At 35.2% G+C, this 144,179-nt stretch overlaps 6 protein-coding genes and 1 long non-coding RNA gene across 7 annotated transcripts; 5 read left to right on the top strand and 2 right to left on the bottom strand.

Moving 5' to 3' along the window:
• Positions 1 to 41,431: 41,431 nt before the first annotated feature.
• On the bottom strand, positions 41,432 to 42,758 carry LOC141680014 (uncharacterized). Its single transcript, XM_074486351.1, has 3 exons — positions 42,628 to 42,758; positions 41,854 to 42,501; positions 41,432 to 41,780 (listed from the first exon to the last, which is right to left on the bottom strand). The coding sequence occupies exons 2-3, from the start codon at positions 42,494 to 42,496 to the stop codon at positions 41,611 to 41,613; spliced, it is 813 nt and encodes a 270-aa protein (XP_074342452.1). The 5' UTR covers positions 42,497 to 42,501; positions 42,628 to 42,758; the 3' UTR covers positions 41,432 to 41,610.
• An 18,658-nt stretch (positions 42,759 to 61,416) lies between these two features.
• LOC141679522 (uncharacterized) lies at positions 61,417 to 63,165 on the top strand. Its single transcript, XM_074486003.1, has 4 exons — positions 61,417 to 62,056; positions 62,179 to 62,400; positions 62,506 to 62,656; positions 62,742 to 63,165. The coding sequence occupies exons 1-4, from the start codon at positions 61,417 to 61,419 to the stop codon at positions 63,163 to 63,165; spliced, it is 1,437 nt and encodes a 478-aa protein (XP_074342104.1).
• A 5,411-nt stretch (positions 63,166 to 68,576) lies between these two features.
• On the bottom strand, positions 68,577 to 69,251 carry LOC141679521 (uncharacterized). Its single transcript, XM_074486002.1, has one exon. It carries the CDS (start codon positions 69,249 to 69,251, stop codon positions 68,577 to 68,579), a length of 675 nt encoding a protein of 224 aa, XP_074342103.1.
• A 5,254-nt stretch (positions 69,252 to 74,505) lies between these two features.
• Positions 74,506 to 75,099, top strand: LOC141679520 (uncharacterized). Its single transcript, XM_074486001.1, has one exon. It carries the CDS (start codon positions 74,506 to 74,508, stop codon positions 75,097 to 75,099), a length of 594 nt encoding a protein of 197 aa, XP_074342102.1.
• Positions 75,100 to 78,148: 3,049 nt separating this feature from the next.
• LOC141679519 (uncharacterized) lies at positions 78,149 to 78,508 on the top strand. Its single transcript, XM_074486000.1, has one exon. It carries the CDS (start codon positions 78,149 to 78,151, stop codon positions 78,506 to 78,508), a length of 360 nt encoding a protein of 119 aa, XP_074342101.1.
• A 17,264-nt stretch (positions 78,509 to 95,772) lies between these two features.
• LOC141678177 (feruloyl CoA ortho-hydroxylase F6H1-3-like) lies at positions 95,773 to 97,482 on the top strand. The gene is made up of 2 exons (XM_074484427.1): positions 95,773 to 96,320; positions 96,708 to 97,482. Exons 1-2 carry the CDS (start codon positions 95,836 to 95,838, stop codon positions 97,273 to 97,275), a joined length of 1,053 nt encoding a protein of 350 aa, XP_074340528.1. The 5' UTR covers positions 95,773 to 95,835; the 3' UTR covers positions 97,276 to 97,482.
• Positions 97,483 to 100,192: 2,710 nt separating this feature from the next.
• Positions 100,193 to 101,018, top strand: LOC141677513 (uncharacterized). Its single transcript, XR_012557449.1, has 3 exons — positions 100,193 to 100,273; positions 100,468 to 100,552; positions 100,905 to 101,018. It is a non-coding gene; the product is annotated as an uncharacterized LOC141677513 (long non-coding RNA).
• Positions 101,019 to 144,179: the final 43,161 nt, after the last annotated feature.

Genomic DNA, 144,179 nt, shown 5'->3' with positions numbered 1-144,179 from the left:
TCATATTAATATAAAACTAAATTATATATATATATATATATATATATTGATAACTAATTTAAAAATGGTACATTGAATATTGAGAGTATAATAATTAAAATTATTGTTGAGGAAAAGTATTTATTATAAACTTTTAAACACAAATAACTAATTACAAAATATTTTGAATATGGATAAAAATGATTATAATATTATATACATATATTTATATATATATATATATTATATTTTAAAAATAAAACTTAAACATATTAATCAAAATAAAATAAATAATGATAAATACAAATAAAATAGATAGCCACTACGTAACTTTAAAAAACCACGCTCAGAATGAGTAACCGAGTTCCCCGACTTTGCATGATACCTAGTAAAGAAGTACACATTAACCCCTCAATCACATTCACCCGCTCAACCACTTGCAATTGAGCCGCATTTTACAGATAATTGCGAGATATGGATTGGTGGCGAATTTAGATTTTAACAATCGCTTATTCTTGGTTTGGATGCGATTTTAAAAATCACAAAAACGTAACCGCAAACCGCGACATATATTTATAATAAATATATTTTCAAAAATATAATTGATATCATATAAATTAGTAAATAAACACATTTATTTTTGTAAAAGTTATTCTTTAATAATCTAAGATTAATTAAGATCATTAATACTTAAGTTTTTTTTATCGTAGATAACTCGCAGCCGCTACCCTTCGGGTGCGTAGTAGATAAACCCTACGGGCTCACGCAATAGCTTGCAAACCACCTGAACCAATGTAAACCCCATTTAAGTGACGTACTCTAACTCAGGAAACATAATCATCAATTCTCCTTAAATGAGATTCTAACATGTGACCAAGATGATAGTTATCGCCTTTGTAACCAACTGATTCAACCCTCCCTTGCAGGCGTTAATACTTAAGTTTATAATTTATTATTATTGAAGTAGCTCGACCTTAGTCGCTAATATGCAAAATTTGCAACTTAATTTTCATGTTTATAATTTGGGCATGTAGTGTATATTTTATTATATTTTTAGTATCCTTACTATCCCCTGAGCATTAGTTTATATTTTAATTTTTATTTTTAAATGTAAACTTATCAAGTAAATTAAATTTAAATTTATTATGTTTCGAATTTATTTCTTTTTACAATTTATTATTATTTTATATTAAGTGGTTGAACCGCAAATTGATTCGTAATAATCGCAAATTCGTAACCGTAATTGACGCGGTTAACTGCAACCGCAAATGCGATTACGGATGATAATTTTCAAAAATCATTATTTACAGTTTGGTCCGACTTTTATCTCAAAATCGATCCGATCCGAACCGCGTAGTAAAGAAGTATAAGTCACTTTAACTCTAGTAACTAGATTACAGGCTACCAAATGAGATCCACTGATTGACAATCAAGAATGTTATGTCACCTCAGATTTGTTAACCTTTGCAATGTGGATATACTCTCACGTACTTGAATGTTGAATGTAGTGGTAAACTAGTTTGAATATATACGATCAAGTTGCCCAGTACGTAAAGTGATTTATTTATATAGACATGTGTGCTGATACCTGACCCACTAATTTCATTGTGTCTTAACAGCTCCCTCACGAACAGCGAGTCAGCGACAATGCATGTAAAGTATATGTTGTATTTTGAATATCCGTACGTAGTAATAAAAAATAGTTATAATATGATAAATAAGATCACATAAGCAAATCTTGATGTAGCTAATTATTGGATTGCTTTTAACTAAATGTTGTAAAACGAAGGTTGATAAAGAAAAGATGAATACTAATTATATAAATTACTTCGCAAAATAATTATAAAATATCACGTGATAATTTTATTTTTTTAAATGAAAATGAACTCCAATAATATTAATTATATTATTGCATATTAACACATGAGTCATCAGGAACATTACTCTAGAGAGAAACAAAAAGTTAATTCTAGTAATGCTTTGTAAATATACTACAATATTGTATGTAAAACCTAACGAAATGTCTTAATAAAATTTATCTCTTAATCATTATAAAATAATCTTTCTTGGCCCGCTTTAATTGAAATTTCAACGTATGATTACTTGAATTTTAGTAGTTTTTATTTGACTTGCAGTTGCAGACTATGCACGCATGTGTTGGTTTCAAGCATACGCACCGTGGACTCGTGACTCTAGTCGAGGTAAGTGGGCTCGGATTTGACCCATAACTTGCAGCCGGTTAGGTGGCCTCAGTCCCCGTAATTTTTCCTTAATATACAACCATTTTTAATTTCCATCTTTAATTTCTATTACAAATTTATTGTCATTATAAATTTTAATGTTTTTCTTATTGAAAATTATAAAACAACTATTGAGGAGTACAGTCTAAAGTAATTTTAATTTTGATAAATATCGTAGGTATAAATGGAAAATACATAATTAAGTTAATACTTTTTTAATAATTAATTGTTTGTGCAATAAACAAAATATAGCTTTTAATTAAAAAATAATTCAAAGTCAAAAGTGTTTGAATTAATTATCTAATTTTGGCCATTTTATTTGATAAATAACATATCAGATTTATTTTATTTCTACATCTTCAAAAACTCGCAAATTATGCGTACTTCCATATTACTTAAGTACTTATTGATTTAAAATTGTCGCTTAAATTATCAATTAACACAACTTTTAGTCAGCATAATAATCTTAAATTTAACCACTTTTAATAACATCTTGGGACACAAGTTTAGACTTTAGACCGACTACAATGCCGCCCCAGACAAAAACGTGAGAGAGTAATTTTCAGAACCGCCATTGGTAAACATTTTTAGATTCTATATGGTAGAATGAAAAATAATTCGTAAAGGCATAATTATTGCTGAAATAATTATGTTTCAAGTTTACTTAAAAGTTCTTCGTCAAAACCAGTAAACACTATTATCAAAGCGGGTCGGCACGACCCAAAATTAACTAGACGTTAGGCCGGCTAAGATAGTCTGGAAACTAAATCTACGACATCCAAAACAACGTCTAACAATGAAACCAACTCTTATAAGGAAGGGTCTAGAATCCACCGTCTTGAGGAGTCCTACTTACTATTAAAGTGAATACTTGTTCACCAAGTCTCTCAACCTAAGTCTAATTCTAAACTCAACACCTATATAAATGTCTTTATATCTCAACCAAGAATTATTTTTTGGCTTGATTCTCTACAATACAAAGATACACAGACACCTTTGTGGACAGTTTAGTCTTGAACACAAGTGCATTCACTTATACTTGAAAATTACAAACCCTAGTATTAAAAACAAACGCAACCCTAATTTTTATTGCATAACGTTTGGCGCCGTTAGTGGGAAGACCACATCAGCCATGATGAAAATGTGGAGTGGAAGCAACGATGAAACTGACGATCCAATTTTCTCACGGGCTATCTCATCCACCGTTGAGATCCCAACACACTCAACCTACGCCACTCTTAAAGGAGGGGCTCTTGTGGTAACAACCCAACCCGCGGCTCAAACTCAAGGAACAAATTCCCCAATTCAAGATCCTCCTCTAGGAAAGAATGCCCCGATTCTAGATCCGCTTCTAGGACGAATCCCCAATTTCAATCGTTACGTGTGTCATTGAATGCCCGACCTGTTGTGTATGAGATGTCTACGGTCGTGAACCCTGGGGCTACTAATCCCCCTTACGTGATGCTTTTATACCCTAAGATTGGAGGGAGTGGCCTCTCACACCACGGAGAAAGATGGATGTCCCGGTACATCCGCGGCTTCGCTGTTTAGACCTTATCCCTGAAGAACGTAACTTTCCTCGACCTTACTCATAAAGAGATTCAGATTCATCGGAAGAAGAGACCGTTCCAAGGAGGAGGCGTGCTAGCAAAGAACCTGAATCAAGAGATTAAGGTCAAACTCGTAGGCCTCAAGGACGATCTCTCAATATGTATGTCCTGGAAAGGATAAGGGCTCACGAAGCCGAGATCTGTTAGGACGAAAACACGTGCTAAAATTACACGCAAGTATACGCGTTCGCAAGTAATATAGAATTCTTTCTAGTTCGTTCCCATAGAGACTGATTTAGGTTAAATTCAATTTATGCACTCATGCAACAATGATATGCCTATCGTTTAATGCAAAGAGAAATAACAATTTGGGTTTTAACTAAACTAGGAGATTATACTAAATAACATTAACTAAGAGAGTTGAGGTTGAATTACTTATATGAGACAACATAAGATTCTAACTTCATTACTACTTCATTCAAAGTCATTGTTCTTAACCTTAGCATGCAATGGTGATGACAACTAATCAGACAACACGAAACTAGTAGCCAACTTTCGTTGTACGAATACCCTACTACCAGACATCCACAAAATAGATAGAAGCTGAATATATACCGATTATGTTGAGACCCTATATATCTATAGAATTTGACAACATAAAGATTTAATGCGCAAGTTATCTATTCGTGATTACATATGGCAAGTAAGATGGTTCAAATTACCTACGAATCATGCATAATAATTACATGAACCTATGCTAGCATGGCAAGTTCTAAACCTCTAAATTCACTGTCGCTTCAATAGAGATTAACACACTATCTTATAAGTTCACGACGCTCATAAAACGAATAAACACAACCACTACTGGGATATCATACAATCACCACACACTAAGATATCGAATCAAATTAACTATTGAAATCCATAAGTAAATCCGTTAAAACCCCACGATAACGATTAGTTCATAACCGAACTCATCATCACCGTGGGTTTCGATGAAAGCGTGTATAATAAACTAAGTCTTTATAAACTGAATAAATATATCAAAGTACGTAATTAAGAGTAAAAGGTTCAACAACACAAGAAAACAAGCATCCAAGATTACAACTTAAGCAAAGAATCACAAGTAAAAACAAGCTTTTCTTCTCATTCGTTGAATTTATGCTATTAGGTCTTCTTCTTATCTTCTCCTTAGTCTCCGTTATGAAAAACATCTTTAAAGATTCTTTAAATAGCAGCCCATCCAATTAGGAATCCAAAAGATCATTCTTCTATTCAAATCAGGAATCTGAGAAACCGACCCGACGTGGCCGCTTTGAGAAGCGGCGCGGCTGCCCTGACTTTCTGGTTGAACGAGCGCGACCGCTCTGAACATGGGGGCGACCGTGCTGAGCTTCTTCCAGAACTTGATTTTCTTGATTCTTTGATCTTCTCTTGCTGGTTACTTGCGCTCAATCATCCGAAGCTCCATCCTAACACTCTTTCAATCATAAAAACATTGTAAAACCGTTCATGCTCCTGATTATGCCCTGAAATGCAAAACACTACATAAACACATCAAATACACAAATAACTTGAGTTCAAAATACCAATTCAATCCTTTATGAAGCGTTCTAAGTGGACATAAATGCCACTTAACAAGATCCAAAAGATGAAGCATCACATGGAGATGAATCAGCCACCAAGGCCCACACCGACAAGAAGATCAAGGGATGTTCACCTTATCATAGACCGGGAAGGTCATACACAAAGAAAAAAAGATTGTCACTCCAAGGGCCAATCCAACTGGCCTAATGCCCCTAGGAGATCCTAATAAACCCCTATTCACAGAAGAAATTATGAATGCTCATATTTCAAGGAAGTTCAAGATGCCCAAAATTAAAGCGTATGATGTTACTGGAGACCCGACGAATCATGTGAGGGCATTTTCCATTGCCCTGTTGCTGCAGCCCATGAACGACACTATTAAGTGTCGAGCATTCCCTCAAACCCTAACGGGCATGGCTCAAAGATAATATAACCATTCACCCCAACTCAATTAGGCCCTTCAAAGATCTTAGCCAGGCCTTCATCTAGCAATTCTTTATTGGAAGAGTACATGAAAAAAGTTTGGCTTCTCTCACGAGCCTTGAAAAAATTGTAAAGGAATTCCTAGTAGATTACTTAAACTGATTCACTAAGAAGGCCTTGAAGGTTTGAGATCTTGATGACAAGGTGGCCATGATAACCTTACAGAAAGGAACTAAGAAAGAGTATTTCAAGATGTCTTTAGCCAAATGTGCCTCATAAAACATGCTATAGCTCCATGAGAGAGCCAAAAAATATATCAAGGTCGATGAAAGCATGAAACAAGCACTTGCAAGTAATTAGGCCATATGCAAGAAGAAGCAAAATATGGAGCATGAATACAATTCCATGGACAAATATTCAAGGAGCCAAATCTTGATAGAGATTGAGAAGGACAAGGTATTTAGATGACCGAAGCCACTAAGGGGGATACCCTGAGAAAAGAGACAAGAGACAAAACTATAGGTTCCATAAGGATGTTTTTCATAACACCGACAACTACAGACAAGTTAAGGATGAGATTGAGTACTTGATCCGAAGAGGAAAGTATGGCCGATAAACCAAGTATAAAGATGGTGGAGGCCAGAAAAGAGACAATGATCAAAGGGTTAATGACCGATATCGTAACCCATAGCCTCGAGGGCCCGTGTTGAATATGATCTCCAGAGGGCCAATGGCCGCTGAAACAACAAATAATTCTCTAAATGCGTATGCCAGAGAGGTAATGAGTATAGTCGGAGGCGCACCCAAGCGTGCTAAGACTTATATGACACTTGAATTCGGTGATCCCAGACGATTCTTTATTTATCTCCCCGATAATTAAAAATTGTCATGTCAAGAGAGTTCTTGTAGATAATGGAGCGATCAAAGATATTTTTTTTTCATGACATATTTTTAAGGATTGGGTATAATGGCTCCCAACTTACCCCTTCAGACACACCCATCTACGGGTTTAATGGAGTGAAGTACAAGGTCGAATGAGCGACACAACTTCCCAGTACTATTGGAGAAGAGTCAAAAGAGGTCACGCAAATATTAAATTCAAGGTAGACTCTACCTACAACACAATACTTGGAAGGATGGGATTTTATGCGTTTAAGTCCGTTCCCTCAACCTACCACATGATGCTCAACTTCCTTACCGGAAACAATGTTAGAGAAGAAAGAGGAGACCAGAAAATGGCTTGAAGTTGCCATGTGGACGCATTTAGGCCTGATGGAGCCGGGGGCAGGTCCTACCAATAGAAGACAAGACATGGATGTCCACAAGAATGAAGAACATCGAGGGAATTTAGCTGAGCACTTGGTTCTAATTCCCCTAGACTTGTTAGACCCATATAAGGTCACCTACATCGTAACATCTTTGGAAAAGCCCCTGAAGGGCCGATTGACAAAGTTTTTGCAAGAGAACAGTGATGTGTTTTCTTGGACAACAGTTGACATGCCTGGGATTGACCACAACCTTATAACTCATAAGTTGGACGTCGATCCAACTCGAAAGGTTGTTAAGGAGAAGAAGCGAACTTATGCCCCTGACAGGCTGGAAGCCATTAATAAAGAGGTGGAGAAGATCCTAGAAGCTGGATTCATTGAGGAAGTTCAATTCCCCGAGTGGTTGGCTAACCCCGTGATGGGCAAGAAAACCAATATAAAGTGGAGGATATGCATCAATTTCACTGATTTGAATGGTAAATGTCTAAAGAACCGCTACCCCCTAATAAGTATTGACACCCTAATCAATGCCACTGCTTGGAACGAGATGCTAAGCTTCATGTATGGCTTTAGCGGTTACAATCAGTTTAAAATACACAAAGATGACACCCACAAGGTATATTTCAAAAATAACTTTGGGTATATTAAGAGGAAGGCGAAGAATTGACTCTAAAAGAGTATTGGGTTATTGATAGATCCATAATTAGCATTTTTTTAATGCATATTTTATGTCCGTTTTCATAATTTTATTAATAAATAAATACTTTTATTTTGTTTTATAGAAAATTAATAAAATGAGAATTTGCGTTGGAAAAGGTGCAAAAAAGGAAGGAGGTAGACTATTCTAGAATTCAAAGGAATTGGAAGATAAATATAATAATTGTTGGAGAAGAAAAAGGAATACACAGATATACTTTTAGAATCCTACTTGTAATCAAAGGCCCAAACCCCTAATATTTTCTCTATAAATATGGCGTGCCTATCTTGTATTTGAGACACCGAGAATTCCTGTAATTTGCTTTCTTCAAATCTTTTATATTTTTATACACAAGTTGCGTTAATTTTCTTTGTCTCGATTTTAGTTTGTTTAATTTGATCATTAATTAGGTCGAGGTTTTGTTCGTTACCATATTCGATTCTTTACATTATTATATTAATATGCCTTGATTTTCTACTTTCCGCACCATTCACCTAAGTACACCATGTCTTAATTGTTTAATATTGTTTTAAATTGTTCACTCGGTTACACGAATTTGATTTTGTTGGTTTTATTAATATTATATGTCACTTTGTTTAGTCACGGTTAGTATGTGTCTTGAGTATAATTATTTTTCTATAATTATGTGTAACAAATTTTCCTACCCTAGGACGAAGATAAAATTAATTATTTACTCTTGATATCACCTTGTTCCGATTAATTGATTCTCATAAATTTTTCTTGGTGCTTAATAGTTTAATTGAAAAAGTGATTTTGATATATTATTGTTACCGGATTTATTTTTCATAGTCTATGCTTGCTCCGTGAAGTTTTGACAGGTTATTGTTAGATAACAAGTTTCATTGTAAATGCTTGTCTCGTTAATTAAAATTTATTTGTGAAGAAAAGAGAATTAATTTTAGGGCGAGTTGATATTAATTGTGATTGATTAACGGATTCGGATTCCTAGGTTTTTCATATTATCTCATCTATTTGCTAATTAGGTTAATTAAAACATCTCTCAAATCTTATTGTCTAGTTCTCCTGATTTAAATTGTTGGGTTTTGAAAATTCATAGTCTATGTGGATCGATCTGTTTTTGCTACAATTAAATACTGTGCACTTGCAGTTATTTTTACAAATCAATTATCTATTTTGACGGAGCGTCCAAGATAAAATCAAGTGGTGCATGCCTAGTCTTTCCAACCCACGATGGGTTAATGATAAAGTATGCTTCGAAATTGGACTTCCCACTGACGTACAATGAAGCAGAATATGAAGCTTTAATAGACGATTTAGGCTTAGCTAGATCCGTGTGGGCCAAAAATTATAAAGTCTGTGGAGACTCAAAGCTTGTAATGGCCCAAGTTAATGGAGAGTTTTAGGCCAAATATGATACACTATTCAAATACTTAAAAGCCATGAAAGAAATACTGACTCAGTTTGATGAATGGTCCACAGGGCATGTTCCAAGAGAGGAAAACACAACGGGCGATGCCCTATCTTCGCCTCGTCTGAAATTGAGAGGTATCTAGTTCCAAGTTTTGAGGACCCCTACCATCCATATCACCTTTATAAATTAGAATAGTAATTCCTAAAAGTTGTGCTTCTTTTAAGCGAAAACTCGGATCAAATATGATAGCTTTAATTGATATAGTGAGATAGTGGATTGATCCTATTAATGCTCATCTTGAAACAGGATGGCTCCCCGGAGATACCCATGAGGCATGCAAGTTATTGTTGAGAGCATTAAATTATTCTCTAATCGAAGGACTTTTATATAAATGATCTTTCATCATCCCATACTTGAAGTGTTTGAGACCTCTTGAGACAGAGGAACCACTTAAAGAAGCCCATGAGGGAATTTATGGATAGCACTTGAGGGGCAGGTCCCTCGCTCACAAGATAATTCGATTGGGATTCTATTGGTCAACAATGTTAGCTGATGCAAAGGCTTGTGTGAAGAAGTGTGAACCCTAGAGAGGCTTTCATTTATCAGCTCACCGATCCCTTTTGCAATGTGGGGAATGGATAGATTTGGTTCTTCTTTTATAGCATCAAGTCAAAGAAAATTAATTGTAGTAGCCATAGACTACTTCACGAAGTGGATGGAGGCCAAGGTATCCATTAACTTGAGAAATCCATCTAATTATTGATAAGCCTCAATGGCTTGGTTCCACTCTAGCTGTTTCTTCTTCATGACGTTATCATACTTCTTCACGAACATGGAAGCCTTGTGTACATCCATGAGAGCCCTTGCCCCCAATCCTTGGAGTCTTCCTTGTACCTCTTCCTTGATTTCTCTAAGGCAATGTTCTGATTTATAAAGTTATGCCCTTTAAGGGCCGAGGCAAAAAGTAGGCCTTGGCCTGAAAAAGAGTACGCGAACAATAAAAAGTTAGTAAGGCGAAGTAAAACCCTCAAAACAGGCAGGAAAACTAGCAAAATTTGTACTTAGAAGAGAGTACACACTAATGGATTTTAGCGCATACACGGAAGCATGGGTCACAATTAAATCGCAAAAAACCCATATAAATTACATACAATTCGTGAATAAATTGAGGGATCGACTACTAACCTTTAAAAGAGATCTAAGGATGATGAATGAAGATCCCTAGAAGTTGCTCTTAAGTGTGAAGCACTCCACCAAGAGATCGAAACAATTGAGGGAAGAAGAGGTTGAGAGAAAATTAGGGTTGCCTCCTTCTTTTTTTTTTTAAAAAAAATAGGGTTAAGGCTATTAGGGTTTATATTAGTATATTTATAGACAAAATTTTCAGCTAAAATTTTTCCATAAAATTATTTACCCCATATCTTGATTAATCTTATTAATCCATATTTTAATCATTAATTCCTTTTCTAAACTCTTTAGAAAATATTTCACTCCATAATTTATTTTCACAAAATAAATTATTAATTAATAAAATTAAAAAAACATCTTAACTATTTTATAATAAATTAAATCACATTTAAATAATTATAAAAACTGCTAATCAATTATTTATTTCATAAATAAATAATGACCGGCTATTATTAATTTAACTCCACCACCAATAAATCATTCTCTTTATGGTGTGACCCTGTAGGTTCAATATTAAAGCCGGTAGTAGAAATAAATAATAATAAAACTATTTTATTATTATTTTTATAAATTCTTTAACTCATTAAATATAATTAATAAATTAATCATATTTATTCTACATCGTGAGTGATACTTCTCAATATATCGCGACTATCCGGATAATATGAATATACTGCTTATAATACCAAGAACCTATTTAATGAATAGTTACCGTAAAATAAATTTCTTCTGCCCTATAATGTCTCGATTAAAAACAAGGCATGGATCTCATGTCAAGGGTATCTAATTTAATTTGTTTTCCTCTTCACTATGCCTAGTCCTGTTTAATGTAAACTAGAAATTTCTTTCTAATTTCGTTCACTCTGGCCAGAGATTCCTGAACTAGCATAAGTGGAGAAGCATAGAACATTCTCTTCTTTCACTAGAACGAGCAGATCCTTTATTAATCATTCACTATCTTCGTATACAAATTCTTACACCCAGAAGAGCCTTTATTATTGTCCCTAGAGACTAAGAACTAAACTAAATTATAATTCAGTGTACACAAGATGACTATGACGACCTCAAGACTAAGGACACTTGTACAACTAACACTATGTGAACAACTACTGACACATGAGTGAACTCCATCAGTTGTTCAGTTGTGCGAGTCATGTTTAGTGAACTTATTCTATAATAAGCACCTACATACTAGCTATAGTGTCACCACACAAATGTCTATTAAAACACACATCCTTCATAATGAAGCAAGCATAGTATGTACTAATTTTTGCGGATTACTAATTACCAGTTAGTAATCCTACGACCAGGAACTATTTAAATTCAGAGTTATCATCTTTTAGGTCTCATTATTATGATCTCATCATAATCAATAAAGCTTTACTCCAAACCATGGTATATCTTATTTAAACACTTAAATAGATAAAGCCCGTAATTAAAAAAAGTCTTATTTTAATATAATTGAAATAAAAAATAGATTACATAAACTTTATTCCTAAATCATCATACAAGATTGGACTTAGGACACATCTCTTTCAATCTCCCACTTGTACTAAAGCCAATCACTCTGGTATCTAATACCCATCTTGTCTTTATGATGATCAAAGTGACTTCGAGAAATTGGTTTTGTTAATGGGTCTGCTTTATTGTTATGTGTGTCAACTCTCTTGACGTTGGCATCTCATCTTTCAACAATCTCCCTAATTAGATGAAAGTGTCGCAGGACATGTTTGGAATTCTTATGAGATCTTGGTTCCTTAGCTTGTGCTATTGCCGCATTGTAGTCACAAAAGGACACTATTAGCTCTTCTATACTAGGAACAACTCCCAACTTAAAAAAAATTTCTTCATCCAAACAGCTTCTTTTGCAGCTTCACTTGCAGCTATATACTCTGTTTCTGCTATGGAGTCAGCCGTTGTTGACTGTTTGGAACTCTTTCGACTAACTGCCCCACTATTCAGGGTAAACATATACCCTGATATGGATTTACTATCATCTATTTCTGACTGAAAACTAGAATCTTTATACCCCTATATTTTTAACTCAGAACCACCATAAACAAGAAAAAATTCCTCAGTACTTTTCAAGTACTTTAGGATGTTTTTCACTGCTTTCCAGTGTTCTTCACCTGGATCGGACAGTGTTAGGAATATGTTGTAGGCTTGATGATATGTTACCAAAACACCTTAGTAGATTTAATTAAGTGATTTTGTAGCTTTCAACGGATAATCTCACTTGTCATGTGTTGAAAGAGTAGCTTGTGTTTAAATAAGTTTTTGTAGCATATTCCTGTATACTGTAATGTCTTGAAGGATTAGAAGTTGTAGGATATTCTAAGTCATGTTGGCTTCTAGTATGATATGCGAGATAGGTTGTCTAACTGTAAATATTAGATGCCTTGTAATTTTTCATAAGTGAAATTGAGTCAACTACTATAGAAATACTTTCAACGGATGATTCTACAAAGTTTCGACCGATGACCCAAGTTCCAATCAATGGATGATCTAATAGAGTCTCGGCGGATGATCCAACAGAGTCTCGACGGATAACAAATTCAAATAGGATTTGATAGTGACTTGACAATCACATGGGTTGATTGTATACATAAGGAGTGTGGCAGCTTGTAATCAGGATTATGAAGATCAAGAAGTATTTCCATTTCTATGCTAACTTGAAGAAATACAATGATACTGGATGGAGAAATGAAGAAACATGTGATTAGACTTGAACATGTTTGTTTTATTAGTTTTTCTTTTTCACATGTAACTTAATAATATATAAACCAAGAGTAGCAAGTGGAGAAATATCGATCGAAAGAACTGAGAAATAGATAAGGCATAATATGTTAAGAATTTCTTAGTTCTCTCTCTGTAAATTCTCTTGTAAGAAGTTGTGTGCTTTTTGCATCACAGAGATCTTCTATATTTATATATCTCTCTAGTGGAAACAACAATCCACCAGAAAGTTTTTAAACATCCTTGTTTATTTACATTGTGTTTGAATACTTGAATATTTCTTTTATGTAGTTAGCATATTCATACACAGTTATATTTATATTTGTAAAAAGTTTTAAAGATTGAAAAGAAACCAAGAATTACATTCAACTACCCTTCTCTAATTCTACTTGTTAGAATTTTTGGGAATAACAATTGGTATCAGAGCAAGCCCTTGACACACTAAGAGTTTAAAGATAAAAAAACTAACATGAGTGGGAAGGATATTGGAGTGAAGATCCCTTTCTTGGATAAAGACAACTATTATCAATGGAAGATGAAAATGCACCTACATCTTCTCTCTCAAGATGAAAGATATGTTGATTGCATTGAGAAAGGTCCCCATGTTCCTCGAAGAGCTGCTACAGACACTGAAGGAGCTATAGGCAATGAGATAAGTATCCCAAAGCCACAATCAGAATGGACAGATGAAGATATTGAGCAAGTGCACAAAGACAAAAAGATTATGAACATTCTGTTTAATGGTCTTGATGGAGATATGTTTGACAATGTCATCAATTGTAAATCTGCTAAAGAAATTTGGGATACAATTCAAATCATATGTGATGGAACTGAGCAAGTGAGGGAAAACAAGATTCAACTTCTAATCCAGCAGTATGAGCACTTTCATTGTGAAGATAGTGAATCTTTAAGTGACATATTTAGTAGAATTCAAAAACTACTAAATGCACAAATGCTGCATGGAAGAGTCTACTAGACAAAGGATTCAAACCTGAAATTCATTAGATCTCTACCAAAAGAAAGGAAGCCCATGACTGTCTCTCTTAGAAATTCTCAAGATTACAAGGAATCTACTTTAGAAAGATTGTATGGCATTCTAAAAACTTATGAGTTTGAGTTGGAACAAGATGAGCAGATAGAGAAAGGAAGGAAGAAGGGAGGATCTATAGCTTTGGTGGCCGAACAAGAGAGAGTTAAAGAGATGAAGGTTGAAGCTGTGGAATCTACACCAAACTCTAGGGTTTGTGAAGGCAAAGGAAAAGGACTAGTGGTTGAGTATGAAGATCATCTAAGTCAAGATGAAATGGAAGACATAGATGAACATCTAGCTTTCATGTCAAGAAGGTTTTCCAAGCTCAAATTCAAAAAGAATTTGAAGTAGCCAAGCCAAATAAAAACATGATGGATAAGTCCAAATTCAAATGTTTCAAATGTGGCTTGAGTGGCCATTTTGCAAATGAATGCAGAAAGCTTAATCTTGAGAAAAAGAAGTTTGAGCAAGTTGACTATAAGAAGAAATACTTTGAATTGCTCAAACAGAAAGAATGGGCTTTCTTGACTCAAGAAAATTACTGGGCAGCAGATGGGGAAGATGAAGATGAAGAACCAAGCTATGTCAATCTAGCTCTAATGGCCAAATTAGATGAAGCATAAGTCAGTTCTTTAAGCAATCAGGTAATCACTACTAATCTAGCACACCTTTCTAAAGATGAGTGTAATGATACTATAAATGATATGTCAACAGAATTATATCACTTACGTGTTACATTTAAATCTCTCACTAAAGAAAACATAAAATTTAAGGAAAATAATCTGTTTTTAAGTGAAAGAAATACTGTGTTAGAAACTCAATTTGTTGAGTTTGAGAAACTGAAGATAGAGTGTTGAATTTCTAAGGAGGAATTGACCGAATCCTTAAAGAAAGAGGAGATTTTAAGAAAGCAGCTTGAACGAGAGCAAGAGGTAATCAAAGCTTGGAAGTCATCAAGAGATGTACACACTCAAATTGATAAAGTTCAAGCCATAGAATCTTTCTATGAAGAAGCCTGGAAAAAGAGCAAGGAGAAATTGGATCCTGGTTTGATTGAAGGACTTTCAACGGATGTGGATTCAACGGATAATGAAGATTATCCGTCGAATGATTAAAGGAATTATCCTTCGAAAGACAAAAAATCACCTTTGTCGAATGAAAGAAAACCAATTAGCAAAGCTAAACTATGCAAACTCAATGAGAAATATAGATCATTTTCCAAGAACTTTGTCACAGGTGAATCAAGTCAAGTCAAGGAAAACAAAAGAGTTAATGTGGGGCATCTGTCAATGAAGCAACTAAGTGACAGATTGGAGAAAATTGAGATCAAGGCAGATTCCAAAAGGAAAAATAATAGGAATGGGAAAGTAGGAATTAACAAATATAACAACTACATACCTGATAAATATGCACCTAGAAAAATCCGTATTAAATGTGGTAGTGTTAATCATTTTTCTATTAATTGCAAATCTGATATGCCTGCACCCATGTCTACACCTCCCTCATTTCCCAACATTCCCATAATGCCTATGAATGTTATGCCTGCACAAAATTTGAATGCACAATTTTCTAATATGCCATTTGCACAAAATCCTTACTATACTAAATTCAGTATGCCTCAAATGCCATTTAGCATGGAATATTGGAATAACATGTTTGCACATAATATACCATTTCATGTTAACCAACCTGTGCATGATAATTCTGTAATTATGAATGGTTTTCAAAGCCCCACTCTATCGACCAAGGTTGAATCTCAATCACCTAAGTCAAATGAGGACAAGTCTAAAAAACCTAAAAGAAGGCTAACAAGGAAGGACTCGAGGAAACTTAGGTACCAAAATCAACTTGATTTGATTTTTATGTGTACAGGGAAACATAAAGAATCTTTGGTATCTGGATAGTGGTTGCTCAAGGCACATGACTGGAGATTCTACCCTGCTCACTGAGTTCAAGGAGAGAGCTGGCCCAAGTATTACTTTTGGAGATGATAACAAAGGGTATACTGTGGGATATGGCTTGATTTCTAAAGACAATGTCATCATTGAAGAAGTTGCTCTAGTTGATGGACTCAAACATAATCTTTTAAGTGTCATCCAGCTTTGTGATAAGGGCAACATCAATTCAGAAGCCTGTGTTGTTATAGAAAAAAAGAACAACAAAGTGGTTCTCACTGGAGTGAGAAGAGGAAATAAGTATCTAGCTAACTTCAACTCATCAAGTGCAAATTCTATTACTTGTATTTTCAGCAAAGCAAGTCAAGATTAAAGTTGGTTGTGGCACAAGAAACTATCCCATCTGAACTTCAAGACTATGAATGAATTGGTCAGGAAAGATCTTGTAAGAGGCATTCCTCAAGTTGAGTTATCATAGGATGGACTGTGTGATGCTTGTCAGAAAGGAAAACAGATCAAGGCATCATAAAAAAAAGAAGCTTGAGTTCACATTTGAAAAACCACTACAACAACTGCACATAGATTTGTTTATACCAGTCAATGTGTTGCCAATCTCAAAGAAAAGATATTTCCTAGTAATTGTGGATGATTTCTCAAAGTTCACTTAGACATATTTTCTAAAATCTAAAGATGAAGCTAGTTAAATCATTTCAATCACATAAGGAAAGTCAACAATCATCCTGATCTCAAAGTTAAAGAATCAGGAGTGATAATGGAACTGAGTTCAAGAATTCTGTTATGAGGCTGTTTTGTGAAGAAAATGGAATCATGCATGAGTTTTCAGCAGCAAGGACTCCACAACAAAATGGAGTGGTGGAATGAAATAATAGTTCTCTTATTGAAGTTGCAAAGACAATGCTAGAAGAATCAAAGTTACCAACTTACTTTTGGGCAAAGCTGTAAATACTACATGCTATACTCAAAATATTTCTTTGGTCAGTCAAGCAAAATGCATGACTCCTTATCAATTATTCAAGAACAGGAAGCCAACAGTTAACTTTCTTGATATCTTTGGCTACAAATGCTATATCCTAAGAAAATAAAACTGAGCAGCATGGAAAGTTTGATGCCAAAGCAGATGAAGGTATTTTTGTTGGGTATGTAGTTGGAAAAGCATACAAAGTCTATAATCTAAGAACCAACATTGTTATAGAATCTGTACATGTTGTGTTTAATGATAAGAAGATTGAAGGACAACAAGATGAAGATTTCCATGAAAGTCTCAAATTTGACAATGTTGAGAAGAACTATGATGATAGTGATGATGAAAGTGATCAAGAAATAATCTCTAAGGATAATACAGAAAAGTTAGCAACAAATGAAGCACATAATTCTACATCTGTCGAAAGACAAGGTGCATCATTCGTTGAGAGACAAACTACATTATCCGTCGAAAGGAGAAATTCAACATCCGTTGAGCCATCAATATGAGTTGAAAGTCAATATAGATCACATAGAGAAAGGACCCCAACTTCAAGTCAAAGATTCATAAACTCAGGGGGAGTTTCTTTTAATCAAAACTCAGTCACACATCATGACAACTTTGTTGAATCTTGATTGGGTTTTAGCTATGCAGGAAGAGCTAAACCAATTTGAAAGGAATAAAGTATGGAAGCTAGTACCCAAATCTAAAGGCAAGTATCCTATTGACACCAAATGGGTATTCAGAAACAAGATGGATGAAAATGGCATAGTAGTTTGGAACAAAGTTAGATTGGTTGCTAAGGGCTATTGTCAACAAGAAGGAATAGATTTTGATGAGACTTTTGCTCTTGTTGCAAGACTTGAAGCTATCATAATTTTCTAACCTATGCAGCCCATGCCAATTTCAAGGTCTATCAAATGGATGTTAAAAGTACATTTTCGAATGAAGATTTGGAGGAGGAAGTCTATGTAAGTTACCCTCCAAGGTTTAAAGACCCCAACTTTCTAAATTATGTCTACTATCTTTTGAAAGCACTGTATGGTTTGAAGCAAGCACCTAAAACCTGGTATGATACTTTGTCAAAGTTTTTTTTACAAAATCACTTCACGAGAGTTACTGTTGACAAAACTCTTTTCTTTAGAAATGTTAATGGCTCTAGTATACTTGTTCAAAATTATGTAGATGATATTATTTTTGGCTCTACAGATGAGAAACTTTGCAAAAAGTTTGCCAAATTGATGCAAAGTAAATATGAAATAAGCATGATGGGAGAACTAACTTACTTTCTTAGTTTACAAGTTAAGCAAGTTAGTGATGGGATATTCATTAGTCTAACCAAATATATTTATGATCCTTTAAAGAAGTTTGACTTAATGGATTGCACATCTATAAAAACTCCTATGGCCACTGCTACTAAGCTAGAATTGAAAACTACTGAAAAGTCTGTGGACATTTCAAATTATAGAGGCATGGTTGACTCACTTTTGTATTTAACAGCTAGTAGGCCAGATATAATGTTTGCTATTTGTCTTTATGCTAGATTTCAAGCTGATCCTAGAGAATCTCATTTAGTAGCTATTAAGAGAATTTTCAGATATCTCAAAGGAACAACAAAACCTGGCATTTGGTATCCTAGAGATTCTAGGTTTGATCTAATTGGTTATTCATATGCAGATTATGCAGGTTGTAAAATTTATAGAAAAAGTACAACAGGAACCTGTCAATTTCTAGGAAACAAGCTAGTGTCCTGTTTTAGCAAGAAACAAAATCCAGTCTCTACTTCTACAGCCGAGGCTGAATATATTACTGCTGGTAGTTGTTGTGCACTGATTTTATGGATGAAGAATCAACTATTGGACTATGGTCTACATGTAAAAAAGATCCCAATTTTCTGTGACAACACAAGTGCCATTGTTATTATTAAAAATCATGTGCAGGATGCAAGGACAAAGCATATTGATATCAAATACCACTTCAATCGAGAACATGTCATGAATGGTATAGTGGAACTTCATTTTGTTCAAAGTGAGAAGCAACTTGCGGACATCTTTACCAAGCCACTTGATGAGTCTGAAAGGATGTCTTCGATATATTATTTATTTTGGTATTTGTACCATTAAACATAAAATTAAGAACACGAAGATCCTCTTTTAATTAGGACATGAATTTAATTGATCCAAATCAAAGTCAAAAAGTCAAACTAGCGAAATCATTTTTCTCAAACATATAAAAGATATATTCCAGTTTTGTAAAAATATCAAAATTATATCTTTATGAAATATATCTATAAGGCAATATTATCAAAGAAGGAACATCAAGATATGATATTTCTTAGATCTGTATTGTAACAGGAATATGACAACAAGCTCGAATAAGGAATATATCAGAAATATTCTTTAGAGATCTCGTGCTATATCAAAAATATTTCACTCTTCACTCAAAAATATATTCTCACATCAATCAAAAAAAGTTTTATTCAAATTTTATTAATATTCATGGTTGGAATATTAATATCCACTTCTGCAACTCATTTATAAATGCTTACAGTAATTTTCTCCCGTTTCGTAAAATCAGCACTTCTCGAAGAAAATTATTAAAAAAAATACTCAAACACATTTTTTATCATCCAAATATATTTTATATATTAGGAAATATATTTTAAGTATATATTCAAGTCAAAACTTTGGTCAAAATAAATATATTAAGAGGAAGGCGAAGAATTGACTCTAGAAAAATATTGGGTTATTGATAGATCCATAATTAGCATCTTTTTAATGCCTATTTTATGTTCGTTTTCGTAATTTTATTAATAAATAAATACTTTCATTTTGTTTTATAGGAAAATTAATAAAATCATAATTTGCGCTGGAAAAGGTGCAAATAAGGAAGGAGGTAAACTATTCTAGAATTCAATGGAATTGGAAGATAAATATAATAATTGTTGGAGAAGAAAAAGGAATACACGGATATACTTTTAGAATCCTACTTGTAATCAAAGGCCCAAACCCCTAATATTTTCCCTATAAATATGCGGTGCCTATCTTGTATTTGAGACACCTAGAATTCCTGTAATTTGCTTTCTTCAAATCTTTTATATTTTTTATACACAAGTTGCGTTAATTTTCTTTGTCTCGATTTTAGTTTATTTAATTTCATCATTAATTAGGTCGAGGTTTTGTTCGTTACCATATTCGATTCTTTACATTATTATATTAATATGCCTTGATTTGCTACTTTCCGCACCATTCACCTAAGTACACCATGTCTTAATTGTTTAATATTGTTTTAAATTGTTCACTTGGTTACACGAATTTGATTTTGTTGGTTTTATTAACATTATATGTCACTTTGTTTAGTCACAGTTAGTATGTGTCTTGAGTATAATTGTTTTTCTATAATTATGTGTAACAAATTTTCCTACCCTAGGATGAAGATAAAATTAATTATTTACTCTTGATATCACCTTGTTCCGATTAATTGATTCTCATAAATTTTTCTTAAAGCTTAATAGTTTATTTCAAAAAGTGATTTTGATATATTATTGTTACCAGATTTATTTTTCATAGTCTATGCTTGCTCCGTGAAGTTTTGATAGGTTATTGTTAGATAACAAGTTTTATTGTATATGCTTATCTCGTTAATTAAAATTTATTTGTGAAGAAAAGAGAATTAATTTTATGGCGAGTTGATATTAATTGTGATTGATTAACGGATTCGGATTCCTAGGTTTTTCACATTATCTCATCTATTTTCTAGTTAGGTTAATTAAAACATCTCTGAAATCTTATTGTCTAGTTCTCCTGATTTAAATTGTTGGGGTTTTGAAAATTCATAGTCTATGTGGATCGATCTGTTTTTGCTACAATTAAACACTGTGCACTTGCAGTTATTTTTACAAATCAATTATCTATTTTGACGGAGCGTCCAAGATAAAATTAAGTGGTGCTTGCCTAGTCTTTCCAACCCACGATGGGTTAATGATAGAGTATGCTTCGAAATTGGACTTCCCAATGACGTACAATGAAGCGGAATATCAAGCTTTAATAAACGATTTAGGCTTAGCTAGAGCCGTATGGGCCAAAAATTATAAAGTCTGTGGAGACTCAAGGCTTGTAATGGCCCAAGTCAATGGAGAGTTTAAGGCCAAATATGATACACTGTTCAAATACTTAAAATCCATGAAAGAAATACTGACTCAGTTTGATGAATGGTCCATAGGGAATGTTCCAAGAGAGGAGAACACAACCGGCGATGCCCTATCTTCGCCTCGTCTGAAATTGAGAGGTATCTACTTCCAAGTCTTGAGGACCCCTACCATCCATATCACCTTTATAAATTAGAATAGTAAATCCTAAAAGTTGTGCTTCTTTCAAGCGAAAACTCGGATCAAATATGATAGCACCAATTGATATAGTGACATATTGGATTGATCCCATTAAAGCTCATCTTGAAACAGGATGGCTCCCCGAAGATATCCATGAGGCATGCAAGTTATTGGTGAGAGCATTAAATTATTCTCTAATCGAAGGACTTCTGTATAAAATATCTTTCATCATCCCATACTTGAAGTGTTTGAGACCTCTTGAGACAGAGGAAGCACTTAAAGAAGCCCATGAGGGAATTTGTGGACAGCACTTGAGGGGCAGGTCCCTCGCTCACAAGATAATTCGATTGGGATTCTATTGGTCAACAATGTTAGCTGATGCAAAGGCTTATGTGAAGAAGTGTGAGCCCTAGAGAGGCTTTCATTTATCAGCTCACCGATCCCTTTTGCAATGTGGGGAATGGACATATTTGGTTCTTCTCTTATAGCATCAAGTCAATGGAAAATTAATTGTAGTAGCCATAGACTACTTCACGAAGTGGATGGAGGCCAAGGTATCCATTAACTTGAGAAATCCATCTAATTATTGATAAGCCTCAATGACTTGGTTCCACTCTACCTGTTTCTTCTTCATGACGTTATCATACTTCTTCACAAACATGGAAGCCTTGTGTTCATCCATGAGAGCCCTTGCCCCCAATCCTTGGAGTCTTCCTTGTAACTCTTCCTTGATTTCTCTAAAGCAATGTTTTGATTTATAAAGTTACGCCCTTTAAGGGCCGAGGCAGCAAAGTAGGCCTTGGCCTGAAAAAGAGTAGGTGAACAATAAAAAGTTAGTAAGGCGAAGTAAAACCCTCAAAACAGGCAGGAAAACTAGCAAAATTTGTACTTAGAAGAGAGTACACAATAATGGATTTTAGCGCATACACGGAAGCATGGGTCACAATTAAATCGCATAAAACCCATATAAATTGCATACAATTCGTGAATAAATTGAGGGATCGACTACTAACCATTAAAAGAGATCTAAGGATGATGAATGAAGATCCCTAGAGATCGAAACAATTGAGGGAGGAAGAGGTTGAGAGAAAATTAGGGTTGCCTCTTCTTTTTAAAAAAAAAAATAAGGTTAAGGCTATTAGGGTTTATATTAGTATATTTATAGACAAAATTTTCATCTAAAATTTTCCCATAAAATTATTTATCCCATATCTTGATTAATCTCATTAATCCATATTTTAATCATTAATTCCTTTTCTAAACTCTTTAGAAAATAATTCACTCCATAATTTAATTTCACAAACTAAATTATTAATTAATAACATTAAGAAAACATCTTAATTATTTTTTAATAAATTAAATCACATTTAAATAATTATAAAAAACTGCTAATCAATTATTTATTTCATAAATAAATAATGACCGGCTATTATTAATTTAACTCCTCCACCAATAAATCATTCTCTTTATGGTGTGTCCCTGTAGGTTCAATATTAAAGCCGGTAGTAGAAATAAATAATAATAAAACTATTTTATTATTATTTATATGAATTCTTTAACTCATTAAATATAATTAATAAATTAATCATATTTATTCTACATCGTGAGTGATACTTCTCAATATATCCCGACTATCCGGATAATATGAATATACTTCTTAGAATACCAAGAACCTATTCAGTGAATAGTTACCGTACAATAAATTCCTTCTGCCATACAATGTCCCGATCAAAAACAAGGCATGGATTTCATGTCAAGCCTATCTAATTTAATCATTTTTTTCCTCTTCACTATGCCTAGTTCTGTTTAATGTAAACTGGAAATTTCTTTCTAATTTCGTTCACTATGGCCAGAGATTCCTGAACTAGCATAACTGGAAAAACATAGAACATTCTCTTCTTTCACTAGAACGAGAAGATCCTTTATTAATCATTCACTATCTTTGTGTAAAAATTCTTACACCCAGAAGAGTTCTTATTATTGTCCCTAGAGACTAAGAATTAAACTAAAGTATAATTCGGTGTACATAAGATGACTATGACGACCTCAAGTCTAAGGACACTTGTACAACTAACACTATGTGAACAACTACTGACACATGAGTGAACTCCATAAGTTGTTCAGTTGTGCGAGTCATGTTCAGTGAACTTATTCTATAATTAGCACCTACATACTAGCTATAGTGTCACCACACAAATGTCTATTAAAACACACATCCTTCATAATGAAGCAAGTATAGTATGTACTAATCTTTGCAGATTACTAATTACCAGTTAGTAATCCTATGACCAGGAACTATTTAAATTTAGAGTTATCATCTTTTAGGTCTCATTATTATGATCTCATCATAATCCATAAAGCTTTACTCTAAACCATGGTATATCTTATTTAAACACTTAAATAGATAAAACCCGTAATTAAAAAAGTCTTTTATTAATATAATTGAAATAAAAAACAGATTACATAAACTTTATTCCTAAATCATCATACAAGATTGGACTTAGGACACATCTCTTTCAATCTCCCACTTGTACTAAAGCCAATCACTCTGGTATCTAATACCCATCTTGTCTTTATGACGATCAAAGTGACTTTGAGAAAGTGGTTTTGTTAATGGGTCTGCTTTATTGTTATGTGTGTCAACTCTCTTGACGTTGACATCTCATCTTTCAACAATCTCCCTAATTAGATGAAAGCACCGCAGGACATGCTTGGAATTATTATGAGATCTTGGTTCCTTAGCTTGTGCTATTACCGCATTGTAGTCACAAAAGAACACTATTGGCTCTTCTATACTAGTAACAACTCCCAACTCAAAAAAAATTTCTTCATCGAAACAGCTTCTTTTGCAGCTTCACTTGCAGCTATATACTCTGTTTCCGCTATGGAGTCAGCCGTTGTTGATTGTTTGGAACTCTTTCGACTAACTGCCCCACCATTCAGGGTAAACATATACCCTGATATGGATTTACTATCATCTATTTCTGACTGAAAACTAGAATCTAAATACCCCTATATTTTTAACTCAGAACCACCATAAACAAGAAAAAATTCCTCAGTCCTTCTCAAGTACTTTATGATGTTTTTCACCGCTTTCCAATGTTCTTCACCTGGATCGGAATGTGTTATGAATATGTTGTAGGCTTGATGATATGTTACCAAAACACCTTAGTAGATTTAATTAAGTGATTTTGTAGCTTTCAACGGATAATCTCACTTGTCATGCGTTGAAAGAGTAACTTATGTTTAAATAAGTTTTTGTAGCATATTCCTGTATACTGTAATATCTTGAAGGCTTAGAAGTTGTAGGATATTCTAAGTCATGTTGGCTTCTAGTATGATATGCGAGATAGGTTGGCTAACTGTAAATATTAGATGCCTTGTAATTTTTCATAAGTGAAATTGAGTCAACTGCTATAAAAATACTTTCAACGGATGATTCTACAAAGTTTCGACCGATGACCCAAGTTCCAATCAATAGATGATCTAATAGAGTCTTGACGGATGATCCCACAGAGTCTCGACGGATAACAAATTCAAATAGGATTTGATAGTGACTTGACAATCACATGGGTTGATTATATATATAAGGAGTGTGGCAGCTTGTAATCAGGATTATGAAGATCAAGAAGTATTTCCATTTCTATGCTAACTTGAAGAAATACAAAGATGCTGGATGGAGAAATGAAGAAACATGTGATTAGACTTGAACATGTTTGTTTTATTAGTTTGTCTTTTCATATGTAACTTAATAATATATAAACCAAGAGTAGCAAGCGGAAAAATATCGATCGAAAGAACTGAGAAATAGATAAGGCATAATATGTTAAGAATTTCTTAGTTCTCTCTCTGTAAATTCTCTTATAAGAAGTTGTGTGCTTTTTGCATCACAAATATCTTCTATATTTATATATATCTCTAGTGGAAACAACAATCCACCAGAAAGTTTTTAAACATCCTTGTTTATTTACATTGTGTATAAATACTTGAATATTTCTTTTATGTAGTTAGCATATTCATACACAGTTATATTTATATTTGTAAGAAGTTTTAAAGATTGAAAAGAAACCAAGAATTACATTCAACTCCCCTTCTCTAATTCTACTTGTTAGATTTTTTAGGAATAACAATTGGTATCAGAGCAAGCTCTTGACATACTAAGAGTTTAAAGATAAAAAAACTAACATGGGCAGGAAGGATATTGGAGTGAAGATCCCTTTCTTGGATAAAGACAACTATTATTATTGGAAGGTGAAAATGCCCCTACATCTTCTCTCTTAAGATGAAAGATATGTTGATTGCATTGAGAAAGGTCCCCATGTTCCTCGAAGAGCTGCTACAGACACTGAAGGAGCTGTAGGCAATGAGAAAAGTATCCCAAAGCCACAATCAGAATGGACAGATGAAGACATTGAGCAAGTGCACAAAGATAAAAAGATTATAAATATTATGTTTAATGATCTTGATGGAGATATGTTTGACAATGTCATCAATTGTAAATCTGCTAAAGAAATTTGGGATACAATTCAAATCATATGTGATGGAACTGAGCAAGTGAGGGAAAACAAGATGCAACTTCTAATCCAGCAGTATGAGCACTTTCACTGTGAAGGCAATGAATCTTTAAGTGACATATTTAGTAGATTTCAAAAACTACTAAATGCACTAAAGCTGCACGGAAGAGTCTATTAGACAAAGGATTCAAACCTGAAATTCATTAGATCTCTACCAAAAGAAAGGAAGCCCATGACTATCTCTCTTAGAAATTCTCAAGATTACAAGTAATTTACTTTGGAAAGATTGTATGGCATTCTAAAAACTCATGAGTTTGAGTTGGAACAAGATGAGCAGATAGAGAAAGGAAGGAAGAAGGGAGGATCTATAGCTTTGGTGGCCGAACAAGAGAGAGTGAAAGAGATGAAGGTTGAAGCTGTTGAATCTGCATCAAACTCTAGGTTTTGTGAATGCAAAGGAAAAGAACTAGTGGTTGAGCATGAAGATCATCTAAGTCAAGATGAAATGGAAGACATAGATGAACATCCAGCTTTCCTGTCAAGAAGATTTGCCAAGCTCAAATTCAAAAAGAATTTGAAGTAGCCAAGCCAAATAAAAACATGATGGATAAGTCCAAATTCAAATGTTTCAAATGTGGCTTGAGTGGCCATTTTGCAAATGAATGCAGAAAGCCTAATCTTGAGAAAAAGAAGTTTGAGCAAGTTGACTATAAGAAGAAATACTTTGAATTGCTCAAGCAGAAATAATGGGCTTTCTTGACTCAAGAAAATTACTGGGCAACAGACGGGGAAGATGAAGATGAAGAACCAAGCTATGTCAATCTAGCTCTAATGGCCAAATAAGATGAAGCAGAAGTCAGTTCTTTAAGCAATCAGGTAATCACTACTAATCTAGCACACCTTTCTAAAGATGAGTGTAATGATACTATAAATGATATATCAACAGAATTATATCACTTGCGTGTTACATTTAAATCTCTCACTAAAGAAAACACAAAATTTAAGGAAAATAATCTATTTTTAAGTGAAAGAAATACTGTGTTAGAAACTCAATTTGTTGAGTTTGAGAAACTGAAGATAGAGTGTTGAATTTCTAAGGAGTAACTGACCGAATCCTTAATGAAAGAGGAGATTTTAAGAAAGCAGCTTGAACGAGTGCAAGAGGTAATCAAAGCTTGGAAGTCATCAAGAGATGTACACACTCAAATTGCTAAAGTTTAAGTCATAGAATCTTTCTATGAAGAAGCCAGGAAAAAGAGCAAGGAGAAATTGGATCCTAGTTTGATTGAAGGACTTTCAACGGATGTGGATTCAACGGATAATGAAGATTATCCGTCGAATGATTAAAGGAATTATCCTTCGAAAGACAAAAAATCACTTTTGTCGAATGAAAGAAAACCAATTAGCAAAGCTAAACTATCCAAACTCAATGAGAAATATGGTTCATTTTCCAAGAACTTTGTCACAGGTGAATCAAGTCAAGTCAAGAAAAACAAAAGAGTTAATGTGGGGCATCTGTCAATGAAGCAACTAAGTGACAGATTGGAGAAAATTGAGATCAAGGCAGATTCCAAAAGGAAAAATAACAAGAATGGGAAAGTAGGAATTAACAAATATAACAACCACATACCTGATAAATATGCACCTAGAAAAATTCGTATTAAATGTGGTAGTGTTAATCATTTTTCTGTTAACAACAAATCTGCTATGCCTGCACCCATGTCTACACCTCCCTCATTTCCCAACATGCCCATAATTCCTATGAATGTTATGCCTGCATAAAATTTGAATGCACAATTTTCTAATATGCCATTTGCCCAAAATCCTTACTATACTAAATTCAGTATGCCTCAAATGCCATTTAGCATGACATATTGGAATAACATGTTTGCACATAATATACCATTTCATGTTAACCAACCTGTGCATGATAATTTTTTAATTATGAATGGTTTTTAAAGCCCCACTCTAATGACCAAGGTTGAATCTCAATCACCGAAGTCAAATGAAAACAAGTCTAAAAACCCTAAAAGAAGGCTAACAAGGAAGGACTCGAGGAAACTTAGGTACCAAAATCAACTTGATTTAATTTTTATGTGTACAGGGAAACATAAAGAATCTTTGGTATCTAGATAGTGGTTGCTCAAGGCATATGACTGGAGATTCTACCCTGCTCACTGAGTTCAAGGAGAGAGCTGGCCCAAGTATTACTTTTGGAGATGATAAAAAAGGGTATATTGTGGGATATGGCTTAATTTCTAAAGACAATGTCATCATTGAAGAAGTTGCTCTAGTGGATGGACTCAAACATAATCATTTAAGTGTCATCCAGCTTTGTGATAAGGGCAACATCAATTCAGAAGCCTGTGTTATTACAGAAAAAAAGAACAACAAAGTGGTTCTCACTGGAGTGAGAAAAGGAAATACGTATCTAGCTGACTTCAACTCATCAAGTGCAAATTCTATTACTTGTATTTTCAGCAAAGCAAGTCAAGATTAAAGTTGGTTATGGCACAAGAAACTATCCCATCTGAACTTCAAGACTATGAATGAATTGGTCAGGAAAGATCTTGTAAGCGGCATTCCTCAAGTTGAGTTATCATAGGATGGACTGTGTGATGCTTGTCAGAATGGAAAACAGATCAAGGCATCATAAAAAAGAAGCTTGAGTTCACAACTGAAGAACCACTATAACTACTGCACATGGATTTGTTTGTACCAATCAATGTGTTGCCAATCTCAAAGAAAAGGTATTTCCTAGTAATTGTGGATGATTTCTCAAAGTTCACTTAGACATATTTTCTAAAATCTAAAGATGAAGATAGTTAAATCATTTCAATCACATAAGGAAAGTCAACAATAATCCTGATCTCAAAGTTAAAGAATCAGGAGTGATAATGGAACCGAGTTCAAGAATTCTGTTATGAGGCTATTTTGTGGAGAAAATGGAATCATGCATGAGTTTTCAGCAGCAAGGACTCCAGAACAAAATGGAGTGGTGGAAAGAAATAATAGATCTCTTATTGAAGTTGCAAAGACAATGCTGGAAGAATCAAAGTTACCAACTTACTTTTGGGCAAAGCTGTAAATACTGCATGCTATACTCAAAATATTTCTTTGGTCAATCAAGCAAAATGCACGACTCCTTATCAATTATTCAAGAACAGGAAGCCAACAGTTGACTTTCTTGATATCTTTGGCTACAAATGCTATATCCTAAGAAAATAAAACTGAGCAGCATGGAAAGTTTGATGCCAAAGCGGATGAAGGTATTTTTGTTGGGTATGTAGTTGGAAAAGCATACAAAGTCTACAATCTAAGAACCAACATTGTTATGGAATCTGTACATGTTGTGTTTCATGATAAGAAGATTGAAGGACTACAAGATGAAGATTTCCATGAAAGCCTCAAATTTGATAATGTTGAGAAGAACTATGATGATAATGATGATGAAAGTGATCAAGAAATAATCTCTAAGGATAATACAGAAAAGTCAGCAACAAATGAAGCACATAATTCTACATATATCGAAAGACAAGGTGCATCATTCATTGAGAGACAAACTACATTATCCGTTGAAAGGAGAAATTCAACATCCGTTGAGCCATCAATTGGAGTTGAAAGTCAATATAGATCACATACAGAAAGGACCCCAACTTCAAGTCAAAGATTCATAAACTCAGGGGGAGTTTCTTTTAATCAAAACTCAGTCACACATCATGACAACTTTGAGGCAACTTTATTGGATCTTGATTGGGTTTTAGCTATGCAGGAAGAGCTAAACCAATTTGAAAGGAATAAGGTATGGAAGCTAGTACCCAAATCTAAAGGCAAGTATCCTATTGACACCAAATGGGTATTCAGAAACAAGATGGATGAAAATGGCATAGTAGTCTGGAACAAAGCTAGATTGGTTGCTAAGGGCTATTGTCAACAAGAAGGAATAGATTTTGATGAGACTTTTGCTCTTGTTGCAAGACTTGAAGCCATCATAATTTTTCTAGCCTATGCAGCCCATGCCAATTTCAACGTCTATCAAATGAATGTTAAAAGTACATTTTTGAATGGAGATTTGGTGGAGGAAGTCTATGTCAGTTACCCTCCAAGTTTTGAAGACCCCAACATTTCAAATTATGTCTACTATCTTTTGAAAGTACTGTATGGTTTGGAGCAAGCACCTAAAACCTGGTATGATACTTTGTCAAAGTTTTTTTTACAAAATCACTTCACGAGAGTTACTGTTGACAAAACTCTTTTCTTTAGAAATGTTAATGGCTCTAGTATACTTGTTCAGATTTATGTAGATGATATTATTTTTGGCTTTACAGATGAGAAACTTTGCAAAACATTTGCCAAATTGATGCAAAGTAAATATGAAATGAGCATGATGGGAGAACTAACTTACTTTCTCAGTTTACAAGTTAAGCAAGTTAGTGATGGAATATTAATTAGTCAAACCAAATATATTTATCATCCTTTAAAGAAGTTTGACTTAATGGATTGCACATCTACAAAAACTCCTATGGCCACTACTACTAAGCTAGAATTGAAAACTACTGAAAAGTCTGTGGATATTTCAAATTATAGAGGCATGGTTGGCTCACTTTTGTATTTAACAGCTAGTAGGCCAGATATAATGTTTGCTACTTGTCTTTATGCTAGATTTCAAGCTGATGCTATAGAATCTCATTTAGTAGCTATTAAGAGAATTTTCAGATACCTCAAAGGAACAACAAAACTTGGCATTTGGTATCCTAGAGATTCTGGTTTTGATCTAATTGGTTATTCATATGCAGATTATGCAGGTTGTAAAATTTATAGAAAAAGTACAACAGGAACCTGTCAATTTCTAGGAAACAAGCTAGTGTCCTGGTTTAGCAAGAAACAAAATCCAGTCTCTACTTTTACAGCCGAGGCTGAATATATTGATGCTGGTAGTTGTTGTGCACTGATTTTATGGATGAAGAATCAACTTTTGGACTATGGTCTACATGTAAACAAGATCCCAATTTTCTGTGACAACACAAGTGCCATTGCCATTATTGAAAATCATGTGCAGCATGCAAGGACAAAGCACATTGATATCTAATAACACTTCAATCGAGAACATGTCATGAATGGTATAGTGGAACTTCATTTTGTTCAAAGTGAGAAGCAACTTGCAGACATCTTTACCAAGTCACTTGATGAGTCTGAACGGATATCTTCGATATATTATTTATTTTGGTATTTGTACCATTAAACATAAAATTAAGAACACATAGATCCTCTTCATTAAGACATGAATTTAATTGATCTAAATCAAAGTCAAAAAGTCAAACTAGCGAAATCATTTTTCTCAAACATATAAAAGAGATATTCCAGGTTTTACAAAATATCAAAATTATATCTTTATGGAATATATCTATAAGGCAATATTATCAAAGAAGGAACATCAAGATATGATATTTCTTAGATCTGTGTTGTAACAGGAATATGACAACAAGCTCGAATAAGGAATATATCAGAAATATTCTTTAGAGATCTCGTGCTATATCAAAAATACTTCACTCTTCGCTCAAAAATATATTCTCACATCAATCAAAAAGAGTTTTATTCAAATTTTATTAATATTCATGGTTGGAATATTAATATCCAGTTCTGTAACTCATTTGTAAATACTTACAGTAATTTTCTCCCATTTCGTAAAATCAGCACTTCTCGAAGAAAATTATTAAAAAATACTCAAACACATTTCCTATCATCCAAATATATTTTATATATTAGGAAATATATTTTAAGTATATATCCAAGTCAAAACTTTGGTCAAAAGATCCATTTCCTTCATTTCAAGACCAATTGTATTTTTACTCGAAAAGAAAAAGACTGACATAAAAGTTTTATTTTAGATAAAATACTTCCACATGATAGAATGATTTGAAATTTGGTATGGATCATTAAAATGGTATTTTCTAATTATGGTAAAAATTTCATAACATTCATAGAATTTTTGTCTGGGCACAAAAATCGAGGCAGTTGGTCCCACAGTTGACCACGTTTGACCTAGCTACCATTGAACAAGGTTGACCAAAACTTACAGGACATCATTTTATACTATTTAAGTAATTATCATATTTTTATGATATTTATTTAGGAGTTTTTAAGGTGGTCATAATTAATGGTGTTTAATCCTTAATTAAGTGATTAAATAATGATTAAAAGAAAAGAAAAATATATATTTATTCAAATATATCAGCTGAGTTTTTGAACCCATAAATTTTTTTGTCTCATATGGCAAGTTGCATAGAAACACACTTTGCTTTCCATGTCATCAATCCAAGTGTGATACATCATCCATCATCCATTTCCCTCCAATCTTCACCATTCAATCCACCCAACTTCTCCTATAAATAAACCTCCACCCCAACCCATTTTATTAAAGCTAAAGATACACAAATTTTCTGGGATTTTTTCAAGAAGTGCTTCTCTTCATCTCTTTCAAATTCTATACACACACTTCTTCTCAAAAACCTTATCTCTCTTTTATATTCTTAAATATATACAAGATTTTTGAAACCCAAGCTTAGCTTCACCCAACCAAGATTTATCCCACCAAGTGAGCTCATCCACTACCACTTCCCGGCCTCCCGAAGGGCTGCCCAAGTTCGACCAAAGTGCCAAAATCCGGCCGAACCTCCGGTGAATTTTTCCGGCAAACTTTTCTGACCGTTCTTCAAAAGTGGTAACTTTTAGCTTCTTATTTGAGTTCTTTTTATTTGAGATTTGTACTTAATTTCTCTACTTCATATTAGGCTCTAATACAAGATCTTTTATAAACAAAGTTCTCAAGAGAACTAAGATTCGAACTCGGAATTCGAATAAGTACTTGATCTTCACATAAATCATCTCAAGAAGAAGATCTATAAACAAAAGTACTTTATCTCCAAAGGGGAGATTATATTCGATCCAAGTTCACGAGTTAGCCAATTATTTTTATTATTGGACCTTGGCTAACAATTATTCGTGCACATAAAATATTATGAAGTAAAGTTTAATCCTTTCTAACATCTCTAGTGTTCCGGGGGATTATAACTCGATCTATAAACACTTCGTAATTTGTCAAATATAAAAACGGATTAAGTTCATGAATTAGCCAATTAATTGTACTTTATTTAATTGGATCTTGGCTAACACATTTCGTGCACATAAATTATTACGAAGCATAGTTTAATCCCTTCTAACATCTTTAGTGTTCCGGGGGATTATAACTCGATCTATAAACACTTCGTAATCATCCGTTAAATTTAAGGACGAATCAAATCCACAAGTTAGCCAATTAATTCCACGCTATTTAATTGTATCTTGGCTAACACATATCATGTATATAAACAATTATGAGTCATATCGTATATGCCCCTTCTAACATCTTCAGTGTTCCGTGGGGTTATACTACGACGACATGATACGCCGCATTGAGCGAAGGACTTCCCGATAGGAGAAGTCTGAGCGGGATCTTCATTAATGTTTTCTAGAATTCATAGGTACTATTCCCAGTGGCTGAAATGAAATTTCTAAGAAAGAGAAGTAAATGTAGAACGCAGCACGTCTCGTGTGTTACCTCCTCCTAAAGTCGTTCGATAATAGATATCATTGAGCTCCTCAATTGTCTCACTAAATAAAATACTCGTAATTATTCGTCCAAACTTCGAAAGCACAATCTTAAGCCAATTACTTGCACTTTAACTTATTTGGATCTTGGCTAAGACTCATAAATCTTATAAACGTGCTTGAAGTTAAAAGAGTATACTTTGAACTTATAATCGTCAATATGCAAGTATACCTTAAAACCTTAAGCTGATATACTTAAAGGTAAAATTACAACTCCGAGGTTGTAATTAAAGTATTCTGCGATCTATAAATATATAATCGAAAGAAGTAGAATACTAAAGAAGTCATAAGCCATAAGTGCTTCATATAAAAAGACTTCTCATATTACTCCACCTATATAATTTAATCTATAAAGGAGTAATAATAAATATACTTGACCATCTTGTATTATCCTAACTCAAGTATAACTAATTAGTTTTAATATTCTTATTTGGATATTATACTACTTGTGGGCTAGTACCGTAACATACTAGTTCAAAACAAACCTTTCTCTACTTGTTTTGTTTCGTGGATTGTCTTATTAGTTTTGTATTGAGGTGAAGTGATGTGAGGTGATTCTCGTTCTAAGACCCAAGTCCTAGACGTAATAACGGGGAGTTAGTAGTCTTCGCACCGTGAAGAAAAGGAAAGACCCAAGACCGGATGACTAAGATCCAAGACCGACAAAAGCTAAGGAAGCCAAGTTCACACAAAGGTTCTACATCAACTTTGAAGAAATAACGGGGAGTTATTGTCTAAATAAGTTGTGTAGGTATTACATTTAATTTGAGGTGGTGACCCTTGTGTTGCGCACCAAGACAAATACTTGTAAGGGTGTAAAGGCTTCTCCGCCTACTAAAGGAGTGAGTTTATTATAAGGGAAAATCTCGAGTCCGGGAGAGGAGCTCGGAGACTGGAGTAGGGGTGAGTGAATCTATTAGAGGTTGCGCCATCGCGAATAAGGATAAAATCGCTGTGTGGTATTTTCGTTCCTTGCATTTTATTTTCCGCACATATAAAGTGCATAACCACTCGGTAAAATTTAAAAAGGGATAAATTATTTTAAAATGCCACAACAATTTTTAAATTGGTAATTAAGCTATTCAACCCCCTTTCTATCTTAAAATAGCCCTCTTACGGGACCTTACAGAGTCCACCTTTACTAGTTTGGTAAGTGAGTTAGGTATGCTTATTTATTCCTGAATTGTTTTAATGTCTAAGCAATTTGTTATACAACCAGAACCAAATTTGATCTTTCTTGTTAAGATGAAATTTTGACTTAGTCAAAATTTAAATATCGACGGATGTTCATTATCCGTTAAAATGAATATCCTTTGAATTTCATTATCTGTTGAAAAACAAATATTTTTTCGAGGTACTTTTTATCTCGACGGATATCTGTTTAATATATATCCATTAAATTGCTTTAATCATAGAAATTAATTCTATAACTTATCCTGAATTGTTTTGATGTCTAAGCAATTTGTTATGCAGTCAGAATCAAATTTGATCTTTCTTGTTAAGATGAAATTATGACTAAGACAAAGTTTAGATCTCGACGTATGTTCATTATCCGTTGAAAATGAATATCCTTTGAATTTCATTATCTGTTGAAAATCAAATATTTTTTCTGGGTACTTTTTATCTCGACGGATATCTGTTTAATCTATTTCATTGAATTGCTTTAATCATATCCATTAGTTCTACACCTTATCCTAAATTATTTTGATGTCTAAGCAATTTGTTATGCAGCCAGAATCAAATTTGATCTTTCTTGTTAAGATAAAATTTTGGCTAAGTCAAAATTTACATCTCGACAGATGTTCATTATCTGTTGAAAATGAATATTCATTGAATTTCATTATCTGTTGAAAATCAAATATATTTTTTCTGGGTACTTTTTATCTCGACGAATATCTGTTTAATCTATATCCGTTGAATTGCTTCAATCATAGCCGTTAATTCTATACCATATCCGTCGAATTTACTTATGGTATTTAAGTATATGTCGATGGATAATCTTTAGAATTTCTACATTTTATTTCATTTTTAAACGGCTATTTTGGGCAAATTTTATTGGGCACTTTATTGTATTTTTTAATTTTTTCTTGTTTATTTCTGAGAAAGTATAAAAGCCCTCTTTCATTTTTTATTTTACTTTTATCTTTCTCAAAGCATTTTACTCTCTTCGTCTCCAAAGCAAAAACCCCTTTCTCTGTAACTACTTCCAATCACAGCAATGGCACATGTAGTCAAAATCTTGTCTCAATCTGGATTTGTGTATGAAAAGAACAACTTTGTAGCACTGGTGAACAAAGATATTGCTGCTTCTGAGGACTATCACAAGATGATGGACTTCATTCGAAGTTGCAAACTAAGTTATGCTATGCTTTAATCTACGACCATCTACTGCAAAGTTATGAAGGAGATTTAGACTACTGTAGTGTACAACTCCGAAGATAAGACCACTGCATTCTCTCTCAAAGGTAATGACTATTGCATTAACTGTGATGAAATTCAAGCATTCTTTAAATTACCAGAAAAAAACACACTTGTCCCACACACAGACACATATGTGAGCACCATGCTTGTGTCTATGGGTTATTCTCTAAATCCTGCCAAATTAGGTGAGGTTAGAAGAATGGGCCTTAGAAAAGAGTGGGGCTTTCTCTATGACTCTTTTATTAAAGCATTTTCCGGAAAGATTAACAATTATGATGCAGTTAATTATTCTATGAATAACATGTTTTACAAGCTTTTGAGTGATAAGTATTTTAATTTCAATAGTTCTGTCATGTACGAACTAGGGTATAAGTTAGGAGACATTAAGAAGAGGTCTATGAACATATACTATGCTACATTTATTATGATAATAGCAAACCATTTGTCTAAAGACCTCTTGATTGAGAATCCAATAAATAAGCTTGATTTTTGGGTCCAAGGAGGGTTCTTGCTGATCTTAACAGGAACAATTCCATAGTGAGGTACCTCTCAATTACTTGCCAGTCATGGAGGCACCTCAGGTAAGTGAGGTAAATATTTCCGTCTCTACTATTTCCCAACCTCAAGTTTCTTTACAAATTACTGTGTCTATGGCTTCTGTGACAGTGACCAAATAGATGCCTACCAAAGCCACAAAATCCAAAACTTCTAAATCCAAGTCAAAGAAACCCCACTCTAGTTCCTCTCAAAAGAAACTAGTTTCAAAAACTACCAAAACAAAAGAAGGGAGTATGAAGGGTGGTGGGACATGTGAGGGACAGGGTGAAAATCAAAGAAACCCTAGGGATAAGGAGAGTGAGGTTTGTGTGACCCAAACCAGCCACATTGCAGTCTCCCAACAGACTATGATGCTAAATTAGGAAAGAAGCTCATTACTAGTTACATCCTCCTAAAAGGATGTGACTATTGAAACAAGCTCTCAACCAAGAGTATAGGCCAAAAGGGGAAGGGACACAGACCAACCTCAAACTTATATAAGAAAGAATAAGTCTAAACCTATGGGGGAGTCACAGGGTGCACACACAGTGCCAACTGTAGTCCAAGACTCAGTTATTGCACCATCACAAAGTCAGGTTAATGTGGCTCCAATAAATGTGGAGTCACAACCAAAATCTCTTACAATTGAAACACCTCACACACACAATTCTCCCACAAACTCACTGGATGTGGACATGATAAACACATCAATTCCTGATTCTCCATCTTTGACACTCATGGAGGAGCCAAAATCCAAAGCAAGTGAGCATCATCTTATAGATGTGTTGGCTCACTTTCCATTTCTTTCTGATTCTACTGAGAAATCTGTGCATAATCTCAAATTAATCACCATCGATTCTACAGTAGTTTCAACTCTTAACTATATCATTTCTACTCTCTTGACGTATATTCATCATCCGTTGACTAGTGATTATCTCTCGACGGATAAGCTTCACAATAATTATCCATCGACATTCACAACTACTATTTCGATGGATATTCCTCATCCGTTGGAAGTCCCTACATAACTTAAAATTTCCAAACATGTTACTAGTGTAGATGACTTAGTGGTTGTTCAATCACTATTAGGATTGAGGGAAGGGAGTGAAATGAGTGGGAGGCTGAGTTGCTCTCAGGCAAAAGGAGAGGAAATGAGTGATCAAATGCATGCTATTTCTTTCAGCATGGAAAAAGTGAGTGAGAGGAGTCCCACCTTAGATGGTAAAGGTGATGGTGTGAGGGTGGGAAGCCAAGGGGAGCCCTTGATGCAAGAAAAGAGAGATAATGAGAGAAAAGCAGGTATAATAGAAGAATGTGAAGAGCCCATTGTTAATGAGTTAAGGGATGTCAATGAGGCAAATAAGGACCAACTATTTCAGCAAGAATATCAAGCTATTTTAGATTCTATCTCCTTTGATGTTGAGGCATTTACTCATCATGTTCCAGCATATCAAATTCTAGTTGGACAGGACAATGAGGCTGCTGAGAGGACATTAAACTTGGTACACACAACAGCTTCTATGCTAAAAGCCAAGTATACAATCAACTCACTTCCACCTACTGCTGGTGATGACCTTGAGTTTGATTCTAGTGGCTCTCTTGAAGATGCTTATAATGAGGAAGATTATAGCATGGACATAGGGGGAGATACAAGACCTAGCTCAACCATAAGCACTCCAGCCTGGATGTTTACCAAGGACTAAATTGATCATCATTTTATATCTACTCTATTCAAGCTTATCCATAAAAATCAATCCGCTCTTCAAGCCACTACAGATGCTATTCCTAAATGTCTTCTCCAAGCCCATCTTGAATCTCTACAACTGTACAAGATTTAATCTCTTAAATAAAGTCAAGATGTGGATGACATCAAGACCAACATTAATCAAGTCAAGAAGGATATCAATAAAAGAATGGAGTATAAACTTCCTGAATCAACAATGCAAGATATCCATCAGAAACTCAGGAAGGACTATGACTTGAGTAGCAAAATTGATTCTTTGGATTCTAGGTTGGCAGCAGTAGAGAATTCTATTACCAAAGTGCTTGTCAACCAAGTCCATCAAACACTCCTTCTTCAAAAACTGGTTGCTGCTCAAACTCCAACCCCTATACTAGTTGATGATAACAAAAAGGGGGAGAATGATGTAATTTTCCAAGTTAGTGAGGGGGAGAAGGATGTGCACATTCAATTTAGCAAAGTAATTGTTCCAACCATTACTTTCTCAAAACCACCAGTATTAGACAGCATTGACTTGATCAATATTGTAGCAGCTGAACCCAAGATGAAAGAGCAAATGAAGAAAATTGATGAGAAAATTGAAATGGTTTTTGGTCCAATTACAATTCAAGATAAATCTGTGAAGCACTTCATACAATTGAGACAAATTCCAATAACTGAAATGAGTTTGAGGAATATGGAGAGAGGTCAAACCTCAGATAGAAGATATCAAAAGGCCACTGTGATTTTAAAGACAAATAATCATTCATCAAAACATTCAAGCAAAAATCCTTTGGACCTAGTCTATACAACTCCTCATCCCGATGAAAAGAAGCTGTTTGGTCACTCCATTGCCAATCATAAAGATCCAAGAGACTCAGTCTTGAAGAAAAGAATAGATAAAATCTATAAAAATGCAAAACTAATTTATGTGATGGCTGGACATCCACAATTTGGAAAAGTCAAGAAAGAAGAAAAACTGATGCTCAAGCATCAGAAAAGACAGGCTGCTTTAGAAGCTAAGAAACAAGCTGAAAATCTTGCCACCAAGTTAGAAATTGAGAAGCCTGCCACTACAACTGAGACTGAGAAACTGGACAAACCAAAGCAGAAATCTGTAAAAAAGAGTAAAAAAGGAAAGAGCAAAAAGGAAGCTGGAATTTGAAGAATAAGAGGAAGAACCTAAGCCAACCCAGTCCATTACTGCAAATCAACCAACTTTGCCCACAATGGAGCAAACTGAAATCAAGGTCAATCTTGACGTGAATTTTCATGGTGAACCAATCATTCCTAAGGATGAACTAATAGATTGGGAAAGCCTACCTATTCCAGAGCTGAATCTCCCTATTCCAACCTCCTCAAAGAGAAGAAAGGACATACCAAGTAAGAAAGTCAAGTAGATTTCTTCTAAATCCAAAACCTTATCTAAACCAAAGCCAATAGTCAACAAAGGAGATGAACTCTTTATTTGTGATATAAAGAAGTTTTCTGACATTAATCTTTACCTGGATGAGCTAGATGAAGTGAGAGCTATTAATGCCCACAAAAGACTCCTAGAAAGATTAGTGTTCAAGTACAAGGGTGGAAAGAAATTCAATTGGCCTCTTCACAGAATTCTCAATAAAGGCTACTCTATCTTCGTAAAAGTATTCTATGCAATTAAGAAAGATTCTGGATTCACCAAGGTGGCCAAAACAGAGATACTTAACAAAATTCAATAAATTCAAAGAAGCTGGAGGGAACCAAGTGCACTACGAAGAATCTTAACAATTCCTTACACTTGAAGTAGAGTGCACTTGAAGCCTTACTGGTTGATGGAGTTTGAGGATGAGAGGAACACCGGAAGATTTTTCAGACTAGAAGATCAGCTAAAAATATCAAGTAATGAAACTCTAAATGAAATGCAAGAGATGCTTGATCTATCTAATGAAGATGAAGCTGAGTTCTTCAGACAACTCCAACTCCAGATAAAAGAAAACAATGTAAAGCTTGAAAAGAAGACTAGACATTCAAGGAAAAAGGATTAATCTGCTCAGACTAGAGGAGCACCTTGAATAAAGCTTGTAAGACTTGTGTGAACTTTTTTTTGTCAAATTTCAATAAACTTGCAACACTTATTATTTTAATCTGCTATTAAATAATCTTGTTGTAAAAGGTGTTTTGTTATCATCAAGTCCTCCTAAATTTATGCCTACAATTCCATTAGACATAAATTGGGGGAGATGGTTAGGAATATGTTGTAGGCTTGATGATATGTTACCAAAATACCTTAGTAGATTTAATTAAGTGATTTTGTAGCTTTCAACGGATAATATTTTGGTTCACTTTTGGTTTAGTTTCCGAGTATATTTTGGTTCGGTCCGGTTTGTAAAACTTAAGAATTTCATTTTTCGATTTTTTTGGTTCGGTTCGGTCAGAAACCGAACCGAACGAATGCTCAGCTCTACCAAGAACCTATTTAGTGAATAGTTACCGTACAATAAATTCCTTTTGCCCTACAATGTCCCGATCAAAAATAAGGCATGGATCTCGTGTCAAGGCTATCTAATTTAATCATATATTTTCCTCTTCACTATGCCTAGTTCGATTTAATGCAAATTAGGAACTTCTTTCTAATTTCATTGACTCTAGCCAGAGATTCCTGAACTAGCATAAGTGGAATAACATAGGACATTATCTTCTTTCACTAGAAGGAGCATATCCTTTATTGATCATTCACTATCTTCGTGTACAAATTCTTACACCTAGAAGAGCCCTTATTATTGTCCCTAAAGACTAAGAACTAAACCAAAGTATAGTTCGGTATACACAAGATGACTATGATGACTTCAAGTCTAAGGACACTTGTACAACTATCATTATATGAACTACTACTGACACACGAGTGAACTCCATCAGTTGTTCAGTTGTGCGAGTCATGTTCAGTGAACTTATTCTATAATAAGCACCTACATAATAGCTATAGTGTCAGCACACCAATGTCCATGAGAATATACATCCTTCATCATGAAGCAAGGAGAGTATGTACCGATCTTTGCGGATTACTAATTACAAGTTAGTAATCATATGACCAGGAACTATTTAAGTTCAGAGTTATCACCTTTTAGGTCTCATTTTAATGATCTCATCATAATCCATAAAAGCATTACTCTAAACTATGGTATATCTTATTTAAATACTTAAATAGATAAAGCCCGTAATAAAAAAATTATTTTATTAATATAATTGAAATCAAAAACAGATTACATAAAATTTATTCCTAAATCATCATACATGATTGGACTTAGGACACATCTCTTTCACACACCTGGTACAAGGCATGAGCACCATCACCTCCGCTCCGAGGAGATTATCGGTTGTGGTTACCTCAAAAAGGTCGGGAGGACTGATGGAACACATGTACCAGTATAGGGGAAGTTCCAGGCTCCCGATGACAGAATCTTGGGTACATATACCCTATGCTGGCTGAAAAGGAGTCATATAGTTCCCGTCAGATTCCTTGACCCTCCTCTTTCCAGAAGCAGACTCTCCAAGAAAGCAGGGATCTTAGAAGGTAGACGACTTGATCCGTCTTCCGCCTGCTTGATCATCCTCTTCATGGGCTTGATCCCATTCTTAGCAGCATCCTCATCCAAAGCATCAACAGCTGATATAAAATAAGTAGAATATTAGAATAAGAACAAACTTGTCCAAAATTATAGAATAAATAAGTAAATTACCTTCAAGTGAAAGAAAACTAAGACTGGTCTCAACGAGTTGTCGCTCATTTATGATATGCTGAAAGTGATTCTGGCCTTTTTCTCTAATAAGTGCATCGCGGGCATAACACTCAAAATTATTTAATTTAAGGACCTGGTCGAGTTGATCCGAGACATTGCTGAAGGTGGTCTTTAGGAGATCACCCCAATCGCTATCTTCCCACTCAACAACTAAGATCTTTTTATTCAATCCATGGTTGGAGTTGGGAAGTGAAAGTAAATTCACAATGTCGTCAACATCGGGTCTATGATTGATTTGCACCCACCATGGTCTTACCAACGAGGAGTTCTTGAGCATGAATATGCTCATAAAAATTGTTGTGCTCAACGGAATACCTAATTGATGACATCTTACTATGGAAATTATGATGATCGTCCAAGCACTCGTGTAGAGTTGGCAAAGGTGAGCTCTTATCTTCGCTAGTAATCTCACAATGAAGGGATGGACATGAAAAATCAATCCCGCAGTAATTGCGCTCTTGTAGACACACATCCGTTTTGGATTCCAATTAAAAGTTTGATCGTTATCATGAGCTGGACAAACTTTGACCCCTCTGGGAAAGTTGTATCGCAACTTGATATGCTTTAACTCATTCTTCGTCATATTACCTATGTGACAAAAAGAGTCAAGGTAAACACTAAATTGAAATTCATCTGCCAAGTCTTACAACATATTCCTCATGCTTGTAGCTCATGAACAAGCTTGTAATGATATAAAAGAGTTGAGTAACATACCTCTTTGAGACCTCTTCTTAGTATAACGAGACAAGAGCTATTTCACATTAGGAGAATGACCGTTCTTCCCTTTGGAAATCTTAGAGAAAGCTTGAGAAACTTGGAGAAACTAAAACTAGAGAGAATTTGAGAAGTTGAGAAATGTAGACATGAATTAAAATGAATGTTTTTCATCCACTTTTATGGAAAAAGAGGCACATGCTATATCAAGTTACAACCCAGGCACATTCATGTTTACATGTTATTTACAGGTTAAAGTCTACAAATGACTAAAATTTCTCATCTGATGTACGAAAAATATACAAGGAGCGAGTAAATATCTGGCTGAAGCTGAATTCTCAATGACAATCTAAACTATGCTTAATATAGGCTAGGATCGAAGGACTAGTCCCAAACGAGGATTAAAAACAATAACCACTGAACTTAAAAAATATGCTAAAAGTTTAGAAAATAATTTTCTAAACAACTTCAAGGCTTGGACGCACTAGGTCATGGCGTCCACCGGAAAACACTCCCAGAAGAGTAGCCTCATCCTATTAGGCTCATTGGAAGGCTTCTTAGCCAACTTGGACACTTACACCGCTTACTCCCGAAAGAGTAGCTTCATCCGAGTAGGCTAATTGGAAGGCTTTTCAATAACTAGCACACCTACTCTGCTAACTCCCGTAAGAGTAGCCTCATCCGCGTATGCTAATTAAAAGGCTTTTCAGCCGACTAGCACACCTACTTCACTAACTCCCAAAAGTGTAGCCTCATCCGAGTAGGCTCATTGGAAGGCTTCTCAGCTGACTAGCACGGCTATTCCGCTTACTCCCGAAAGAGAAGCCTCATCCGAGTTTGCTAATTGCAAGGATTTTTCAGTTGACTAGCACACCTACTCCGCTAACTCCCGGAAGAGTAGCCTCATCCGAGAAGGCTCATTGCAAGGCTTCTCACCGAATAGGACGCTTACTCCACTTACTTCCGGAAGAGTAGCCTCATCTGAGTAGTTTCATTGAAAGACTTTTCAGCCGACTAGGACGCCTACTCCTCGAGCTCCAAGAAGAGGAGCTCGGCCGAGTACATTATTTACTCATAAAAAAATATAAGGCCAATTACCCCTAGCTGAGTAGGCTTCAAAGGAGCTACTCCAACCAAGTAGGCTCAGCCGAGTAGCCTCTCGGTCAAAAAGCTGTCACAACCTAAAAATAATAGGTGGAGGGAAAACGGCCGAGTAGGCCACCATGACCCAGCCCAGTAGGCTTCCACAACCCTTCCGACCGAGTAGAAGGAGCCGAGTAGGCTTCAGGGGAGCTTCTGGCCCTCCGTCGCGGTCACAAACAAAAAAATAAAATAAAATAAGGCAACCGAGTAGGCCACTATGAGGCAGCCGAGTAGGCCCCCATGAACTTCTCGACCGAGTAAGAAGAGATGAGTAGACTCGTTCTGGAGCCTCCGACCGACCGTCGTAGTCACGGATGAAAGTCCGACCCTCCATCACGACCACAGACAAAAATTCTGACCCTCCATCATGACCACGAAAAAAATTATTGCAGAATTAATTACGTGTAAAGTTGACTGTCCGTAGTCAAAGCTCGTGAACACCACGACCAAAGTGGGTCGTGACGGCCAAAGTGGGTCATGATGACCACGACCCAAAATCAGCTACACACTAGGCCCGCCGAGATAACCTAGAAACGAAGTCTACGACGACCGAGAACAATGTCTAATAAAGAAACAGGCTCCTAAAAGGAAGGATTTAGAATCCACCGTCTTAAGAAGTCCTACTTACCATCTAAGTTGGAGATTTGTCCACCAAGTCTCTCCACCTAAGTCAAACCCTAAACTCAACACATATATAAAAGACTCTACCCTCAATCTAAAACTACGTTTTGGCTTTATTCTCTGCAACACAGAGATACGTAGACTACTTATACAACCTATGAGGATCGTTTAATCCCGAACACAAGTGTAGCCATTAAAATTTGAAACTCACACCCCCTAACATTAAAGACAAATACAATCCTAATTTTTATTTCACAACACAATAAATTATTATTTGTTTATAATTTTATAATTTAGATTATAATTACAAGAAAATAATCCTTTCATAGTATTTTAGTGTTGTCGAGGAATATTTGTAGATATTTGAAAGTTTACTTTAATAAACAATTGTAATGATAAGATAAGAATGTGGGACGCCAAGTTGCCAACCTTGAAATACATCTCGTGTCCCTTTCAAATTATTACGTGAGTATTTCCAAAATGGTTGTCTAAAATTCACGTGATTCGTTGATCGATTAGAACAAAGGTGTCACCGCCCCTTTTCAAGAATGCATGGGAGAAATAATCAAAGTAGATTTTGACATTTTGTCTTTGGATGAAAAAAGAATTTTTAAGTAGATTTTTGTACTCTAAAACTGTTGTCTAAAACGGTTGGTGAATTCATGCTCTGCCATGCTCTCATGAAAATATGACAGGTCTACTCCACGTAAATATTTTGTAAAGAAGAAAAAGGCTGAAAACCTACCCAGTTGGTTGGTGATATTTGCCCAAATTCGAAAATGCTATTCGGGAGAAATCGACGACTCTAGTTGTGCATGTTATTTTGAAATAACTTGATTCACAGTAACATATGATTTGTGCAGATGCCAAAGAATCTCAATTTGATATCATAATAATTATTTCTTGGGTCCCATCAGTTCAATTAATATTTAATATATTAAGTGACTGCAGTGGACAAAAATACTGAATGTGAGTAATTTTTACGTAATAAAATTTTACTAACTTTAAATGTGTAAGACTTAAAGATAATAATAAAAGGATTATCCACTGGAATTTAGTGGATGATACGTCGATATTTGAAAAAAACGGGTTTGAAGGAACGATAAGTAATAGAAAGGTCGCCAACCCTGAAAAAAATGACCTATACACCTGAGTGTTTCAAAATGGTTGTCTAAATTAATTAATTCACGTGATTCAGGAGGAGAATTGGGGGCCGAGCTAGGGGTTAGCTGGGATTATAACAGAATTAGGTTAAACTAAAAATATTATAATGCTATCTTTTTTAGTAGTAAAAATTAACAATAATTTATAGTTTAATCCTTTCTAATCACCCACTAAATTAAGAAGATAATCTCACATAATTATCCGCACTTCATATTTTTCTTCTTTTAAAATATATCTTAATTTTGTAAATTCATAATTTTTCCGTACAATAATCTTTCCCCACAATTCAAACCCTAACATTAAAAAAAATGAAATTTTTTATAATGTATACTTATATCTTATTTTTTTTTTTAATATTTTAACATGGGTGAAAAACCAAAATACTAAAAAAAATATCAGTTAGGGACAAATGTTCAAAATAATAATACTACTCTTGTATTTAACCTAAATTTTAAATTGACAATTTATTAACCTTTTTTCTTGCCTTCTAATCATGCAAGACATCCTAATCTTTTTAAACTCATTTTAATTCATCAAAAACAAAATTTAAATTTATAAATCGCATCAAAAATTTTGCTAGTTGTTTCTAGTATGTAAAAGACTGATAATATTTTTAAAATCTTGTTTTGTGATATATGTAAACTCTAATATTATTTGAAATATGATGATGTTCTATAATTTTAGAATATTTTTTTTATTAAGATCTCAACTAGAGGATTTTCGTATAATAAGTTTAACTATATTTAGCTTTACTTTTTACACCCGCACCTGATATACCTGTACTTCTCTGGGTTTATAGAATGATTTGATTTTGTACGTGAAAAAAAGGTTGGTGGACCTCAAGATCACAATTTGAACTATTATCGAGTAGTCTAATACTGTCGTCTAAAACGGTTGCTGAGCAAGTCATTTCATGATGACCACACAATATATATACCCCCTCCCCCTGTTGGAATTTGGAATTGTTAGCGGTTCTTCAAGCATCGAGACCAAGATAGTTAGTAAAATAATCGAAAATTATGCACAAGTTCCTACAGTGAACAAATAATGATCACATATTACGAATATTACAAAATTTGTTAGTGGCAGGTCTTTGAATATATAAATAATAAAAATTTGTAATTTAGAGTAATGTAAAGATATAGGACGATACGACCCAAAATAAAAAATTTAAAGAAATGAAAAGGATGAAGATAGTATTTTTTATAAATTACTCCATTTATCTCATTAATTTCTATTCACTTTTCTTTTTAGTACGTATCATTAAATTTTATACATTTCAAAATTTACTAAAAATAATAAATATCTTTGTATTTGGTGACAATTTTTTCGAAGTGATTGTTCACTTTTTTGGCACTTCATTTATATAATATAATTATGGGGTAATCTGGAGACATACGTGGGGTTGTGTAGTGATTGAGGCACCACACCATTACATTATTTTAAGATACAGAGGTCGGTGTTGTGGGTGTTCCATTGCTATTAGGTACTTTCTTAAGAAGATATATACATCATATACATCTTGACTGGTTGGATTCCTGAAGAAAAACGAGTGACTTTCGACAGTCACTTTTGGTATTGTATCTAATAGTTTATTCATTGTTCTCAATTTTATGTGTCATTTATTGTGTTTTTTTAGTGTTTTTTGTTCTTGTAAGTGGTGTAATTTCATTGATGGCAACTTTTAGTAGCGGTGTTTTGGAGAGTAGAAGGAGAAACAGGGAGATCGTTGATTTTATATTTAGAGTAGGTTCTTTGAATGCAGGCACTCTTACTGTAAAGTTTTTGGAACTTGTAGATGGGTTAAAGAAAAGACATGTTGATGCAGTTTGTGTGCAAGAGACTAAGTGGAAGGGTGCTAAGACAAAGGAAGTCAATGGATTTAAATTATGGTGTTGTAACCAATATGAATGGTGTTGGTACTATGTTACAAACATAACTGAAGAATAATGTGGTGGGGGTGAATCGATTTAATGATAGGGTGATGATGATAAAACTAGTGGTGGATATTGTGATTGTTAATATTGTTAGTGCCTACGCTCCACATGCTGGTTTGGGAGATGCGGAGATAAAACTCTTTTAGGATTATTTAGATGATTTAGTTAGTACAATACCTAGTGATCAAATTTTATATATTGTGAGTGATTTTAATGGTCATATTGGAGAGCATTCTGATGGATATATTGGTACTCATGGCGGTTTTGGATATGGTATAAGGAATGAAGGTGGGTGTACTCTTTTAGAATTTGCATTAGCTCATGCATTAGTGATATTTAATTCTTGTTTCAAAAAGAGAGATGCTCACTTAATTACTCTTAAGAGTGGAGGTTGTAGCACGCAAATAGATTATTTTCTTACGAGAAGATGCAACAAAAATTACAAAGATTGTAAAATGATTCCGGATGAGATGTGTGCTACACAACATCGTTTATTGGTAATGGATATTTATATGAGGAGAACGATAACAATAGGTATTGAGGAGGCGACGCCGTATATTTTATGATAATCTGAAGGGTGAAAGAGTACGACTTTTCAGGGAACGAATTGGTTTGGAACAAAGAAGCTTTGTTGAGGATGATGTAATCCAAATATGGAATCATTTTGCTTCTTTAATTAAGGGTGTTAGATATATTTGATAATGTCATGGCTAATATGTTTTATGTTTAGCTTTCAGATCTTATTTGAACAGGATAAATCAGTACTTAACTGTTGATCAGTACTTATACTGGAAGTCAGGACTTAAGGATATCCGTACTTATGTTATCAGGAGATAATCATCAGAAGATAAATATCAGAACTTAAGTGCTGAAGGACAATCAGATAAGGACAGTAGCTGATTAAAGGAAAGAAGATCAAGATAAACATAAGAAGAGATATGCATGAAGAAGGAATTCCGTAAAGAATGGAATACTTGGAAGAAAAGATATCTGATTGATATATTTTACGAAGCAGAATTATAGTCCATATCAATTAGCGATTATCTTGTAACTGTGTAGTATATAAACACAGACATAGGGTTTACACTATAAGTGTTATCATTATTAGAGAAGATTATTCATTGTAACCCTAGCAGCTCTCTTGATATTTGTTCATCACTGAGAGGTAACAGTTCCATACTGTAACAGAGTTTATTGTTTCAATAAAGTTTGTTTTCTGTTAATTAAGTTCTTAAAGTTCGATTTGAGTGTACTATACACTGTATTCACCCCCTCTACAGTGTGTGTGTGACCTAACAATTGGTATCAGAGCCTATCTGTTAACATACATACAGTTAAAGATCCAAACACAATCATGTCGGACACAGAAACTCCAACTAAGCCTACCAAAACTGAGGAATCACCAAAGACACAAATTCAGAGTCGGTATGAGACAATCAGAGTTCCCATACTGAGACCATCTGAATATCCCATATGGAAGGTAAGGATGACCATGTTCCTGGAAGCAACAGATCCAGAATACCTTGATAGAATCAAGAAAGGCCCTCACAAACCAACCAAGCTTGCTGTTGCAGTTGCAGGTGAAGCAGCAAAGACCGTACCAAAAGAGAAGAGTGATTATACTGCTGATGACATAGCATCAATTGCTAAGGATGCTAAGGTACGACACTTACTGCATAGCGCCATTGATAATGTAATGTCAAACATGGTAATCAACTGCAAGACTGCTAAGGAGATATGGGATGCTCTGGAAATAAGGTGTCAGGGAACTGACACAATTAAGAAGAACAGGAAGACAATACTCACTCAAGAGTATGAACACTTTGACTCAAAGACTAATGAGTCATTGAATGATTTATATGATAGATTTGTCAAACTTTTGAATGATTTGTCATTGGTTGATAAAGAGTATTATCTTGAAGATTCAAACCTTAAGTTCCTGTTAGCTCTTCCTGAATGCTGGGATTTAAAGGCAACGACAATAAGAGACAACTACAATCTTGATGAAACAACTCTTGACGAAATCTATGGAATGCTCAAGACTCATGAGCTGGAGATGGAACAAAGAAGCAAGAGGAAAGGAGGAAAGTCAAGGACAGTTGCTCTTAAGGCTGAAGAAGAATTCCCCAAAGCAGCTTCCTCAAAGAAAGACAAGGGTAAAGCTCTTTTCATAAAGTCTGATACTGAGTCATCAAGTTCTGAGAGTGATGATGACTCAGATTCTGAAAGCTTGCCTGAGACTGATGCTGATGAGGAGATGATGAAGCTGTGTGCTTTTATGATGAAAAGAATTACAAAGATTGCATACAGGAAGTTCAGGAAGGGAAAGAAGTTTTCCAGGAAAGGCATAAGTTCTGATAAAAAGAATTTTAGAAGATCTGAAGGCAGAGGAAGAAAGTCTGACAGAGGAGATTACACCAATGTTAAATGCTATAACTGTGGTGAGAAATGCCACATATCTCCTGACTGCAAGAAGGTAAAGGGTGACAAAGGCAAGTCTCTTGTCACAAAGCAGAAAAGCTGGACAGACACCTCAGACTCTGAAAGTGAGGAAAACTATGCATTGATGGCAAATGCTGATAAAGAAAGTGCTGAGAGCAGTTCTGAAGCTGCTGAAACAAAGGTACCTCAGACTATTTATGCTTTTCATACTGATGATATTAATGAGTTGAGAAGATATCTTAAAACCATGTTTGTTCGTTATAGAGATCAAACTTTAACATGTGAAAGATTAACTCCTGAAAATCTTGCATTTAAGAAAATAAATGATTTCTTAGAAAAAGAGTTAGTCATGTTCCATCAAACTCAGAAGGATAGAGATGATGCTTTTTATGTTAGGAATGAAGTGCTAAAAATAAATGAATCTCTAAAAACTGAGTTAGAAAAGGAAAGAGAGATTATCAGGACTTGGACTAACTCTGGCAAAACAACTCAAAATTTGCTAAGTAGTGGAAACTGGAAAGAGGGCTTAGGTTATGGAGAAGATAAGAAAGATAAAGGAACTGAAGAAATTAAGTCTGTTGATAAGCAAAAGCCAAAGTTAAAACCTGTTAAGTTTGTAACTGTAAAGTCTGAAAATGAAAAATCAGAAGTTACAAAGGAATCAACTTCTGACAAACTAAAACAGGAAAAGACAGCTGAAGTGAACATAGGCTTAATGACAAAGAAGCAGCTTAAGCATAAGCTGAAAGATGTCAAGAATGCAAACAAGGTAAAATCACCTAGGAAAAATAGGAATGGAAAGGAAGGTGTGAATAAAAGCAATGATTATAAATCTGTTCCTGATGCTCCTAGGAAAACATGTCATAACTGTGGAAGTTCTAACCATCTGGCTTCTTTTTGCAGGAAGAATAAGAATATTAACTCATTACCTTCAAAATCAGGAGTTAAGAGTCAGTCTGTTAGATACAAACCACAAAATCCTTATTTTCATTGTGGTAGTTTATGGCATTCCATTTATACTTGTAAGGAATATCATAGTTTGTACTATGATTATTATCAAATAAAACCTTCTTTGAAGAAAGTTTCCATTGTTCCTTCTAGTGTAAATTCTGATTCAAAGTTTGATAGTGTAAGTTCTGATAAGAAAAATGTTAACATAAACTCTGATGCTAAATCCGCTGCAAATGTTAACAAACTTAATAAGGCCAAAGGATCCAAGCAAGTCTGGGTCCTTAAAATTAATAATTAGTGGTCTTTGTGATTGCAGGGCAATAGGAAAAATATTCTAGTTCTGGACAGTGGATGTTCAGGACATATGACTGGAAATAAGGCCCTGCTATCAGACTTTATGGAGAAAGCTGGCCCAAGTGTTTCTTATGGAGATGGCAACATTGGAAAAACATTGGGATATGACAATATCAATCTTGGAAATGTCATAATTAAACAAGTAGCTCTAGTGTCAGGACTTAAACACAACCTACTGAGTATAAGTCAAATATGTGACAGAGGTTATCATGTTGATTTCTTTGAAGAACACTGTGAAATTGTGAGTAAATCTAAAGGCAAAGTTGTTCTGAAAGGATACAGGCGTGGTAACATTTATGAAGCTAAGCTTTCAACAAGTACTGATGGTTCTGCAATCTGTCTGATGAGTAGAGCATCAATTGAAGAAAGCTGGAATTGGCATAAGAAACTCTCTCATTTAAATTTCAACAATATAAATGAACTGGTCAAGAAAGATCTTGTGAGAGGATTTCCAAACACAGTATTTTCTCCTGATGGTCTTTGTGATTCATGTCAGAAAGCCAAACAAAGAAAATCTTCATTCAAGAGCAAGACTGAATCTTCAATTCTTGAGCCTTATCATCTAATACATGTTGATCTATTTGGTCCAGTAAATGTCATGTCTATTGCAAAGAAGAAGTATGCGTTGGTCATAGTGGATGAGTTCACCAGATACACATGGGTGTATTTCTTGCATACAAAAAGTGAAACTGCATCAACCTTGATTGATCATATCAAACATCTGGATAAAATGGTCAAAGATTCTGTGAAAGTTTTAAGGAGTGATAATGGCACTGAGTTCAAGAATTCGATAATGGAAGAGTTCTGCAAAAGCCATGGAATAAAGCAAGAATTTTCTGCTCCTGGAACTCCACAGCAAAATGGAGTTGTTGAAAGGAAGAATAGAACTCTCATTGAAGCTGCACGTACAATGCTTGAAGAAGCAAAGCTTCCAACCTATTTCTGGGCTGAAGCTGTGCAGACTGCTTGTTTTACTCAAAATGCAACACTCATTAACAAGCATGGAAAAACACCATATGAGATGGTGAAGAAAAAGAAGCCAAATCTGAAATATTTTCATGTATTTGGATGCTAGTGTTTTGTTCTCAAGACTCATCCTGAACAGCTATCAAAGTTTGATCTAAAAGCTGATGAAGGAATCTTTGTTGGATATCCACTTTCCACAAAAGCCTTCAGAGTCTATAATTTAAGAACAAAAGTGGTCATGGAATCTATCAATGTCTCTTTTGATGACAAAAAGATTACTGGTCTTGAAGATTTCATTGACCATGATCAGCTGAGATTTGAAAATGAAGACTCAAATTCTGATATAGAAAATCCTGACAGTCTAAGTCCTGATATTGTAAACTCTGATGGATTAAACTCTGATGTTATTGAAACTGTGGAGACTACGTCAAAGGAAGATGCACCTATGCAGGGGGAGCATACTCAAGATCCTACCACATCTCAAGAAACATCAGAACATGCATCTGGCTCTTCAAGTTCTGATTCGTCAAGTTCTGATAAGCCAAGTTCTGATAGTGCTGAAAATCTAAATACTGAAGAATCCAACTCAGAGAGCATAGTTTCAGGGGGAGCATCAGAAAATGAAAATGAAAATAGCATGGATCATGGGGGAGCATCCAGTTCTAGAGAAAACCTTCCATCTGCAAGGAAGTGGACAAAATCACATACACCTGATTTGATAATTGGAAATCCTGATGCAGGTGTCAGAACTAGAACATGTACTTCAAATGAATGTCTTTATAATTCTTTTCTCTCTCAGACTGAGCCAAAGAAAGTGGAAGAAGCTCTTCAAGATGCTGATTGGGTGCAAGCAATGCAGGAATAGTTGAATGAATTTGAAAGAAACAAAGTCTGGACCCTAGTGCCAAGACCAAAGAATAGATCTGTTGTTGGTACAAAGTGGGTATTCAGAAACAAAACTGATAGTGATGACATAATTACAAGGAATAAGGCAAGGCTGGTTGCAAAAGGATATTCTCAACAGGAGGGAATTGATTATGATGAAACATTTACACCAGTTGTTAGGTTAGAAGCCATAAGGATATTCTTGGCTTATGCTGCTCACAAAAAGTTTACTGTCTTTCAAATGGATGTGAAAAGTGCTTTTCTCAATGGAGAATTGGAGGAGGAGGTATATGTTGAACAACCTCCAGGTTTTGTAGATACCAAACATCCAGATTATGTCTACAGGCTTGATAAAGCACTTTATGGACTTAAGCAAGCTCCTAGAGCATGGTATGAGACTTTAGCTCAGTTTCTTCTAGAAAGTGGATTCAACAGAGGGACAATAGACAAAACACTGTTCTACCTCAACCATGGAAAGGACTTACTTCTGGTCCAGATTTATGTTGATGATATCATTTTTGGATCTACAAATGACAAACTTTGCAAAAAGTTTGCCAAACTAATGCAGTCAAGATATCAGATGAGTATGATGGGGAAACTTAGCTATTTTCTGGGCCTTCAAGTCAAGCAGAATGAGGAAGGCACTTTTATTTGTCAAACCAAGTACACCAGAAACTTGCTGAAGAAATTTGGAATGCAAGATTGTTCAAGTGCATCCACTCCAATGGCCACTGCGACAAAACTGGATAAGGATACCGGTAAATCAGTACATATTACTGACTACAGAGGTATGATTGGCTCTCTACTCTATCTAACTGCTAGTAGACCTGATATCATGTATGCTACCTGTCTTTGTGCAAGATTTCAAGCAGATCCAAGAGAACCTCACTTAACAGCTGCTCTGGGATTATGGTATCCTAGAGAATTAGATTTTAAACTAATAGGTTACTCAGATGCAGATTTTGCAGGTTGCAAAATTTATAGGAAAAGCACAAGTGGAAGCTGCCAATTTCTTGGAGGCAGATTGGTTTCTTGGTACAGCAAGAAATAAAAGTCAATTTCCACATCAACTGCAGAAGCAGAGTATATTGCTGCAGGAAGCTGTTGTGCACAGATTCTTTGGATGAAGAATCAGTTACTGGATTATGGGTTAACATATTTCAAAATCCCTATTTACTGTGATAATTAAAGTGCTATTGCTATGACAGGTAATCCAGTTCAACACTCAATGACAAAACACATCAGCATCAGGTACCACTTCATCAGGGAACATATGGATGAAGGTACAGTGGAATTGTATTTTGTTCCCACAGATCAATAACTAGCAGATATCTTCATAAAACCACTGTGTGAAGCCACTTTTACACGATTGGTAAATGAACTTGGAATGGTTTCAGGTTCTTTCTCTAAATCTACTTAGTCTTGTTCTGTGTTATCAGACTTTATGCTCAGTATTTACAGAATTAATCTCATTGTGTATTCTGTGCTTAATTGATAAATGTCTTTAAGTACTGACTGTTGTCTGATATATGTTTCTAGACTCTGATAAGTGATATGTCTGTTCAAGTACCTATTCTATCCTATGAGGATAACTGTGCTAGATACTGACCTAGTAGTCTTCAATAGACAAATGATTCCATGTAAGAAGTAATTAATTCAGTGGAAACCCTATAACACTAGCAAATTCTGATAATTGAGCTTAGTTAAGTTTACTTTGTATATCTTATTACTAAGTCATAAATTAGAATAATGCTACTCATCTGTTAAGTTCTGATACTAGTAAAACTGCTGAATGTACTAAGTGCTGATAAACCTCACTTATCAAAAGAAAAAGCAAAAAGATCAAAGAATAAAATCAGGTACTCCTTTGAGATCTAGAGTAAAAATGTGGAAGGGATGACCCAAGTGCATTGCTGGTATTAAGTAGATATGCATTAGAAAAGCAAAATATTTTCTTGGTGACTTTTCACACTCTATGATTATTGGAGAAATACTCTGATAATAGCATAAATTCTGATAAACAGTCGTGACTCACTTACACTGAGAAGCCACTGTAAAATAGAATTTCAAAAGATGCATAAAATTAGCACAAAACAGTTGAGGTGGACTCAAGCATGAACTCATTCATCAGTAGGTTTCAGGACAATGACAGCTCTTTAGCAAAATTTTAGTTATGCCTTATTTCTAAGATGTACTGAAGTGAATCAGACTTTACTCTTTGTCTGTTATTTAGCTTAATGCACACACTAATCACTCCATCTGAATGATGAAAATTTCTGTGGTGGTCTATGTTATTTTAGATAAACAGTCATTGTGTCATTACTGCACAAATTCTGAGGACAGGTTCTAGTTACACGTTCTGATGATTAAGTTCTGACGTCTATAACTCAGAACTTGTATGAGGAGTTACTAAGATGGGCATTTTTTTTCGAGTTAAGAAATTATGTTCTGATGACTGTGAAGTTCTGGTATATGTCTAAGTTCTGATTTCTCAGTCTACTCCTTTACTTGGCTTATCTGTGAATACAATTTGATAACAGTCTCAGTTCGAACTAGAATATGTTGAAGTGGAAGATTAATAGTCACTATGATTAGGATTAATGGTATTCGTCCTTGAACAGTCCACTGTTTCTTGTTTCTTGTGCGTTTTAAACCATGATTCCTCTTTCCAATGAATGTTATTCTTTTTCAAAGTCTAGGGAGACGAGGTAGAATTAATTATATCTGTCAGCATTCAATTTCTTTGCGTCTCCTGACATTCTCTTGCCTATATAAGCAACCACTTCACATCAGCCTTCCCATCACACTTTTATCACAAACTCACTCTCGTTTTTCACTTATCATCACAAATGGCTGAATTTGGCTGGTTCTACAATTATGGTGATGAGACTGTTCATGTCTTTTTGAATGGAATTCCAACTCCATACCCTATCACCAACATTCCTCACAATCTCTGGATTCAATTTCCAGAGGTTATCAAACGTGATCTGGTGGCCGTTCGAAGAGAACTTCATCTTCATCATCTCCGCCAGCAAGAGCGAATCATCAGACTCGCCATTCTGTTTGTCGAGAGTAGGAAGAAGAAGATGACTTAATCTCGTCTTCTTCCTGTTTTTCTTCATCATCAGCTTTGTCAGGCTTCTTCGCTAGGACTAAGGCTGTTGATGTTAGGTTTAAAAGCTTAGGGAAAATCTTGTATAAGTATTGATGTTATTTCTATTTCATAAATGTATTGTCTTGATATATTAATGAAAGTTTTTTTTACTTCAAGATTTTGTCTCTGAGTTATTTTATCTTGTGTTGATAAATCCTGATTGATATTATGATGACCATATAAATTTTGTTTTATATTAAGTTCTGATTCATTTTCAGCACTTACTTATCTAATTTATCTTGGTCATTTTCATGTGATGTATTTTCAGGATATCAATGATGCAGTGAAAAATAATTCAATCAGTGATAACGGTTTAAATTTTGAATTAAAACTGTTTCTCTTGATAAATGGAACGGTTTTTCCTTGAAACTAGGCAAATGGGTAAGTAATGATTCCTGTTTTCTCGAGCCCAGTAACTGTCCGTTATTACTGCATGTCTGACAGGTGTCCAACGGTAACATTTTTGTTCAGAGTATAAGTACAACAGAGAGAAGATTTCTTTAATCTTTTATTTTCTTTATATTTTATCTCTCTCCTTACTTTTACTCTCTTTCTCTTTATTTCTCACGTTGGGTTTTCATACAGACATTATCTCAAACACCTAACAGGCATACTTGAATCTCATTTTTTTCACATGGCACCAAAGGATTTAATCATTGATGGAGCTAAGTTTGTCCTCAACAACTATGTTGCAGTTCTTGATCACACTGAAGCTCCTTCTGAATTGCACTTTGTGCAAGATCTTCTTGCACATAGTGAGGTTGGGTATGCATTAACACATCCTGAATTCTTTTCAAGCCAACAAGTTCTGAGGTTTTGGAGGACTGGACTTTTGATGATGGTGGTCAACGTGGAACTCCCAGTATTATCTTCCAAGTGGGTGATTCATCCTTTGTAGTCACTCCTGGTACAGTACGTAGGGCTTTACATCTTCCAGAAGATTGTACTTTCTCAATTCCAGAGGACTCAGCCCTTCGGGAGTTAATGGCTGAATTGGGATATGAAAAGAGTCTGACGAAACTTGGACAGTTGAAACGGGCTAATATCAGAAGAGAATGGAGTTTCTTCTTTGATTGCATCACCAAAGCTTTTGGGAACAAATGTTCAAATTTTGATGCTATCCCAATTCTGAGTCAGCACATAGGGTATGCTATTATTCATCAAACTCATTTTGATTTTGCAACTGGAATAATTGGTTTTATTGGGGATAGGATGACAGAGGATCGAGATGTTGTTTATTTTGCTAGATTCTGTCAACTTATTTACACTTATTGTACCGATGAACCTCATTTAGTCAGCACTCAAACCCCACCTTTTAAGGTTGCAAAATGATACTTTAATGACCTGGTAAATGCTGATACTAAGAAAAAAGTGGTTAGACCATTACAGATTCCTAAGTCTGTAAAACAGATCCTGGTAAATGCTGATCCTGATACTTATAGATCTGTTTACTCTGATGTCCAACAAACTCCAAACACCCAAAATCCATCAACCTCAGTACCTACCTCTCATTCTACTCAACCTACCCTAAGAACAAATCTCAAATCCTATCTCTCCACTTCACAGACTGCTCAACCTTCATCTTCAGCACCTACTGTGAAGCCTTCATCTTCCAAGCCAAAGAGGACAAAGAATGTTCCTCAAACATCTCAAAAGAGAAGGAGGATTGCATTAAGAGATGAATCTGATTCTGAGGAACATGTTTCTTCTAGAGAACCTGTTGTATCTGAAGCTGAGAAAGAGATTTCTCAGAAGGATTCTGAAATTGGGGGTTCTAGGCTTCTTAAGAGGCTTAGACGAATGACAGTTCCTGAGACTCCCAAGGAATCCAAATCAACAAGGAAGTACAAGAAATAGAGGGCACAAAGGCCAGTTTCAGATGATGAAGAGGAAGCAGCTAAGGAAGGGGATCAGGAATCTCTGATCTCACAAGAAAAGGAATTTGCTCCAGTAACTTCTTCTCCATCAACTCCATCTCAGGAAGCTGTATCTGACAAGGCTAACTCACCATCTGTGTCTCTTGTTGATCCAGGCACAAGTGCTGATATTGATGTTCAACACTTGGTTGTGTCTGAAGTATTTCTCTTAGAAGCTCCAATAGCAAATAATCCTTCCACAACACCTGTTACTGATGCTGTTCAAACTCCAAAGTTATCAACAACACCTTCTCTGCATCAAGATGCTGATGATCAGACTTTAGGTGAGCATCAGGATATGGCTGTTGATCAGAACTTAGTATCAAATCAGCAATTAGAGGATGCTGAAGCCTCCATTGCTACTCACACTGTTGTCTTATCAGAAGATACTGATTCTTTAAGTTCTGATGCTGCAAATGCTGGAGATACTGGTGATGCTGCTCCAACTGTAAATGCTGATGAAGCAGGTCCTTCAGGACATACTTCTCAACAGACTCTTCTTAAGTCTGAACTTGTAAAGAAGTTTGTTACCGGGGCTGCACCAGTACCTTGGAGTGAAACTCCTGCAGGTCAGGAGTGGACTAAGGAATGGAACTCAGTTTCATGTGTTCCAACTGCAATACATCTTGCTGAGCACTTGACTAAAGCTGATGAAATGTTAAATTCTGATGATTTAAAAACCCAGCTTAGAGTCACTGCATTGAGTATTAAACATCTACAAGGTCTTCATTCAAGTACTCATGCAGAGCTACACAAGATTCAGGAGAACTTTCTCAAACAAGAACAAGTTTGGAAAATTGATAAGAAAAAGTTCTTTTAACCTACCATTGACAGGATTGCTTATATTTAGAAAACTCAAGAGAAACAACAAGCTCAGATTGATGACATTCTAACAAATCAAGCTTCTCAGCAATCGCAACTTACTGAAATCCAATCCTCAGTGGAATTACTTATCTCTCTTTTACTACCTGCTGATGCCAAAAAGGGGGAGAAGGTAATTAAGTCCAAATGCAACACTAACAAGACACTGCAAGGAAAGGATGATGGAAATGATGATCAAGGATACTCTGGAATGGGTAGCGGTCATAGTCAAGGTAGAAGGTTTACATCAAGACAAGCTAGTCACAGGACAAGTTCTGATACTGGGAAAAGAATAAGTTCTGCTGCTGGTAAAAGGATAAGTTCTGATGAACCTCTAGATCTTGATGAGGAAATGTCAAGACAGTTATTTCTTCAAGAAAATCCAGGAATGGACTTGGAAACTTTAAAGGAAGAAGAAGCTAGACTTAAATCAGAGAAAGTCACATCTAAATCTGAAGCTTCTGGTAAAAATTCACTTCCAAAACTCAAAGGCATTGTGATCAAAGAAAGGACACATACTGAAGCAACGTTGGCTAGATCACAACCACAGATAGATCCAAGATCCAAGGGTAAAGAAAAGGTTGGTGAACCTATCAAGGTTTATGTACCTCCTGAGGAAGAAGAAATTACTGATGAAAAGGATGATCTTGCTCTGACTTCAAGAAAAGTTCTTAAAACAACCTCTGACATGGCTCAAGTTGTTCAGAGTCAAGAAATTGTAAGTTCTGATATTTAGAAGAAGCAAGTAACCTCTGACAGAGCTCAAGTTAACTTGATATCAGAAAATAGATCAAAGACACTCCTACCAGGATTCACTAAAGTAAAACAGACTCAATCTTTAAAGACTACTGCAAGTGGTTTTGAAGCAAGAGTAGTTACTGGAAAGGAAGCTAGAGATAAAACTGGATTGGGAAGTGCTGATGAAAGAAGAGTACACAACACTACCAATGATCTAACTTCCTTGAGTGAACCAGGTATTGGAGCAACTCCTGAGAGATTGAATCAACTGGAATCTGTACAGATGGTTTACCATACCTACTTGAAAGAATACATCATGTTGTATTTCATGACAGATGGTAGGGTTTATCATATAAGACAAAATGCCATTCCATTGATGTATTTTGAAGAATTGGAGCATGTACTTTTCTTACTTCAAGTGGATGACAGAATAACAGAGACTGCTGCAAACTACTTAAAAGAACAGATTCAGAGACAGAAAAGGCTTTATTCTGTTAAGTCTGACAGCATATATATTCCAAAGTACAGAGATCACAATGGTGATATTGTTGATATGAAGCCTAATACTGCACAGATCAGAACATATCTTGGTATTAAGGGACTTGAATTCAATCTGGAGTCTGACAAAGCTTATGTCATAATACTAGATCAGGAGTTGAGAAAAGCAAAGATCAATGATCTTAGAGCTGCAATCTTTCAAACTGGTGAAGATACTGCAGAGCTTAAAGATGTCAAAAGGAGAATGATTGATGAACTAAGATATGCTGAGAAATGTTTGTTGAAGAACTATCTCAGAACAACTCCTGACATCAGAGAGATCAGAAAATGATGAAGCCAAGTCAAAGATCTACAACTGCTTAAATACTGATATTTATACAGGCTGAAGTTGTTATCAGAAGTTGAAATTGGTAAAAGCTTTAAGGACTGTAAGTTGTAGTTATCTAGTCTAATTCTCATGCATTTGTACTTAATGTTTTTGACATCATCAAATATCTGTTAAACTTGTATATTATGTTAATTTACAAGTTGGGGGAGATTGTTAGATATATTTGATAAAGTCGTGGCTAATATGTTTTATGTTTAGCTTTCAGATCTTATTTGAACAGGATAAATCAGTACTTAACTGTTGATCAGTACTTATACTGGAAGTCAGGACTTAAGGATATCAGTACTTATGTTATCAGGAGATAATCATCAGAAGATAAATATCAGAACTTAAGTGCTGAAGGACAATCAGATAAGGACAGTAGCTGATTAAAGGAAAGAAGATCAAGATAACATAAGAAGAGATATGCATGAAGAAGGAATTCCGTAAAGAATGGAATACTTGGAAGAAAAGATATCTGATTGATATATTTTAGGAAGCAGAATTATAGTCCATATCAATTAGCGATTATCTTGTAACTGTGTAGTATATAAACACAGACATAGGGTTTACACTATAAGTGTTATCATTATTAGAGAAGATTATTCATTGTAACCCTAGCAGCTCTCGTGATATTTGTTCATCACTGAGAGGTAACAGTTCCATACTGTAACAGAGTTTATTGTTTCAATAAAGTTTGTTTTCTGTTACTTAAGTTCTTAAAGTTCGATTTGAGTGTACTATACACTGTATTCACCCCCTCTACAGTGTGTGTGTGACCTAACAAAGGGTATGGCTAAAAATAAGTTAGGAATCAGTTCGAGGAAAATTCATTATCAAAGAGAGGCTTGGTGGTGGAGTGATGATGTGCAAAAGCGAGTAAAAGCTAAACAAGCACGCTTTAAGGAGCTTATATGTTGCAATGAACAAGAGGAATTTGATACCAAGAAAAATTTCTATAAAGAAGCAAAACGGCTAGCAAAAAGGGCTGTTATGGAGGTGAAGGATAAGGCTTGTGAAGAAATATATACAGTTCTATCTACAAATGAGGGAACAAATGGAATTTATAAACTAGCAAAGGCTGGAGAAATGAGACAACGAGATTTGGGATTTTTCAGATTTATTATGCATGAAGATGCACAAGTGTTAATTAAGGATGATGATATTAAATGTAGATGGTATCACAATTTCAGACAATTATTGAATGAGTCTCGTATAAGTGAAGAGGAGATTGAGTGGGAAACAGTTCGTCAATCGTATTGCGATTCTAATATACAACCTATAAATGGTGAAGAAATTGAGTGGGTATTAAGGAAGATGGGTAAAAGTAAAGCCACGGGTCCAGACGAAATACCTGTAGAGGTATGGTGGTATTTAGGTAAGGAGGGTGAGCGGTGGTTGGCTCAACTCTTCAATCTTATTTTACGGACTGGTAAGATACCACATGAATGGAAGCTTAGTATGGTTATTCCAATTTACAAGAATAAGGGTGATGCTCAGAATTGTAGTAATTTTCATGGTATTAAACTTTTAAGTCATACTATGATATTATAGAGCGAGTGATTGAAATTAGGTTTAGAAGAAAGGTTACAATGTCAGAAAATCAATTTGGTTTCATTCCTGGAAGGTCGACAAAGGAGGCAATTCATCTTATTAGGCGTTTAATGGAGAAATATAGGGAACGTAGGAGGGACCTGCATATGGTGTTTATAGATTTAGAAAAAGCTTATGATAGTGTTTCGCACAGCGTAATCTGGACAAGTTTTGAGAGTAAAGGTATGTCCAGGATATATGTGAGGGTAATTCAAGCAATATATTCTGAAGTGATGACTTGTGTCAGAACTCCTGTTGGTGATACTCATCATTTTTTGGTCAAAACAGGACTTCATCAAGGATCATCATCAAGTCCATTTTTATTCCCAATAATTATGGATGTACTAACTAGAGGAATCCAGGATGTTATACCATGGTATATGCTTTTTGCGGATGATATAGTTATTATTAATGAGACAAAGTCGGAGATTAATGAGAAGTTAGAACAATGGAGAGTTACATTGGAGACTTCGGGCTTGCGTGTTAGTCTTTCAAAAAACTGAATACATGTGGTGTAATTTTAGTCACGAACTAGAGGAAGAGGGGGTTGATATTAGAATTGGAGAGCATTTATTAGTTCCGAAAGAAAGTTTCAAGTATTTGGGATCCATGATTCATAAAGATGGTAAGATAGATGTCAGTGTTACTCATCGTATCCAATCTGGATTGTTAAAGTGGAGGGATGCTTCAGGAGTACTGTGTGATAAAAAGATTCCTTTAAAATTAAAAGGAAGATTTTATCGAATGGCGATTAGACCAGCTTTGTTGCAAGGGGTGGAATTTTGGGCGGTAACGAAGGCCCAAGAACAACGACTAGAGGTAGCGGAAATGAGGATGTTGCATTGGATTTGTGGCCGCACCTTGTTAGATAGATTGCCTATTGGTTTTTTCAGAAGGCAATTACGAGTTGCATCTCTAATAGACAAAGTACGGGAAAGTAGACTGTGATGGTTTGGACATGTACGAAGGAGACGTATATCGGCCCCAGTGCGGAGAGTTGAATGTTTAGTGTTGCAGGGTACGAGAAGGAAAGAAAGACCGAGAAGAACTTGGGATAACCTACTTTCACTAGATTTGCATTTTTTAAACCTTCGGGGGGATATGGTATTAGATCAAAGCTCTTGGAGGCGTCGAATTAGAGTGGTTGATTAACTTATGGGATGGATGGATCTTGTATTTTGAGGTGTTAGTAGCATATAGTGTTAATAACATATAGTATCAGTTTATTCATTCTGTCAATGTGCTTAATTCTATTATTATATTCTAGGTTTCATACATTATTGGAACTAATCATTTTTTGGTAGATCGAATGTCTTGTCTTTTTTGAACAAGGAGTTATTTGATTTACAAAGTAGAAGCTCTGCGAGTGTTCTTAAGTAAGATTGTGTTGAGGATATCAAAAGTATTTTTATGTGGGATAAAAGTGACTACAAACAGTCACTATTCGGTATTGCGTATTATATCTTTTTATAGTTATATTCAATATTTACACATATTCACACACAAGCCAGGGGTCTTTTGGGAAACAGCCTCTTCGTTCTTTTGAATGAGGGGAAGGCTGCGTACATCATACCCTTTCCAGACCCTACTTTTGCGGTATATACTGGGTACGTTTGGTTTGGTTTGATACTCATTTACATACACTACTTTCTTCCTTTATACTAACTTTATACTGGTCCCACCATTTTATCCATTTTTCTCACTTTCTCATGCAACATTTCACTTTTTTAAAATTTTTGTCCCCAAACCAAACCTATACATTCCAATGTGCCGAATGTAGTATATTACAAGATCCAAAGTTTGTGAATGGTCCTCATCTCGGTTGTCAAATTTCTTAGAGTTTTTTTTATAACATCTAATATTTTTATTATAATTAAAAAAATACACACCACACGTTCAATAAGTGAAGTGTTAGGATTAAAAAACAAAGGGTGGAAAAAACATGTGGTAATCTTTATTTTTTGTATAAACAAATAAGAAATAAAGCTACAACCTTTTTTTAATTTCTTTTTTCCTTTTTGATAGTTAAATTTACGCACAAATCAATATCAGCCAAACTCTCGACCTATTTTAGAGATATCAATACCTCGACCAGTACATCAATCCTTTCTGGATTATAATAAAATTTATTAGTGAATTGTTGATGTGAGTATAAAAAATTCTAAAAAGGTTTGTCGGTGCGAAAAAAATAAAATTTATGACGGTTTATAACAATAATTCTTGGGTTTATCAAATAAATGACGAGATTTCATGTAAGTGGTTGAAAAAATTCATAAGAACAAAAATGATGAAAAGATAAAAAGTTTCAAAAATATGGGTTGTAGCCTATATTGTCAAATCATTTTGAGCAGGGAATTGGTGGTCCACGGGACAAATAATGGTTAGGATGTCCATTAAGATTAAAAAATTATAAGTAACTCTTAAGTCCCGATTGAAATGAAAAAGGGGTTTCTATAATTTTATATAATAATTCATAATATAGTTTAAACTTGTGTTGGTTATTTGTTGCTCAAGCACTGTGCTGATGCGCAAGAGAGTGCAGATTGTGAACTATCAATGCAATTTACGAGGTCTCGTAAGTTTCCGGCTTTTCACATGTAATTTTTTTAACCCGAATCATAAATTAATCCAAATAATCACGCACTAATTTTGTTGAAATTCAATTTTCATTGGGCTAGTGTTTAAAATAAATACATTGTTCGTTTATTTTGAATACAATTCAAAATTGATTTGAAAAATATTAATTTAAATTGATTTTAATAACATATGTAATCATCTAATTAACATGTTTTAATTATTTGTTTTGTATAGCTCACAGATTTTGTAACTCGATATGTATTCATTATATTTCATTAGGTTTTTTGTAGAGAGAGAAAGAATGAATGATTAAAATATATTTCATATATAATATAGAACAATATAGAACAATAGGTCTTGGAATGTGAGTTGTAATTCAGTTAGCAAGTTGTATATCCAAGTAACTTCACAAAGAACATTTGTCATGCTTCTATATTCTGCTTCTATAGACGATATAGCAAGCCACCGTGTTCTGCTTTTTGCATTTCCATGATATGAGTGAATTTCCCATCATAACACAATATCCTGCTAATGATCTTCTTGTCATTGGACAGGCTGCCCCGTATGCATAGTATATACTTTGAGTTTCTGAGAATTTTCTGTAGAAAACAAGAGACCTTGGCATGGTGCATTTTTGATGTACTTTACTAATTTGAGTGCAACATTCATATGAGTATCTGTAGGAGCTGTTAAGAACTGACTTAGAATACGAACATGATATAAAATGTCAGGTCTAGTAATGGTCAAGTATATCAGCTAACCAACCAATCTCCTATAGGATGACCGGTAGACAATATGATTCTAGAATCAGTTCTCAAATTATGTTGAGCTTCCATGGTTATGGTACTAGGTTTTTTGGATCTGAGTCCGGTATTAGATAAAAAATTCAATGCATATTTTCTTTAATGAACATATATACCTGAATGAGATTTGTTAATTTCTAATCCAAGAAAGTATTTCAGTTCACCAAGATCTTTCAATTTAAATTGAGAACTGAGATACTCTTTCACAGTATTCACCTGAGAAGGGTTGGATCCAGTTAAGATGATATCATCCACATACATAAACAACATAATGAATGCATCTGATGTTTGTTTAAAGAACAATGAACTTTAAGTCTTAGATTGAGAAAAAATAAATGTAAGAAGGGATGTTGCAAACTTGTCAAACCATTCTCTTGGAGCATGCCTCAAACCATAAAGGGACTTAATGAGTTTGCGCATAGAATTTTTACCTTGAAAGGACTGAGGAATAGAAATGCTAGGTGAAATGGTCATATAGACCTGTTCATGTAGCTCTCCATTCAAAAATGCACTATTAATGTCCAGTTGAGTAAGAGACCTGTTTTGAAGAGCAGCTAAGGCAAGAATAAGTCTAACATATATCATTTTAGCAATAGGTGCAAAGGTTTGGAAAAAATTTAAACCATCGGTTTGAGTAAACCCTTTGGCCACTAACCTAGATTTATATCTTTTTAAGAAGCCATCAGCTTTATATTTTATCTTGTACAACCACTTGCAGCTAACAACCTTCTTTCCATGAGGTAATATAGTAATTGTCCGAGTGTTATTAGCCTCCAAAGAATTAATTTCTGATTGCATTTCAGCACACCAGTTAGGATCTTGAACAACTTGAGAGTAATTACTTGGTTCAGGAATTTGAGTAGAGAGTTGAACAGTGGAATTGACAGAGGATTGAGTTTTGGTTATAGAAGATTGAAGACCAGTGTAATCTGAATATTTTTGGGGAATGCTTCTAATTCGTGCAGGTCTGTGTTCTACATGAGAAGTAGGAGGAACTGAAGGTGGGGGTAGTATTTACAATATGATCAGGTCCTGATGCTAGTACATCAGTATTTGGTCGGTCAGATCCCGATGCTAGTGCATCAGTATTTGGTCTATCATATCCTGATAATCTATTAGTGTTTCTAATAATAGAATTATCAGTATCTGTAATATCTGTATGAGTCATATCATACAAGACATCAGTATAAAGAAGAGGTGAAGATGATTTATTGGGAAGAGGTCGGAGTGTATCTATAAAATATGGTTCATTAGGAAATATAGTATGATAGGCTATTTGAGTAGATGTAACACAAGGGAAAACTGATTCATAGAAATATACATCCCTGGAAACAAAGGACTGACCAGTTTATAGATTCATGAGTTTGTAACCCTTTTGATTATGAGAATACCCTAAAAATAAATATTTATATGCCCCTGGTGCAAATTTATCTTTCCTGAGAGATAATGTTGAGGCATAACATAGACAACCAAAAACTCTCATGTGTTTATAAGATGGTAACTTATGGAATAAAACTTCAAGAGGTGTTTTATGATTTAAAAGTGAGATAGGGGTTCTGTTTATGATATATGTAGCTGTGAGAAGACAATCTCCCTAAAGATGAATATAAACATTTGACTGAAACTTTAAAGCTCTGGCAATAGATAACAGATGCTTGTGTTTCCTCTTAACTTTATCATTCTGGCTGAGGTGTTTCAACACAAGAATGTTGATGAATGATTCCTAAAGAATTAAGTAAGTTATTTATTTTTTATTAAATAATTCAGTGCCATTGTCTGATCTTATTGTCTTAACTGTGATTTTGAAATGAGTATTGACATAAGAGAAGAATTTTTGAAAAAGACCATGAACTTGAGACTTATGAAATAACAAATATGTCCAAGTGCACCTAGATCAATCATCAACAATAGTAAGAAAAACATTACAAGTAGAATAAGTCTTGTGCTTATAAGGCCCCCACAAATCACAGTGTAATATTTTAAAAGGTTCTGTAGCTTGACTTCAACTATTTGGAATGATTGATCTACAGTGTTTTCCAAATAACATACATCACAAGGAAGTAGTTTGTGAGTACTAGAAGGAAAAGAGATGTTCTCGATATGTTTGAGAATGTGAATAGGTACATGACCTAGTCTAGAATGCCACAATTGACAATTTTTTATCTGAGAAGTAGAACAAATAATGCTTTTTTGTGAAATACTAGCTGGTAGAAGAATTGATGGAACATTTTCAGAAGACCTTTGAGTAGAAATGAGAAGTTTATAGAGATGGCCTTGAAGTTTACCAATCCCCTTCACATTCTTCTGCAAAGAGTCCTATATGAAACACATGTTTGAAAGAAATTGAACACCACATTGAAGTGTAGTTGTCAATTTACTGATAGAAATGAGACTGAAATGAAATGCTAGAACAAAAAGCACATCATATAGAATAAAATCAGCAATCTGGTGAATTACACCTTTTAATTTTACTTGAGTTTGAAAACCATTAGAAAGACAAATATCAATATTACAGGGAGTAATATTGCTTAATAGATCATGGCAACAGGTAATGTGATCTGTTACTCCATAGTCTATTATTCAATCAGTAGAATAATGACTATTTACAAAGCACACATATGTCATATAGAAGTAAGAGTGGTGTGATATACCTGACTGAGGTATTTCAGAGTTTGTAGAAGAATTTATGCCATGATTGAGAAGATTCAGTAATTGTTGGTATTGAGCATTAATAAGAGTGGTATTTCCCGCAGGTGTCTCTAAATTCTGCCCACTGACATGATTTCTTGTAAAACTATAAGCATTATGTCCAGCCACAGATTCAGCATTTATAGAAATGTTGCTTTGAGATGCTACTTGAGCAATGACCTTATCAATAGTTGAGGTATTCCTTGTTCTTGAAGGAAAGCCAATCGAATGAAAATATCTTTCTCTGGTATGATTAGTACCATGACAATAAGAACATTCCATAGAGTTTGTTCAATTTTCACTTTTCCTGAACTCAGGCGTTTTCTCATCTTTCATAACATTTGACCTAAAATTCATATTCTGAATAGTTTTAGTCATCAACACAGTAGATTCAATTATAGGTTGTGCCAGATTGACATGATTTCTCTGTCTCTCCTCTTGTTGCAGTAAGGCTAACAATCGAGTCAACTTAAGCATGAAATTCGTCATAAGAAACTGTCCTCTGATATGAGTATATAACTCATTAAATCCAATTAAGAACTGTGTTACCTTCATTATTTCATCATATTGCTCCAACTGAGATCTGGCCTTACAAAGGCAAGGACAAGAATATTTAGGCATATTTGCTACATTCACAAAATCATCCCATAACATCTTAAATTTTGTGTAGTATGCCGAAACAGAGAGAGTTTCTTGATTCAATGCATTCAATGCTCTCTTAAGATCAAAGATTCTAGGTCCATTACTTTGTGTATACCTAGCATGGATATCACTCCACACATCCATATCAATAGGTATAAATACAAGACTTGATCGAAATTTAGGTATAATTGAATTAAGTATCCGGGTTATTACTATAGCATTGAATCTTTGCCAATGATCAAAATAAGCAGAAAATTTAGCAGGTATCTTGAATTTTCCAGTTACAAAGCCAAGTTTATTCTTAGAAGAGAGAGCAAGAGACATTGATCGTCTCCACTCATTAAAATTCTCACCATTAAAAAGGATAGTAACATGAATTTAACCTGGATGATCAGACGGATGTAGATAAAGAGGATAACTAGCTTCCAGAGAGATTGAATGATATTGACTTTCAAGATTAGATTTCTTATTATTGCTATGCTCAATATCTTCTTCAGTTCGAGGAGTATCTTCAATAATCGCCATGGATTCTTGATGATTTCAGTGATTTCTTGCACTTGAGATGAAAAGTTAATTGTGTTTTGATGAATTGAGACTTTATACACGGTAATCTGTTTATAGTTATGATCTATAATAGGAAAAATTGATGGAATTCAATTGTATGAGCTTTGAGATTGAAGCTTTAATGGCGCAAATATGTGTAACAAACTCAATCAAGGGATGAGTTTATTTTATAGAGAGAAATTGCTCTGATACTATGTAGAGAGAGAAAGGATGAATGATTCAACTAAATTCCATATCAATCAATGAGAAATGTACAGATGTATATATACAGAACTAATATGATTCTAACTAACTCTTTTAAGTAGAATGACTAAAGTAACCTTTGTATTTACAGTTTAATTACTACTATATATTTACAGTTTAACAGTTTTGATTATGAAAAACCGTAGCCGCTCACACATCACTTGTTCTGTTAATCTTCTTTTAGCGTGATAGTATTTTTGTTTCCTTGAAGCTGACCGGAAGTACTATTTTATTAATTGTAACACTAACATGATCCATTTTATCGTGGTAGGCTTGACACGGTGAGACCGAAGTTGATAAATTTTAACGAGACTGTTATATATTGGACTCTAATTTTAGATATTTTATTTACAGAACATAGATGGACTCCGAGGGCTCCAATAAAATTGTGAACTTCATATAACTTTAATATATATATAATGTCTATATTACATATTTTCCTACCGGTAACGCCGATAGTTAAAGGCTGGGTGCAAATTTTGATTTTTTAAATAAATGGAAAATTTATTTTTTTGTATACGTGTGATATTACTATTCTTGTATGTAATTATTGCTTTATTTAGTGCCGATAGGCTATATGTTATGTGGATGGACACAATTTTTGAGTATTAGTTATTGCGCCACTATCGAACTTCCGGGTTTGGTCCCCATATTTTTTTTAATATTTCATGAAATTATTACATACTCCCTCCATTCCATTTTAATATTCCACTTTGTAAAGCAAATATTTTCCAAAATATTTGTCATGTTCTCTATCCCATGTAAATTTTAGTATTTCAATATTGACTATATTAAGTCACAAGACCCTCCTCATAAATATCATTGCATATAAATTTAAAATGAACAGTATTTAATGACTTTTGTGTGTGTATATATATATGTATACACTTACTTACCTCTCAAAGTATGTGTAATTAATATAATGTATAAAAACTAAAACTAAGTTACTATTGTTGTGTGAAAACGAGAAAAAAGATATTGCATTATCTATTTCTTAATATATGTGAAATTTATAAAGTAGACTGTTAAAATGAGATAAAGGGAGTATTTTGTAGGGTTTTTCAAAAAATAAGTAAGGCTAGTTTTTTTTGCAAAAATATTGTTTCTTAAGTATTTTGCAATTTTTTTTTAAATTTCATCCCGTTGATTTTTTTTCCAAAAATTACAATTTGCATCTTTACAACCATCTTCGCAATTGAAATAATCTTAAGTCAATCATAAATGTATCTTTAAAATTGAGTAATTATATTTCTTTTTTGACTTGAGTAATTATAATTATCTTTGGGCATAATAATAATAAGTTGTTTAACAAGTTGTACTTGCTAAATTAATGACAATTTTAAATGCAATAAAAATTGACTTCAATTGTTTAACAGAATAACGAATATAGAAGTTGAATATGGTTCAAATTGTATTTTTTCAATTATTTAAATCCGTAAAAGGCTTTAGAAAGGTAGAATTACATATTTTTCCAATTTTCTGGGGCGTTTGCCAAGTTATTTAATCGTGCTATAAAAATTCAAAATTATATAAACCACAACTTTACCTTAGAATTTTGTACCGTAATAGAAATTTAAAATTCTTAATTTTTGGAAAACATGACCAATTTAAGGTGTTGTTAATGAGATCATAGGGTTGTGAGCTTTTTAACTTTGTTAAGAGCATGCTTTTCTTAATTTTATTTTTCCCTTGTTTTTATGTTTAATAAATTGGTTAATACATAATATGACATTTCAATCCATGCATAATATTGTCCCTTGTTTTTATAATTTTTGTTATAAACTACTTATTCATTTAACAATATTGTTTCATTATAAAATTATTGCAAATGAGAAGAAACAATTATAACTTTGGGAACATGATTATTTTTATATAACCCTAAATTTAATAAATTATAAACTTTACTTAGAAAACACCAAGCGACGGATTTTTAAAAAAATATTTATATTTTTATAGCTTCATATTAACAAAACCTAAAAATTAGAATCTTATAAATAAGATATTAATATCTAATATTTATAATTCCTTAACAATATAAATTTATTATTCAACTTTCAAAGATAAATTATATGTAATATTTATATTAGTAAATTTAAGTACACTAAATGAAGTCTTATAAATAAGCGTAGGCTTCAAGATTGCAAATTGCCGTGCTATTTGAAAAAATATTGGTAAAAACATGTTATTGTAAAAATATAATCTTTGTTAATAAGTTTGATATGTATATATTTTGAAGGAAGTTTTTTAAAAGAATGATATTTTTGATAAGGTTATATTTTGATGAGATTGGATGATGAAATCGGTCACACTGAAATCTTTTTAGGACTAATCTTTTAATCATTTAAAAAAAGTATTTTTAAAATTTTACCAAATATTTTTTTAACTATTTTTGAGGTCTTATAAATAAGTTTAGATGAAGTTCTAAAGAAATTCTTAGTCATGCTTTAATTTAGTAATTTATTATTTAATATTATATATTATTAGGTTATGAGAAAACTATCAATCTCACCCTAACAAACTTTTATACAGTAATAAAAAAAGGGTATAAACCATTTAGTGCACGGACAATAATCTAGTATAAATAATTTCTGTAAAACTGTCCCTCCCATAGTACAAATTTAGGGTATATAACATAACTGTTATGTGTGGAATTTGTTATATGTGGAATTTGGGACGGACATGACAAGAAGGAGTCAAGAAATTGACTGGACGGGATGTTAAGACAGGAAAAGTAAGAGATCGTCTTAGACAACATTAGCAGAAGAAGCCGACGCCTGGGAGTAGGACTCAGTCTAGCAGCTTCCGAATAAATAGGAGAAAGAATAGGAATGCTTATCTCCATGATTAACAACATCGGTTTGAATGAGAGAAAAAAGAGGGGAGGTTGGAGAAAAAGAAGGAGAACAAACAAGATAAGAGGATGAGTATGATTAACACGAAGATACATCAATTTACACTCGGGAAAGAGCGGAAGAACATCCCGGTTCATGTTCAACATACCACCAAGTGTCTTAACCATATTTCCCAGAAAAAATTGTATTCATAGTGGCAAAATTCAATCTCTTGTAATATAATTTTCAAAAGATTAGTGGATCATATTTCGGTTGGGCATAGAATCCCACCCGCGGTTTTTCCCGTTCTCGGGTTTTTCGCGTCACCAATCGCGAGTGTCATAATAGTTTATATTACTTTAGTTTATTCGTATTACCTTAGATTAACTATAATCGATTCTTAGCATTTAACCACCAAAATTTTGGTAAAAATAATTGGCACCGTCTGTGGAAAAGTTGCTAAGGATTTGATTAACTCATTACGATGGAAAGCGATAGAGAACAAGTCACGAACCAAGAAGGAGAAGCTGAGAATAACAGAGAGATGGTTGTGACATTGAAACAGTTGGAAGATGAAATTGAGAAGATGCGTTCGGAAATTGAAGCATTAAAAAAGGAACTCACTACGGCTAAATCGAGAACCAAAACTACGACAAAGAAAACCATCCCAAGCGTAATCAGACGTCTGGACATGGATGTAGCAGAAGATTACAATCCAAACAGAGTGCTAACAAATGGAACATACGATGTTATTGACGTAGAAGATATGGAGGATGTACCAAATAACGAAGGTGACATGGAAAAGAGACATGACGAACAACGATATGATGATCGTAATGATCGATAAGGAGAAATTGACAGGAGAAGATTGCGTCACAAAAGTACAAGATCCAAGAATCAAGTCGCAGAAGAATTTAGAAAGGAACTAGAAAAAATGAGGGATTTGATTGAAACGATACCTGGCGTCCCAAAATTGTTGGAAAAGGTAACCCCAACAAGCTACACCGATTCCCCTTTTCATGACAACATCGCCTTGGTAGAAATACCAAAACGTTTCACGGTACCACAAATGAGACCGTATGATGGAACCAGTGATCCTCTGGAGCACATTGCACAATACAAACAACGAATATTCACAGTACCAATTACACGTGACTTGAAAGAGGCCTGTATGTGTAAGGGTTTTGGTTCAACACTATCAGGACCAACTTTGCAATGGTTCGTGAACCTTTCACAAGAAAGCATCAAGACATTCACTGATCTGATCGATGGATTCAACTTACAGTTTTCAAGCAGTCGGGTGTGAGAGAAGACAACCAGTGATTTGTACAAGATCGTTCAACAAAGTAGGGAGCCTATGCATGATCAATTGACGAGATTCAACAGGGAGAAGGTGAACAGCTATCGAAGCATTCGGGCGGGGATTAGAACGAGAATCTCCACTCTATGAAGAATTGACAAAGTACCCGTGCCGAACAATGCATGATGTGCAAGCCAAAGCCATGGCACAAGTAAGATTGGAAGAAGACAGAATGGAGGAGGACGAGAAGTACTACAAGCCGTCAAGAAAAATTATGACACCAAGGTCCAGAGATTACAAGCCCTATACTAGACCAAACTGAGATGAAGTACATGTCAACTCGATACGAGAGTCTAATGAATAGAAGAGAGAGGAACGCAGTGACTGGAGAAAAGAACCCAACCTACCACCAACATATGACAGCTATGGCTTCACGATCACGCCTTCAGCCATGATGAAGGAGTTTACCAAGTTAGGAGGTGTGGTAAAGTGGCCAGTGAAGAGCAACAAACCTAAAGCCAACCTAAATTCTAAACTATGGTGCGACTACCATGGAGATTACGGACACAAGGCTTATGACTGTGTGGCCTTGCGAAAAGAACTTCAATTTCCGACCAGGAAATGATATCTCACAGAATTCATGGCGTCAAAGAAGACATCTTATGTTGGGAAGGACGTGTCTCCAAGAAGAAATAACGTGACACCATTAAGACAGCCACCGCCCCCACCACATCACAAGGTGATTAATTTCATCTCAGGAGGGTCAGATATTTGTGGATCAACATATTCACAGGCTAAGAGAGCATCCAGAGAAACAGACATACGATTCACACAAGTGGGGGTTGGCAATAATAATCTGCCATCCTTAATATTTGATGAATCAGAAAAAAAGAACATACGAGAACCACAACAAGATGGACTAGTCATCTCGCTACCCGTGGGAAATTGCTTAATTAAGAGAATATTGGTGGACAATGAGAGTGCTGCCAACATCATGATGCTTAGCACGTTCACACAAATGGGATTGGCAGAAAGTGACATGATCAAGAAGTCGACAACATTAGTGGGGCTTAATGGTGAGACAAAACACATATTGGGGGAGATCACGTTGCCAACATATGCCCAAGGGGTCAATCTCCTAGAAAAATTCTGCATAATTGATGTGGATTTGACTTACAATATAATAATGGGAAGACCATGGATACACAACTTGAAGGCGTTACCATCAACATAGCACCAAGTACTAAAATTCCCAATGCCATGGGGAGCTCAGGAAATAAGAGGGGATCAAAATATGTCTCGGGACTGTTACATGAGATGTCTGAAGCCAACCGTCCAACATCAGGGAAATGAGACGCCTGTAGCCATGGTAACAGGGCCAGAATGATTGGCTGAAGTAGATTTGACAGCAGGAGACAAGAAAGTATTAGTTGGTGAAGACCTTTCTCCAATAATTGAAGCCAATTTGATAAATTTCTTAACCACAAGGCTGGACGCTTTTGCATGGGAACGTGACGATATAACGGGAATTGATCCAAATGTCATAACACACAAGTTAAACGTGGATCCTAGCTACACACCCATGCAACAAAAATGAAGGAAGTTTGCAGCCGAGAGAAATAAAATAATAAATGACGAGGTGGAAAGGCTCATCAAAGCTGGCATGAATAAAGAAGTTAATTACCTTGAATGGTTAGCAAATATTGTCATCGTACAGAAGAAGAATGGGAAATGGAGAGTTTGTGTAGATTACACAGATTTGAACAAGGATTGTCCTAAAGACCCCTACCCACTGCCTCACATTGACACCATGGTGGATTCGATGGCTGGTCATGAGCTACTCACATTCCTGGACGCGTCAAGTGGCTTCAATCAAATCCAAATGGAACCATCTGACTGTAAAAAGACCGCATTTATAACGGACAGGGGGATATATTATTATTTGGCCATGCCATTCGGATTAAGATATGCTGGGGCTACATTTCAAAGACTTGTCAACAAAATGTTTAAAGATCAAATAGGACAGACGATGGAAGTGTACATTGACGACATGGTCGTCAAGTTTGTTAACGCAGAAAATCATGTACGTCATCTTCAAGAAGTATTCGACATATTAAGGTCATACAACATGAAGTTGAACCCATCCAAATGTAACTTTGTCGTGTCGTTAGGAAAGTTTCTTGGACATATGGTGATGAGAAGAGGAATTGAAGCAAGTCCTGAACAAATTAAGGCAATCTTTGAATTGAAAAGTCCATCGAACGTCAAAGATGTATAGAAATTGACAAGACGAGTTGCAGCCTTGGACAGGTTCATTTCACGTTCGTCAGACAGGTGCAAGCTTTTTTATGACGTGCTAAAAAAGAATAAAGGATTCTCGGGGTCTGAAAAACATGAGATTGCTTTAAGTGACTTGAAGAGGTATCTGACTACTCCAGCACTTCTGTCCAAACCCACTCAAGGAGAGGACTTGTAAGTGTATCTGTCTGTAACTGATCATGCAATAAGTGGCGTTCTTGTCAAAGAAAATGAAGGAGTCCAGTCGCCTGTGTATTACGTCAACAAGAGCTTAGTAGATGCATAAACAAGGTACACATCTCTTGAAAAATTAGTTCTTGCATTAGCCATGACTTCCATTAAGTTGAGGCATTATTTTGAGTCACATAAGATATACGTCATGATGAACTTCCCTTTGAGGAACGTATTAAGTAAACCTGACTTGACGGGGAGAATGGTAAAATGGGAAATATGACTAAGTACTTATGACATAACGTATGAAACGAGAACTACAATAAAGTCACAAGCTTTAGCTGATTTTGTGGCCGATTTCAGTCCAAGCCAAATGACGGATGCTGAGCAGGAATTTCAGCAAGTTCTTATAAGAGTAGGCGTGAAGCCTTGGACATTGTATACAGATGGGCATCCAATGTCAATGGAACGGGATTCGGGCTTGTCCTCAAATTGCCACAGGGGGATATGATAGCCCAATCGATATGCTGTGACTTCAAAGCCACGAACAATGAAGCTGAATATGAGGCATTAATCATAGGACTCATAATCGCTAAAGACATGAAGATAAAAAACATTGACGTCAATTGTGATTCATTACGTGTTTTCAATCATGTCAAGGGTTCTTATGAAGCCAAAGACCCTAAAATGGCAGCTTACCTTGACATCACAAAAGGACTAACCAACTAGTTTGATAACTTCAGCATACAACAGGTCCCAAGGGAGAATAATGTGCAAGTTGACGCATTGGATGGATTATGAGCTGTGTTCAAAAAGTTAGACCTCAACAACATTCCAATAGTCCACATCATGAAGCCTGCTATGGAAAGATTAGTTCTTGGAACAGAAGTAATGACCCTTATTCAATATGATGACGACACCAATAAAGATGCTGACAATTGGATAAAAATATTCAAGGATTACGTACAATTCGGAATAGTTCAAGTCAGTAACAATGAAGCAAAAATTCTCAGGATGAAGGCATCAAGGTTCACGATTATAGATGGGGAATTATTCAAAAAATCTTCCACAGGGCTGCTACAGAGATGTTTGACAAGCCGTGAAGCAGACATGGTGCTAAGGGATGTACACGAAGGTGAATGTGGGAATCATACTAATGGAAGGAATCTGTCCTTAAAGATCCTACACTTGGGATACTATTGGACGACACTAACACAAGATTCCCTAAACTATGCGAAAAAATGTGACGCCTGTCAACGACACGCACCCGTCATACATCAACCATCTGAGCAGCTTCATACGTCCATTCCATCTTGGCCGTTCATGAAATGGGGAATGGACATTGTGAGAAAAATGCCACCAACACTAGGATAGAAGGTGTTTATGTTAGCTATGACTGATTATTTCTCAAAATGTATTGAGGTGAAGGCATTCAAGCAAGTGACGTCAAAGGAAGTAATTTCATTCATTAAAAGAAATATTCTTTACAAGTTTGGTGTACCATCCGAAATCATTTGTGACAATGGATCGCAGTTCATAAGTGACAAAACTGAAGCATTTTGCAAACGTTGGAACATCAACTTAGTTAAGTCAACAACAAGATATCCTCAAGCCAATGGACAAGCCGAGTCAAGCAACAAGATCATAATTAACAACTTAAAGAGACGATTGATGACATGTAAAGGAAAGTGGGATGAAGAATTTCCTTGGGTATTGTGGTCAGATATTACAACTCCAAAGACGTCTACAGGCAGACACCCTACGGTCTAGTCTATGGCACCGAAGCTGTGTTACCAACAGAAGTCATAATACCGATGATAAGATATGGACTCTTGACAAATGATGTGAATAACGTAGAGTTATCACACGACAAAGACACAGTGGATGAGCTGAGGGAAATGGCAAAAATCAGGATAACTTCTTACCAACAAAGAGTGGCCAATGTCTATAATAGACATGTTCACATAAGGATTTTCCATGTTGGTGACATGGTACTGAGAAAAACATTCCAGAACACGATGGACATGACGACAGGGAAGTTTGCTGACACTTGGGATGACCCTTACTTCATAGATGATGTTGTGGGACGTGGAGCTTACAGACTGTCCATTATGGATGGAACGCAGATACCAAGAGCCCGGAACGCTTCACACCTAAAACTTTATCATGTGTAAATTTTTCTATCTCATCTTTTCAAATTTCTATTTTTAGAAGTCGTGGATCAATAAGTCAGTTAGGACATAGTTAGTATTCGATTAGTCATTTGTGTTTGGCATGACATTGTGTGCTACTTGGTATCATTTGCTTTTGGTAAATCATTTATGCAAGATCAATTCTATGATTCCATTCACTGTGAATTACTTTATTGTGCAATGTGATTAAGCTCTCGAATTGAGAATTATTTAGGTAATATATAAGTTTATGCTTGAAGATTCTATTTGCTTTTGTACTTTAATTCTATAAAATTTTACAACATCACTCTACAATTGTGTAAAATTAAATTCTCAAAGGGCTGATCACCCAATTACAATTTTTGCTGATTTGCAAGTGTCGTATGCACTTGACGAATTCAGTTGATAATAAGAGCGCTATGACGTCCCTTACGAAAATTAACATATAAAACTACAATATTTATGTACCTATATGACATTTTACGAATTTATACATGTAATAATTTGGTGTGTTTCAAGAGGGAATAAGGTCTTTTAACCACCCTACGAGTGCATGCACCAACGTTTGTTAACGAAATGACGTGTTAACGATTTTTAATAACAAAAGTATACATTTTTACAATGAAAAATGATGACATATATTAACATTTGCAATTACGTGGAAAACAACGAACAAGGACGAACTAAAATGACAAGTTACGATGATTCTTTCTCCTAAGAGACTATTCATCGAAATTCTACGAGACGAACATGTGTTGAGAATATATACATATGATCTTGACGATAAGATTCAATCAACATCAAATGATCTAACTAAACAAAAAGATCAGAAGTTTAATGAAATGTAAAACCCAGAATGATTACGATTTAAAAGATGTAAACATTACGATTAACATTCGACAAAATAAAACAGAATTCTTCATCTGAAAGACGAAACAGGAATTCAACATAGCAACTTAAGAGCCAAAGTACGAAGCAGAATTCCATAAAGCGAAAATTCATAAAACAAGGAAACAATGTCAAATTACTACTCATCAGGATTATCATCTTTCGGGGACTTCATCTCAGTGTCTTCATTGGGAGTCTCAAACTCGTCTAGAGGGAAAGCGTCGTCGGGAAAGTCATTATTATAGATCTTCACGGTCTCAAGCACGTCCCAGGTCTTCCACTCTCCTCTATGAAACTCCAACATGGTGTCAACCCTAGTCCTCATAATCTGCTGGTGCATGACCTTCTCAGCATCAGAACGCATATCATGTTCAAGGGATTGCACCTAGGTGGCAAGTTCATCAAACTCCCTTTGAAGATCATTCATGCTCGTCAACCTCTCCTTGGCAACTTTCTCTACAGCTTCCAACTTTTTGACACAGGACTGATGTAACGTCTGAGAAATATTATGTAATTATTTTTATCAATAAATAATTATTATGTGATTTTATGTGAATTTTGGTGAATTATTGATGATTGATATTAATATTTGGATGTTTATTTATGATAAAATTTAGATATTTCAATCTTTAAGTATCCAGAATAAAATATAAAGTGTTTTGGTATTTTTCTGGTAATTTTTGGATTATCATATGATTTTATAAGGATTTATAGAATTAATAATGCTTATTTCATGTAATTGTAAAATTACTTTTTAGAACCAGAAATCGTTCCACTTCAATCATTTTTGCGTTCTTACAACCCGAAACTCTTCCGAAAACTCCTTCCTAACCTAATCTGGTAATTCTGAACACTTTTCATGTTTTGACTTTTTCGATTCGGGGTACGGTTTGACCTGTACGAGTCCTGGCGTGAAATTTCCGATACGCAAATCATTTTATAGAGATAAAAATCCGTATTTCCAAAAGGCGAGATATTATCACTTTATTTTCGTATAAAGTATTTTATAAGAATCTCTGTTTTAATAATTATCAAAGTCTGGTATTAAAGTCGTATCGTCTTTATAGTTACTTAGCGGCTAAGTAACCTATTTTTGGACCCGATCTGTAAATATAATTATCGAATTATTAAATAAATAAAATACTTGATGAGTCTGTCAGTTGTGCTTTGCTTTAGTACAAATTGTGTGTGATCTGTTGGGTACAAAGATTAATTGTATAGTTAATTATTGAGTTGTACGAATTATTTTGCTTTTAAAATGATTTTATTGAATGTTTATTCTTATAAATGCTAAAATTATCTCTAAAATTATTTTTGTTGTTTTATAATCTTAATTATTATTTTTGGGAGTTTATAAAATTTAGAAATTAATATTTTACTAATTATTTATCTTTAAATGATTTTCCGATTTTATTTAATTGTAAAATACAAGCGGATGCGCATTTCAAAAATGATTTTTTTAAATTATGAATTTTTACAATAATTAGTTTTAATTATCTCGAGAAATTTTAAATATGCTCGGATAAACTTTCGGACTATTATTACTCGTAAATTAATATATTGAAACCGTAAATGGCAATACGAATCGGGTTAATAACGAAAAAAACAAAAACAAAATAAAATCCTAAATCTACCCCTGCACCCCCCACCTCCTTTCCCTCGACCCCAACCCCCAATCTCTCCTTTCTCTCTCGGAAACCCTTACAATCTCTCTATCTATCTCTCAATTCTTACTCTCTTATTTTCTATTTTCATTTCTTTTCCTCCTTATTGCCTGTTGCCCTGCTTCTCGGTTCCCGGTGACTGTTTTCCCTTGTTCCGGTGAGGAGCCGCCGCCCGCTTTTGTGTGTGTGTATATGTGTGTGTGTGCGCACTATGTGTGGGTGCGTGTGTGTGTGCGAACTGTGGGTGTGTGTGTCTGGTTGACGGAGGCGCATGGCTATCACTGTTATGGCTTTTGTTTCTGGTTGCTTGTGTTTTCGGTACACGCGCGTGCGTGTATCGTTTTACTGGTTGATTTCTTTATGGTTTCCTGATTTTCTGATGAATTAAAAACGGTGGGATTTGAGTGATTATTTTGGATGGTTTATTCGATTAATTGTACTTATTCGAAGTAAATATTTACAGTATTTATTCGAATTATTTGGTATAATGTTTCGAATAAATTTCCATAATTATTCGAATTATATTTTAAAAGTTACAACAATTAATCGATGAATTCGTGTTGGATGTCCATTATGAACGGGAACCCGCGAATTTTACCGCCGTCGACGATGAGCTTCGGCGAGTCGACGGTGGACGGTGATGATTTTTATCTGAGTCCTACGAATAAAATAAAACTACAAATAAAAACATAAAAATACAAATTAAAGTACGAATAAAAATATTTAATAACTGAATTGTATCGGTGATTGGGATTGCGAATGGTGATTGGATTGTTGTTGTGGATTGACGTCGAATTGCTTCGACGGGTAGGCCGATAAACAGAGGAGATGCTACCCGATTTTTGGGAAACTGATTCCGAAAATACGGGAACGTAACCTGTAATTATCGAAGACATCGAACGAGGATATATAATTAAATGTTATGAAACCTACTTACGTGATATGATAAGATATTTTGTGAATAATCGATTACCCTATTTTCAAAATAACAAATATGCGTATTTTCCGAAAATAAATATCGAACCGAGTCTTGAAGATGTGAACCCTAATTGCTATGTGCATTTTAATAATACATATACATATAAGTTGGGTTATGAAATCGCATGTGTAGAAGTAATAGTGGTATTAAGTTGAGCTTAAGCGAAGCGATTATCTGAATTAGAATATTTTCATCATGTAGGTCCTAGACGGAAAACCCGAGTATCGACATCGAACTAGGAACAATCTAATGATTAGATGTCGAGATCAACAAAGTTCCAAGTGAAGGGCCTGAATGTTGGGATCATATCCAGAATGGGCTAGTAGTTGACGATACAGCCGAACGTTCAAGTCGAACCAAAGTCAACTAGTAATAGCGATTAAAGCTTATTGAGGCAAGTATTCCTGAATTTTCTTTTAAAATACTGCAATTATTTCTTTGTTCCTATTCTAAGTTCAGAATAGTTAAATGCTTTATATTTCGCTACAATTACTCTTATTATGCAAGTTCTTTTTCGTTATTGTTCCTATAATTTGATTGCTCTCTTGAGCAAATACCCATTCTTTCGGGTTATTTACGAACCCTGAATTTGGATGTTTTGAATTCAAAATGATTTGACATCAAAACACTCTACGGGCTAGATGTTTACTGTAAGGGCCAGTGATGAGCTGAATCCTATGGGCCGGGGATGGACCGGACCATTAGGCGATAGAGCCTAGGTACCTGAATGGATCTATACAGTTGGGTATAGATCTACACTGTATCCTGACTGATCAGCAGGATATAAGTGTGAACTAGTGTCTAGCCTAATTTATTGTTGATCGCCATTAACAGCAATCTCTCTCGAAAGGTTTTATGATTCAAAAACCGGACAAAACCTTGATTCAGGAGATGAATTGGGGAATCTCTTGTCATTTTTGTACTTATAATTAAAGGCTGGGTAGCAGCCAACATTTATTCACTCAACTCACTCAAATAAATAGAATTGCTTAAAATTGTTTTAAGATTTTGTCCAGAAGTTTTTCCTTTGGTATTAATGCTTGAAACTCAAATTATATACTTGCTGGGCATTTTGGCTCACTCTTGCTTTGTAAATTCTTATTTCTGCCAAAAACAGATAAGGATAAAGTGAATAACTTTGATAGACAACAGAAGTTACAGAAATCTCCGATGCGAGAGGTTGAAGAAGTTAGAAGAATATGACAAGAGCCTTAGTACAAAGGTATTTACACTTGTATTCTAGTTGTTACGAGTTGTAGAAGGTTAGATCCTTGTTTCATACCATAACTTGTAAACGATCCGGATTCAAGGGGTTATTTGTTTATTATTTTATTTTATGTAAAGATTGTTTAGTGACACCGAATCCTGACCCCCGATTTGGGTTGTTACAAGTTGGTATCAGAGCTACAGGTTATTGGTCACTGAAATAAGAATAGGTGAGAGTAAGATTGGAGTGGTAGGCCGTACAAGATAGGAAAGACCCTTGGCATACTCATGTTAAGTTGAGTTGAGTGCGAATTAGGGTTAGCAGATCCGATATGGAGTTGGTAAGATAGGATTGTTGAGAAAGTGTCAGGCGAATATCGTAACGCTATAGGTATATTGAGTTCTCAGATCCTACAGTAATGAGGAATCGACAGATCGACTGAGATTGGGTATGTTAGCCTATTTTTACGTGGTTTTAAAGAAAATGCGATTGAGTCTTGTGAGAACTTCGTGTAAGAGAGGCTAGGTGAGTTTTGGGTACGATTTAACTTAGAATTAGGTAGTAGGACGAGTTTCACGCTGGAGGCAACGAGTTGACGGAAGCTGATGAAGAACCAACGTTGCACGTTTCGAAGGCACCACCGTTACGAGAAGATTCTTATCACTTATCGGAGCTGCGCAAGGAATGATATCTACCCTACTAGGTATAGGTAGGACTAGCAAGAAGATGCGACCCTATCTATAGACCGAATGTCGAGTCGCATGCGTGGTTGCAAGCATAACGTCAGAGACGATGACAAGAATGTCATAGACAGTACTAAATGTCAGTGTTGCGGTAGAATTGCGAATAAAATGATATACGACGGTAAATGAAGTTTCGTCGACTAATAAGTACGAGCAGAATCCAAGGAAAAGTGGAAGAGGTACCAAAGTGGAGAGACCTTATATGGGCATTCTTTTAATTAGACATTTCATTAGTAAATCATAAAAATAGCAAGTAACTTATATAGTAATGACGACCAAATAGTTGATTTCCAAAACTTTAAAATGAGATTTCGGAAAAGATTTTTTTAATCAACTTTCAGAGGATTTTTGCATGAAATGAGTTTTACAATTTGGTTGTCGAATTACTACTTAAGTTCTTGTTATTATAAACAGGAAATGACCTAAAAGGATAATGGATCCAGACTTAGTGTTGTTAGTTCGAAGGACCAAGTAGACCCACTAGTAAGAAGAAAAGTTAAAGTTTTTCATAAAAAACGAACATAAATTTTGTTTAATAATATTAATGATTGAATCAACATGTTAAAATATTATTTACCCAATTCATGAAATTATTAAAATTTAATGAAACTCATAATTCGAACGGACAGAGGATGATTGAAGGAAATGGAAGAGTCTTCCAAATGATTGAAGAAGAATCGTATTTCTATCGACGAAGTTGAGGTGTGGCATGTCAATAATTATTCTACGTGGCATAGATGAAATCAAAAGAAATGACTATAAATTTCGTGGGAGAGCAATCATGATCGAATCATTAAAGCAATTATGTGGAGGCATTACCAGACGATATTCCAAATTTATAATGTGATCCAGACTGTGAATCTCGCATTCGAATGGTTTCTGAAGGCATACATAAGTAAAGCGTGGAAGGTGATCAACACTGACATTCTTCCTTTTAAAATGATAGAATATTTCCTTCTCGATCCTTGAATACGTATGAGCTTCTTCTATCATATGCGGAAAAAATGAAAGAAAATTTATTTTATTCCTTCTGAATTGTTTCTCTTCTCAAATTATTGATTCCTATTGAGAAAAATAGTGTTGTGGTATGACGCTTTGTCCAAATGACAAAGAGTCAGGTGGGACACCACCTAATCATGTGTTGTATGCCATATAGTATGAAAGACTGGCCATCTTGAGTACGAATATGGTTGTCTCATTTACATCTAAATCTTCACTCATTCTTCTTCCTTCAATTTATTGACTTACAGATTCTTCCAACTGTTTGTTACATTGTTATTCCTTATCCGGTTCTTTTCATTCAAAATCCTATTCACAAACTCTCCTTTTGCATAGAGTCTGTTCTTTGACAATTACAAAAGGAATGGAATAGTCCCGTGTAACAAATAGAATTACGTGTCGAAGGAGGATATGATTACAAACTGATAAATGGTGGACACCTGCGAGCAAGAAAGAATGGATACACCGAAAAATATGGACATGGCGAAGATATCAAGTCAGACAATTATTCTTGCTACGGGGATCTCATCAGTACGGTAGATTACGTTAACGCGATGCACTTCGAATTAGAAGATTTCGACGAGAAATGAATCGTTAGTGAACCATAATAATTAAATTAATTACAAAATAAGGAAGTAAAGTTGTGTGCGTCAGACAGAGCAAACGAGTATCGGGACGACAATCAAAGATCAAGGAAATTTTGAACAATGATTCAGACATGCAATTACTACGTGAAGCATCCCTTTGTCGCGGGAATATATTTATCGTGAAGATTCAAGATGGAAGAAATCTTAAATGTAATCGAACTTTGAACGTGTTCTTCAAGAAATTGTGAAGTTCTCTAACTTGCATAAATAAGTTATGGTGAATTCAATGCTCATACCCAGGCGAGTGGCGAAAATCTGATACAGGAACATAAGTGGAGATAAAGTGATGGTGATTCAATTGCGAGAACTTTTAAGAAATAACGAAATTGGTGATGGAGTTTTCATGAAATTATGATAATTAAGACCCTGCGTGGTTATTAAATGATAAACAAGATAGTTAATGAAATTGAATGGGTATCGTCAAAGATAGAGGATTGGTGTGTTTAGTTGAAAGATGCGACATCATTCTTAAACGTAACTATATACAATTAGTAATGGCAAGAATGAGTTAAAAGAATCGCGAAGTAAAATCCTTGAAAAACAACAAGATAAATTTTAAGGTTCACTAATAACATTTTGTAATATCCTGAAAGAACTAAGAAAGGTATAGTGATATTAATCGTTGTTGATTTAAGACCTTAGTCCAATTCCAAAAAGATATATATTATGCCAATTAATAATATATATGCTGATTAAAACGATATAATTTGAATTGTGTTCAATTGATGGATTTGGTTGATGGAAGTGGGTGCATATGATTGTGGATGATCTGGTTGATTGATGGTGTCGGTTTGAGTCCGACTGGTGATCAATAATATAGGGAAAATGCTGCCCAAACTTTCAGAAGTTACCCTACATTTATGGATAAAGAAGTATATTGTCGTTCTCGTCAGTACTCCAAATGATTGCGATCTCGGTTTTTGAGAAAGTGGTTATGGCCAAATCGACTTTATATAATTGATCTTTGATTCCAGTTAGCTAGTCAGCACTTGGATTAAGTGATCAGTTAAAAGAGTTAATTGATCAACTTTACCAATTAATGATCAGTTAAATGGAGATCAATTCCAATTAGATTAAGTCAAATTCTGACATGATTTTCAGATCCGAAATCAAAGCAATTAGCAATTTGGGAGGAAGTAATGGCATCAGCAGAAGTGGAAATTTAGTAAATGTACTGTGATGTTACTAAAAGCCTGTGCGAGATTTTATCTAGATGAATACACCTTTTCAGCAGAGAAAAGGAACAGAAAGTTATTGGTTCATGCTAGTAAGAAGAATATTTTCATGAACTGAAGGTTCAAGATAAAGCAAAGAGATTCTATCATCTGTAATAGCGTTCCATGAAGGACTTGGATGTATACCCATATCGAATGATGAGTTAATGGAAGTTACTATAAATTAGTGGAGAGAACATTTGCAAGAACTGAAGATCCAAGATAGAGTAAAGAAATATTACCTTCTGTAATAGTACTCCCTGAAGGACGTAAATGTACATCTTTATCGAATTACGATTGAATAGAAGTTGCTGTAAGTACTGGGAAACTCCCAAATACAAGTATCCGATTTAAGACAGAGGCTAACGAAGTCTGCATGTGACCTCGAGAAAAAGAAGTGTTGATCAGTTGGAGAAAGCCAAATATACGATCAATGATGATTTAAACGAGGTTAAGAAAATCTCTATCGATGTATTTTAATAATTTTGTTAATAAGAATTTAAATATTATAAATAAAAGCCTGCATTCTAGCGTTAACTTCAGAAATGACTTATCTAATAATGAACATATTAATATTATCAAGAAAATGAAATTTCTTATGTTTAAAAGAGATAATGAATAATAAGAATGGAAAATAAATAAGAAAAGAAGTGGAATAAAAAGAATGATAAATAAATTTGATAAAAATGATCCAGGATATAAGCAAGTTATGAACATCAGTTGTGCCAAAACTAATAGTAGAATGAAGTGAAATGCCGATAATTGAAAATAGGAATTCGTTCCAAAGATGCATGTAACCAGGAAAGGTTAAACAGAGATATTAACGGCGAACTGTTAGAGAAGAACGTTACAATGAATCTCATGACGGAATTCTTTAAAAAATTAAGTGAAGTCCCGGAGGTTCGAATGAATGATTTACCAAGGTTACCTCGGGGAATGAGGTAAGAATTTCTCGTCGGTTACTGCACAGAGTCAAGTTGGTGTCAAAAGCCCTGTATCGTATAGAAATGTGGAATGAAAGAATGATGAAATAAAGAGTGTTTTTGCGCTGTGTGATCATAGGAAAAAGAAAAATGGAGGTATGAAATTACGCATCGATTGTCAGAAGTGGTAAGTCTGAAGATTAAACGAACATAATGTACCAGGAGTATTTGAATAGTGTAATTGTATTTATTGATAACATCCTCGCTAATTCAAGGATTAAGAAAGACCAAGTTAAGCGTTAGAAGATATGCCTGCGGAGGGTTGAAAAGTAGTAACTGCATTCTAAGCTTCAAAGGTAAGAATTTTGGTTATAATTGATTATGAGCTATGATTGCTTGGTTAACTACCAACCAAGAAAGGTCCATTTGGAGCCAGATGTCTAGAGTAGAAAAAAAAGAGTGAATGTTACTAAGATTGCTGGGAAGTAGATAAAGGAATTGGAAAAGTTAGAAATTAAAGAATAGTTTTTGATCCGTCTTCTGGGTTATGCTGATACTTACTTTGTTGTTAAATATCAAAGGTGGTATTATGCATATGATTGATGTTGACTTCAGTATAAGACGTTGTGAGCATCAAAGTTCGTATTGATATCTCATTTGATATGACAACAAAATGAGTATTAGTACCAACATACCGGGTTTTGAATAAAGTTATAATTCATTCCGTTCCAAATTAATGTATTTCCTTTCGGATAGTAAAGGATTCTCGCTCGATGAACATACTTGATAGTGATTGAGAAGAAACTGAAGTATACTACCAAGTGGTGAATTAAAATGCAATTGTCGAGATTTTCCTTTAAATTTTAGCTTTTGAATAGAATTAGAACGTTTCGAAGCATCAGACGCCATGAGCTCAGTATATCGGATGCAGACATATGGTAAATACAAAAGATCGATTAAAGATTCTCGAATATGATTGAAAATGATCATAGGTCAGGCTACCCGAACAGAAGGAGACATGAAAAGTAAAGTAGAAAAAGTCAGTGAAAATAGAAAGTTCATAAACACGAACTATTAGAATTAGAAAGAAAAGAAGGTTAGTGTAAATTAAGTTAGTCCTTTGAAACAATGAGGTAAATAGAGTTATGGTGAATGAGTTGGTCTTGTTGTCTCAGGTATAACGAGTTCATAAGACATTTATGTGTGTATGACCATGAAAAGTAATTTAGCTCCAAATATAGGAAGTAAAGATTGAATTAGGGGTTGCATGAGCAACTGATAAATTTCATGACGATAGAAGACCGTTGAATGGTGATTAAAGTGATGAGTTCCGAGAATTTTAAGTAAGATACTCGAAAAATAGCATGGTCTGTTCCTTAACATGATCCTGAGGACGTAATCCTTTTAAGGGGGGAAGGATGTAACGTCTGAGAAATATTATGTAATTATTTTTATTAATAAAAAATTATTAGGTGATTTTATGTGAATTTTGGTGAATTATTTAATGATTGATATTAATATTTGGATGTTTATTTCTGATAAAATTTAGAAATTTTAATCTTTAAGTATCCAGAATAAAATATAGAGTGTTCTGGTATTTTTCTGGTAATTTTTAGATTATCATATGATTTTATAAGGATTTATAGAATTAATAATGATTATTTCATGTAATTATAAAATTAATTTTTAGAACCAGAAATCATGCCACTTCAATTGTTTTTGCGTTCTTATAATCCGAAACTCTTCCGAAAACTCCTTCCTAACCTAATCTGGTAATTCTGAACACTTTTCATGATTTGACTTTTTCGATTTGGGGTACGGTTTGACTTGTACGAGTCCTGCCGTGAAATTTCCGATATGCAAATCATTTTATAGATCGATAAAAATCCGTATTCCCAAAAGGTTATCACTTTATTTTCGTATAAAGTATTTTATAAGAATCTCTGTTTTAATAATTATCCAAGTCTGTTATTAAAATCGTATCGTCTTTATAGTTACTTAGCGGCTAAGTAACCTATTTTTGGATCCGATCTGTAAATATAATTATCGAATTATTAAATAAATAATATACTTGATGAGTCTGTCAGCTGTGCTTTGTTTATTACAAATTGTGTGTGATCTGTTGGGTACAAAGATTAATTGTATAGTTAATTATTAAGTTGTACGAATTATTTTGCTTTTAAAATGATTTTATTGAATGTTTATTCTTATAAATGCTAAAATTATCTCTAAAATTATTTTTGTTGTTTTATAATCTTAATTATTATTTTTGGGAGTTTATAAAATTAAAAATCAATATTTTACTAATTATTTATCTTTAAATGATTTTCCGATTTTATTTAATTGTAAAATACAGGCGGATGCCCGTTTCAAAAATGATTTTTTTAAATTATAAAATTTTTACGATAATTAGTTTTAATTATCTCGAGAATTTTTAAATATGCTCGGATAAACTTTCAGACTATTGTTACTCGTAAATTAATATATTGGAACCGTAAATGGAAGTACGAACCGGGTTAATAACGAAAAAAAACAAAAACAAAAATAAAATCCTAAATCTACCCTTGCACACCCCACCTCCTTTCCCTCGACCCCAACCCCCAATCTCTCCTTTCTCTCTCGGATTCCCTTACAATCTCTCTATCAATCTCTCAATTCTCACTCTCTTATTTTCTATTTTCATTTCTTTTCCGCCTTATTGCCTGTTGCCCTGCTTCTCGGTTCCCGGCGACTGTTTTTCCCTTATTCCGGCGTGGAGTCGCCGCCCGCTTTCGGTGAGGCTCGGTGGCTTTTGTCTGGTTATATATATATGTGTTCGTGTGCGTAAATATATATATATATATATATCGTGTGTGTGTATATGTGTGTGTGTGTGTGCGCGATGTGTGGGTGTGTGTGTGTGTGCGAACTGTGGGTGTGTGTGTCTGGTTGACGATGGCGCGTGACTATCACTGTTGTGGCTTTTGTTTCCGGTTGCTTGTGTTTTCAGTACACGCGCGTGTGTGTATCGTTTTACTGGTTGATTTCTTTATGGTTTTCTGATTTTTTTATGAATTAAAAACGGTGGGATTTGAGTGATTATTTTGGATGGTTTATTCGATTAATTGTACTGATTCAGAGTAAATATTTACAGTATTTATTCGAATTATTTGGTATAATGTTTCGAATAAATTTCCATAATTATTCGAATTATATTTTAAAGGTTACAACAATTAATCGGTGAATTCGTGTTGGATGTCCGTTATAAACGGGAACTTGCAAATTTTACCGCCGTCGACGAAGAGCTTCGGCGAGTCCACGGTGGACGGTGATGATTTTTATCTGAGTCCTACGAATAAAATAAAACTACAAATAAAAACATAAAAATATGAATAAAAGTACGAATAAAAATAATTAATAACTGAATTGTATCGGTGATTAGGATTGCGAATGGTGATTGGATTGTTGTTGTGGATTGACGTCGAATTGTTTCGACGGGTAGGCCGATAAACAAAGGAGACGCTGCCCGATTTTCGGGAAACTGATTCCGAAAATACGGGAACGTAACCTGTAATTATCAGAGACGTCGAACGAGGATATATAATTAAATATTATGAAACCTACTTACGTGACGTGACAAGATATTTTGTGAATAATCTATTATCCTATTTTCAAAATAAGAAATATGCGTATTTTCTGAAAATAAATACCGAACCGAGTCTTGAAGATGTGAACCCTAATTGCTATGTGTATTTTAATAATACATATAAATATAAGTTGGGTTATGAAATCGCATGGGTAGAAGTGATAGTGGTATTAAGTTGAGCTTAAGCGAAGCGATTATCTGAATTAGAATATTTTCATCATGCAGGTCCTAGACGGAAAACCCGAGTATCGACATCGAACTAGGAACGATATAATGATTAGACGTCGAGATCAACGAAGTTCCAAGTGAAGGGCCTGAATGTTGGGATCGTATCCAGAATGGGCTAGTAGTTGACGATACAGCCGAACGTTCAAGTCGAACCAAAGTCAACTAGTAATAGCGATTAAAGCTTATTGAGGCAAGTATTCCTGAATTTTCTTTTAAAATACTGCAATTATTTCTTCGTTCCTATTTGAAGTTCAGAATAGTTAAAGGCTTTATATTTCGCTGCAATTACTCTTATTATGCCAGTTTTTTTTCGTTATTGTTCCTATAATTCGATTGCTCTCTTGAGCAAATACTCATTCTTTCGGGTTATTTGCGAACCCTGAATTGGGATGTTTTGAATTCAAAATGATTTGACATCAAAACACTCTACGGGATGGATGTTTACTGTAAGGGCCAGTGATGAGCTAGATCCTATGGGCTGGGGATGGACCGGACCCTTGGGCGATAGAGCCTAGGTACCTGAATGGATCTATACGGTTGGGTATAGATCTACACTGTATCCTGACTGATCAACAGGATATAAGTGTGAACTAGTGTCCAGTCTAATTTGTTGTTGATCGCCATTAACAACATTCTCTCTCGAAAGGTTTTATGATTCCAAAACCGGACAAAACCTTGATTCAGGAGATGAATTGGGGAATCGCTTGTCATTTTTGGACTTATAATTAAAGGCTGGGTAACAACCAACGTTTATTCGCTCAACTCACTCAAATAAATAGAATTGCTTTAAATTATTTTAAGATTTTGTCCGAAAGTTTTTCCTTTAGTATTAATGCTTGAAACTCAAATTATATACTTGCTGAGAATTTCGGTTCACTCTTGCTTTGTAAATTCTAATTTATGCCAGAAACAAATAGGGATAAAAGTGAATAGCTTTGATAGACAATAGAAGTTAGAGAAATCTCCGCTGCGAGAGGTTGGAGAAGTTAGAAGAATATGACAAGAGCCTTAGTACAAAGTTATTTACACTTGTATTCTAGTTGTTACGAGTTGTAGAAGGTTAGATCTTGTTTCATACCATAACCTGTAAACGATCCGGATTCAATGGGTTATTTGTTTATTATTTTATTTTATATAAAGATTGTTTAGTGACACCAGATCCTGACCCCGGATTTGGGTTGTTACAACTGATGCTCCTCATCAAGCTCCTTAGCCTTCTGCATCTTGTGATTATAGACTTCACGGGCAACTAACACTCTTTGGAGCGTCTACATGAAACATAAAGAAGCATGAGTCTACATATATCAACCAAAAGTATAAAACAAAAAGAAAATAAATACGGATCTAAAAAGTAAAAGAAGACTTACATGAAAGGAGTAGCCTGCTGCATGGCCAAGAATGTCATCAAGCTCCTTAGCAGAATGTTCCTCCATTGATTGAGGGAGCACCTTGTCATCAAGAAAATGTGCGAAAGAGTGGGGATCGGCACGAACACACTAACTTCGAGTCAAGAGTGGCGTGGGAACATTAGAGCTAATGGTGGTTACAGATGGGTTAACACGAACCTTCTTATTCAAGGGGCTAATTGGGGGACTGAATAAAGGGCTAGACAACATAGGAGCCTTGGACGACTCAGTCTCAGTAGACCTTTCCTCACGGGATCTCTTATTGAATAATTCTTTACCAGAAATAAAAAAAGGTTTAATGGTTGGGGGCTTAAATTCTACAATTAGAAAACATGGTTCAATCAGGGATAACAAAAAAGTCCACACAGATAAAGCCAACGAGATGTATGTCAGGAAAGAAAGAAAACGACATATACCTTTGGCGTATTTCCATCCTGTGCTCATCCCAACGTCCTGGTCACTTTTGGGGCTCTCCAAAGTCTCGGAAGACAGACTCTGGACTGACGTAGAAGGTTTGACAACAACAGATACGACCAGTTTTCCCCTAGTCCTCTGTGCAATATTCCTGGACCCGGTTTTCTTCAAAACACTACCTTGACCTCCCTGTGACTTCTTCATATTGTCTACTACTCCTCGACATTGACTTTACCAGTGTTGCGAATTGGACGTCCAAGACAGTTGGGCCATAGTCTTTCAGAAACATGCAGAGACCGGATTGTGTCCACAATGGCCTTAGTGACTGTGTCGTTATCATCAAACTCAAAATCACAGTCTACGAAAATAAACAATATATAAACACCTCAACAAATTAAGTCTACGATTAAAACGCCTAATTACGAAAGGATAAGCATCATATAGTGCTAACAGTGGTGAGACAAATATGAGAGGTCCGCAACATAAGACACATACAATAAACATAGAATAATACAGTGAATAAAATATTTGCAGAAAAGATTTAAGAGTCATACCCGTGTTGTTCCAACGTTCCAGAAGATAATCAGCATCTTCGCCCAGTGATTTCTTCTCAGCAAACACATAGTCTTTCTTCCAATTTCTATCGTTGACGGTTTCATTGTTGAGTATCAAGGGGTCCTCAGTATCTTTATTTGTGAAACCAACTCTATAATTACTGAACTTCTTGAGGCTGTAAGAATGCTTCATGACGCTTACATCGATATTCAGTCCATGTTTCTATTCGATAGCGTCAAGACACGCCAAAACTCTCCAAGAAGACGATATCAATTTCCCAGGGGATATGTTTAGTGCAGTTAATACACCAGCAACAAATTTAGAAAAGGGGAAAACTAGGCCAACATCAAATGGGTAGTAGTAAAAATATACCCATCCTTTCCCGAATGAATCAGCACGAACAGTCGAGTCTGGGACGACAATGTTGACGTTGGTGTGGAAAAGTAACTTCAACTCTTCAAACCGTTCTAATTTGATTAAACTGGGTTGGCTATCACGAGCATCAAGTAGATTGGTCATAATCCAATTAGGGTTTTCAGGAGAAGTTTTGGGGGGTTCACTATGACTTTCAGAGCTACGAGCGGATTTTTTGGCCATGGATGTGGTAAGAAAAGTGATTTGGATTTGTGACAAGAGATGGAAGAGGATTGAACAAGATGTGATGAATAATGTTACAGAAGAAAGAGTTGTGAGAGTATATAGAGAAGAGGAAGAGTAAAGATAAACACGGGAGAGGGTTTTTTGGAAATTGGAGAGCCAGTGCATGTATATCCACGCAGCACATGGAACGATTACCAAGAAGTGATGAGACGTCTCCCCAGATACAACTAATTATGACAATAGATTTTACTTAACCACAATTCTAGCTAAAAGATTTTATAAATTTAATCTTTATATTTATAAAATCTGGGGCTATTGTTTTGTGTGGAATTTATGACATGACAAGAAGGAGTCACGACATTGACATGACGGGATGTTAAGACAGGAAGAGTAAGAGATCGTCTTAGACAACATTAGCAGAAGAAGCTGAAGCCTGGGAGTAGGACTCAGTCTAGCAGGTTCCGGATAAATAGGAGAAAGAATAGGAATGCTTATCTCCATGATTAACAACATCGGTTTGAATGAGAGAAAAAAGAGGGGAGGTTGGAGAAAAAGAATGAGAGCAAACAAGATAAGAGGATGATTATGATCAACACGAAGACACATCAATCTACAATCGGGAAAGAGCGGAAGAACATCCCGGTTCATGTTCAACATACCACCAAGTGTCTTAACCATATTTCCCAAAAAAAATTGTATTCATAGTGGCAAAATTCAATCTCTTGTAATACAATTTTCAAAAGATTAGTTGATCATATTTCGGTTGGGCATAGAATCCCACCCGCGATTTTTCCCGTTCTCGGTTTTCCGCGTCACTAATCTATAGTGTCATAATAGTTTATTTTACTTTAGTTTATTCGTATTACCTTAGATCAACGATAATCGATTCTTAGCATTTAACCACCAAAATTTCGGTAAAAACAATAACTAGGGATTGATCCCGCACCTCATGTACTAAGTTGTCACTCTGACTGGTTGAACAAATTGCCTGAACGATGAACTTACCCCCTGTCAAATTTAGAATTATTATTTTTAATTTGTTTTCAATATGTAAAATGATATAGGTCAGAGATGTACATAAAATCAAGACGCTTAATTAGACTAAAATTGATAAATTCTGACAAACACTAATAGTGCCGCCAAGCAACCATTTATAAATAGCACATATTTACATGCATTTTGATAATATAGTCCTCTTACTTGATCTCATTAAATTTGTTCTTTCTTCAAAAACAATAATGGCTCCAACTTTCACTAACGATTACAGACATTTTGCAGTAACGAAAGGGCATGGAACAAAGGGTCTCTCCGATCTCCAGCTCGATTCCTTACCAGAGCAATATATTCAACCTGTGGAGGAGCGGTTGGACATGACCAAAGTCCTGAAGGAAGAGTCCATACCCGTGATCGACATGTCCAATTTGGATGATCCCAATGTCGCTGATCAGATTGTGGCCGCTGCTGAAAAGTGGGGATTCTTTCAGATTGTGAATCATGGAGTCCCTGTTGAGGTTCTTGAGAATGTCCAGGAAGCTACCCGTAGATTCTTTGCTTTGCCTGTGGAGGAGAAGATCATGTTTACCCAAGAAAAGTCTCCTACAAATTCTGTTAGGCTTACAACAAGCTTTCTTCCAAAAGTAGACAAAGTTCTCGAGTGGAAAGATTATCTTAGTATCTTGGTTTCTGATGAAAAGTCTTTTGAATTTTGGCCATCTGCATGCAAGTGAGTTCATTTTCTTTTTTGAACAAGTTTAACAAGAATCTTTATTTTTCACGACCATCAAAATAAAGAAATACTCCAACTTTCGATCCATCGTTAGTACTTTTTTTGTTTAATATTCTATCTAGCTAAGTGTTAATATTTTCTAAAATAACATATTTTTCTTCACTAGTTTCGGTAGATATTACTAAACTATTAGATTTTTATTAATCTCTTTAATTTACCTTTATAATCTCCGTGCCCGGGTCAAATATTAACGGGGACAAACAGAATAATTAACTTATACATTGGGGTATCGCCCAGGGGTTCATTAACTTAAATTATGGTTAATTCATAGGTCAATATTCATTTTAAGTGTGGAATAACAAATTTATTGCCATTGTGTTTCAGAAATGAAGTAATGGAATATGTGGAGAAGTCTAAGTTGGTGATGAAGCGGCTACTAAAAGCCCTTATGCAGGGATTAAATGTGGACATGGAGTCAAAAGAATCACTTATAATGGGCTCAACGAGAAACAACCTCAACTACTATCCTGTTTGTCCAAACCCTGAGCTTGCAATTGGAGTCGGACGCCATTCTGACGTCTCCTCACTCACATTTCTCCTTCAAGACAATGTGGGAGGATTATTCATCCGAAAAATGGAGACTGATACCTGGATTTCCGTGCCACCAATAACGGGAGCAATAGTAATAAACATTGGTGATGCTCTTCAAATCTTGAGTAATGGGAAATACAAAAGTGCTGAGCACTGTGTTGCAGCCAATGGAAGCAACAACAGAATCTCTGTGCCAATCTTTGCCAACCCTAGACCCGATGAAATTATTGGCCCGCTGTCTGAGGTGCTCAAGAATGGAGAAAAACCAATATACAAACACGTTTTGTATTCGGATTATGTGAAACATTTCTACAGGAAATCTCATGATGGGAAGAACACTCTTGATTTCGCAAAGATTTGATTGCTTGTCCCGACCACAAGTTGTTGAATTAAATAAAGTCATGTACCTTGCATTGTGTTTCATGTTGAAAAATCTGTATTAATAAAATCATTAAGATGAAGAACATGCATTGTGGCATGTTACATTCCGCAGTAATAAATATTAATAAGCATTATGTAATAAAGAAATATATTTGATAACAAAAAATTTGTTATTCTGTTTTCGAAACTGATTTCCAAATGAGCGGAGAAGCATATATAATAGTAATTTCAAGATACTGAGTATGGCTAGTGTTATAGCCAAAATTTGGTATTGGATATCTTGGGTCAAATACGGGTCAATTGTAATTGAATTGGGGCAAGAAGATGAATAATTAGGTTTTGGTCTACATTGTATGAAGCGAAGACGCGCCCTGTATATGTAGGATGCGTCCATGATTGTGTCGGCTGTATTTTGGGTTGTCATGTAAAGAGATGAGGAGGAAGATATTGAAACACTACAAGAATAATGTCAATAGACATCACACATTAGACATCGGTTAACTTTGCCACTGATGTTAAAAGAGGTATTGACATCATCCCGTATTTTTGTGATGTCTTTGTTCTTTGTAGACATCGGTTATAATTAAACTGATGTCAAAACTTCACCAAAAAAAAAAAAATCGCGCCCACATTTTCTTTCCCCCCTTAGTCAAAATTTCATTCAGTTTTAGTCCCAAAATTCCCCCCTCCCAAAATTCCCCCCCCTTAACCAAATTTTTATTCCCCTCATTCCAATCTCCATCTCAAACTCCTCTCTCTCTCTGGAATGAACCCCTCTCTCTCTCGAACCTCTCTCCGCTCACAATCTTCATCTCACCGTCTCAACTCCTCTCGCATCTCTCTCGAATCTCTCTCTCCCTCGCATCTGTGCTCACATCTTCCATCTCTCGACTTTGTGCTCAACCTCTCACCTACCTCTGGTAATCTTATTTGATTAGAAACTTTAATTGGTAACGTGGAATGAAACTAGTGTTGATGTTTTGATCGAAACAAACTTTGTAAATTGAGATTTTTTCAAATCGAAACCCTAATTTACTTTTAAACAGAAGTGAATATATATATATAGCCATTGTATCTCTCATAAAACACTCTTTTGGTTTACTATCTCATCCAGAGTCGCCGTTAAAAGCAAAAGCAGAGAAATGATGGTTCAGGGTCTTACTCATCGCAAACGCCACAATTATGCCACCAAATCCAACCAATACTGAATTGTCAAAACCCCTGGTACTCTTTTCAAAAACCCCCTTTCGATTTATGATTTTTTTGTTACTTACTAGTTATTAATTTTTAAGAATATGTATGTTGTTTGATTTTATATTATATACTTTATTGTTATGTATATATCTTTATTAATTATTTTTGTAATTAGTTCTAAAAGTGATTGTTTAGATTTGGGAAATGTTAAGGTTAAGATTATGTAAATGGTGATATTTTAAAATTTGATGAAACTTTAGGAGGTAAGCTGGTTTATCAGACAACTAAGAAGAGAGCTAGTGGACCTAAATGCCCTGTTACCTGAAAGCGAAGCCATGGGGTATGTTTTTCTTGCATTTATTTTTGATTTTTTTTGCTATTTACATTGTGTATTTGTCGATTTTTAGCTATTAATTTGTGTTTTAGTTGTTACAAGGCTAAATAGTTGTTACATTTGGGCTTGTAGCAATGTAAGATTATATATATATTTTTTTGAATAATTAGGCTTAATGCCTTATAGTTGAGTATTGAACGATAAAAGATAAGCCCTAACCACTTGCATCGTGCTCGCTTTAAGATTCATCGAGTATATGAAACTACTAATTTTGACTCTTTGCATTTCTCTGGAGTCTCTTTTTAGGTCAAACTAGCTTATACATGTGGTCACATGTCATCCGTCAAACTTAAATCACAGTGTTAAGTATATACATCAATAACTACTATCAAAACTTTAAATCATATCTAAGACTGATTATGGTCGAGACTAAACTTTACATGTATCTAAAAATCGATGTAACTTGTCTTGAAGAACATATGTGATGTTCAATTTAATCGATATACATGTAAGTTTCTTTTTTATTTGCCTCTCCTCTTTTTCTTCAGTTTCTTATATACTGATCAAGTTCCAAGAAATGTAATTTATTAAAATTTATTTGCAGAAGTATACGTATGCAATTTATTAAAATTTCTTTTGAGTTTTGAACCAGAATCTGACTTGCTGTTTTGTTGTTCTATTTCTCTCCACAAAATCTGACTTTTGTCTGCAATTTGCTTTTCTATTTTGATATTTGATTAGTTGTGTCAATTCTGATGAGTTATTATAATAACTATCCTAAAATATGAGCTATTTAACAATGCCTTCTCTTTATTGACTATGCAGTCTGAAGAAATATTTAATGGAACCATTAGAGAAGTGAAAGAAGAAACTGGTATAATTGTACATCCAATTTTCTTTGTCACTCTTTACTTGATACCTTGAAGCTAATTACTACTTTTTCCATCTGCACAAAACATTCCTGGAAATGGTTGCCTTCAGGTCAAACTTTGATTTTTTTGCGCTACCTGAGGTTATATGAACTTAAGAAGATAATGTTTTTTTAAATGCACTCTGAGAAAATATATTTGTTTGCAATGGAAAGGCATGCTCAACTTGTGGCTTTTGAGAAATCATTTGCATTGCCTTACCATTGTCCATTTGATGACACTATCTACCAAGAGTGTCTTCTCTTATAGGAGGATGATGGGATTCAGACAATATATTTGTTAGGTTGCATTGTGCTCTAGATTTCATTGAAAATGTATATTCTGCTTCTACGGGAAGTTCAGCCGCTTCTCTGCAGTGCAATCATTATATGTATAGAAACAAATCTCTAAGGCATTGGGTTTTTCTCATCTTTCTTGTAAATTATTTTCTGGATATTGCAGGCATATTCAACTGTTGGCACACTAGATTATATTGCTCCTGAAGTTCTTCTAAAGAAAGGATACCCATTGGAATGTGATTGGTTAGTTCTTGCATGTAAAATAGAAGAGTTTGAATCCCTCGAGGAAATGTTTATATATATCATAAGCATCGCTCTTAGAAGCTAAAAGAAAAGTTTGCCTATATGAAATTTTAGGGCATGGTTGATAAAGTCTATCCTTTTCTGAATTTGCTTTTGCTAGGAGTCTCTGGACTAATGGTCTTATTGGTCTCCAGGTGGTCACTTGGTGCTATTATGTTTGAAATGCTCGTGGGATACCCACCTTTCTATTCTGATGATCCCATGACAACTTGTAGAAAGGTAGGTTGTTTATGCATATCTGTTTCTTAAGGAGTTTTAGCAAATTTGTCACTTGTTATGATAAATATGTCTAGATTGGTAATTACCATTTTCCGGTCAAAACTCAAGAGCCAATTGATTCGCCGAACCAGCAGTCCTCAATTTTGTTTCTTATCTTTTTTCTCAATTATTTAATTCTCTTTTCTTTTCTTCGCCTGTCACCCTTCTTCCCGCTCCTGGATTCACTGTTTACTGGCAATGAGTGCATTGCACGGTATCCTTGCTTGATGCTTCATTAAATATTTGCATGGAAGTGCAAACTTTACTAGAAACGCCAAAGTATTAATTGTTACAATTCCTTGAACTCTTGCAGATAGTTAACTGGAGAACACACCTGAAGTTTCCCGAAGAAGCACAATTGTCTTCAGAAGTGAAATACCTAATTAGCAAAATACTTTGTAATGTAAATCACAGGCTGGGTTTAAAAGGTGCAGATGAAATTAAGGTGTTGTATGGTGTGTCCTGTTCTATGTTCTTGGACTTGTTCTGGAAGTGCTTAAGAAATAGAGTGAATTACCTTTTTGCACTATTTATTTCAGGCCCATCATTGGTTTAAAGGTGTTGAGTGAGACAGATTATATGATATGGAAGCTGCTTTCATTCCCGAGGTGAATGATGAATTGGACACCCAAAATTTTGAAAAGTTTGATGAGGTAAATGTGTTTTTTATTCGTTCTTATTTGAATTTCTAAAAGCGTGCAAGTTTCTTTACAGTCTATGCTTATTTGTTTTTCCTCTTTCTATTTCCTTGCAGTCTAAACACCAAACTCAGGCTTCAGCAAGATCTGGTCCGTGGAGAAAGGTAATCTCACTTGTTGCTTTAAATTTTTTATAGCTTATAATGATTAAGTTTAAGAAGCATTCCAACTTCAGTTTCTGCACTTCCAGTAAATCTGTTGCATGTCAATGTACATTTGGCTCCAAATTATTTGTCACCAGGTTTCTTTGAATTTCGTGTCATGTGGAAATTGATACGGTAGAAAAGGGTATGGTGCTTATAGAGAGCTGCCATTATTGACCACCCTGCATAACAGGACTGGGAGAGAAAACCCTGGATTCTGGATTCCTAATTTGTAAAAAAGTGGACACTGGATAATACTGGATCTGAATTGTCATCTCCACTAGAGTAGTTTACTTTCAGAAGTGTTTACAATGTGCAAAGCATAGTATAAAAGCATGTATATAGTTGGTTATAATTCTTCTTTTTAAATATATAGATGCTTTCGTCGAAGGATGTTAACTTTGTTGGTTACACTTACAAGAACTTTGAGATCGTCAATGACTATCAAGTTCCTGGAATGGGTATGTCTCTCACTCTCTTTGTGTGTGTGTGTCTCACCTGATTTTTCTTTTTCATATACTATAATGCACAAACTTCACTCATTTGAGAAAATATATTTGTTTGCAATGGGAAGGCATGCTCAACTTGTGGCTTTTGATCCGAAAACAAGTGGCACAAAGAGGTGGGGAACTGGAACCCTACTTTTAACAGGAGGCAGGTAAACAATCGTTACCATCTAATTGTGATTTGCGGTTCAGTTGTTTCCCTTATGAGCAAAGTTGACTGTTAAATTCTTTTACATATGCTCTTTTTGGGAGGTTAAAACAGCACCTGTGTGGTTGATTTGATCGTGCACATGGCATCTGTCCAGTAAGTGGGGGATCATACTTGCTTGCTTGGGATAAAGCGGCTTGCTCATCTTGTCCTCTGCAGTTGTTGAGATATCTAAATAATGAGAACTTATATGGGCCCTTGCTGTCTTGTGTAGAGAGGATTGGTGTCTCATATTTTGAAGAGTGTTCAAAACAGGATAGTGAAAAAACTATCTTACAATTTTCATTAGACTAAATGTCTTCAGTTGGTTTCTGGAGAATGTAATAGTTTAGATTTCAGATCATATGTTTTACTATTTTGGTTGACGTTCTCAGACAATAATTACACAATTAGTGATGTAAAACTTTACACAATTTGGTCTATAAACTTCTTACACATCACTTTCAATTAAGAAAAGCTGATGTCAAAAAAGATAATGTACATCACTTTAAGGTAAAAAACTGATGTCAAAGAAATCCAGGTTCAAGTCTAAATGAAACATAGAAATCACTTTGTTTAAGATAAAACTGATGTCAAGTAACATTATAAACATCACTTTTAACCAAACAAAACTGATGTCAAAAAACACAATGTACATCAATTTCAGACAAACAACTGATGTTAAAGACTAACATGTTCAAGTCTAAATGATACATAGACATCACTTTATTCTAGAAAACACTGATGTCTATATGCTAAATTAGACATCACCTTTCATTAAAGAAACAGATGTTTAATATGTCATTTTACATCACCTCTGTCAAAATTATCGATGTTTTTGTGACAAAAAGCATAGCTCAATATATGTTTAATATGTTTTAATAGGTGCAATTTAGTTATTAAATAATTTTGTTATAGCATTTTTTGTAAAAAATCATCACATAGACATCAGTGTTTTTCACTAAAATCGATGTCTTTGTGACAGAAAACATAGCTCATGATATATTTAACATGTTTAATTAGGTGTAATTTAGTTATTAAATAATTTATTTATATCATTTTATGTAAATAATCAATACATAGACATCTGTTTTTTAACTAAAATCGATGTCTAACCGAGTATAGACATCGGGTATTCACCGATGTCTAGAATAGACATCACCGACATCAACATCGGTTGGCAAACAACATAGACATCGGCCAAAAAGCGATGTCTATGGACTTTTTTCTTGTAGTGAAAGGAGGAGGACGCGTCCAAGGCGCAGGACGCGCCCTGATAAGTAAAAATAATGGGATGAGGTGTACAGGTAATAAGGTTGCCATGCAAGGAGAATATGTGTATTTTACAAGGGGAGGACGCGTCCTGCCTCTTGGAGATGCATACTTTGGGATGGTTGAGCTTGTTCTCATTCAAGACGAAACAAATATAGATACGTGGAAGATATAACAATATGTGGAGTTCGTAGCGTCAGGACGCGCCCGATCGTTCAAGACGCGTCCTATGTGTGAAGAATGCATGATCAAGAGTAAGTTTAAAGCAAGACAAGCGTGGAAGGAGCAATGGAGGATTATTTTCACTAACGTATTTGTTGCAGGTACTCTTTGAAGAATTCCCTCCTTGAGACCGTCAAGGAGGGGGATGTCCGTGAAAAGCTTGAAGGCCTCCAGGGGTATGCCTGATGATTGAAGGCCTCCTCCTGTATTCAACAGGTGTCCTCGTTGGGGATGCGGGGTTAACTTTGGTGTGTGCTTTGGGAACTCTGTTCTTGTATTCAACGGGTATCCTCGTTGGAGAACTTTGGAGTCATCCTGCACTTTGCATCCAAGAGCTTGGGATCACCTGTCCTGCTATCTGGTGGGTTATCCTCATTCGGGGGACAGGGACGCGTCTGGCATTTGGGGTGAACCGTGGCTATACCTGCGTTCGTAATTAAAGGGAGATAACTGTAGCGGAATGTTATCCCTGCGCAGGGAGATGCATTATCCGTGAAGTCCTGCGATTACAAACGAGCCTTGGGCCTTCGTGGTTGGGCCTCATAGTTGGACATTCCTAAAACTAGCGGAAGATGGATTCTGGACCGGGCCTGGGAATAAGAAGTCTAAGCCCATTAGATTTCTTGTTCCCCAAGAACTACGTGGGCTTGATTCCCTATAAAAAGGGATACGTAGGCAAATTATGAGGGGTGTTCGTCGCCCCAATTTATCACAACCACCACACTCCGCTCACTTTTCAGGCGAAGAACCACCATCGTAGATCTTGATTCCGGCGATGAACCTCAAACTTTGTTGATACCAAATTCCTCCGTCAACAAATTGGCGCTAGAAGGAGGGGTGCTGATCAAGATCATAATCTCAGGAGGAAGAGATGTCTCGTCATGATGAAGGTTCTTTGACGCAAGAATTGAAGGATAGCCACGGAGGAGTTGCATACAACGACCACGAAGGAGATCCGTAAAATAAATATTTTTGGCCAAGGGGTCGAAGGAGGTTTGAATATAGTATTCACGGCCACGAGGGAGATCCATGGATGATGATTTCCAGCCATGAGGGTTGAAGTTTACAACCATGGCCACAAAGGAGCAAAGTTGGATGAAAAATTCGGATTTGGTGGGTTAAGCGATTTGCTTACACTGTTTGGGCCGTATCTCGAGTTCCGTAAGTCAGATTTGAACGATCTTACAGCCTATGCGAAGCTTATTGAATTCTCTTTAATTCAGAGATGATATGGATACGACAATCCAAGTTGAGCAGCCCGGAAACAAAGGAAAACAGCAGCTACGAATTTTTACCAAAAAATCCTATTTGGCTTAGAAGATTGCAAGAAACCCATTCCATTAAGAAGATTGGGAGAAACCTATTTGGTATAGAAGATTGAAGAATCCTATTCTAGTTAGAAGATTGAAGAATTCTATTCGATCTAGAAGATGGGAGAATCCTGTTCTAATTAGAAGATTGGAGAATCCTATTCCATTTAGAAGATTGGAGAATCCTATTCCAACGAGAAGACTGAACAATTCTATTTGATTTAGAAGATTTGAGAACACTATTCAGTTCAGAAGACTTAATCAGGCGCAAATCTGAGGACGATCGGGAGGAGAACTCTCCAAGAAGAAGGCATTACTATCATGAGCTAGTCATTGCCTTTAACAAGATCCCTCAAGGTAACACTCAACTAGTTTCGTTGTATTTTCCATTACTTGTTTTTGGGACTTGTGCAGGAAGAGGATTGGGAAAGAGATTTGGCATGGAGAAAATCCCCACAAACTCTTAGGGCGCGCCTTGATAAAAAATTTGGGGCCCAGATGACTTCCAGCAAATTCCAGGAAAATTCACCGATTGGACACGTCCGTCCCTCTAGGATGCGTCCTCCAGGTAACATTCCAAGTTCCATATTAATTATGTTTATTGTAGGTAGGAAATCTTATCAGGAAAAAATCTCATGAGTTACCAAGTGCTGCATCACAATATATTAAGGCGCGCCCTCTACATGTGAAACATTCAGTGAAGAATTGCCCTCCCAGGACGCGCCCTCAGAAGAAAAAGTCTATGGAAGTTTTTAATGAAGATGTCATGATAAACAGATGAGTTATAGTCACTACTTGAAGAATGGCTCGACTGGAACTAATTCCTCATCTTTCAAGACGCGCCCTTTCCTTAAGGCGCGCCCTCGAAAAAAAATATTGATGGTGAGGTGAACTTTATTGACCACAAGGAGAATCTTATTATTGGAACTTCAAGAGAAAAGAATCTATCAGAGTAGAGGTACCATGAATCCTAGGACGCGCCCCTTGATTGTCAAGGTGAGGCCCCAAGACATGAATGAGCTCCTCCATCTAAGGATATAATGTTATATCCTCAACAGTTATAAGTAAACTCTCCAAGGCTATCTCTCTCAAGGCGCGCCTTCATTGAAATAACCATGTGATATTCCTCGACATTACATACATGATTTATAAAGAAGCAAATGAAGTACAATGATCTTCCTAGTATGTCGAGAGTTTAGTTTCAGCAAACACGCCCTCACATCCCCAATAATCTGAGTGAGTTTTCAGGATGCGCCCTGAGCATATCTGGCTCATGTGTTAAGGCTTCTTCTTTCGATATGACTACCAAGGTCATCTGGTTGTCTTTAGCAAAAAGGGAATGTGGGAGTTGCATTAGTTCATATGAGGAAGATGAGGCTACAAAGTACTTTTGATAAGGTGCACGCTCGGGGGGTAGGTTACCTCTCATTAGTTCTGTGGTGTTACATATTGCCACATGAGTAAGGTACATGGCTTTTCCTAAAAATAAGAGAGATGCGTAAGGTCGGAAAAATACTCATGTTTAAGGAAACGCTCAACTTCAAGAAAATGTCTCTGAGAGTGAGATGCCCTTTATCAGATGCCACTTCGTGAGATGCCTCACTGGGAGATGTTTCAACAAGAGATAGTTTCTGCATCGCTTGAGCTTTGTTGAAGATAAAATCCTTCTAAAAATATTGATCTTTGATTTAGTTTTGTTACATGAAGATTTTGTAGAAGACCCTTGTCGAGGTAGATGCTCCTCTTACAGAGGACGCGCCCTCCAAGGATGTTAGCTTGTCGAGGTAGACGCGCCTCTTACAGAGGTAGCTCCCTCAAAGAATGATTTCCCTTGTCGAGGTGGATGCGTCTCTGACAGAGGACGCGCTTTACAAGGATGAATACCCTTGTTGAGATAAGACGCTCCTCTTAGAGAGGACGCGCCCTCCAAGGATGAAGACCTTGTCGAGATAAGCCGCTCCTCTTAGAGAGGATGCTCCTCCAAGGATGTTAGCTTCTCGAGGTAGACGCGCCTCTTACAGAGGTAGCTCCCTCAACAATTGATTTCCCTTGTCGAGGTGGATGCGTCTCTGACAGAGGATGCGCCCTCCATGGATGATTTCCCTTGTCGAGGTGGATGCGTCTCTGACAGAGGACGCGCCCTACAAGGATGAATACCCTTGTCGAGATAAGACGCTCCTCTTAGAGAGGACGCGCCCTCCAAGGATGAAGACCTTGTCGAGATAAGCCGCTCTTCTTAGAGAGGACGCGCCCTCCAAGGATGAAGACCTTGTCGAGATAAGCCGCTCCTCTTAGAGAGGATGCGCCTTCCAAGGATGTTAGCTTGTCGAGGTAGACGCGCCTCTTACAGAGGTAGCTCCCTCAAAGAATGATTTCCCTTGTCGAGGTGGATGCATCTCTGACAGAATATGCGCCCTCCATGGATGATTTCCCTTGTCGAGGTGGATGCGTCTCTGACAGAGGATGCTCCCTACAAGGATGCATACCCTTGTCGAGATAAGACGCTCCTATGACAGAGGACGCGCCCTCCAAGGATGAAGACCTTGTCGAGATAAGCCGCTCCTCTTAGAGAGGACGCGCCCTCCAAAGATGAAGACCTTGTTGAGATAAGCCGCTCCTTTTAGAGAGGACGCGCCCTCCAAGGATGTTAGTTTATCGAAGTAGACGTGCCTTCCAAGGGTAATTCCCCTTGTGGAGGTGGACGCTCCTCACATAGAGGACGCGCCCTCCAAAAATGATACCCTTGTCGACGTGGACGCTCCTCTCATCGAGCAAGATGCTCCTCATAAAGAGGACGCGCCCTCTAATGATGTTAATTATTTTAGGAAGACATCGCCTCTTTAAATGGCACACCCTCTAAAAATAGATGATTGAAGAAGATTGTAAAAGTTTTGACTTTGATTTGAATAAATGAATCACGCTATTTGTGGAAAAGATGAGATCAGCGGTTTGGAGTCGTGATTTGGAAAGAAGCAGAAAATCAAATATAGAATGGTATTGTGTCATCGGTGGAAGGATCACTATCACCAACAAGACACGTCCTCCTTGCGTCAAAGATTATCTATTACTTGAAGATCAGAGAGCTAGTCTTTTATTCTGGTTGTGCCTTCCCTTAGAGAGAGCCCTCCTATGATGACCTTTTCAGTTTAAGGCACGTCCATAGGAGACCAATATTGGGATGAAAAAATTAGAGAAAACTCTCAAATCTTTGTTAATGGATTACGCTTTTTCAAGGTATGTGAGGTGCACACTTTTGTACAAATTCTCTTGTTTCTTACGCCGAGTTAGCTCATGTAAGCTTAGAGATATGGTACATAAGTGGTAAACCTCTCTAGACAAACCAAGGTTAAAGTTATCAAGAAGAGAAGGGGTATTCATAGGTGAAGGCGGGAAGAAATGTGAATGACAATTGTGAACACGACAAAGAGTGAGAGCGCACCGTCATGGTCAATAAGGAGGATAAGTTTCCGAAGACGCGACCTTAATTGAGAATGTGCCCTTATAGAGGAAGATGCAGAAGACACATACTCATACGAGTGGAGGATGAAATAAATTTTTGGTTGGATGTAGATATTAAAATTCCAATTTTGTTTCCAACTTCATATGGAATTCGGGGGGTAGTTGTTATAGCCAAAATTTGGTATTGGATCATCTCGGGTCAAATACGGGTCAATTGGAATTGAATTGGGGCAAGAAGATGAATAATTAGGTTTTGGTCTACATTGTATGAAGCGAAGACGCGCCCTGTATATGTAGGATGCGTCCATGATTGTGTAGGCTGTATTTTGGGTTGTCATGTAAAGAGATGAGGAGGAAGATATTGAAAGGAGGAGGACGCGCCCATGGCGCAGGACGCGCCCTGATAAGTAAAAATAATGGGATGAGCTGTACAGGTAATAAGGTTGCCATGCAAGGAGAATATGTGTATTTTACAAGGGGAGGACGCGTCCTGCCTCCTGGCGATGCATACTTTGGGATGGTTGAGCTTGTTCTCATTCAAGAAAAAGCAAATAGAGATACTTGGAAGATATAACAATATGTGAAGTTCGTAGCATCAGGACGCGCCCGATCGTTCAGGACGCGTCCTATGTGTGAAGAATGCATGATCAAGAGTAAGTTTAAAGCAAGACAAGCGTGGAAGGAGCAATGGAGGATTATTTTCACTAATGTATTTATTGCATGTACTCTTTCAAGAATTCCCTCCTTGAGACGGTCAAGGAGGGGGATGTCCATGAAAAGCTTGAAAGCCTCCAGGGGTATGCCTGATGATTGAAGGCCTCCTCCTGTATTCAACGGGTGTCCTTGTTGGGGATGCGGGGTTAACTTTGGTGTGTGCTTTGGGAACTCTGTTCTTGTATTCAACGGGTGTCCTCGTTGGAGTACTTTGGAGTCATCCTGCACTTTGCACCCAAGAGCTTGGGATCACCTGTCCTGCTATCTGGTGGCTTATCCTCATTCGGGGGACAGGGACGCGTCTGGCATTTGGGGTGAACCGTGGCTATACCTGCGTTCGTAATTCAAAGGAGATAGCTGTAGCGGAATGTTATCCTTGCGCAGGGAGATGCATTATCCGTGAACTCCTGCGATTACAAACGAGCCTTGGGCCTTCGCGGTTGGGCCTCATAGTTGGACATTCCTAAAGCTAGCGGAAGATGGATTCTGGACCGGGCCTGGGAATAAGAAGTCTAAGCCCATTAGATTTCTTGTTCCCCCAGAACTACGTGGGCTTGATTCCCTATAAATAGGGATACGTAGGCAAATTGTGAGGGGTCGGAAGTGAGAGCCATAAGTAGCCACCAACAACCCTAAGCAATCTCAGCCCCCAATTTATCACAATCACCACACTCCGCTCACTTTTCAGGCGAAGAACCACCATCGTAGATCTTGATTCGGGCGATGAACCTCAAACTTTGTTGATACCAAATTCCTCCGTCAACAGCTAGCTACTCCAAACATTAACTTATTTTATCTGATTTAAAGTATTTAACTTTGTTTCAATTGGTCAACCAATCAGTCAATCAATCTTATATAGTAAATACCACATGAAGAGTATACCGTACGCAGTCTTACTCTCATTCCAAACAATGAAGAAGCTGTTTCCTTGAAAAGACCTCCAGCTTGTGTGTGCACATATATGTGTGTTCTGAATATAAAGTGATATACAATGATACATAAAATACGTAAAAGTAAGCGGGACAATACCTTGGCCCATAATTTTTTTCAAATGGGACTTAACTATGCTATAAGAACCATTTTCGTGCTTAATTCTTAATGTTTCCCGAGCAAAAACTCATACTTATTCAATATCAAGATTAAGCCACAACCATCAGAACTTATTTTACGTTCTTTCCATCGGCAATGAGGGAAAAAATAGTAACTTAATCATTCGCCTAAAATAACAAATAAAAAATATAAAACAGAACATTATTAATGTGCATACAATAAACACAAATAAAAACAAGTCTTAGCACAAACCAATAAAATACATAACATATTATTGGACAGAGGGAAAGGAAAATAAAAAATAATAGTTAAATAAATATAGAACTAAATATTCAGAAAAAAGGTACGAAGCTAGTATATATAAATTTGTCCATGATTGTCCATACAAAGTCCATTACTTGTACACAAAGTCCCTACAACAGAATACTGTAATATGGTACGAGCTCCTTATCCGGAGGATAAGGATGCGTCCAACATTTGGGATGAACCATGGCTATACCTATATCCACGGACTATAGAAATAGATGGTAGCAGAGGGTTATCCTCAGATGGGGAGATGCCTTATCTGTGAAGTTTCGAAGCCACAGACGAGCCTTGGGCCTTTATGGTTGGGCCTCATCGACGGACATTCATAAAGTAGTAGAAGACGATTTCTAGTAGGTTTCCTACTGGCCCTCGAGATGAGAAATCTAAGCCCATTGGGTTTCTTGTTCCCCAAGAACTACGTTGACTTGATTCCCTATAAATAGGGAGACGTAGGAAAATTGCAAGGGGTCAGAAGCTGAGAGCGCAAAGGAGCCACCACTAACCCAAAATAATCTCAGCCACTATTGATCACAACCATCAAATACTGTTCACATTTTACGACAAAGAACCACCATCACAGATCTTATTTCTGGAAATCTTGAATTTTGTTACTACCAAATTCCTTCATCAATAAATTGGCGCTAGAAGGAGGGACTAATCAAGATATGCATCAAGGAGGAAAGATGTGTCAATATCGTGATGGAAGTTCTTATGATGGAGAAAATTCTAAGGAAGGTTATGATCATGGCTATGGCCGTCATGAACCTTATGTTCCGACCACAATTGACCGCCCTACTCCAGATGTTGGGGGTCAACCACTAGTTCTAATCAGCAACGTTGATCTTCTGGAACAACTATACCGCATGGGTGATGCCCTGAATGGATTTAATTCAAGGTTGATCACGGTGGAGTGACACAAGAGCAGGAGAGGTCATCGCCATAATTGTTCTGCTCATTCACCTATAAAAGCCCCAATGGTCGAAAGAGATACTCCGATCGATCATGGCCAAACTGAAGGTGGGCGTGTGCTAATTACCCTGTGGTGGTTGAATTACTCCAATGATACAACTCCTATCGTTGAACTTGTTGATGAAGATACTAATGGACGAGATGTATCACGGATGGATAATTGTGTGATAACTCACTCGTACCGTTCTGGGCGGACTTTAGAGGAGCGATGCCAGGTAGAAACTTTTCCAACTAATGAGAAACAGGGTTTTGCTGTCGTAAAAGAACGTTTAGGGATCCGTTTGGGAGATGATAATCTAAGGATGCTACTTTTGGAATGATAAAGAGATGCCAAATAAGGACATGTGATGCCTCGTGGTTCAACTTGTGTACCCCTGAATCCTTCCGTGAATCGGGAGCGGCACCGCGACCACGAGAGAGCTCCTCTCCGTGGATCGATGGATAGATATGGCCAGGACTGTGGAAGTGATCGCCCTTCCTCCTGGGCGCACCCTTAACACTACTAGAAGAAGTTGATGCCCCTCGTACACAGGACGCGCCTTCATCCAAAATAATCTTAGAAGAAGTTGATGCTCCTCCTCTAGAGAACGCGCCTTCTAATTGAATGTGAAAGATTATAATCAACATGACCTGGATCCACGAATTCCAATGCCCATGGAAAAAATGGGTCCAGTTGAGGACACTATTTCAATCCAAACTGATGAGAAGGATCCTAGTAAAGTTTTGAATGTTGACTCTCAACTAAATCCAAGATTAAGAGAAGAACTCTCAAAATTTCTCTTGGCAAGTCTTGATGTGTTTGCATGGAGCCACTCGAACATGGTTGGAATTGATCAAAAGATCATGTGCCATTGATTGAACATTGACTCCAAACACAAAAGAGTTCGACAAAAGCGCAGGGCAGTAAGTGGAGAAAGGGTTATAAACTTGACATAAGATGTTGACAGGCTTTTGGAAGTCGGATTGATCAGGGAATCCTTTTACCAGGAATGGTTGGCAAATCCGGTGTTGGTGAAAAAACCCAACGGAAAGTGGAGAACTTGCGTAGATTTTACTGATCTAAATAAAGCATGCCCAAAATACAGTTTCCCTTTGCCAAGAATCGATCAATTAGTAGATGCCACAACAGGGCATGCTTTGCTAAATTTTATGAATGCTTACTGTGGTTATAATCAAATTTCCATGTATGAGCCTGATCAAGAGCATACTTCATTTATTACTGATAGAGGACTCTATTGCTATATCGGGATGCCATTTGGTCTTATTAACGTTAGAGCCAGATACCGGAGGTTGGTGAACAAAATATATAAAAGGCAAATAGGAAAGAAAATGGAGGTGTATGTAGATGATATTCTTGTGAAATCCAAGAAGGCTGAAGACCATGTAGCACACCTGGCTGAAATGTTTCATATACTGAGGAAATACAACATGAAACTGAATCCGGAAAAAAGTGTATTTAGAGTGAAATCTGGGAATTTCTTGGGATTTACGGTAAACCATCGAGGAATTGAAGCAAATCCAGTGAAAATTAAATCTCTAATGGATATGAAATCTCCAGCTAATGTAAACCAAGTGAAAAGCTTGTCAGGGATGATCCCAGCACTGAATCGTTTTGTCTCTAAATCCTCAGACAGATGCAAAAAGTTTTTTAAAGCAATTAAGGGTATGTGAAAAGATTTTGTATCGACTCCAGAATGTGAGGAAGCCTTTAAAAAATTAAAGAACAATTGGGAAATCCTCCTATGTTGGCAAAACCTGTAGATAGGGAGATACTAATTTTATACTTGGGAGTGTCAAAATATTCCATCAGTTCATCTCTAGTAAGGGAGGAAGAAGGTCACCAGTCACGGTATATTACTTAAGTAAAAGATTATCGGATGCTGAGACCATGTATACTAGCATGGATAAATTGGTATATGCTCTTATCCTCGTTGCACGAAAATTGAGACCGTACTTCTAGTCTCACAAGATAGAAGTTCATAGTGCTTGTCCTCCAAGACACATCTTGTGGCGCCCTCCAAACCTGGGTCAGAAGTTTGGGGTCCACACACACACCTTATTTATAGCCTGCTTATAACAATAATAAAGATAATAATAATATGCAGTGACCCTACTTACCAACTAACACGGACCGCAACAGGTTAAAGTTTGCACACAAGCCACACACACATTTTATATTACAATCGTCCAAATCCCAACTATTTAAACTCAGAACTGAGTATTAAGCATTATTACAAATTTTTACAAACTTAAATTATCTCAAAAGATGCCTACTAGCTTAACTCGATCAACCTGAACCCCTAGCTCTCGCGCTTGACTGGAGATCCTCGCTACCAACTGGTTCCTTCTTAACTGGAAATGAACATAAACAACATCGCACAAATGAGCTAACTAGCTCAGCAAGTCACAATGACAAAACTGAGAATAATGATCAAGTGAAAAGGGTTATGATATCAAGTGAACAATGAATTATGATTTAGATTTGGATATTATATTTTCATTTTAAAAACCAAGGTTAGGCTGCTGATCAGTCACACACTAACCCCGAGCAAAGCACACAACACTACTCTAACTACTGGATCCAAGGCACACATTGGCCTAACTTGACCATTAGTATGGTTTGACCACGAATCTGGTCCACAATTTTATAAAAAAAATCCAATTCTATAATAACAGAATAAACAATGTAAAGCAATAAACAGAATCATAAAAAATATTAAATGTTCGATAAGGAAATGGTTTCAATCTTTACAATGGATCAGTATGGCACTTTCAAACCTTGACTGTTAGGTAATAAAAGAATTGGATAACAAAGGAATCAATGTTTCAGGGTTACCAGGAATTGGTCTTTCAAAGCATAAGGTACAATGGTTTAAGTATGTAAGTAACTTGATTCAGTGTTTGGTATTTAGTTTGTATATATTTGTGGAGTAGTATCGTATATTTGTGATTCGTATTTGGGTGTACAACAATCAATGGTTTAGAAAGAATAAGGTTTACGGCTCAAAATCAATAACTGGAATCAGGGTTTTGGGTTCAGTGCTTTAAAGCACTTGCAATATAAAACAGGACTATCAATACATAAACCTTCTTATTTATAAAATGATTCTAGTAACTGTTTAAATCTTGAAAAATGTTCAAAAATTTGTATTAAATACCTGAAAAATCATTTCAACCCTGAGTCTTCTTTGAAAAGTTATTTTTATCGAATACCTTACGTGTTATGTGCTATATATGATCTGATTGATGTGTAATATGTTTATGTATTTATCGTTTGACGGTTATCGTCATAACTTTCAATCCATACGCCGGATTTGGGTGAAACGAAGGGTAGATAGAAGCCTGTAACGTCTATGTGACGATTAGAACAGTATGAGAATGAGTATTGATAGATACTTATAATGTCTAGCAGAGGAAGCGAGGCGTAGATAAGAAAGAAAGTAGTGGGTGAATAAGAGTCGATATACGAGCGCAAGTGAAGTGAAAGTGCTTTATATATTCAGAATAGTTCTGTTTTATATTGCAAGTGCTTCAAATTACTTAACCTTGAACCCTGATCACCTCAATTGATCTTTGATTCATAAGCCTTATTCTTTGAATACCATGATTGTTGAATTCCCAGATACGAATCACATATATATGATACTACTCCACAAATATATACCTACCATACACTGATTACCGAAATGGATTTGTTTAACATACAAACATTCATACCTTCTAGATCAGAGAAGAAATCATTGTAACCAATAAACCCTTGTTCTTCTATTATCTGATTCTCTTACAGGCTAGAAGCCAATCCTTATACACACCTTGTTATACCTTTATGGTGTTTGCGAATCACCCTATGTTTTGAGAAGAATGTTGTTTATAATTTTGTTTATTAAACTACATTGTTTAATATGTTGTTATTATAGAATTGGATGGTTTTATAAATGTGGACCAGATTCGTGGTCAGACCAGATTTGTGGTTGTATTAGGCCAATGTGTGCCTAAGATCCAGTTTATAGAGCAGAGCCGTGTGCCTTGCTCGGGGTTAGTGCGTGACTAATCAACAGCCCAACCTTGGTTTTTAAAATAAAAGTGAATATACAATTATAATTTGCTCATCAAGAAATATGATCCTTTTAAATCATTTCATTTGATCATTGTTTAATCTCAGTATTGTCATTGTGACTTGCTGAACTAGTTAGCTCACTCTTGCGAATCTGTTTATGTTTTTTTTCCAGTTAAGAAGAAACTGTTGGAAGCGAGGATCCGCAAACCAATGTGCGAGCTAGGATTCCAGGTTGAGTTGGATCAAGCTAGCTGGAGAATTTTTGCTTTAGTTTTGAGTTTTAAAGTTTGTAAGAATGTTTAATTATTTAGTTATAAGTTAAACTAGTTGGGATTTGGTACGATGTATTGTAATTAGGGTTTTGGCTTGTGTGTATACTTTAACCTATTGCGATCCGTGGTTATATTAAGTACGGTCATTGTATATATTTCTTCATAAACAGGTTTATATATGGTGTGTGTGTATGTGTGTGTTGTGAACCCCTAACTTCTGACCCGGGTTGGGCGCTAAAGCAGAGGGCCATCAAATGCTCCATTTGGATTTATTGGAGAAGTCTAGGGTAAACGTCCAATTAAAGCTTGCAGCTTACTAGCAGAGGATTGCCCGATATTTTAACAAAAAGGTGAAGTCGATACCATACAAATTGGGTGATCTTGTTTTGAGGAAAGTCATACCAAATATAAAGAAGGCTCAACATGAAGTGCTTGGAGCTAATTGGGAAGGGTCGTACAAGGTCAAAGCTATAAATTGGAAATGGACTTATCGCTTGGAAAATTTGAATGGCAAGCTCATTCCCGGATCCTGGAATGCAGAACACTTGCGAAAGTATTATTAGTAGGGTGTGGCTCTGACCCCTTACTTTTATAATTGAATTTATGTAATAAACTAGTACCAAATAAATTCCTTTTAGCTTAGAGGGGTTGTACATGTAACCACATACCTAAGAACTAGCTGAAGGATAAAAAAATTCAAATAATTTCCCCAGAGAGCATAGTAGCCATGGGACTGGTGTAATTTTTGCACTAGAGCGCATTATGAATAAAATTGAAAAAGATTTATCCAACTGCATACTTAATAGGACGCGTCCTAAGAATCTTAGGGAATGCCTATATATAATTATTTCAGTATCGTGATGAAGAGTTATAATTTAGGGCGGGCCCTAATGGTAGAAGCGCCCTGATAAATATCAACTTAAAATAATTCTTTATTCTGCAACTAGAATTATTGGTACACAAGCTGACTCTTGCATAAGGAGTATCAAAAGGCATGTCTTGGAAAAAGGCGCGTGCTATTATTCTCTTGGACAATTATACACACTAAATCATTGGTACAAATTCACAGGTGTTTTCGATATCCTCATAAAAATTGTTGTACAAGGCGCTCCCCTGATTGTGGAAGTTCCCTGATATGGGTTAACTAACAAAATTCCTTATTCTTCAAAAATACTTACAAATAGACAAGTTAACTCTTGTATATGAAATATCAAAGGAAATATTTTAAATTATGATAGAGCTAACAATATAATGTTCTATTTTAAAGAGAAGCAAAAGATTTAGGGTGCGCCTTATCTTTGGAAGCGCCCTAATAAAATTGACTTAGAAAATTTTAAAGATCCAACTAATTGGTAAAACATTCACAATTGTTCCAAAGGGCATGCCCTGATGGTAGAGGCACCAAAAACGTCTATTAACTTTAGAAGTTTTATGCTAAGAATAAATATGCCTAGAAAAATAACTAAAAAAATAAACAAGGAAGAATTTTGAGGTAAACTAATTGTCATAGCAAACACAATAAAGTAACAACAAAAACATTTTGTTTTACAATTTGCACATCATCAAAAGAGGGCTAACACCTTAAGTTTTAGAGAAATTAAATGATAAGACAAAAGAAAAGCAATCTCAGGGCACACTTTGAATATCACTACCAGGGGGAATGACTTGGAGAGGAATAGAAGGATCAACTTTAGGCACATCCTCTCTTTGAATGTCTTCACCTGTGTGCACGACATCATCTTCGTCCAAGCCTAACTCGATCCTTCTTCTATTGATTTCAGTGACATATTCTTGCTTGAATTCAACCATCTCTGCAACAGTTTCATCACCAAACTTTTCAAATAAATAGTCATGATCATTGGCCACAAACCCAACACGATAATGATAAAAGCCACGAGCAAAAGCTTCATCAGTTATCTCTTTCTTCTCATCTAAATAGCCATTCTTCTCCTTCTCCTCAAGGTACTCAAACCTTAATTTCATATTAGCAAGCTCATTTTGAAGATTTTCAACCTGCTTAATGACAATCTTAAGTTGGGAACCTTGATTTTCAAGCTCGCCCTTTAAGAAGGATATTTGAGAGTCTTTATCCTTAATATCTTTGTAGTGAAGGAGATCTTTGTCATTAAGATTGTTCTGGAGGATATTGTTGTCCCCTTTCAGCCTCTCTAGACGCGCCCTCTCCTCTAGCAGCTTGCCCACAACTTGAGTGGAATGGAACATCAGCTGGAAAGAAGCTTTAATTGAAGCCTTAGTTGACTGTAATATCCGGGATATATCATGTAATTATTTTATTAATAAATAATTATTATGTATGTTCAGTATCTATTCTGTGGATTATTTATTAAGTGTTATATGTGTTTGGATATTTAAAAATAATATTAATTGAGTATTTTAATTTTTATAAGTCCAATATAAAATGTAGATAATTGTCATATCTTCCTATTTATTTTTATGATAATTTATGATTTTACAGGAATTATATGGATTTTTACAAAATCTTTTTCCGAGTATTTAAAAACTATTTTATAAAATTGGGAACCAACCGACGTCATCCGTTGTTACGTTTTTATAACCCGAAACTCTTCCGAGAATTCCTTCCTAACCTAATTGCAATATTCCGGGCATTTTCCATGTTTTGACTTTTTTGAATCGGCGTACGGTTTGTCCTGCGCGGGTCCCGGCGCAACCTTTTCGATACATTATTTATTTCAGTGAATCGATAAAACTCGTATTTTCGATAAACGGGAGCTTTTTATTAAACTATCATAATTATCACCTTGTAATACGTGTAACCAGGCGCTGAGACCAAGACCGCGGTACAAATTGTATTGATTTGGATAATTATCCTGAAAACTAGTACCGTTTGGATCAGTTTTTACAAATAAACGTACCGTTTTATATCCGAAATGATCCAACGGGATACTATTTTCCGTAATTATAAATAGCCTCTACCATATTTTATTTCGTACAAAAATCATTTGCAAACAGTATTTACAGAGTTTTACAGAGAAAATACTATAATTATAAATTGTTCTTCGTAATCAAACACAAATTCGGAGGCGTTATCGATATCGGATTTTGGCGTGCTTATACTCAAAACGAAGCTGTTGATTTGTACTTTCAGAATCTTCCATCAAAACCACTGCAGAATGAAGTGGTAATTCCCTACAAACTGTTTTTAATTCGAATTACTAATGATTTAAAATAGGATTTTTTGTTCGGATGATTGTTTGGCTGATTTGAAGACAAAGGAAGGTAAAGAACTTGTTAAGAATGATTTAAGATTATAGTGACCAAAATATAAGTGCTATGGCGATTATAAATAAGGGTCAGGAGCAAATCGAACTTGAAGATTTTATTGTCTCAAGATATGTTTCCAGACGAGTTACCAATATTTCCTTTAGATAGAGAAAGTGAGTTTATGATTGATTTAGCACCTGAAATGAAGCCAGTGTCCAAAGCCCCACACAGAATGGCACCAGATAAAATAAAGGAGTTACCAGAGCAAATGCAGGAGATAATTAGAAGAGAAAGCAACTGGACCTAGCGTACCCCTAAAGTGCACCGGCACGATTTGTTAGTAAGAAAGATGGAAGTGTGAGATTATGTGCTGACTAGCGAAAGCTCAAAAAGTTTACTATCAAGAGCAAGTATCTGTTACCTCGAACCAATGATTTGTATGATTAAATGAAGGAAGCAAGGAATTTTTATAAGATTGATTTAAGACTGGGTATATTACCAAGTGAAGATTGAACTTATGGACATATCAAAGATAATTTTCAGAACTCAGTACTGTTGTTATAAAATTCTAGAAATATTAGTTGGATGAACTGATATACCGGTGATATTTAAATTGATGAGTAGAATCAGGAAGGAGGAATCTGGATAAGATGTACTTGTGTTACTTAAGAAGAACCATGCAACCTATACAATGATAGCTGAGGAGTCAAAGAAGAAAGAAGTGGTATAAAAAGTTTACCAGGTGAAAACTTTAATGGAAGGAAGTATAATTCTTAGCATAGATAGTCAGTGAGGAGGAGACAAAAGGGGATTCAGCAGAAAAATTTAAAGAAAGTATAAATGAAGAAAGACCAAAAGCACCAACAAAAGTAAGAAGTTTTATTATTAGCCGGTTATTATCGGAAATTTGTTAAAAATTTCTTAAAAGTTGCAGTACCTTTAACGAAGCTAATCAGAAAAAGCAAAAAGTTTTTATAAAATGGAGAAGGGTGAAGAAAGTTTTGCGAAGTTAAATGAGAAAATGGTTACGACACCTGTTTTATCAATTGGAAAGTATTAAAGAGATTTGATAGTTCATAGTAATGCTTCTCATAAGGGAATCGGATGTGTGTCGATGCGGCACAATAAAGTATTGTATATGCATCCAGACAACCGAAACCTTATGAGCAGAAGTATCCTACTCATAATTTGGGACTAGCAGTAATAATATTCACTTTGAAAGATTGGGAAATATGAAATATATGGAGAAAGATGTAAGATCTATATGGACCATAAGAGTTTGAAGTATGAACTCACGAGGAAAGCAAATGTAGTGGCAAGAGATAAGAAAAAAGGAGAGAGAACAAACATAGAGACTGTACCAGAAGAATTATCTATGGAATTCTAGAAGTTGGAATTGGGAGTCAGGGTTCATGATCCAAAAGGAGTAAGAATGTATAGTGACTTTCCAGTCGGAGTAGTTAGAGAAGATAAGGAAGTGTCAAGAAGAGGTAATGGATCAGGATATAAATCGTTTGGTAGGTGAAGAATTGTGCACGTAAAAAGGATGATCAAGGTATTCTTAGGTTCTCTTCTAGAATTTGGATTCCAGCAGTGACGGAGTTGAAGAATGAAATTTTACAGAAAGCTCATAATTCCAGGTATTCAATCCATCCAGGGAGTACCAGGATGTATAGAGATTTAAGGGAAAATTATTGGTGGCTAGATATAAAGAGGGAAATTGCGGAATGGATTAGCAGATGTTATACATGTCAGAGAGTTAAAGTAGAGCATCAGAGACCAAGTGGATTGCTACAGCCATTGGAGGTTCCAGAGTGGAAGTGGAAGCATATCGCCAGGAATTTCATAGTTGGGTTACCAAGGACAAAAGCTAATCATGATGCCATTTGGGTTATAGTGGATAGACTTACAAAGTCAGCTCATTTTCTGTCTATAAATGGAAAATTTTCACTGGACAAGTCAGTTCATATTTACTTAAAAGAAATCATAGTTCGTCATGGAGTTCCTGTGTCCATCGTATCCGATCGAGATCCAAGATTTAATTCAAGATTTTGGAAGAGTTTTCAAGAATGTTGGGAACGGAACTGAATATGAGTACGGCCTACCATCCACAGACGGACGACCAGAGTGAAAGAACGATCCAGACAATCAAAGACATGCTACGTGTTTGTGCTATTGATTTCAAAGGAAGTTGGAACAAGCATTTACCTCTGGTAGAATTTGCTTACAACAACAGTTATCACGCCAGTATTGGAATGCCACCCTACGAAGCCCTTTATGGACGCAAATGCAGATCTCCAGTGTATTGGGACGAAGTAGGAGAACACAAAATACTTGGATCTGAATTAGTGCAGCAGACAAACGAAGTTGTTAAAGTTATCCAGAAGAGATTAATAGCAGCACAAGATCGTCAAAGGAAGTATGCAGATCAATCAAGGAAAGATATGGAATTCGAAGAAGGGAATTTGGTATTACTAGAAGTATCACCGTGGGAGGGATTAACGAGATTTGGAAAGAAAGGAAAGCCGAGCCCAAGATATGTCGGACCTTTTAAGATTTTATAGCGCATTGGAAAAATAGCTTACGAGTTGGCGTTACATCCGCACATGGAGCACATTCACAATGTTTTTCACGTATCGATGCTTAAGAAGTATAATCCAGACTCCAAGCATATAACAGAGTATGAGCCAATACAGCTTCAGGTAGATTTGTCATATGTAGAGAATTTGATAGAGATTCTAGAAGAAAGAGAGAAAGTATTGAGAAATAAAGTGGTAAAATTAGTAAGAGTATTGTGGAGAAACCCAAAGGTTGAAGAGTCAACCTGGGAGTTAGAAAAAGATATGAGAGCAAAGTACCCTCATTGGTATTCTTAGGAGATTCTGAGGACAAAATCCTTTTAAGGGGGGAAGGATGTAATATCCGGGATATATCGTGTAATTATTTTATTAATAAATAATTATTATGTATGTTCAGTATCTATTCTCTGGATTATTTGTTAAGTGTTATATGTGTTTGGATATTTATAAATAATATTAATTGAGTATTTTAATTTTTATAAGTCCAAAATAAAATATAGATAATTATCATATCTTCCTATTTATTTTTATGATAATTTATGATTTTACAGGAATTACATGGATTTTTACAAAATCTTTTTCCGAGTATTTAAAAACTATTTTATAAAATCGGGAACCAACCAACGTCATCCGTTGTTACGTTTTTATAACCCGAAACTCTTCCGAGAACTCCTTCCTAACCTAATTGCAATATTTTGAGCATTTTCCATGTTTTGACTTTTTCGATCCGGCGTACGATTTGTCCTGCGCGGGTCCATGCGCAACATTTTCGATACATTATTTGTTTCGGTAAATCGAAAAAACTCGTATTTTCGATAAACGGGAGCTTTTTATTAAACTTTCACAATTATCACCTCGTAATACGTGTAACCAGGCGCTGAGACCAAGACCGCAGTACAAATTGTATTAATTTGGATAATTATCCCGAAAACCAGTACCGTTTAGATCAGTTTTTACAAATAAACGTACTGTTTTATATCTGGAATGATCCAACGGGATACTAATTTTACGTAATTATAAATAGCCTCTACCGTATTTTATTTTGTACCAAAAATCATTTGCAAACAGTATTTACAGAGTTTTACAGAGAAAATACTATAATTATAAATTGTTCTTCGTAATCAAACACAAATTCAGAGGCGTTATCGATATCGGATTTTGGTGTGCTTATACTCAAAACGAAGTGGTAATTCCCTACAAACTGTTTTTAATTTGAATTACTAATGATTTAAAATAGGAATTTTTGTTTGGATGATTGTTTGGCTGATTTGATGATTGCATATTGTAGAGCTTTTCATCCTGATGATTTTGGTATATTATATGACCGATTTGGAGTTCAATAACGTGTTTAATTTTGTGTTTGATTCTCGAATTGATGAACTAGGGTTTTTAGTAGCTTGAATGTTCTTAATAAGATTTAGGCATTTCTGTGTTTGGGATTGAAAGCTGAAATTGATTACATCATCGAGTAGATCGTGGAAAAACAAATTGATTCATGTGTAACTTGTTAACTGACGATCTCTGGATTGCGTAGTTCGAACCTCGCCGGAAAAACGAACCCAGGCGGCGGCGGGTTTTATGGTTAATTTTCCGGCTGATTTACGGATGTTGTCTTGAATTGATTGTGATATTTGAGTTCCTGATACCGTGTTCTTGAACCCTGCAATTTCTGGCTTGTTTCTGGAACGTTTCCGTCCGCCGGAAAAGCTCCATGGCGGCGGCCTTGGAGTCCGGCCGGCGTGAGCTCATCGGAGAAGACACAGGGGTGGCAAACTTCAGTTTGGCCCTTGTAGTTTTCCCTAATATTCAGACTTCATACCTTAGTTTTATAAATTTACAAAAATTATACTTCTGTATTAATTATTTTCAAAAATCAGATTTCTATTTATAAACTTTTCAAAAATATGATTTCTTTTTATAAAATGATTTTGAAAATAGTTTTAACTATTTTAAAAATTCCGAAAATGATTATTTTAATTCCAAAATCTGTTTTTAATTCGAAAATAAATCTAAATTATTTAATTAATTAGTTTTAATTAATAATTAATTGATTAATGGATCAATTAATTTAAATATTAATTGATTAATTAGTTTAATTAGTTATTAATTAATTTTAATTGATTATTTAATTGGATTTAATTATTTTAATTGATTTAAAACTTCTGAAAAATAGTTTTGAGCTTTAAAATATTATTTTAAATTGTTTTCAAGGCTCGATAATTATTATAAAATTGTTTTGAAGCCAGAATTGGCCAGCCGAACCCTATTTATTACTTCGAAACTGATCTAACGACCCGTTTTAATTCCGAAAAATGTTTTAAAAATCATTTTAAATACCCGAAAGCCTGTTTATGACCCAAAACTTCTATATAAATGATATGTCATTGATTATTTAACGTGTTATGTGCTATATGTGCCTTGTTGGTCGACTGTCGGTCTATATGTTCGGTGATTACTTGTTTATAGCGTAACTTTCAATCCGTTAATCGGATTTGGGTGAAACGAGGGGTAGATAGAAGTGTATGTCGAATAGAATTGTATGAGTTAAATATTGATAGATACTTATGATGCCTAGCATATTAAGCAAGGCATAGGAAAGGGAAGCAGGTGATCAGAGAATAGAATCGAGGAATATGAAAAGTAGACGAGTGGTTGTTGAAGAGAGTTATTCGATGAATACAAGTGAAATTCGAATCGATTGTGATAAGGCAAGTACTTCTAAACCTTTCTCAAGATATATTGCAAATATTTCTAAATTCTCTTGTGACATATTGTTAATATTCAAAATAGCTCTATTTTATATTGGAAACACTTTGAATCCTTCATCCTTAAACCTGAGCCATATCAGCTGATCTTTGTGCCATAAGCCTTATTTTTGTAAACCATTTCTTGTTGATTTACTAGATACTAAACCACACAAATATGATACTACTCCACAAATATATACCCATCATATACCAAACACTGGAACAAAATTATTTAAACATACCGAAACTTTTATACTCAACCATACCTTGCGATATCAAAGAACTAAATCTTGTAAACCATTGTTCCTCTAATACCCGATTCTCCTACAAGCTGGAGGCCATTTCTTATACCTACTTCGATACACCTTGTGATACTCATGAAATGTATTATGCCTTTATACAAATATTTCATCACTGTTGATTACGATCTTGTTTTATTGAATTATATTGTTTATCATATTGAACTGCTTTAGAATTGGATAGTTTTTATATAGGGACCAGATTCGTGGTTAGACCATATCAATGGTCAAGTTAGGCCAATGTGTGCCTTGGATCCAGTAATGAGAGCAGTGCTGTGTGCTTTGCTCGGGGTTAGTGTGTGACTGATCAGCAGCATAACCTTGGTTTTTAAAACTTAAAATGAATATCCAATTTTAATGATTATTTAGCAGTAAATTTGATTCCTCTGAACCATCTCGTTTGATCATTTATTAACCTCAATTATTGTCATTGTGACTTGCTGAGCTAGTTAGCTCACTCTTGCGAATCTTTTTATGTATTCTACAGTTAAGAAGGATATGGATGATAGTGAAGTCCCTTAGTCCAAAGTGCGAGCTAGGATTCCAGTTTGAGTTGGATCAAGCTAGCAGAAGCTTCATATGGTAGTGAGATAATAAGAATGTAAGAATAATTTCAATGTCAGTTGTAAGTTAAATTAGTTAGGATTTGGTACGTTGTAATAAAAGTTAAGGTTGTGGCTTATTTTCATACTTTAACCTGTTGCGATCCGTGGTTATATAAAGCCGGGTCATTGCAAATAATGTTTCATATACAGATTTATATATTGGGTATGTGTTGTGCACCCCAAACTTCTGACCCGGGTTTGGAGGGCGCCACATTGACTCTTCCAAGTTTATAGCTTTCCACTTCTTGACTTCCTCATCTATAACATAGACAGATCCCAAAGGGTCAAGGTAGCTGAGTGCCAAAGATGTTCTAGGCTTTTTGGGCATGCATTGGCCTTCATTCAAATCTACCACTGTCCTTTTTAGCACATGGGTTGGCTGAGGGACATGAACTGGAATGGGAGTAAATGATATAGTTTTTTGTGCATCTTTCTTTTGCACACGCGCTTTGAGCTTATCACCAGGGCACCCCTCGAATGATTTTGGGATTCTTGGAGGAGCCATATCTGCATAAATGCCAAAAAAATTAGTTAAAATGATTAATAAATGAGCGCACCCTGTTTATAGGGCACACCCTTAGAGAATGAAACAGACATGCGAAAATTAAGGCAATTATGATGCAATTTTATCTATGCCATGACCTATAATATGATAAAACAAGAACACAATGTTCGTATAATGTAATAACGTAAAATGTTAAAAATAGATAAGGTGCAACAAAGAAATACAATATAAGTCAATTAAAAAGGCTACAAATTATAAGGGTGCGCTCACACATAATAAGGCCCTCCATGTAAAATTTTCAAACCTATAGAAGATGGATCAAGAAAAGTGCTATCTTCCACCTCTTCAGCTCCCTCCTCTATTTCATCATCACAGTCAACGTCTATAACTCGTGAAATTGGTAACCTTTCCTAAATATCACTTATTTATATTTGGTCCCAACTAGGTCAGAAAGAATCCCAACTCGCATTAAGTTGGACCTTATTACCAGTGTCTTCAAGTTCCATCTCTCGGCCGCAGCTTTTAATAAAGCTTCTGCACGAGCTTTGGGCGAGCCCATAAGTTCGCAAACAGCAGGCTTATCTGTTGAATGAAATAAGTGTATATGTAACGGAAGAAAAAGAAAAGATTAAGGGGAAAGTATTAGGGCGCGTCCTTACTTGATTCAGTGTTAAACTGAATTCTGATTCTACCTCATATAGGTAGAAGAAATTCTCTTTCCAACCTTTTTTAATGGCTAACCTTTCTAGAATAAAATCCTTTCTTGTTTTGTTGTTTATCAACCACCAAGTACTAATAGCTGTGATCAGATTTGTGAAGGCTAAATAAATGGCTTACCTTATCCATGGTTGGATGGGGGGAAGTTTAAATCCATGTAAAGTATGTATAAGGCCAAAACTAGTTTGTAGCTGTTTAGTGAGAGTTGAAGGGCTTCCAAGTTGTATAGCTCAATTACATCCTTAAGGTAGGGATGTAGGGATGTAAGGGCGCACCCACACCCATAGAAACTAGCTTCGGGCTGGTAACAATCCTGGGAATCCTAAAGTTTCTCCCGGAATTAAAAAGATGGGGGCGCAACATGCTCAAAGGGAGCTCCCACATGCCCTCCATAATGTATTATATTATTAACCACTCCAACTGATCATCTAAATAACTAGATGAAAGTCCAATGTAGAACAACTTCACTTACTCCTTCCTGAAACATTTCTTCACATCTTCTGTGAATTTCTCGTACTTGCTCCAGTCAAGATCAACCTCAGTGTCAGAAAACTCCCAATGAACGAATGGGATGGGCGAAGGTTCAAGGGAATTAGAAAATTGAAATGTGTCTTCTTAAAAAGTTCATCTCATCACGCAGAGATGGATATTTCTCATCAGGTGCACCCTCAAAGTTGGACGAATTAGGCGCACCCTAGAGATGACTGAGAAGACAAACTTGCGGAGATGGATTTGTAAGTAACCTTGTATAATCCAGCTCCCATATATTCACCTATTTCGACACCCCTATATCTATTAGAATTTAGGTCTTTAATCCCGTCATCTTGTTCCGTGTCCTTTGGTGTTGGTGATCTCTCCTTAGAAATCAATTTCTTTTTCCCTTTCTTTGAGCCAAATGAATATCTTCTATAGATGAGTCACTTAAGAATTCTGCCATGAATTTGTCCTCTTTGAAATCTTGAATAAGGCGCGCCTCTTGCTCTAAGAATTTAGGGGTTTTGTGGGCGTTTCAAAAATCATGTATGAAAGGATTGGTAAGAGGAGAGTAGATCCCTAGCTTGGTGCATAAATAATTGATTGGATTAAAATGAAAAGGCGAGGACGCGCCCTCATCTTCCAACTCTTAAAACAAGAGGAAAATTCTATTGAGGGCGTGTCGAAAAGCAAAAATAAAGAATATTGGCAGGAAAGGGTAAAACAGAAGGCATTAAATGCACCCTAAACTAAATTAGCGCTCCCTATTTAAATTCCATGCCATTCAAAGTCCTACTAAAAAAATAATAACTAGAGAAGGTATAGTGAAATATTTAGGCGCGTCCTAAATTAAAGAAAATTCTCTAAAAAAACCCTTGAGGCGCGCCCTCAAAGTGAATTGCGCACAAATTTCAGATAAGATAACGGTTGGAATTCCATAAACATCAATTTAAATTTTGAAAACCTATAATTATGGATCTAAAGCGATACATACAGAATATATACGCATATACACACAAGGATATGAAGAATACAAAAATAAGAAATGAATAGTCATCTTAGATATGCTTCAGATTTATCGATTAAAAGCAAGAAAGAAAAGAAATGATTCATACCTTTGTAGAAGAAAAGTTGGATTACCAGATTATAAACACAGGATGATGGTGTGGAAGCCAAAATCTGGTAATTAAGAGGTGAAAAACGACCATGATTCTTCTTAGAGAGAGAGAGAGACAGTAACAAGGGTAATTTAAAAAATAAAAAGTAAAAAGACTTGTATTTATAGGGGAAAATGGCATGGGACAGCTTCCAAATAACATCAATCACGTCACCCATCACTCTCGATAAAAATGGCCCTTTTAACTGCAATAGTCGCGCCCTCTCATAAGGACGCGCCCTGTACAATGAGATAAAGCTTCTACAAATTTTTGCAGATAATGAAGAAAGCTAAAAATTCCAATCCCATTTTTAATTTCAAATGGAATTTGGGGCTAGTTGTTATGCCCAAAATTTAGTACGAGCATTATCCGGGTCGAAAACGGGTCAATTGGATGAAATTAGGTCAAGACTGCCAAGTTCAAAGAAAGATAAGGAAAGCCCTCTTTCCCAAAAAAGTAAGGGCTCGCCCTCAGAATGATGAATAGAGGAGAAGCCCTAATCTCAAAACATTAGGGCGTGCCCACAATGCCATAAAAAATGGGAAAACCCTAACTTTTAAGTTAGGGCGCGCCCTCGAGTTATAAAGAAATAAAATTTTGACTGATGATCCAGGGTGGCGCCAACACATGAGTGTGTTGGGGCACGCCCTAATGGTCAACCTGACACATAATGGAACTTCAACATAAGGCTTGGATGAATTCTTTGGATGCTTTGTGAGGATAGAAAGATGATGGATGATTCTTAATAACGTATTTAATGCAGGTACTCTATTGAAGAACTTCTTAAAGGAATGCAACCACGGAAAGGTAGTGTCCGTGGTCAGAGACCTCCAGGGGGTATGCCTGGATGGAAGGCCTCCTCCTTTAGTTAATGAGTGTCCTCATTGGGGAATTGGAGTGAACTTTGGTGTCTGCTTTGGGAGCTCTCTCTCTATAGTCAACGGGTGTCCTCGTTGGGAGACTTCGAAGTATCCTACACTTTGCACCATCACTTTTCCTGTAATCTGGGTGGGGCTCCTTATCCGGCGACAAGGATGCGTCCAACAATTGGGGTGAACCACAGCTATACCTGTGTCCGCGAACTAGAGAAATAGCTGGTAGCGGAGGATTATCCCACTACACCATATATGGGCTATTGCAATACTAAAAATGTGTATTTAAAGACCATAAATGTGTTATAATACATGTTTCTGCAACATTTTTGCTAAAGTTCAGCGTTGCATTTGCTGCCATTGCAATAGACCCCTATAGCAACATTTGTTGTAGTTATTGCAATATTCTAATGTATTACAATAGGCTGGTTTATTGCAACATTTTTTTTCTATTTTAGTAACATTTTTATGGTGTTGTAATAAAGTACTACAACATATTTTTGTAACATATTTTAGTTTAATGTGTTATAAAAGTCAATTCATTGCAACATTTTCATGTAACACTTTTCTTTACTGCACACTTTATGTTTTTAACAACATTTTATTCTAACACATGTGTTTCTATTTTAATGCTTTAAAAAGTTTTAGAAACATTTATTTGCAACACTTTGTATTAGTCTAAATTGCAATATCCCGTTTGAAATGTAAATAACCATCCCAAAAATCACATAAACCTGATTTCAGATTTCTTGCAAATCCAACAAAATACAGGTTAATAAAGACCAAATAGTTGGCTTATACCACAAGATCAACTTGCATCTATATTCAAAGTCGAAACACATATTCAACATACATATCATAAATCTAGATAAAACTAATTAGTCTTTCATGTCTAAGTAGCAACAGACCAAAAGTACGTATATTTTAAATAAAAGTACTGAACAATATCAAGAATCATCAATTTCATTGAAATCGTCCTCGTCGCTTTTAGCCTCACGATCATCATCCTCCTCTTCATTGTTGTCCTCACTTTGATCCGCATATAATTCTTCAAGATCAAGTTGTTTAAAATCTGAATTGATTTGTCCAATCTTTACTATGACGTTGTAACTTTTGTAGAAACCTTTTTGTCCACCATCTCCTGCATTTCAGCCTTCATTTCTTCCCTTATCGCCTTTTTCAAATCCTCTATATCAGCAGGATTACTGGAACTAAAAAGCTATTATTGCTGATCTTTTTTTTATTTTTCTATATTTTCTGGACTTGCCTAGAAGCCAATTGGGACCATGGATGGGCTTTTTGACTTGGTCATCACTGATATCTTCAATATTTGGAGTCTACCAATAAACATGAATAAACAATATCACAAACACGTTAAAATTGAATGCCTCTCTGAATTAGGAAAACCACATAATCTTGTAAAGATGGAAAGTACTAAAACAGTTAAATAATTGCAATATTACCTTATATTGTCGTCTTGGTTTCCGTTTACGAGTGTTGGAGTAAATATCATCTTTTGGAGCTAATTTTTTTGGATCAATTTTCTTTTCTAAAAATGCGAGGAATGGCAATATCGTACCAATATAATGCAAAAATAAAAATAAAAGTGAGGATTAAAAAAGAGGAAAAGAAATCAACTTTTAAATATTTGACATACAATATTCTCGCCAATTTGAGAAAAGCTTTTACGACCAACTGTGTTTGTTTCTACAATCAACGTACGATTTTTTGCATTTTCTTAGCTCGGTCCAGATCATTCAATAAGGCGCAAAAACATAAAATCACTTCCACCAATTTTTTAAAAAATAATTGTGATAAGGTGGATATCTAGCTAACTGATCGATATATAAATATATATACCTCAACTTCTTCATTCCCCCAGTATTTAAGCAGAACTTTAAATTCTTCAAGTGGAATGATATTAGGCTTGTTTTTTAGCCCATCCTCATCACTATGATAAGCACCATTATGATTTTTCTTAACACGGCTTTTGTGGAGCCTCCACAAAGCACCAATGGTCCGTAATGTGTAGGTTCTTCCTTCTTTGGGAATCTCATATTTTGTCTAATTAAAATAGGTTGGATAAGTAAATGACATTTACATCTCAGGGACAGAGTTTTGGTTTTAATTAATCATACACTATTAACAAAAATAGAAAAAAAAGATTATACATAGATTAATTTATGTGTTTACCTTCATAGATTTCCATAAATCATCCTTCCGTTGTTCAGGAACTCAATGCCAGTTTATTGAATCAAGTAGGACAGACTGCCTACCTAATGTCCCCAAAAAGTCCTTGAATTCAGACAAGGTATTGTCATCATCAGCCACCGCCTGAAACTCCTTGTCCAGCTTAATAATCTTCTTCTCATCTTCCCTTATTGTGTACAAACCATTCATTAATGTAGGTCCTCTATGCTTTCTCCTTTTTCTGAACCAAAAAGTAGTAAAAAAAACTTCAGCCAAGAACCTATTCAATTTTTGAAGCAAAGCAAACATCAACAAAAACAAATAATTATCCATGGAGATGTGGCTTCCTCGCGAATTTATGAATGCGCTGTCTGACCACTATCATCAACTTGGATTTTATCTTTCTTCAAATATGTTATGGCATTCTTTCATCAAGTTATAAGCCTACATTGAACAAATTCCTTGATTAATGTACTTTTTGGGAGGTGCCACTCTCTCAGGAAAGGTTGGTGATATATTTTTAGGCAAGGGAGAGGGAGGTGGTAAAATAGGGGATGATGGTCCAGTTACTGGAACCTCGGTTACAGGAGGGGTTGCCTTTCGAGATGGGGGATGAGGTGAGTTTTTAGACTGTTAGCGGTTATTAACACAAATAAAATTAGTAAGAACCAATAACTGCTAAAACGGTATTAACACAAATAAAATCCTTATACCTGTACCTGTGTAGATGAAGGGCCTATGGCCCTTGAATGTGTCATTAGTGCCCTACCATCAGAATTGGTAACTTTCTTCACCTTTTTATCTTTAATGTTCTTAGAAACCTTCTTAGCAACCATATTTTCGTCGTCTTCTACTTCGCAACTATCTTGTCCAGGAACGTACTCCCAATCAAATTCCAACTCATCATCTACTTCAACTTTTTCTTTCGAAATTTTCTTATTCAGACCATCAACCATCTTTTTTAATCCTAACTCTCGAATCTTAATTTTATATTCCTATACCTGCAACATCATTTTCTTCTCATACTCTGTTATATGTAAATTTTAAAATAGACCCCTGGCATATATGATAAAAAAATTACCAGATTTGAATTTTTTACCTTTGGAAGAACTTGCTTTGAGTTTCCCTGTTATTTCTCGGCTTCAGAATTATCAAGAACCAAACGAAGATTTGTTCTCTGTTTCTGCAGTTCGTCTATTGTCACAAGCTTACGCTTTGCTTCTAAACCTGTTGGGGCAATAAGTGGATATTAAAAATCATTTTAACACAACCATACACAAGTAATAACCAAAACTATGAACGCAATTCAAAAAAATAAATTTACCTTCAAAGAAAAGAGTCATTGGTCGCACAACCACAAATGGATGCATCTGTGGATTTGGCTCTATAGATTTGTCAACAATCTCATCAACATAAAAATTCAACCTATCTCCTTCAACTGTCTTTGTAAACTATTGTAAGTCGCTATCATTGTCAACAAGTTTCCAACCACTTGGTACCTTTTTCACATAAATACCACCGATTTCCTTATATTTCAGATCATCCTTCACGTATTTCGTCACGGCCGTATACGAGAATTTATCAGAATCAACATATTCCATTATCTCTTTACATAAACCACCTATGTATCTTGTCCCTTGTGATAAAACCTGAGAATGTAATCCTTAGCCGCCATCCTGAAAATAAGAAAATTATAAGAGAAATTAGTAATTGAAACATCACAAAAATGACTAAGTGAAATAGAACAAAAAAATAAAGTAAATACAATATTCATTTATGACAAATGGGAATGAAACTGGTTCTTTTAATTTAAACTGCCACAAATAAATTTTATAACAAAAATATGAAGGCACGAATAATGGAAACACAATAAAAATTGTGACTAAGAGAAATAGAAAAATACAACATTCATTTACGACTAAGAAGAGTACAACTGATTCTTTTAATTTTAATTGCCACAAATAAATTTTACAGCAAAAATAGAAAGTAGCACAACTATCAAGAAGAAATAAATTCTCCTTTGGTAAAATTTCATTATTATCTAGTTCTTCATCAGGGTTAACCAGGATTTGTTTTATCGGAACATCATCTCTGCACCAACTCGTGATATCATCTATAAGTACTTGTCCTCACGAGACATAACCTATGGCAGTAATATCTTCTACTGAATTTATCTCATCCTTTATTTCAGAATATTGATCTTTCAGTAATTTCTTGATAAAAAATGCACATTTTTATAGTTGGATCTTCTATATAGAAGACTTGTTGTACTTGTGTAGCTAGAACGAACGGGTCATCTTTTTCATATAATTTATTAAAGTTCACTCTTGTTAACCCATGACAATACTTTTCTTTTTGATACCAGAAACACCTAAATAAAATCCAATGCTCCCCAATAATCAACTTCAATCATTTCCTCAATTGCGCCATAGTAACCAACTTCCTTAACTACTAGATATTTGTCTTTCACACTCGCGAAACTATTGGTTAATGCAGTGAAGAAGAAACCACTATTCTGTGTAGTACACCTACTATCTCTGTGCTTGGTGTGAAATCGGAAGCCATTGACCATATACCTCGTAAATTGCTTAGTTGCCCGATGAGGCCCTCTTGATAAAGAGGACTATATATTGATGCATCATCTTTATTTGGAACCACCTCTTTTAACCACTTGTGAAATTCAGTTGCATGTGTTCTTTCATATTTATACTACCTTCGCATCTTTTTCAACCAAGCTACGATTTCACTGCAATTATAATAACACCCAATTAGCACAAAATTATGATGGTTTACAGTTTTATAAAATTTTGATCAACTTTCTTTGTACCCCGAATAACTTACTTTTTAAGCTTCTCGATTTCATCATTGTCACAGTTGAATAATATATAACGATGAACGTTAGTCCATACTTTTTCTTTGAGATGTATAGACTTCCCTTCTTTATTTTTACGAGATCCAATGGGATATCCAATATCCTTATTACAGTCCCAATGATCACTTTTATTTTTACATTTCTCATCAAAAAATCGAGAACAAAATGTCAAACATTCTTCTACCAAGTACCCCTCAGCTATGCACCCCTCTAGTTTACTCCTATTTCGAACATAAGATTTCAACTTGCACAAATACCTTTCAACTCCAAACATCCACCTTAAGTGCACTGGTCCACCGAATTTGATTTCCTTACACAAGTGAATTGGTAACTAAACCATTATGTCAAAAAACGTAGGTGGAAAGATTATTTCAAGTTCACAAAGTATCTCAATTATTTCTTTTTACAACTTCTCAATATATTCTAATTCGATGACTTTGCTACATTTACCCCCCAAAAGGGCCCCCAACCTCATTAATGTATTTCTACCTCTGGTTTAGAGTTTTAACCACTGTAAATTATAACAATAATTGAAGAATAAAATGCGTCGTGATTCTTATAACCCGCTATCTTCCGCTCACTTATATGAACGCAACAACTAATATTAGAGGTAGATCCGTGTGGTAACTTAAAATTCATCATAACTGAACAAAAGATTTTTTTATTTCTTTTATCATATGAAAACTAGCTGCTCCAAGATTTCCTAATCCCCATTTCTTCCAAATCTTGACGAGCATTAAGATGATCTTTTGTCTTGCCCCCGGTTTTTAACAAAGTACCCAAAATTTTATCACAAATGTTCTTCTCAATATGCAGAAAATCTAAGTTATGCCTTACCATATGACTGCTCCAATATGGTAAGTCAAAAAAGATGGACTTTTTCTTCCAAGGGCAATCTGATGAAGAGTCCCTACGCTTTTTATGTTTCTTCTCGATGTCATTTCATAGCCACATAACAGATACTCAACTTATTTCATGTTAATAGTTCAGGACTTCCTAGCAATTCCACATCTACATTAATTCTCCGCCTATCAGACCTCCACTTGTGGTCGGGAGGAAGAAATTTTCTGTGGTTTAAATATACAACCTTTTTTCTATGTTTTAAATATGTTGATGAGGTCTCGTAGTGGCACGAATGGCAGTCCGGTTTACCTTTCGTGCACCAACCCTGATAAAATAGCCAATCCCGGTATAACGCCCCCAAATTCGGGGTCAGAGGATTTGGTCGTCACTATGAAATCTCAATCCAAATTAACCTGTTAAATCAAAATACAAATGCCAGCGGAAGATATTTATCATTTATGACCATAAAACTAATCCAAGATCTTTTAAGGTTACAGTTCTAGAAACAAGAAATCCAAATTCCATAAACAATTTTTCACTTTCTTTTAAAACCTCTTTTTAACAAATTCCAACTCAAAACTAAACCCACTAGTATAACTTCGAAATGAAGTATACTAGGCCCAAATAATATAACACAAATATAATATAATATAATATAAACAACTTTACATAATAAAACTTACACTAGTCCGCAAACCCTGGACCAACCACTTTCGAAAAGCTTCTTCTTTGCTTCCTCGAATTATGCAGCTAAACAGCGCAAGCTAAACAACGCAAGCTAATCCTCACTGGAGGTTAAGTTAAAAAAAAACAGGCAAGTAAGAGCGAAAGAAATGCTCAGCAAGTTCATTATATCATGTATAGGGTCGTTTTGATATAAAACCGACATCTGCATTAGAGCAGAACATTTGAAATCATAATTGCTGAATCATAAAATTTTAGTTGAGGAACCCCAGAATTGATTCTTTAATTATATTCAAAACCATTTTGATATTTTTGAGCGAAATGCTTCAGCAATACTTTGAATCTTGACGAGAATAAAACTTGTAAAACCGTGTTTACGAAAATATCGTAAACCACAACAACAAGAAACAATGATGATGGATTAAATCATAAAACTTTACTCAAAACCAAACTCTTCAAATTAATACTTATTTTGCTGTCATATCAAATTAGGTATCAATACGAACTTTGATGCTCACAACACCCATACTGAAGTCAACATCAATCATCTATACTAATACCACATTTGATATTTAACAACGTAAGTATCAGCATAAATCAGAATCTGAATCAAAACCGCAATTCACTTTTAATCCAAAACAGAATCATTGATAAATCATTTGTTTTATGATTATCAAAACAATTTAGAAAACCATATTTTAGATTGGAACCAATAATATTTCATGTTGTTCCCGATGATCAGTCGCGAAACAACACCGGTATCCCGCAGCCATACCGTAAATATAGGTACTACCCGTATCCCGCAGCCATACGGTACCTATAGGGTGCCAGAAAAGGCATAACTAGTCTTGAAAGATATTACAGCTGGACCGATATCTCGATCACCTACGCTGTAACCAGTAACCAGTAACCATTCGAATCTTAAAAACCTTTTTATTGAAAAAGGAGCCGAATCCTTCGACATCCTAAATAATTTTTATTCCCCCATTCACTTGGGCAGGAATACTCGCAACAAAATCATCTTTCTAAAAATCTAAAACATTTATAAATCAAGTAATTTGATAAGTAAAATGAATTAGCTATTCTGAACATAGAATAGCAGAAAAATACTTGCATTATAAGCAATTTAATTCAGCGATATGTAAAACATTTATCTATTTCGAACTGAATAGGGAAAGCAATACTTGCATAATAAGCTTCAAAATAAATATCACTTGAACAATAAGTGATGATAGGGATACTTGCCTTTGGGATTTAGCAGTTAGTCACACTCGCAATGACGCATTTATTCTGACATTCTGTCTCGAAACATAACCGTCTTTATTCTATTAATCCATTGGTCTGCTGCTCATGCAGTGCTGCAACCCATTATTCCATACTTAATCAACTCTAGTCTTCATCCATTCCATCTGCTCTCGATCGACTTGAAAGACTCGCATCTATAATTAAAATATAGAACATTAATTGTCTAATCGATAATCACTCGACGAACTGCGCAACAAAAGCCTATCGTCTACCCATACGATAGCCCACACATAAATATAACAGACAAACACAGGACTCTTTATCCACATATGAACATAATTCACATAACACATAAACACATAACTCACGTATCACATAATTCATAGCACGCACGCCTCGGTTTGGTAAAAGGTTTGACTCGGTATGTTTAAAACTGTAATCGGGTCAAAGATATGATTTATTGATCAAAAATCAACTCAGAATGATTCATAAACAAGCGACCTTTCGAAACAAAAGGATTTGGGTCTCGAAAGTATTTTTATTGAAAGCGGAATATTTTTCTGAGTCTAGAGGCGTTCGTTTCGTATTAAACCGACGAACGGTTTATTTATTATAAATTTTTGAACATTTTTCCGAATTAAAACGGGTCTCCGAATCATTTTATAACCAAATACTAGGGCTCGAACACCCGAAAATAATTTATAAGAATTATCGAGCCTGGAAAATAATTTAAAATAATATTTAAAGCTCGAACTATTTTTCGAAATTTTTAAATCATAAGAAATAATTAACTCGAATTAAATAATCAATTAAAATTCATTAACTAAATAATTTGGATTTATTTTCGAATAATAATAAAAATAATAATCTTCAGAACTAAAAATAATATTTTCTTGGAAATCGGACAGCACCTCCTCTATTTCTCGGACTGCCAGTCGATATCATATCGACACAACGAACAACAATCAAGACAATAATTTATATTTACGCGTATAAACACTCCAGAAATGAATAACACGGCCACCTGAACCAAAACTCGGACCAAAAGTGACTTCTCCAACAATTTCTAAAAATTATGAAATAAATATATAAACACTAACATGCTATAATATACACAAGTTCGAAGGTGGAATTTCGGAATCGTTACCAAAAATAAATTCTGATCCCCCCAAAGAGAATATTTGATGTCCGGAAAATATCTCCAGAAAAATCCGAAATTAATAGCCATAGACATATACACGTTGAGATGCCATGTGAAGTAATCACCGCCTCCAAACTATTTTTCTACGCTCCGAAAATAAATTAAAACGGAAAATATGCTCCGTAAATTTTCTTCTCAAAACCTCGCAATATATATACCTATGCGTAGGTATCGAAGCGCTGATCGTTTATATATATAACAATTGAAATTTGGACGGACGGTTGAGAAGATATGAATTTTTGAAAATTAAAAATATTTAAATCGGGGGAGACAGAGAAACAGAAGTGGAGGAGGAAGCTGGGATAACAAAAAACTAAAGGAAAGGGGGAGGGGTATACGCACGGGTACAGGGGGTGGGGGGTGTGCGCGCCAGGTGGGATGGGGTGGGGGTTACACGTTTCCTTTTTTTTTTGTTTTTTTTTTCTTTTAACTAAAAATCAATACAACCTAATTAAAATTAGCCCAAAATTAATAAATAGCGGGGAATAATATTTAATCAAATAAATATAAAATTTATATCAAATTTTTCTAAAATTATGTATATTTCAAAAATGCGAAAATATAAAATATTTGAAAGTCCCACGATTTTATAAAAATAAAAATCTGATTTTTTGTGGGGTTTTACGTCCCGATAGGGGCCCGGTCCGATAATTTTTATGAAACCGAAATATTTCTAAAATTCTTGGAATATTTTAAAACTAATAAAATAAAATCTTCATAATTTTTAAATATTTATAAAACGCGCGTCATATTCGCATTTTACGATTTAACGAACAAAAGTGCGGGTAAATATAACCCGAAATTTTTTCGAAATAATTTTAAAATTCTCGAAATATTCAAATACTAATAAAATATATGTTTCATGATTTTTGAAATATTCTGGAATTTAATACTGAATTTACACTTATATATCGGATCCAAAAATAGATTACTTAGCCGCTAAGTAACTATAAAAACGATACAATTTAATACCAGAATTGGATAATCATCAAAAACGAGCTTTTCATAAAACACCATATACGAAAATAATGTAAAAATATCCCGTCTCTCGAGAATACGGGTTTTGTTGATTTATCGAAATTATTATCGTACCGAAAATCTTGCGCCGGGCCGCGCACGGGTCAAACCGTAATCCGGATCGAAAAAGTCAAAACACGGAAAATGTCCGGAATTACCAGATTAGGTTAAAAAGGTTTTTTCGGAAGAGTTTCGGGTTGTAAAAACGCAAAAACGGTTGAGGTTGAACGATTCCCGGCTTTATAAAATAATTTTGTAATTATTCAGAAAATAATTAATAATTCATAAATCATTATAAAATCATATAACACTCCAAAAATTACCAGAAAAATACCTTAATTATCTATATTTTGTTCTGGACATATAAAAATTCAAATACTCAAATAATATCACATATAAACACCCAAACATCAATTCCAATTATCATATAATTCACTAAAAAAATTCACATAAACAATTCCAAATAATTATAAAAACAATATCTGAAAATATGGGATATTACACCCGGAAAGTCACTTATCATCCTTAAGAGGCTTGCGTGCACCCTAAATGTGTTGTCTACCCTTGCATCATAAGTTTTTATTCCAACCTCCCATAATTCTTTCAACTCTTCAACCAACGGCTGCATATAAACATCGATTTCGTTTCCAGGATAAACAGGGCAAGGGATTAAGGTTGGAAGAATCAAATTTTAAAGTTTTATGATTAACCAAGGGGGAAGGTTGTAATTCACTAGCACAACTGTCCAAGTGCTGTGAGAAATATTCATTGACCGATAAGGATTAAATCCTTCAGCGGCTAATCCTAACCTAACATTCCGCATTTCTGCTTCAAATTCTGGATATTTGGTATCCAGCGACTTCCAACCCTTGCCGTCAGCCGGATGCCTCAACTTGCCATCCCTTTCTGTGCTAAAGCATCCCATGTCATTGAGTTAGACAAATCAGAGCTCAAGAACATTCTATGCAACCTTGGCTTTAAAGGAAAATACCTCAGCACTTTTGTTGGGATTTTATGTTCCTTCGACTTAAATATGTTCATATTAGGCCTATTCTTATCTTCAACTACTTTCCACCTTGATGTTTTACACTTTTTGCAAATATCTAGCCCTTCATTTTCAACCCAAAATAGCATGCAGTCACTTGGACATGCATAAATTTTTTGGTTATCAAGACCCAAGTCTTTAATCATTCCCTTGGTCGAATTGAAAGATGACAATAGATTTTTGTTGGGAAAAGCGTCCTTTATTAACTCAAGTAAATCACTGAATACTCGCTAAATCCATGAATTCACTTTAGTTGGTAAAGCCTAACTATGAAACTTAAACGAGTAAAATTTTTAGACTCGGGATATAAAGGTTTCCTACCCTCCTGAACTAGCCTATAAAATTTTATTGCGTCAACATTCATTCCATTTCTAACTTCATGTTCACTGGTATCATTACCAATTCCATATACATTTTGCATCATCATTTCGAACTCATCGCTTAAACCCATACCTATATCAGTATCCATATCATCAATGTCGCCGACAATATTTTTTATCTTAAGGGTTAACACCTCACAAATCCATTCAACAGAATGGGGACAAGGACCATTACATACGAGATGCTCACGTATACCCTTAGCATCACTCCAGAAATGATTACTATAAGTTTTACAAGGACAAGTTAACTCGTTTCCTACGACATATTTAGAAAATGCTTTGGTGACAAAATATTCCACCGATTTCCTATAACTATTACTGTACTTAGAAAGAAATATCCATTTCTCTTCTTCAACATCCATTTTCTACATAAATAAATTGGACAAAAAAATACAGTACATCAATTACTAACACAATAGAGACAAAACCACGAACAATACAACCACAATATTTTACAAAATACTCACTACATGGAATAATATTTTACAAAAAACACTGTACATTAAAAATAAGAATATTTTGACACAGTTCATATCAATATTATGACTAATTTTTCCAATGGCTCACGACTAATTTACTGTAATGAACAAAATAAACAGTGCTTATCAATGAACAATATTCAGAAAATCAAAAATAATATAGTTCCCATCTTTCTCGAGGTCCAGTTAACACAAAATATAGTAAATTGGACATAAATTCAACTAATAAACCCAAAAATCCAACAAAATTGACAGATATATTCACATGCATATATACATATACACGTATAATCAGAAAAAGATGAGTATTTTACCTCTAATTGAAGATTGCTGCTCAAATTTTTCCTCAATTAGGTTTGGGGTTTTAGGGCTTTTGCTCAATTGAAGATGAGAGAGATGTGTTTAGAGAGAAATAGAGAGGAAATGAGAGAGAGAGAGATAGAGAGAGAGGCCGACTGAGAAATGAGAGAGATGAGAGATTGGGTCGAGAGAGAGAGAGAGAGAGAGCGTGTGCTGGGAAATGGGAGAGAGGAGGGTATTTTTTTTTGTTTTTTGTTAAAATGAATGAGAGAGATGATGAATAAAATTTTAGTATCCCGCCCAATGAAACTTCAGTATCCCGCCTCTATTTTTGATACTAATTTCAGAATTTTCGGTAAAATGAATAAAAAGCATTTCGTCTATTGTAACACTTTGATTATGTATTGCAATTGTTCCAAAAATTTCAAAAGTATCTTCTGCCTTACAACACTTTCTGATTTTATGCAAAAAATTTCAAAAGATTGTAATAGACTACTAAGTTTTATCTTTATAGCAACCAATAATTAGCTGAAATAGGTGATCTCTTGTCCAATATATATTAGTGTTACATAACATGGAAATTTATAAAGCTAGTAGAAGAAGGTTTCTCGGGTCAAAACCTAACAGGGAGTTCTCGGGTCCTGATGTTAAGAGCAAAAACAGTCTAAAGTATATCGGACATTACGACGGCTATGTTTACGCGATTTCCCAAATTTTTACCTTTCCAAATCATATCAATCCAACTACCAATCAACAACAACTCAAGATACACATCAATGCTACTGATTTCAGTCATAATAATCTCAAGGATCTCAATCCAATCATATATTATAACATCTCCAAATTCAACTAAACTACTTAACAATTAAGCTCGAATCATGCTTATCATTCAAATTACTACTCATCCATCCAAACCATCTCCAAACTTCAATATTCAAACTTATTACTAAAGGGTGTGAAGATTTATACCTTTCTTGGAGGGTGGAAAGTTACTAGGAAGCCTTATGGAGTCTCCTACAAGCTTGATCTTTCCAAAGAAATCAAGAACACAAAGTTAGGCTTTAAAGTTTCTAAAAGTTCGATTGAAAGAACTATAAAAATGAGGGTCTTACCATGCTTATCTGGACGAGATTTGTGAACAAGAGTTGTAGGCCATCTCAATACCTTTCCAACAGGCTATAAAACACAACATTTGAGTGAGTATTGAAGGAGATATGGCAGTTTGAAGTTGCTGGGTTTGTTTTAGCCGAGAGCTTTCTTCTTGAAATGGGAAAGTCAACTTTCAATTTGTATTTGTGTTATGATATTTGTTGGTTGGTTGCTTCCTTTTGTCTTGGAAATAAATTAAATTTTTACCATGGTGAAAATTGTGTGGTTCACAATCAACCAACCAATCCTTCCCACTTGTCATGCTTATATCACCTTGTGATGTCATCCTCCCTCACTTGCCCTCTTCTTATTGGTTGGATGACCTCATCATCCCTAATCTCCTTGATTAACTTCTAATTATTTGCCTAATGACCGCTGATCTGTTATACGGTTCGCTTAACTTTCGTTCTCGTTTCTCGTTTGAGGGATCATACCCGGGATCTTATTACTTGAGTTTCCTTAACCTTTCTCAATACATTATATTCCTTTTATGATCCTCTCTTATAATCCTTTAATTTAAATCCTTTTTATCCTGTTACCTTATACTCAATTCTTTCTGTATCTAGTGGATTTTCGGGAAAAAATCAAAGTATTCGGAATTGGATTCTGACGATCTTTACATACACTTATATACCATATAGAGTACTAATAAAATCTCAGAATATCAATAACAGAACCCCTACATAGTGTGGCATGAAAAGTTTTCTTATTCAGCATAATCTGTAAAATCACTATTCATAAGGGTTTCAAAAATTTCCAAAAATTGGGGTTATTACAAATATCATTAATATGATTATGATAGTAGATGGTTCTTTAGTCAAAGTTATTTTTAATAGAGGAATGCCTTATTTATTAAAAGGATTGATGGCTACAATAGTGACTTTAAAATAGAGTAAAAGAAAACTTGTTCTATAAAATAAGAGTATTTATGTTTATGTGAATCAGAAAGAAATATCATTTTAATATTGCATTCAAACATGACTCAACCTCCCTGAGAAAACATGACTCAACTTCACATAAGACCAAATTTTTCTCTAAAATTAGAAGTTGATATTAAGTGACTTTACACTTATATCCCTAGTTCAAATGTTTGGTCTCTATGCTACTAAAACCATTTTATTCATGGATTATAAAAGCAACATCATGTCCATGGATTATAAAAGTAGCATCATGTCCATTGATTAGATATATTAACTCAATTAAAAATTAAATATAATAAACATTAAATTTATTGATTATATATATTAACTGAATTAGAAATTAAATATACTAAAATATATACCAACTAGATTTCAATTATATATAATTCATCTTTCAAGTTTATTATATAATAAAAACTAATTTGATTAAAATAAATAAATAAATAAAATAAGAACTCTAAAATCAATTAAAAATTCTTATTATGATTCACTAAATAAACCATCATCCTAACAAAATATATAAAGTTGTTGATTTCAAAAACAAAATGCTGTATAAGAAATAAACATACAATAATTATCTACATTTTTTTAAACTATTGTCTACATGGTATCCTTTCAACACAATAATTCTTCAAATACATTATTGTCTTACTTTCTTTGTTGTCCAGTAAAGTAATTGTTTAAGGGGGTTGGATACAATTACTTAACAAATTGATATATTATGAAAGTAAAGTAAGAACAGATGAATCAAATAACAGTTTATATTGCTCTTTAATAAACTATTACAAAACTCTCTCAAGAACAATATTCTTAAGAGCTTTTAGGTTATACGAATACTCGAGTTCTGCTCACCACATATTGTGATAACCTATTATGTGTTAATATACTACACACCTACAA

The sequence above is a fragment of the Apium graveolens genome, chromosome 8, assembly GCF_009905375.1.
Source record: "Apium graveolens cultivar Ventura chromosome 8, ASM990537v1, whole genome shotgun sequence".
NCBI lineage: Eukaryota > Viridiplantae > Streptophyta > Magnoliopsida > Apiales > Apiaceae > Apium > Apium graveolens.
This window is presented reverse-complemented; position numbering and strand designations above follow the sequence as displayed.

What these genes read in the sequence shown, in the direction of transcription:
- LOC141679520 (XM_074486001.1), top strand. Translation starts at nt 74,506, where the DNA reads ATGGCGTCAAAGAAGACATCTTATGTTGGGAAGGACGTGTCTCCAAGA.
- LOC141680014 (XM_074486351.1), bottom strand. Translation starts at nt 42,496, where the DNA reads ATGACGAAGAATGAGTTAAAGCATATCAAGTTGCGATACAACTTTCCC. An exon ending in TAGTTTTCTTTCACTTGAAG is followed by an intron (nt 41,781 to 41,853) that starts GTAATTTACTTA and finishes ATTTTATATCAG; the next exon opens with CTGTTGATGCTTTGGATGAG.
- LOC141679521 (XM_074486002.1), bottom strand. Translation starts at nt 69,251, where the DNA reads ATGTCTCTTGCTCTCTCTTCTAAGAATAAACTTGGCTTTGTAACTGGA.
- LOC141678177 (XM_074484427.1), top strand. Translation starts at nt 95,836, where the DNA reads ATGGCTCCAACTTTCACTAACGATTACAGACATTTTGCAGTAACGAAA. An exon ending in TTTTGGCCATCTGCATGCAA is followed by an intron (nt 96,321 to 96,707) that starts GTGAGTTCATTT and finishes ATTGTGTTTCAG; the next exon opens with AAATGAAGTAATGGAATATG.
- LOC141679519 (XM_074486000.1), top strand. Translation starts at nt 78,149, where the DNA reads ATGATAAGATATGGACTCTTGACAAATGATGTGAATAACGTAGAGTTA.
- LOC141679522 (XM_074486003.1), top strand. Translation starts at nt 61,417, where the DNA reads ATGGCTAAAAATAAGTTAGGAATCAGTTCGAGGAAAATTCATTATCAA. An exon ending in CAATCTTATTTTACGGACTG is followed by an intron (nt 62,057 to 62,178) that starts GTAAGATACCAC and finishes ATGATATTATAG; the next exon opens with AGCGAGTGATTGAAATTAGG. An exon ending in GACAAGTTTTGAGAGTAAAG is followed by an intron (nt 62,401 to 62,505) that starts GTATGTCCAGGA and finishes TGGTCAAAACAG; the next exon opens with GACTTCATCAAGGATCATCA.